Raw genomic sequence first — 142,588 nt, forward strand, 5'->3', positions numbered from 1 at the left:
TTTCAGAGTCAGTAGAAAGGTCTCTTTAGTGTCCTGAGTTTTCATAACTGTGACCTTAATTGCCTACCGTCTGTAAGCTGTCAGTGTCTTTACAACCCTTCCACAGGTGCATGTTCATTAATTGTTTATGGTTCATTGAACAAGCATAGGAAACAGTCCTCTTGTCAAGTCTTGTCAAGTCATTTCATACCGTAGAGATATTTATAACTTGCCAGAAATGTCCAGATCAACAAGCCCATGCCAGTTAATATTTTTAAAGCACATTTTTTTAGCCCTAGATTTTGTTGTAATGAATGAGTCACTCAGATATCATCGCATGATTACACATTAGACAAAATGTATAGACGTGGCGCTTGCAGGGGGGGAGGGGGGGGCACGGGATGTTCCTCAATGCTGCAAGAGGAGCCTGAGTGAAAAAGTTTACTCAATTATTTATTCTTTATGTACCTAGGCCTTTTCCCCAAACACGTTTTACTCTTCATTTCTCATGTTAATGTCTCCAGAAGAGTTCCATTTCATCATGCCTCTCCCCTTTCTCTCCCCAGGTGAAGAGTTACTGGCTCGGCCCTCACTACATCAAGGAGGGCCAGGAGGGCAACGACATCCGACGCACCAACGTCCCCGACATCCGTGTGGAGTACCGCTATGAGACCATGTGTGAAGAGCTTAACCTCATCACCCAGGCCATCCACACAGAGGAGCTGGCCATCCACACAGAGGAGCTGGCCATCCACACAGAGGAGCTGGAGGCCATCCACACAGAGGAGTTGCAGGCCATCCACACAGAGGAGGGAACGCTATGTAGGGGGCCTGTTTAAGGGGAGAGAGGAGGAGAGGAGGCTGTGTAAGGGGCCTGTTTAAGGGGAAAGAGTAGGAAGAAGGAGGAGTAATAGGAAGGAGGAGGAGTAACAGGGAAGAGGGCAACCTTCGTATGGGCCTGTGTAGGAAGAGGAGGTACGAGGAGGAGGGGGAGGAGAAGGTGGAGGAGGAGCAGGGAAGAGGAGGAGGGAGCAGGGAAGAGGAAGGGGAGGAGGAGCATGGAAGGGGAGGGAGGAGGAGCAGGGGAGAGGAGGAGGGAAGAGGAGGGAGGAGGAGAGAAGAGGAGGAGCATGGAAGAAGAGGGAGGAGGAGCAGGGAAGAGGAGGAGGGGGGAGTAAGAGCAGGGAAGAGGAGGAGCAGGGAAGAGGAGCAGGGAAGAGGAGCAGGGAAGAGAAGGGTGGAGGAGCAGGGAAGTGGATAAGGGAGGAGGAGCAAGGGGAGGGAGGAGGGAGGAGCAGGGAAGAGAAGCAGGGAGGAGGGAGGAGCAGGGGGAGGAGGAGCAGGGAAGTGGAGGGAGCAGGGAGGGGAGGGGAAGAGGAGCAGGGAGGTGGAGGGGGAGGAAGCGGAGGGAGGAGGAAAAGACTAGAGCTGTGCCGCACTAGAATAGCAGAATACATCCCCAAAACATTGTTGCATACTAAGTGGTATGTGATTGTGGATACAGGAAGAGACCCTATCATTCAGTTCATATCTCTTGTATATCTCTTCTCATCAAACCCATTGCCAGGACAGAGTAGGGAATACAATATATGTACTTTTTTAAAGGAAAATCTTTGCACAGACTTTACTGGCAGATATGGTTTGATAGAAATAACTGTGTGTGAGAGGCCTGGAAGAGAAGACAATGCAGTATGAGAGAATTAATCTATTCCTGTCTGTCAAAATAATTTGTACATTTTAACTGTGTAAATGTAACTGTTGTGTCATTTCTGAATGTATTTATTTGCAAGTGAATCGGCTAACATGAAAAAAACACTATATTCTCTCTCCTGGTTCTTGTGTTAACCAACCCATATCTCCTGGTCGTTGTGTTAACCAACCCATATCTCCTGGTTCTTGTGTTAACCGACCCGTATCTCCTGGTCGTTGTGTTATCCGACCCATATCTCCTGGTCGTTGTGTTATCCGACCCTTATCTCCTGGTCGTTGTGTTAACCGACCCATATCTCCTGGTTGTTGTGTTATCCGACCCTTATCTCCTGGTCGTTGTGTTAACCGACCCATATCTCCTGGTTGTTGTGTTATCCGACCCTTATCTCCTGGTCGTTGTGTTAACCGACCTTTATCTCCTGGTCGTTGTGTTAACCGACCCATATCTCCTGGTCCTTGTGTTATCCGACCCAAATCTCCTGGTCCTTGTGTTATCCGACCCATATCTCCTGGTCCTTGTGTTATCCGACCCAAATCTCCTGGTCCTTGTGTTATCCGACCCATATCTCCTGGTCCTTGTGTTAACCAACCCATATCTTCTGGTCGTTGTGTTATCCAACCCATATCTCCTGGTCCTTGTGGTATCCGACCCATATCTCCTGGTCCTGGTGTTATCTGACCCTTATCTCCTGGTCCTTATGTTATCCGACCCATATCTCCTGGTCCCTGTGTTATCCGACCCGTATCTCCTGGTCCCTGTGTTATCCGACCCGTATCTCCTGGTCGTTGTGTTATCCGACCCGTATCTCCTGGTCGTTGTGTTATCCGACCCATATCTCCTGGTCGCTGTGTTATCCGACCCGTATATCCTGGTCATTGTGTTATCCGACCCGTATCTCCTGGTTCTTGTGTTAACCGACCCGTATCTCCTGGTCGTTGTGTTATCCGACCCGTATCTCCTGGTCCTTGTGTTAACCGACCCGTGTATTTCTGGAAATATTTCTTAAACCTTTATGGTTTCATACTAACCTGGAGAATTCCAGCCTGTGCTAACATTCCACTCCTTACCACACCAAACAACATTTTTGGCAATCATAAGGAGTCCAAGGAGTGGAATGTTGGCACTAAACAGGTTCTTGATTTCAGGATAGTTTTATACCTGGGCGGCATTAACACACTTTGAGCTGTTGCTACGGTAACTCATCTTTTGGCTCAGATTCATCAGGACTCAACCTGACAATGGACTTTCATAATAGTGACTGTCATATCTTAAATCATATCGTTCATATTACACCACTCTGTGAACGTTACATCTGAACTGGGGTCAGTGTCCTGCAAACATAACAAATAAAGGTCCATGTTCTCATTGTCTACTTTAGATGGAGATACCGCATCACGTTCTGTCTTACAATCAATAATAACTGATAGATTTGTCCGTATTTCCATAAATCTCAAATGAAAGGTGAACGCACTCAACTTGTGCCAAAACGCTATATTAGCTTTGTGTTACCGGTAGTGACGTATCGTAAGCTTCATAAGGGTCTCTTTTCAGACTTGTGTATGCCTGTGGTAAACTAACTGTGTGACTGATGTGTTCATTTATTTTCCCAACCTTCTGATTTGGTTCACTGTGTCCTGTTGAAGAGAACGGTTTATTTATTTTTTGATTTGAACTAAATAATTTGAACTAAATCAGAGGACCGCCCCTGGGCCCAGCGTCCTGGGACAGCCCTCTTCGGACCTTCCGAATATAACCCCCACTGGGGTTTTCAATCAGCAGACCGAGCTTACCTCAATTACGAGATGGGTAAAGGTTGCAGACCATGTTTTTCTCCATTAGGACGACAAAGATTGTAGACCATTGCTGAATCTTTTAACCATACCACGTGGTTAAACTCTTAGACTATCGATACCGACAGAATAAGAACAAGTCTTTGATTTTGATTACTAGTCTGCAGCTAGGAATTCGGCATCATTGAATGCGAAGAACGACAACCGCCGAAACAACCATTCTATTACGAATGTCACTCTGAACAATCCCCTCTAACCACAACCAAGAGAGAGAGGGAGAGAGACGGACAATTCTACAAAAGAAATGAACTTTTCATCAGCGATCAAGACGACACACTGAGAGTAAATATATATATTGATTGCAATTGTTCCCGATTGAGTGAGCGTTCATGTGCAAAGGATTAACATTTCAATTGTTATAATTATCACTTTGTAGTGACTTCTTAGTCGACCCCCACTTCCCCTTAGGTCGAACAAGCCGCCATGCCGGTTTAGCCCACTAGGGCACTATCTCCTATCATTACATTTACCTTGTTTGTTTGTTTGTTTATGCATTTCTGTGAATTACTTAGTAATAAATAAATGATTTAAGACAATTGATGTATGGATGACTCATAGTGAAGACTGGATTCGTGCAGATAACCAACAATTTACGACGTTTGGAATGAGACTAACGTGAGGTAAAGTAAATAATTCATTAATTCGAAGACTAATTGATCAGATAAAATATCTGTTATTTTAGGAAATGATAACTTTGTAATCTGAATATTTTTCCTTGGTGCCCTGACTTCCTAGTTAATTAGTTACGTGATTAATCAGTTGATCGCGTAATAACTAATTACAGAGAATCTTTGATAAAAAACTATCAGTCTTCAGTTAATGATAGTAGAGACACGACACTGGTCTGTCATAATATAATTGAGACAGAAGATATACTTGGTTTGTCATGATATAAATGAGACAGTAGATCTAGCAGGTCTATCATAATATATTAGAGACTGTAGATGTAGCTGGTCTAATAGGCTAGGAAAAACTCCCTAGAAAGTCCAGAACCTAGGAAGAAACCTAGAGAGGAACCAGGCTATGTGGGGTGGCCAGTCCTCTTCTGGCTGTGCCAGGTGGAGATTATAACAGAACATTGCCAAGATGTTCAAATGTTCATAGATGACCAGCAGGGTCAAATAATAATAATCACAGTGGTTGTCGAGTGTGCAGGTCAGCACCTCAGGAGTAAATATCAGTTGGCTTTTCATAGCCGATCATTCAGAGTATTTCTACCGCACCTGCTATCTCTAGAGAGTTGAAAACAGCAGGTCTGGGACAAGATAGCACGTCCGGTGAACAGGTCAGGGATCCATAGCCGCAGGCACAACATTTGAAACTGGAGCAGCAGAAAGAGAGATCAGGGTCCAGAGTAACGCCGTTACTTAGATGGAAAAAAGCTGTCCTTGAAACAGTCTTGATATGTTCGTCAAAAGAGAGATCAGGGTCCAGAGTAACGCCGAGGTCATTCACAGTTTTATTTGAGACGACTGTACAACCATCATGATTAATTGTCAGATTTAACAGAAGATCTCTTTGTTTCTTGGGACCTTGAACTTGCATCTCTGTTTTGTCCGAGTTTGAAAGTAGACTTCCTTATATCTTAAACACAGGCTTCCAGCGAGGGGAATTTTGAGGCTTCACCATGTTTCATCGAAATGTACAGCTGTGTGTCGTCCGCAGAGCAGTGAAAGTTAACATTATGTTTCCCAATGACATCACCAAGAGGTAAAATATACAGTGAAAACAACAGTGGTCCTAAACTGATATCTTTCCGACAGGCCAGAACTTGTCCATGTAGACCAAGTTGGGTTTCCAATCTTTCCTAAAGAATGTGGTGATCGATGGTATGAAAAGTAGCACTAAGGAGTAGGAGCACGAGGACAGATGCAGAGCCTCGGTCTGATGCCATTAAAAGGTAATTTACCACCTTCACAAGTGCAGTCTCAGTGCTATGAAGGGGTCTAAAACCAGACTGAAGCGTTTCATATACATTGTTTGTCTTCAGGAAGGCAGTGAGTTGCTGCTCAACAACTTTTTCAAAAAATGTAGAGATTCGATATAGACCGATTGTTTTTTATATTTTCTGGGTCAAGGTTTGGCTTTTTCAAGAGAGGCTTTATTACTGCCACTTTTAGTGAGTTTGGTATACATCTGATGGATAGAGAGCCGTTTACTATGTTCAATATAGGAGGGCCAAGCACAGGATGCAGCTCTTTCAGTAGCTTAGTTGGAACAGGGTCCAGTATGCAGCTGGAAGGTTTAGAGGCCATGACTATTTTCATCAATGTGTCAATATAGTATTAAAAAACTTGAGTGTCTCCCTTGATTCTAGGTCCTGGCAGAGTTGTGCAGACTCAGGACTACTGAGCTTTGGAGGAATACACAAATTTAAAGAGGAGTCCGTAATTTGCTTTCTAATGATCATGATCTTTTCCCTCAAATAAGTTCATGAATTTATCACTGCTGAAGTGAAAGCCATCCTCTCTTGGGGAATGCTGCTTTTTAGTTAGCTTTGAGACAGTATCAAAAATACATTTGGGATTGTTCTTATATTACTCAATTAAGTTGGAAAAATAGGATGATCGAGCATCAGTGAGGGATCTTCGGTACTGCACGGTACTGTCTTTCCAAGCTAGTCGGAAGACTTCCAGTTTGGTGGAGCAGCAGTGAGGACTCTTCGATACTGCACGGTACTGTCTTTCCAAGCTAGTAGAAAGACTTCTAGTTTGGTGTGGCGTCATTTCCGTTAGTATATTTCTGGAAGCTTGCTTCAGGGTTCGGGCATTTTCTGTATACCAGGGAGCTAGTTTCTTATGACAAATGTTCTTTTGTTTTTAGGGATGCGACTGCATCTAGGGTATTACGAGTTCTTCAGTTAGGTGGTTAACTGATTTTTGTACTCTGACGTCCTTGGGTAGGTGGAGTGAGTCTGGAAGGGCATCTAGAAATCTTTGGGTTGTCCAAGAATTCATAGCTTGGCTTTTGATGATCCTTGGTTGGGGTCTGAGCAGATTATTTGTTGTGATTGCAAACGTAATAAAATGGTGGTCCGATAATCTAGGATTATGAGGAAAAACATTAAGATCCACATTTATTCCATGGGACAAAACTAGGTCCAGAGTATGACTGTGACAGTGAGTTGGTCCAGAGACATGTTGGACAAAACCCACTGAGTCGATGATGGCTCCGAAAGCCTTTTGAAGTGGGAATGTGAATATTAAAGTCACCAAAAATTAGAATATTATCTGCAACTCTACAAACAACTCTACAAAATACTGTACACTGTACGTTGAGGGGGCTTTGGATGACCTCTTTGTGGGAACAATCACACTTGCAGGACCAGACGAGGACTGGACTGCTACCTACCAGACTAATGGACCAGTCACACCTACAGGACCAGAGGAGGACTGGACTGCTACCTACCAGACTAATGGACCTGACATTGTGTTCAAACGTGACCCTGGATCACAGGTCAACATCGTTCCAGACACTGAATTGTTACGGTTTCAGGTAAAACCAGTGGTGAACACAAAACAAAGGAGAAGACTGGAAGATTACAGTGGTGAAGCAATTGCCGCTTCAGGGACATGAACATTGGTGCTGGAGGGAGATGATCTCACAAGGTTTCGTTTGTCATAGTAAAGAGAGAAATAAACAGCCATCTTTGGGTTAAAGTCATGTAACTTACTGGGTCTAGTAAAACAGGTCCATATGCTGAAATGACTAATGTTGGGATGCACATGCTGATGTTTTCCAGGGAAGAGGAAAACTCAAGGTGCAGAACAACATGGAGTTAGAGCATCCACATAGACCAGTGATCCATGTACCTAGAAAGGTCCCATTATCACTAAGAGAAAAGCTAACAGCAGAGCTACTGAGGCTAGATCAGGTATTGCCAAACTGGGGTATGCACAATGCCATCGGGGGTACGCCAAATAAAAATGTAATTCACGGAAAATAATCACCAACAACTCAAAAGTGAAACCAGGCTTCCTGAGTATGGTTCTCAATCAGGGACAACGATTGACAGCTGCCTCCAATTGAGAACCATACCAGTCCAAACACAGAAATCCCAAATTATAGAAAAAGGAACATAGACTGCCCACCCCAACTCACGCCCTGACCATACCAAAACGAAGGAACTAAGGTCAGAACATGACATATACATTTAGGTGAGTTTTTTTCTGCTTCCACAAGCACATCCAATGCTAGCATCAGTAAGGGAGAAACTCCCCAAATACAGGTGTGCCAAGCTTGTAGCGTCATACCCAAGAAGACTCTATGATGTAATCGCTGCCAAAGGTGCTTCAACAAAGTACTGAGTAAAGCGTCAGAATACTTATGTAAATGTGGTATTTCATTTTTTAATTTTATCTAAAAACCTGTTTTCACTATGTGATTATGGAGTATTGTGTGTAGATTGATGACCGGAAAGAAAATATTTAATCTCATTTTAGAATAAGTCTGTAATGTAACTAAATGTGTAAAAAGTCAAGGGGTCTGAATACTTTCCAAATGCACTGTATATGCAAATTAATTAGTCATATTACATTTTTGGAAAGCCTGAATTGTCATTAAAATATAGGGAACACCGGTGACATAAAGGAAACACAATAATTTATTTATTTGTTCAATGTAGTAAACATCTTACAATACATTAAGCTGTAATTTATGTTAATTTACATTGTTAAGGGATATTATTTAACTATGTTTTTATTTTTATTTTTTTATAATCTGCAAGCAAATTCATTTTAGATTTTTTTTTAAACTTTTACAGCATTGGACAATTTTGTCACCATTAATAATAGACTTTAGAAATGTAAATGCAGTGGGTAGTGCCGTGTCTCTGACTTATCATTAAATGTGAAGACTGTTCTTTTTATCAAATCAATTCTTTGTAATTATTATTACGTAATTAAATCAATCATGTAAATTGAATTAACTAGGAAGTCGGGGCACCACGGAAAATGTTGGTTTACAGAGTCAGAATTTGCTGAATATAACCCTTCAAATATTTTAATATCTGATCAATTAGTCTTCTATTAATGAGTTCTTATTATTACCTTCGTCAGTTTCATCTGAACGACGTAATATTCTTGGTTATCTGAACGAACCCAGCCTCTACTATGAATCATCCATACACCAATTGCCTCAATTGTTCATTTACTAACTAATTAATAAATTACAGAATATACAATACATAATAACATTATACAGTAAATACTGTCCCTAGTGGACTAAACAAAAGCAGCTTAGTTATAACACAATAGATTCAGAGAGAAGAGAAAGGGGTTTTGGAAGGAAGACTAAGGACCATGGGTCTCTATTGGACATGGGAAGCTATTCTCACATAAATACATATGCCACTAACGATCGCTCATTCAGAAAAGTAATGCATTGCATTTACGTGAAGCTGGCTTTGATAGTTGAGCTGGTGATGTGAGGCTCTGGAGCGCCCAGTCAATGTCGCCATTGTCCTTTGTAGATTCTTCTGGGTTGTCGTGTGAGAGGTTCACGTGGTCCAAAAGGTTAACCTCACTCTGGAGATTCGTCCGCGTCAGTTCTCGTACTAGATTTGCGCATATGTTCAGCTGCAGTCTGATATACGCTAGTTTAGTATGCACTTCTTCTTTAGGTGATCAATAGTTCAGAGTTCTTACCATTTCACGTGTGGAGCAAGCTCTCGTTTCCTGGCCTGTTTAGTTGAAATTAGCCCTTTTCGACTTGGAGAACAAATCCTCCCGTTATTTGGAACTGGGGTGAGTTTTCGTCACAGGGCTTTTATAGAAATGTAGAAAAGGGGTTGGTTCATCATTTCCAACCAATGTCTATTCACTTGGGCGTGGCCGCTGAGTGAGCACCAGTTTACTTATGAAAACAATTCTCTCATTTAGAAGACTAAATATCACATTACATCATTTCACAAATAGTTTCATTTTTACTCATTCATTTTATACAATAATTAGATGCAAGCCTCATAACTGAGGAACCTGTATAAACAGAGTTAGGGTAATGTGACTGTATTGTTTTTCATGAGGTCCCAAACATGAAACAAAATGGACCGGGTCGTAGCTGGCTTCTCCACTGACCATTTCCACATTCTCCAGAATAGTAATATTGTTCAATTCTCAAATTCTGGGATGTAGTAGAATTTGGCGGGAGAGTTCTTTTGTTCTACTGTGACCCTCTCTCTCCCATATTGCATGGTCAGGGAGACAAGCAATCTCTGCAAGGAATTTGCAATGTGGTTGTAAAGTCGTAAAATTGCCCCCCTCCCCTCCTAACAGGAGAGAGGGGGGGTTGGACACATCTGTACTAGCCAATTCACTGAAACGGCTAGCGTCATGACAGTAGGATGTCATTATCCTTCAGCACTCCAGTCGGTGAAGCTCCAGTATAAAAACTGACAAATCGGCACTTGTGTGACAAATGACATTTTAATTTGATTGGATTTGACAGCTCTAACACAGTTCCACCTCGCCAAAACAACCGCTCTGCGAGGATCTGAAAGAATCTATCCTTTAATTCAGGGGTGTCAAAGTCAAATGGACGGAGGGCCAAATAAAAAAATCAGCTACAAGACGAGGGCCGGACTGTTCGAATGTTCATTGAAAAATTTTTAAATGACGCATATAGTCTAGTGAACCTAATTGAACCTACTGAAAACCTAACAAATATATTACAATATGATCAGATAAATAAAGCAATATTTTCTTATGGCTCTGTCAGTAATCTTTAATTTTCAACAGACACAAAAGACAAATTTCCTTTATATAAATATCCCCATAACATGAACATTAAATGAAAGAAACCGGTATTCAAGGCACCATCAGTAGACTATATTTTCTATTTTAGCAAAAGTGGGCTAAATTTACTTCAAAGAAAAAACAATAATAGCAATTTTCTATCATCCACTCAACTGAAATATTTTTAAAATATAATTGGATTGAAATACAAAAAAATAAAGTGCAAAAATCTATTAATCAAAAACAACACTTTGTTTAAGGAGAAGTAACATGCAGTGAAAACAAATATTAAATTTTAACTTTTAAACTTGAACTGAGTAAAAACTCTAAATATGTGATTGCACAGTAATGTTCACTTGTTTGAGGTTGAGGGTGATACTTGGTGGTGTCCCATCTTTTCCACAAGTTCATCAATGTTCGGGGTAAGGCTCTGAGCTGAAGAAATCCTCAGAATTGAGTGGAGGTGTTCAGCAGTAAGTCGACTTCTGTGTGATGTTTTGTTCAGGTTCATCAAAGAAAACAGTTGTTCACACAGGTATGTGCTGCCAAACATAGACAACGTTTGAGCAGCCTGGATGCGCAGCTGGGGCATTGTGCCGGGGAGGAAACGGGCAAACTCCGCAGCACCCACTGCCGCATATTTTTCCCTCAGTGCATCATTGCATTGGAGGTCAATCAACTCCATTTGGAGGTTTGGTGGTGAGCTTTCCACGTCAACAGCAAATGGGTTACCGAGCAGTTCCAACCTGCTTTTTTGTGCTTCAAAGTCAGCAAATCGGCGTCGAAAGTCAGTGGTAAGCATACCTATTTTATCAGCCAACTGTGTGCTCGGGAACGCACTGGTAGAGAGCTTCTCTTTCATGGTCTGGCAGCTGGGAAAGTGGCTCAAATTTTCTTTCCGCATCTGCGTCTCCCACAGAGTCAGTTTGGTTTTAAATGCCTTCACTGTACTGTACATATCAGAGATGACACGATCCCGACCCTGCAGCTGCAAGTTTATTGCATTCAGATGACTCGTAATGTCACACAGAAAAGTCATTTCACACAGAAACATTTCGTCTCGGAGTTGTGTTGTGTCTTTCCCTTTGCTGTCCAAGAATAGACAAATCTCCTCACGAAGCTCGAAACATCTTTGAAGCACCTTTCCCTGGCTTAGCCATCGCACCTCTGTGTGATAAGGCAAATCACCATGCTCCGTTTCTAACTCCGTCAGAAATGCCTTGAACTGGCGGTGATTCAAACCTTTGGCTCTGATAAAGTTAACTGTGCGCGTGATGATGCTCATTACATGCTCCATTTTCAAGGCTTTACCGCACAACGCTTCCTGGTGTATGATACAATGATAAGCTGTCAGCTCACCTGTCGCGTTTTCCTCTTGCATCTTTTCCCGTATCTTCGCCACCAGTCCGCTCCTGTGTCCACACATCGCAGGTGCTCCGTCGGTTGTCAAACCCACGAGTTTTTCCCAAGGCAGCTCCATCTCATTTACACATCTTGACACCTCTTCATACAAATCATGCCCCGTAGTTGTGCCATGCATAGGACGTAAAGCCAAAAACTCCTCTGTCACGCTTAGGCTGGAGTCCACTCCGCGGATGAAAATTGACAACTGGGCAATGTCAGAAATGTCGGTGCTCTCATCCACAGCCAAGGAATATGCAATAAAATCTTTTCCCTTTTTCACAAGCTGCTCTTTTAGATTGATGGACAACTGGTCTACTCTCTCGGCAATGGTGTTTCTGCTCAGACTCACATTTAAAAAGAGTTGCCTTTTTTCTGGGCAAACTTCGTCACAAACTTTAATCATGCAGTTTTTGATGAAATCCCCCTCCGTAAATGGCCGGGCTGATTTAGCGATCTCTTCTGCCAAAATAAAACTGGCCTTGACAGCAGCCTGGCCTTGTGATTTGGCTTTTTTGAACAGAGCCTGTCGAGATTTGAGGCCTCGTTTTAATTCCTCTGCCTTTTGTATCCTTTGTTCCATGTCCATATTCTTGTTTTTGTCCGCGTGTTTCGTTTCATAATGTCGTCTCAGATTATACTCTTTCAGTACCGCCACACTTTCTCCACACAGAAGACACACAGGTTTTCCAGCTACCTTCGTGAACATATACTCCGACTCCCACCTTGTTTGAAACCCCCGGTTCTCAGTATCCACCTTCCGTTTTGCCATTTTTGATGGGTATCTGAAAGTTAATTTTACTGTGATGCTGACGACTGCTGTGCCAATAAATATTGAAATGAAGCAGCCTACTGCTCGGTGCGTCACCTTTGCATTGTGGGAAATGTAGTATTGGTGCGTGTAAAAGATCTGCGGGCTGCCGGCTTGCTGCGGGCCGGTTCTAATAATAAATCAAGATCATCCCAGGGGCCGTAAAAAACCTTCTTGCGGGCCGGATGTGGCCCGCGGGCCTTGACTCTGACATATGTGCTTTAATTGATGGGCGCCTTCCTCTCTCTACTCACCGGACATCTTTATTAGGATTGTGGTCAGGACGTTTGTCTTTGGATCAGGTGATCTGGGTTTGCAGCACGCTATAGGGGCCTTGTGCTACTCACCTGATTCATAACACTACTGTACCTTTCTATATTCTTGGGAGGGGGGGGGCATTCCAAAGACTCCTCTGATACTGAGTGACCCTAGATCGTACGGAGTATTACTCCACTCCTGTATTGTCCCTCGGGACAAGATGAAGCCAGGCTACACAGAGAGAATGCCCCGGGAACACTGAAGCAGTTCTCAGTGTTCCTAGGAACCTGGTGACAAGGTATGACACACTTCTATTGGATAATCACTGCGCTGTCAATGATGTCAATGAGACTCCACCACGCCAATGGTTCTGATTCGTCCAAAAGAGAATAAAGCAAGGGTACTGGTATTCAAATCCGAACCCGGAGGTCTGGAGTACTGCTGGTTTTCTGTTCTACCTGATAACTGCACCCACCTGGTGTCCCAGGTCTAAATCAGTCCCTGATTAGAGGGGAAGACTTAAAGCAGGAGTGGAACTGGCTTTGAGGTGACCTACACGGTGACTACCCGGTGACTCACCCGGTGACTACCCGGTGACTACCCGGTGACTCACACGGTGACTACCCGGTGACTACCCGGTGACTCACACGGTGACTACCCGGTGACTCACATGGTGACTACCCGGTGACTACCCGGTGACTCACATGGTGACTACCCGGTGACTCACACGGTGACTACCCGGTGACTCACACAGTGACTACCCGGTGACTCACACAGTGACTACCCGGTGACTCACACAGTGACTACCCGGTGACTCACACAGTGACTACCCGGTGACTCACACAGTGACTACCCGGTGACTGACACAGTGACTACCCAGTGACTACCCGGTGACTCACATGGTGACTACCCGGTGACTACCCGGTGACTACCCGGTGACTCACACGGTGACTCACACGGTGACTCACATGGTGACTACCCGGTGACTACCATGGTGACTACCCGGTGACTATCCCAGCAAAAGAAAGGGGAGCGCTCAGATGTCTGCAATGATCTTGGAAGTTCAAAGATAAACAAAAAAGTGCTGATTGTGCAAATTTATTTATGTTTAATCAATAAAACATTTAAAGAAATAATACAGTTTACATGTTGTCAACAGTCAAAACCAATCTGTGTTTTGACACATAGTTACTCACACATCGGCTTTGTTGCTAAACAACCAACCCGTCTATGAATTGACAAAAAAAATATATGATTAAATGAAAGGTTAAATAGTTGAGTTTATTCTTCTCCCTCAGTCGGCCCTTGGTTGTTACTTGTGACGAGTCAGCCTAACGACCGTTATAAGGGCCATATCCACTGGACTCACTGGCAAGCTGCAGGCAATGAGAGAGAGAGAAAAAAATCTGACTGGTTGTTTATCTCTGTCTCACAGACAATGCATTTCGTTCAGCTTGAATTCGTCAGTGATAGAAAAAAAAGGCAGAGAAGCACCCAAACTCTTAGTAGATCAGCTATAATTTTAGGTTGCGTGATCTGAGTTGTGTGTGCGTGTGTGTGCTACTGTCACTCACGGCTATGGAGGACTTGATGGCCTGCAGCTGGAAGAAGACTCTTCCTCCTTCCTCTGGACACACCGTCCTCATCTCATCTTTGGACATCCCCAGTAGCAGGGCTCCGTTCAGCACGCTCAGGCTACGAACCGTTCTAATGACAACATAAAAGCTCTCATAAGCATAGAAAACACCACAACACCATCACAACAAGGTTGCTTAGCACAATGTTTTCCCATCCTCCAGTCTGTGGACCCTGTGGACTCTGTGGACCAGTGACGGTCCATGGCATGTTGATGACCGGTCCCTGAGTCAGTTTTACAGTGCTAGTAAGCAGAGCCACCAAGGAGGAAAGATCAGAGTTTGTTGTCCATGTCATTTCTTACATTTTGGAGAAGGCTTTGTATTCCAGCCAGGCTTTCACCTCTGCAGGTCTGGACTGCATGTTGAGGGGTGGAGGGGAGCGCACCTCCTGGCCCTCATCCCAGGGTCTCCCTCCATCCAGAGGCTCTAGAACGTTCTTAGCAACGTGACCCTCCTCGCCACGTTCATTACGGATCCTCCACCACTGCCCCGACTTGTCTACGACCTAGAAACACACAATTTACAACTTTAAATCACTTCTGTAGATCAACGTATGTTTATTTTCACAGATATATTTTCCTAATGTTGCAAAAACCATTTACATCCATTTTGTTATTCTGATTCTGGTTTGGTTGACATTCAAAAACCATTTACATCCATTTTGTTATTCTGATTCTGGTTTGGTTGACATTCAAAAACCATTTACATCCATTTTGTTATTTTGATTCTGGTTTGGTTGACATTCAAAAACCATTTACATCCATTTTGTTATTCTGATTCTGGTTTGGTTGACATTCAAAAACCATTTACATCCATTTTGTTATTCTGATTCTGGTTTGGTTGACATTCACTGCTATTCTTTTTTAATCCATATTCAGTCAGTGAGATGGAGGACATTTGTCAATGGCCTGTGTTCCTTATAGGAGCCATGGGATTAATCCTAACAGTCAGACACTCACCTGACCTTCCGCTCCCTTCATAATGCTCAGCTTCTGGTGGTTCAACCCTAACCCACCTGGACAAGCTCTCCCTTCATAATGCTCAGCTTCTGGTGGTTCAACCCTAACCCCCCTCTCCCTTCATAATACTCAGCTCCTGGTGGTTCAACCCTAACCCACCTGGACAAGCTCTCCCTTCATAATGCTCAGCTCCTGGGGGTTCAACCCTAACCCACCTCTCCCTTCATAATGCTCAGCTCCTGGGGGTTCAACCCTAACCCCCCTCTCCCTTCATAATGCTCAGCTCCTGGTGGTTCAACCCTAACCCACCTGGACAAGCTCTCCCTTCATAATGCTCAGCTCCTGGGGGTTCAACCCTAACCCACCTGGACAAGCTCTCCCTTCATAATGCTCAGCTCCTGGGGGTTCAACCCTAACCCACCTCTCCCTTCATAATGCTCAGCTCCTGGGGGTTCAACCCTAACCCCCCTCTCCCTTCATAATGCTCAGCTCCTGGTGGTTCAACCCTAACCCACCTGGACAAGCTCTCCCTTCATAATGCTCAGCTCCTGGGGGTTCAACCCTAACCCCCCTCTCCCTTCATAATGCTCAGCTCCTGGGGGTTCAACCCTAACCCCCCTCTCCCTTCATAATACTCAGCTCCTGGGGGTTCAACCCTAACCCCCCTCTCCATTCATAATGCGCAGCTCCTGGGGGTTCAACCATAACCCACCTGGACAACCTCTCCCTTCATAATGCTCAGCTCCTGGGGGTTCCTGGCCATAAAGTCATAGATCACACGCATCCTCACTGGGGCCAGCTGTGACGGTCAATGACAATAAATCATGAGAAACATAACGTAATAAAGACACAGTTTGAATGAATGTTTTGATGGATTCTGACGCTTCTGTCCTCGTCAGTCTTACCTCCTCAGGCCGTTGCATGTATTGGCTGTTACTCCTGCTCAACTGCCTGCCCTGAGAGAACAGAGGGGTCACCATGAGATAATGATATTTAACACTGCTTCTTATGGCTGAATCCTAATTTTAGATAATAAGTGATACGTGTACATAACTTTGAATTTTGGAGATTGGTGCAAAGAAATGTGAGTTAAATGCAAATATTGAATCTCAAATGAGGATTGGGGACCTTCACTGCTTTAACAAATGATTGAAATCCATATGGCATTTTATTAGATGTTATTATTGTTACCTCATCAGGCATCTGTTGCATCATTTCCTTTCTCAGGGGGATGTGCTGGCTGTTGCTCCTGCTCAGGCCCTGATTGGCTGCCGGTGGGACAGGCTGTGGCGGCTGCCAACCATCATAGAACTCTGGGTTGTAGGGCGGGATCATGTGACCGTCTGGCCATTTGGACCTGGTACAACAAACACAGGAAACCAATGAACACCTCCTACTGAAAACAAATAATCTCGCTGGCTAGTTGCTGACTCCAGCAAACAAGGCAGGCTTAAATCAACCATTCATTGTGCGGCAGGGTAGCCTAGTGGTTAGAGCGTTGGACTAGTAACCGGAAGGTTGCGAGTTCAAACCCCCGAGCTGACAAGGTACAAATCTGTCGTTCTGCCCCTGAACAGGCAGTTAACCCACTGTTCCCAGGCCGTCATTGAAAATAAGAATTTGTTCTTAACTGACTTGCCTGGTTAAATAAAGGTAAAAAAAAAAAAAAAAAAAAAAAAAAAAAATTGTATTTGATAGAAAACAAATACTGTTTGAACCCAGGTCTGACAGAAAGCGGATACTAATTGCACCCAGGACTGGTTATATACAGTTCCTAACAGGTAAACCAACCCAATATACACTACATGACCAAAGGTATGTGGACACCTGCTCGTCAAACATCTCATTCAAAAATCATGGGCATTAATATGTAGTTGGTCCCCCCTCTGCTGCTATAACAGCCTCCAATCTTCCAGGAAGGCTTTCCACTAGATGTTGGGACATTGCTGCAGGGACTTGCTTCCATTCAGCCACTAGAGCATTAGTGAGGTCGGGCACTGATGTTGGGCAATTCGTCCTCAACCGAACTTACAGGTGGCACAATGCATTCGTGCAGGTAGCATTCTCCTGGCATCCACCAAACCCAGATTCGTCCGTCGGATTGACAGATGGTGAGGCGTGATTCATCACTCCAGGGAATGCATTTCCACCTCTCCATTGGCAGCAAGCTTTACACCACTCCAGTCAACGCTTGGCTTTGCACTTGGTGATCTTAGTCTTGTGTGCGGCTGCTCTACCATGGAAACCCATTTCATGAAGCTCCCAACAAACAGTTCTTGTGTTGAGGTTTCTTCCAGAGGCAGTTTGGAACTCGGTAGTGAGTGTTGCAACCGAGGACAGACTATAGCACTCGGTGGTCCCGTTCTGTAAGATTGTTTGGCCTACCACTTTGCGACTGAGCCGTTCTTGCTCATAGGCATTTCCACTTCACTATAACAGCACTTACAGTTGACCGAAATTTGATTTAACTGACTTGTTGGAAAGGTGGTATCCAATGACAGTGCAACATTCAAAGTCACTGAGCTCTTCAGGAAAGCGATTCTAATGCCAATGTTTGTCTATGGAGATTGCATGGCTGTGTGCTCGATTTTATACACCTGTCAGCAACAGGTGTGGCTGAAATAGCCAAATCCACTACATTTGGAGGGGTGTCTAAGGGCAGCCATACATGGGCATGCTACGGCTGTCACCCAGGAGCCTTCACAGCTGGTCCAGTTAGTTAGAGGTTAGGGGTACTAAGGAAAGAGATAGGGGTACCTAGTTAGTTAGTTAGGGGTACTACGGAAAGGGATAGATGATACTTAGGGTTGGAATAGAGCTACTTAGGAAAGCAGAGGGGTCTCCAGAGCTAGTTGAAGGGATACCTGGGTATGTTCCAGCTGTCTACCAGCTAGCAGGGTGCTCCAGAACAGGTTGTTTTAGTTAGTGGTTAGGAGTAGTCAGGTAGGGGGAATAGGGTCACTCATGAAGTGGTTATGGGGTACTAAGGGTTGTTTACCTGGGGATGTTCCAGGAGTCTCCCAGGGCCCTCCATTTTTGGTCCTCCTCTGGGGTGACCACCTGGCTAAGCAAGATGAGTGCTGGCTCTGTTAGCAGGGGGGTTAGGACAGAGGGGGGCAGGTCAGGGGGGTAGTGGCACATCAACTGGAATAGAGACAATGACAGGAGGGAGGAATGAGTCATACAAATATCTAAACACTGTGGGACAGGTTTACCGGACAGTATCCTACATCCATTTTTGGATCTTATAAATTAATGAGATTTTCCCATTCATTCTTGAAGAATATTATTTATAAATGCCTCATGAGCTTAGTTCAGCTGTTGTACCCCATCAGAACCCCAAATATAAGTTTGTTTTACTCCAATGTTTGTAAATAATGTACATGTAAAAAAAACTAAGTATAGCCTCATAACATGGTTAAAACTATAATGTTGATATCATGGATGGTCCTATATAGCCTCATAACATGGTTAAAACTATAATGTTGATATCATGGATGGTCAGTCTTGTATAGCCTCATAACATGGTTAAACCTATAATGTTGATATCATGGATGGTCCTATATAGCCTCATAACATGGTTATAACTATAATGTTGATATCATGGATGGTCCTATATAGCCTCATAACATGGTTAAAACTATAATGTTGATATCATGGATGGTCCTATATAGCCTCATAACATGGTTATAACTATAATGTTGATATCGTGGATGGTCAGTCCTGTATAGCCTCATAACATGGCTAAACCTATAATGTTGATATCGTGGATGGTCAGTCCTGTATAGCCTCATAACATGGTTATAACTATAATGTTGATATCATGGATGGTCCTATATAGCCTCATAACATGGTTATAACTATAATGTTGATATCATGGATGGTCCTATATAGCCTCATAACATGGTTATAACTATAATGTTGATATCATGGATGATCCTATATAGCCTCATAACATGGTTAAAACTATAATGTTGATATCATGGATGGTCCTATATAGCCTCATAACATGGTTAAAACTATAATGTTGATATCATGGATGGTCCTATATAGCCTCATAACATGGTTAAAACTATAATGTTGATATCATGGATGGTCCTATATAGCCTCATAACATGGTTATAACTATAATGTTGATATCGTGGATGGTCAGTCCTGTATAGCCTCATAACATGGCTAAACCTATAATGTTGATATCATGGATGGTCAGTCCTATATAGCCTCATAACATGGTTATAACTATAATGTTGATATCATGGATGGTCAGTCCTGTATAGCCTCATAACATGGTTATAACTATAATGTTGATATCATGGATGGTCAGTCCTTGCATCCATAGCTCTATCTATTAATCTGATAGTGGTTGTATTTCTCCAGGCCCCTCCCTCGGCTTTTAACCAAAAACAGAGGATGGGTATCAGCTTTGTTATTGTTTCAATTAAGGACTCTAGCTTCAAGCCTACTCTTGAATTAAAAGACAAATGAATCAGTCCAGGAGTAGCCTAGGCAACGGGTCCCATATCCTTCTTAGTCGTGGCTGCTTGGTGCTACAGACAGATGCTCACCATGCCCAGAGTGGAGAAGAGAATGTGGACAAAGTCAGCAGCGCTAGGGTTCTGGATCTCTCCATTCAGCTTTCCCTGTAACAGAAAAGGACCAATGGCGACGGTGCTTACTCAGCACAAGAACCAATGAGGCACACATTCCAATTTTTTTTAAAGTTCAGCAATAATGGGCTGTGTTGCAATCGGTACTGTAAAGCAGAGTTTCCCCAAACACACCCCAGGAAACTAAACCCCTGAGTTGTACAGAGTAATTCAACAGCATACTTTATTTTCAGGTAATATGATAATACCATTATGTCTGATTAATGATATGAAATTATAGAAAACCTGAGGTTAATTAAATCAACACTTAGTTCAAGTGAACGTCTGACATCGTATGATTTCTGATAGGAGGTAAACATACCAGCAGGTTGAATCCATACTTGATTTTCTGAAGACAGACAACAAACTCCTCCCAATGTGGCAAGTTGTCAGCTACAGAAATAGACAAATTATTATTTTCCAGTATAGAAACCCAAGCAAATCTGTTATAAATATTTCTGCAGAGCATCAGTCCTTTACCCTGGTATCAGTCCTTTACCCTGGTATCAGTCCTTTACCCTGGTATCAGTCCTTTAGTCTAGTATCAGTCCTTTAGTCTAGTATCAATCCTTTACCCTGGTATCAGTCCTTTACCCTGGTATCAGTCCTTTAGTCTAGTATCAGTCCTTTAGTCTAGTATCAATCCTTTAGTCTAGTATCAATCCTTTACCCTGGTATCAGTCCTTTACCCTGGTATCAGTCCTTTACCCTGGTATCAGTCCTTTACCCTGGTATCAGTCCTTTACCCTAGTATCAGTCCTTTAGTCCTTTACCCTAGTATCAGTCCTTTACCCTAGTACCAGTCCTTTACCCTGGTATCAGTCCTTTACCCTAGTATCAGTCCTTTAGTCTAGTATCAGTCCTTTAGTCTAGTATCAGTCCTTTAGTCTAGTATCAATCCTTTACCCTGGTATCAGTCCTTTACCCTGGTATCAGTCCTTTACCCTGGTATCAGTCCTTTACCCTAGTATCAGTCCTTTACCCTGGTATCAGTCCTTTACCCTAGTATCAGTCCTTTACCCTGGTATCAGTCCTTTACCCTAGTATCAGTCCTTTACCCTGGTATCAGTCCTTTAGTCTAGTATCAGTCCTTTAGTCTAGTATCAATCCTTTACCCTGGTATCAGTCCTTTACCCTGGTATCAGTCCTTTAGTCTAGTATCAGTCCTTTAGTCTAGTATCAATCCTTTAGTCTAGTATCAATCCTTTACCCTGGTATCAGTCCTTTACCCTGGTATCAGTCCTTTACCCTGGTATCAGTCCTTTACCCTGGTATCAGTCCTTTACCCTAGTATCAGTCCTTTAGTCCTTTACCCTAGTATCAGTCCTTTACCCTAGTACCAGTCCTTTACCCTGGTATCAGTCCTTTACCCTAGTATCAGTCCTTTAGTCTAGTATCAGTCCTTTAGTCTAGTATCAGTCCTTTAGTCTAGTATCAATCCTTTACCCTGGTATCAGTCCTTTACCCTGGTATCAGTCCTTTACCCTGGTATCAGTCCTTTACCCTAGTATCAGTCCTTTACCCTGGTATCAGTCCTTTACCCTAGTATCAGTCCTTTACCCTGGTATCAGTCCTTTACCCTAGTATCAGTCCTTTATCCTAGTATCAGTCCTTTAGTCTAGTATCAGTCCTTTAGTCTAGTATCAATCCTTTACCCTGGTATCAGTCCTTTACCCTAGTATCAGTCCTTTACCCTGGTATCAGTCCTTTACCCTAGTATCAGTCCTTTACCCTGGTATCAGTCCTTTACCCTAGTATCAGTCCTTTACCCTAGTATCAGTCCTTTACCCTAGTATCAGTCCTTTACCCTGGTATCAGTCCTTTACCCTAGTATCAGTCCTTTAGTCCTTTACCCTAGTATCAGTCCTTTACCCTAGTATCAGTCCTTTACCCTAGTATCAGTCCTTTACCCTAGTATCAGTCCTTTACCCTAGTCTCAGTCCTTTACCCTAGTATCAGTCCTTTACCCTGGTATCAGTCCTTTACCCTGGTATCAGTCCTTTACCCTGGTATCAGTCCTTTACCCTAGTATCAGTCCTTTACCCTAGTCTCAGTCCTTTACCCTAGTATCAGTCCTTTACCCTAGTATCAGTCCTTTACCCTAGTATCAGTCCTTTACCCTAGTATCAGTCCTTTACCCTAGTATCAGTCCTTTACCCTAGTATCAGTCCTTTACCCTAGTATCAGTCCTTTACCCTAGTATCAGTCCTTTAGTCCTTTACCCTAGTATCAGTCCTTTACACTAGTGTTTCCTGGCCTCATGCTAATTTCCCGTCACTCATTGTCATGTTTGGCTTGACATTAACTGTAATGGAGTTGGCAAGAGCACAAACAGATCTGGGACCAGGCTAACTGGCAAGAGAAAACAGATCTGGGACCAGGCTAACTGGCAAGAGAAAACAGATCTGGGACCAGGCTAACTGGCAAGAGAAAACAGATCTGGGACCAGGCTAACTGCCAACAAACAGGTCTGGGACCAGGCTAACTGTCAACAAACAGGTCTGGGACCAGGCTAACTGGCTACAAACAGGTCTGGGACCAGGCTAACTGGCAACAAACAGGTCTGGGACCAGGCTAACTGGCAACAAACAGGTCTGGGACCAGGCTAACTGTCAACAAACAGGTCTGGGACCAGGCTAACGGGCAACAAACAGGTCTGGGATCAGGCTAACTGGCAACAAACAGGGCTGGGACCAGGCTAACTGGCAACAAACAGGTCTGGGACCAGGCTAACTGGCAACAAACAGGTCTGAGACCAGGCTAACTGGCAACAAACAGGTCTGGGACCAGGCTAACGGGCAACAAACAGGTCTGGGACCAGACTAACTGCCAACAAACAGTTCTGGGACCAGGCTAACTGCCAACAAACAGTTCTGGGACTAGGCTAACTGGCAACAAACAGTTCTGGGACCAGGCTAACTGCCAACAAACAGTTCTGGGACCAGGTTAACTGGCTACAAACAGGTCTGGGACCAGGCTAACTGTCAACAAACAGGTCTGGGACCAGGCTAACTGGCTACAAACAGATCTGGGACCAGGCTAACTGGCTACAAACAGATCTGGGACCAGGCTAACTGGCTACAAACAGATCTGGGACCAGGCTAACTGGCTACAAACAGATCTGGGACCAGGCTAACTGGCTACAAACAGATCTGGGACCAGGCTAACTGGCTACAAACAGGTCTGGGACCAGGCTAACTGGCTACAAACAGATCTGGGACCAGGCTAACTGGCTACAAACAGATCTGGGACCAGTGTTTCCGAAGCTGATTGAAGATAAATTTGACTTAAATCACCGTTTGGCTTTGAGCTTTTCTTCTTCTTGTTCTTCTTGTTGTTCTTCTCTTCATGAGGAGCGGCTACTTTCCCCATGAAGAGCTCCACGTCGTTCAGCACATGGTTTAAAATTTCCTACACAGACAAATAATGTACGAACATCGAATGACTGAGAAACACTTGTAAATGTACTCTAAAATGTGTAGCCGGGAGTCCAAACAGAATAGCACTTAAAGTCTGGTATAACAGGTTAGGGAACAGATGGCCTGGTTTAACCAGACAAAACAATGCACTTAAAGTCTGGTATAACAGGTTAGGGAACAGATGGCCTGGTTTAACCAGACAGAACAATGCACTTAAAGTCTGGTATAACAGGTTAGGGAACAGATGGCCTGGTTTAACCAGACAAAACAATGCACTTAAAGTCTGGTATAACAGGTTAGGGAACAGATGGCCTGGTTTAACCAGACAGAACAATGCACTTAAAGTATGGTATAATAGGCTAGGGTCTGAGGGTGAGGCTGGGTCTAAGACTGGGTCTCAGGGTGAGGCTGGGTCTGAGGGTGAGGCGTTAGGGTGTTGGGTTGTGTAACAGACATGGTACTGACAACATTCCTATATGTGTGTCAGTGTATTTGGGGCTGAGGCTGGCGGTGAGGGGTTAGGGTGTTGGGTTGTGTAACAGACATGGTACTGACAACATTCCTCTATGTGTGTCAGTGTATTTGGGGCTGAGGCTGGCGGTGAGGGGTTAGGGTGTTGGGTTGTGTAACAAGACACGGTACTGACCACATTCCTCTCTGTGTGTCAGTGTATTTGGGGCTGAGGCTGGCGGTGAGGGGTTAGGGTGTTGGGTTGTGTAACAAGACACAGTACTGACCACATTCCTCTCTGTGTCAGTGTATTGAGGCTGGGGTTGGCGAGGCTCTTGGTCTCTAGCTCCGTACTGCAGTGACCCTCCGTATACCTCCGGACTGTGCAGGGGCTCCTGTAGTGGGCTGTAGACTGGAGGGGGAGGGAAGCTCTCTGGAAACACACACGGATAAAGACAGATCTCAACTTCTGGCATTAAACTCCATTGTTGTAGTGAAGCATAAAAGGAAAATCCTTGCCACCTTCTCCAAACTCATTGGAGGAGAAGGTCTGAAGGGAGAGACCTTGGCACCTCTCCTTTAATGCAAAGGAATGGAGGAATCAAGGACAGGATGAATCAAGGACAGGAGGAATCAAGGAAAGGAGGAATCAAGGAAAGGAGGAATCAAGGAAAGGAGGAATCAAGGACAGGAGGAATCAAGGAAAGGAGGAATCAAGGAAAGGAGGAATCAAGGAAAGGAGGGATCAAGGACAGGAGGAATCAAGGACAGGATGAATCAAGGACAGGATGAATCAAGGACAGGATGAATCAAGGACAGGAGGAATCAAAGATTTGACGCCTTGTAAACTTTTCAGACAAAGCTAAAGACTGACCATAGTCCCTGCCATTTCTGTTGTTGTACACCGGGGCGGTGCGGTCAGGGGGAGGAGGGGTCCTCTCCTGCAGCATCATGGGAGGAGCAGGACCAATGGGCCAGAAGCCATTCCCATTCGCCTGTTGACCGATGATGTTCTCCAGATTACTCCTGAGAAAGAGAGAGGTTTAGTGTGTGTGTGTGTGTGTGTGTGTGTGTGTGTGCGTGTGTTCTGATGTCGTACTTGTGTCTGCTTGGTTCTCTGCGAGGTTCAGGAGGAGGAGCATTGGCGTTGTGTTGGACAGCCTTGTCCAGGTCTTCTCTGATATGCTCTGCCTAAAGGAACAGACAGAACAATCTCCTATTTACACAGGTTAGTCTCATTAAGACACTGCTAGGTGACAACAGGTGGAGAATTAGTACTGTGTTGGACAGCCCTGTCCAGGTCTCTGATGGGTTCTGCCTAGAGGGACAGATAGCACCACTCGGTCTCAGGATAACTTATACACTACACCACTACATCCAGGGGATGGAATAGAGTTTGAGGAGGAACTCATGGAGCACAGGTCCCAATGTGAAATCATTTTGACATGACTAAATACATAAATGGTACTATGAGCTGAATTCTTGCTATTTTCACAGTGGTGAATTCTGAGTGATTTTTTAAATTTATTTTATTTATTTTTTACTAATTCCATCCCTGATTATCCAAGATCCAACCAAAAGGTTAAGAAATATTATATCCACTCGTTCACTGATGTTTCCCCAAAGTTAGATAGTGGGATGAAACACACTTCACATCTCTACCCAAACAAAAATAGGCATCTGTTGATTAACTTGTCGGTTTTAGCTGGTTATGGTGAAATCTGTCGGTTTTAGCTGGTTATGGTGAAATCTGTCGGTTTTAGCTGGTTATGGTGAAATCTGTCGGTTTTAGCTGGTTATGGTGAAATCTGTCGGTTTTAGCTGGTTATGGTGAAATCTGTCGGTTTTAGCTGAGATTATGGTGAAATCTGTATCTTGTCGGTTGTAGCTGAGATTATGGTGAAATCTGTATCTTGTCGGTTGTAGCTGAGGTTATGGTGAAATCTGTATCTTGTCGGTTGTAGCTGAGATTATGGTGAAATCTGTCGGTTTTAGCTGAGATTATGGTGAAATCTGTCGGTTTTAGCTGGTTATGGTGAAATCTGTCGGTTTTAGCTGGTTATGGTGAAATCTGTCGGTTTTAGCTGGTTATGGTGAAATCTGTATCTTGTCGGTTGTAGCTGAGATTATGGTGAAATCTGTCGGTTTTAGCTGAGATTATGGTGAAATCTGTCGGTTTTAGCTGGTTATGGTGAAATCTGTCGGTTTTAGCTGGTTATGGTGAAATCTGTCGGTTTTAGCTGGTTATGGTGAAATCTGTATCTTGTCGGTTTTAGCTGAGATTATGGTGAAATCTGTATCTTGTCGGTTGTAGCTGAGGTTATGGTGAAATCTGTGAGGCTGGGGGTGAGGCTGGGGTGAAATCTGTATCTTGTCGGTTGTAGCTGAGGTTATGGTGAAATCTGTAACTTGTAGGTTGTAGCTGAGGTTATGGTGAAATCTGTAACTTGTCCATGTGCAGTGACGTTAGGCTGGTGGAATCTGTCTCACTCACCCCGACCTCCTCACACTGGAACATAAAGACTTGAGGGATGCGCCTGTTGCGTTCCTGGACCATAACAGTGAGCAGGGAGTTGTAGGCACAAGTGTCCAACACAGCCTTGGTCTGAACTACACTTCCCAGAGGCACATACTCCAGCTCTGCCTGTAGAGAGAACAGAGGGGTAGGGAGAAGGTGAGTAGGGAGTTGTAGGCACAGGTGTCCAACACAGCCTTGGTCTGAAGTACACTTCCCAGAGGCACATACTCCAGCTCTGCCTGTAGAGAGAACAGAGGGGTAGGGAGAAGGTGAGTAGGGAGTTGTAGGCACAGGTGTCCAACACAGCCTTGGTCTGAACTACACTTCCCAGAGGCACATACTCCAGCTCTGCCTGTAGAGAGAACAGAGGGGTAGGGAGAAGGTGAGTAGGGAGTTGTAGGCACAGGTGTCCAACACAGCCTTGGTCTGAACTACACTTCCCAGAGGCACATACTCCAGCTCTGCCTGTAGAGAGAACAGAGGGGTAGGGAGAAGGTGAGTAGGTAGTTGTAGGCACAGGTGTCCAACACAGCCTTGGTCTGAACTACACTTCCCAGAGGCACTGACTCTGCCTCTAGAGAGAACTTATGCCGCATTTACGTGCTAGTCGGGAACTCTGAAACTTGCTAGCTGGTCGAAAGCAGCACGTGTAAAACTACCACCAGTCCGTTAGCAAGTCGGAAACGTCAGAGTTTCCTAGCGTGTGAACGTGGCAAAAGTCACACAGCGTGACTTCATGAGATTGCCTGGACACCGATGAGGTCAAGCTAATACAAGTTATGCAATACCCAATATCACTGTATTTCCAATGGACATCATTATGGTGTTCCAAACCCATCCCCCTCTATAGTACACATGAATAAAGGGAACTGAACTTTGACCTCCACAGGATGAGTGTTGTTTGTCACCAGCATTCGACACAGACAGGAACAATACAGACACAGGCGTACGATAGACTGACACGTCTGTTTCACTGACAGTGCATCTATTACAGAGACAGTACCTTGGTCTCCATATACAAACAACAATAGATACGTTGTACGTTGTCTAGAGACAGGTGACAGGTTGGCTACCTTGGTCTCAATGTCGTTGAGCTGAAGGTATCCTCCCTGGACCTCCAGGATCACCTCCTGCCCCCAGACACGGCCCTTAGCCTCCAGCCTCTGCAGCCTGGTCACACAGTCATCCAAGTTGCGCACCTCCTGGCCGTCCAACTCACACGTAAACAGGTGCTAGGATAGAATGTGAGACAGGTAGTGTTAAGAGGAGTTATAGGGAGACATGACTCTTATTCCACATGACAGATAATCATACAAGAGCCACCACAATACATTTCAATCTGAATGTTCAGAATTTAACCTTACCTCCACCCTGTACTGAAAGTTGTCAGGTTGGTTGTTCATCGTTTCAGAATACTCCTTCCTTTGCACTGAAAGATTGAATTTAACCATTAGGCCTAGCGTTTACTGAAAGATTGAATTAAACCAATTGACTTAGCGCTTACTGAAATATTGAATTGAACCAATAGGCTTAGTGGTAAACATGATTGGAGGTGTGAACTATGAACTCACTGTATATGGACTTGGCACTGGGTCTGGTCATACTGGACCTCTGAGAGGGGGGATCCACCTGAGGGAACCCTCTGCAACACACACCCATTACTAACTCCACTGTTGTACTCATAGGCCAATACAACATTACTTGTTTGCCATCTGACACTAGATCAACAAGCATCTGTAGAGTGCAGTACGTTAGCAATGTTTAGATCAACTAACACTAAAAGGAAGTGTTAGGATTGCCACTCAAATATAAATGTATCGTTTATATAGCAAAAGGGAGTGTGTAGTTTATATACAGTCCGTTTCCTGAGGACGCCCATGATATATAAGGAGGCTGATCGTATCACTACTGTCTTTCCTTGAACGGATCTAGCAACCCACTTAATAATCAAGACGGTGAGGATACAGGTGTGATACTGTACCTTGGTTGAGAGGGAAACGGCACGCTATTGTTCCTGAACATTTTTTATTTCTTTTTTTGAATCGTGACGTCACCAATCTGCAAAGGGCAAAGGTCATGGTAGTGTATCAGCAGGTGAAACAGGTGTGTGACCGTGGCCTGCTTTGATCACAGGTCAGGAAAGAGAGGAAAGAGATGTACAGGGAACCAGCCATAGAAAACAGAAGTACCACGAGTCACAGAACGATGATCATTCAGCTCTAGTTCTATAGAAGCTCACACACACACACACACACACACACACACACACACACACACACACACACCTTTATTTCTGACTGAGTGATCAGTCTTACAAGCCAACAGTTATTAGGAATCCAGAAATGTGCCAATTCTGCTGACTTAGTCAAAAAAGGAAACCAAGAAGTTACACATACACTTTGCATCAGTCAGACACTAGTTAATCACTACCAAGTATAAAGAATATAAAACCATGCTATCACCTCTGTTCACACACCAGTACATATCCCATACAACAGGTGAAGGGGTTTTTAAGGTGAAATAGCTCAGATAAACATGTTGACAAGAGAGCAAGTCATGAATGAAGTAATTCTTGAAATGTGAAGTGATTGTCATTGATAGTTGGCCTAGAAATCAAGGTAATATTTCAGGTCTAATCATTCCCGTCGCAGAACATTTGGACAGCAATACAAATAGACTGATAAAAGGCTTGTAAAAAAAAGGGCAAGACCTCAAAACACACCTCAATGTTCTATTCAGTCAGCAGCTGACACACCTCAATGTTCTATTCAGTCAGCAGCCGACATACCTCAATGTTCTATTCAGTCAGCAGCTGACACACCTCAATGTTCTATTCAGTCAGCAGCTGACACACCTCAATGTTCTATTCAGTCAGCAGTTCTATTCAGTCAGCAGCTGACACACCTCAATGTTCTATTCAGTCAGCAGTTCTATTCAGTCAGCAGCTGACACACCTCAATGTTCTATTCAGTCAGCAGCTGACACACCTCAATGTTCTATTCAGTCAGCAGCTGACACACCTCAATGTTCTATTCAGTCAGCAGCTGACATACCTCAATGTTCTATTCAGTCAGCATCTGACATACCTCGATGTTCTATTCAGTCAGCAGCTGACACACCTCAATGTTCTAGTCAGTCAGCAGCTGACACACCTCAATGTTCTAGTCGGTCAGAAGCTGACACACCTCAATGTTCTATTCGGTCAGCAGCTGACACACCTCAATGTTCTATTCAGTCAGCAGCTGACACACCTCAATGTTCTATTCAGTCAGCAGCTGACATCCCTCAATGTTCTATTCAGTCAGCAGTTCTATTCAGTCAGCAGCTGACACACCTCGATGTTCTATTCAGTCAGCAGCTGGCATACCTCAATGTTCTATTCAGTCAGCAGTTCTATTCAGTCAGCAGCTGACACGCCTCGATGTTCTATTCAGTCAGCAGCTGACACACCTCAATGTTCTATTCAGTCAGCATCTGACACACCTCAATGTTCTATTCAGTCAGCAGCTGACACACCTCAATGTTCTATTCAGTCAGCAGCTGACACACCTCCAATGTTCTATTCAGTCAGCATCTGACACACCTCAATGTTCTATTCAGTCAGCAGCTGACACACCTCAATGTTCTATTCAGTCAGCAGCTGACATCCCTCAATGTTCTATTCAGTCAGCAGTTCTATTCAGTCAGCAGCTGACACACCTCAATGTTCTATTCAGTCAGCAGCTGACATACCTCAATGTTCTATTCAGTCAGCAGCTGACACACCTCAATGTTCTATTCAGTCAGCAGCTGACACACCTCAATGTTCTATTCAGTCAGCAGTTCTATTCAGTCAGCAGCTGACACACCTCAATGTTCTATTCAGTCAGCAGTTCTATTCAGTCAGCAGCTGACACACCTCAATGTTCTATTCAGTCAGCAGCTGACACACCTCAATGTTCTATTCAGTCAGCAGCTGACATACCTCAATGTTCTATTCAGTCAGCAGCTGACATACCTCAATGTTCTATTCAGTCAGCATCTGACATACCTCGATGTTCTATTCAGTCAGCAGCTGACACACCTCAATGTTCTAGTCAGTCAGCAGCTGACACACCTCAATGTTCTAGTCGGTCAGAAGCTGACACACCTCAATGTTCTATTCGGTCAGCAGCTGACACACCTCAATGTTCTATTCAGTCAGCAGCTGACACACCTCAATGTTCTATTCAGTCAGCAGCTGACATCCCTCAATGTTCTATTCAGTCAGCAGTTTTATTCAGTCAGCAGCTGACACGCCTCGATGTTCTATTCAGTCAGCAGCTGACACACCTCAATGTTCTATTCAGTCAGCATCTGACACACCTCAATGTTCTGTTCAGTCAGCAGCTGACACACGTCAATGTTCTATTCAGTTAGCAGCTGACACACCTCAATGTTCTATTCAGTCAGCAGCTGACATACCTCAATGTTCTATTCAGTCAGCAGCTGACACACCTCGATGTTCTATTCAGTTAGCGGTTCTATTCAGTCAGCAGCTGACATACCTCAATGTTCTATTCAGTCAGCAGCCGACATACCTCAATGTTCTATTCAGTCAGCAGCTGACATACCTCAATGTTCTATTCAGTCAGCAGCTGACATACCTCAATGTTGTTTTCAGTCAGCAGCTGACATACCTCAATGTTCTATTCAGTCAGCAGTTCTATTCAGTCAGCAGCTGACACACCTCAATGTTCTATTCAGTCAGCAGCTGACATACCTCAATGTTCTATTCAGTCAGCAGCTGACACACCTCAATGTTCTATTCAGTCAGCAGCTGACATACCTCAATGTTCTATTCAGTCAGCAGCTGACACACCTCGATGTTCTATTCAGTCAGCATCTGACACACCTCAATGTTCTATTCAGTCAGCAGCTGACACACCTCAATGTTCTATTCAGTCAGCAGTTCTATTCAGTCAGCAGCTGACACACCTCAATGTTCTATTCAGTCAGCAGCTGACACACCTCAATGTTCTATTCAGTCAGCAGCTGACATACCTCAATGTTCTATTCAGTCAGCAGCTGACACACCTCAATGTTCTATTCAGTCAGCAGCTGACACACCTCGACGTTCTATTCAGTCAGCATCTGACATACCTCAATGTTCTATTCATTCAGCAGCTGACACACCTCAATGTTCTATTCAGTCAGCAGTTCTATTCAGTCAGCAGCTGACACATAATGTTCTATTCAGTCAGCAGCTGACACACCTCGATGTTGTATTCAGTCAGCAGACAGTCTTCCTCCTTTAAAAAGGGTTGTGTGTATGTGAAACTGACCTAAGGAAAAAGGTAGGCTTAGTCCCAGCTCACCTTGCCAGGTACCACCACAGTAGCTGACATCACAGTAATATATCAACCAGTTCATAACACATTTACTACCTTCCAGGTGATAATAAAAAAACATTTCCCTACTGGCAAAAAAAGATGTGGTCACAAAATCAATATTTACTAATACAGATATCAGTAATAAATATAAAAATGTTGATTCTGTAACAGAGCTAAACAAATTCAGACTGCAGTATACACCACAGTCAGAAAGTATTCAGACCCCTTAGACTTTTCCACATTTTGTTACGTTACAGACTCATTCTAAAATGTATTCAAATCAGTTTTTTTTCCCTTCCTTCATCAATTTTGGGGTGGCAGGTGGCCTAGTGGTTAGAGCGTTGGGCTAGTAACCGAAAGGTTGCTAGATCAAATCCCCGAGCTGACAAGGTAAAAATCTGTCGTTCTGCCCCTTGAACAAGGCAGTTTACCCACTGTTCCTAGGCCGTCATTGTAAATAAGAATTTGTTCTTAACCGACTTGCCTTTTTAAAAAGGATAAATAAATAAAAACCTATCTATCCCAAACACACAATACTGAATAATGACAGAGCAGTTTTAGAAACGTTAGCTAATTCATTACAAATAAACAGAAATGTTACATTTACATAAGTATTCAGATCAGAAACACATTTGGCAGCGATTACAGCCTCGAGTGTATGACGATACAAGCTTGGCACATCTGTATTTGTGGATTTGCTCCCATTCTTCTTCGCAGATCATCTTAAGCTTTGTCCGGTTGGTTGGGGAGAGTCGCTGCACAGCTATTTTCAGGTCTCTCCAGAGATGTTCGATCAAGTTCAAATCCGGGCTCTGGCTAGGACATTCAGAGACTTGTCCTGAAGCCACTCCTGCGTTGTCTTGGCTGTGTGCTTAGGGTTGATGTCCTGTTGGAAGGTGAACCTTCGCCCCAGTCTGAGGTCCTGAGCGCTCTGGAGCAGGTTTTCATCAAGGATCTCTCTGTACTTTGCTCCGTTCATCTTTCCCTTGATCCTGACTAGACTTTCAGTCCCTGCCGCTGAAAAACATCCCCACAGCATGATGCTGCCACCACCTTGCTTCACCGTAGGGATGGTGCCAGGTTTCCTTCAGACGTGACGCTTGGCATTCAGGCTAAAGAGTTCAATCTTGGTTTCATCAGACCAAATAATCTTGTTTCTCATGGTCTGAGAGTCTTTTAGGTGACATTTGTCCGGGTTAGAGGAGGGATGTCCTTGTCCCATCGGGCACTAGCGACTCCTGTGGCGGGCGCAGTGCACGCTGACACGGTTGCCAGGTGTACGGTGTTCCCTCTGATACATTGGTGGGGCTGGCTTCCGGGTTAAGTGGGCATTGTCAAGAAGCAGTGCAGCTTGGTTGGGTTGTGTTTCGGAGTACTCATGGCTCTCGACCTTCGCCTGTCCCGAGTCCGTATGGGAGTTGCAGTGATGAGACAAGACTAACTACCAATTGGAAACCACGAAATTGGGGAGAAAAGGGGGTAAAAAAAAAAAAATATGTAAATACATTTTTAAAAAGATGGGAGAACCTTCCAGAAGGACAACCATCTCCACAGAGGATCTCTAAAGCTGTCAGTGGTGATTGGGTTCTTGGTCACCACCGTGAACAAGGCCCTTCTCTCCCGATTGCTCAGTTTGGCCGGGCGGCCAAACTTCTTCCAGTTAGGAACGATGAAGGCCACTGTGTTCTTGGGGACCTGTTGACAATTTTTTAGTATCCTTCCCCAGATCTGTGCCTTGACACAATCCTGTCTCAGAGCTCTACGGACAATTCCTTCAACCTCATGGCTTGGTTTTCACTCCAACATGCACTGTCAACTGTGTGACCATATATAGACAGGTTTGTGCCTTTCCAAATCATGTCCAATCAATAGAATTTACCACAGGTGGACTCCAATCAAGTTGTAGAAAACATCTCAAGGTCGATCAATGGAAACAGGATGCACCTGAGCTCAATTTCAAATCTCATAGCAAATTGTCTGAATACTTATGTAAATAAGGTATTTCTGATTTTTATTTGTAATACATTTGCAAACATTTCTAAAAACCTGTTTTCCCCTTTGTCATTATGGGGTATTGTGATGTCATTATGGGGTATTGTGTGTAGATTGATGAGAATTTAAAAAAAATCTATTTTAGAATAAGGCTGTAATGTAACAAAATGTGGAAAAAGTAAAGGGGTCTGAATACTTTCCAAATGCACTGTACATTAATAACTTTATTCCAAAGCTTATTGTTCTGCCTTGGTCTCTCTCGCATTTCCACATTACTGTATCTTTATACCTCAGACATTTCCGTACATATATACAGAGTCTCTTAAGCATTTCTTTAGATGAAGTCCAATATTATTACCTGTGAATGTAGCCTGTGTCCTCTTGAGTTCACTGTTCCATGAGCAAGCCTCTTATAATCCAATAGTGGCATACATATTCCAAGACAAGCTTCCGACACAATCGTCAGGTACAAAAGAAAAGACAAATATTATCCTTGACTTCCTGCTTGGAAACGCCAAGGTCAAAGTCCACCTGCAAGGGTGTATTCAGTGAGGTGAACATTTCACGTTGATCAGAAACATAACCAGAGCTTGTGTCTGTCCTTCTATTACGTAGTCATATCTGTCCCAACACATTCCCATCGCTAACATTACACACTCCTGACCAGGTCCCAGCAGTGACGGAGAACGGCCAGCCCCACAGATAAAGTGCGTCCCAAACGGCATACTTTATAGTACACTACTTACGACCAGGGCCCATAGGGCGTCATAGGGGACCATAGGCCCTAGTTTTTATAAGGGTCATTAAAGGCTTGATGGAAAGCAAGTTTTGTACATTATGAGTCCAAAGGTTTGGGAATGCCTTGCCGTTCTGTTGATAAAGAGATTATAGGTGGTGAGATAAGCGTACAACAAGACACAGGTAAAACGTAAGACCTCTTATGCAATTTTTCCCAAACCGTTTTATATCACCTACAGTACAGCATAAGAATCTGTCCAAACTGTGTCTGGTGTAACAACTTGCTGCCATTTTGCTAAGAAACAAATCCCAGATTGTCGCCTTGAACCAACAAATATTATCAACAGCATTTTCAGCCGGGTTAATAACGACAAACTAGAAGGTTAGTGAATAAAATTAACCTTTTATTTTTATGATCAGTCGATGTGTATATACACTCATTACATGGAAAGAGACAGACCATATTGTTAAAGAGGAAATAGTTGATTTGTAATGAAAAGTGGCCATCAACGAGTTGGGGGTTGAGTGGCGACGGTCTAGAGACAGTACAGTGGTGAGTTATGCAGTGGTCTTGGCCTGCTGGACTTTAGCCAAAACCTTCAGGTCTGTGATGCACTTGGCAATACTGGCTTTCTCCTGAAACACGGAACGAACGAAACAGGGTTAGTCAGACAGAAAGGCATGAGCAAGGTCAAGGGTCAAATTAATCAAGAATAAAATAAAATAAGTCTAAATAAACCAAATTTCAGGGGGTTTCGCTGTAATTCTATTGCCCATCAATACAACAGACGCAGGTCGACATTTACCAAGTTCATATTGAGAAAAAGCCGTCTACCTACTAGAAACATGACAGGGCACAGTGACTACCACTAGTGGAGAGTTTATACACAGTATGTCTCAGAGGTTCTGGTTCTGTTCCACCTAGACACAACACGTACGTACGTGTGTCTAGGTGGAACAGAACCTCTGAGACATACTGTGTATAAAATCTCCACACACACACACACACACACGTCAAGTATGTAATGTCCCCATCCATCTCCCATCCTTAACCCACCTGCTGGGGGGTGATGCTGGTGACAACGTTCTTCTCCACCCAGTTCACCATGTGTTCCTGCTCCATGCGGCGGTGAAGAGTCTGCAGGGCGATCTGGTAGTCCAGCCTCTTCTTCACATCGTTGGTCACCATGTGGACCCTCTCCCTGCGGTTGGTCTCCAGTAGCATGGCCACGTTGTTCTGAGTTGGAAGACGGGAAAAGAGGACAGTGGAAGACAGGAGAAGAGGACAGTTGAAAACATTAGTACACCATCTCATGTCAAAATCATTCCCGGTTATTAGAGTCAGGTTTCTCAGACCCAGAGAAAGTCCTGGCCTAAAAAAACTATTTTAAAACAGATAATCTCCATTGAGAATGATTTTTAATCCAGGTCTACCCTCAATTAAACTTGTGTCCAGAAAACCAGTCCTAGGAGTGGTCACGCAGACCAAAGACCATATTCAATAGGTCTCTTATCAAAATGCTTTTTAATTGGCTTGATTTCACCTAATTTGGGTGTGTATGGTCGACCCATGTTCTAACCTGCGTCACACTCACCCTCTTAGCGTCGAAGAGCATCTGTCGACCCTCTGCCCTCCACTGCTCCTTCTTCTCATCCTGGATGGCCTGAGCCAAGCTGGTCATGGCCAGGTCCTTCACTTCCTGAGCCTTCTGAACTTTCTCCTGCAAAAAAAAAAACAACAACCCACACAGCCGACGTCAGGGTCACAGGTCAGTTATGAGACTAAGCGCCTCGGGAGGGACACAGCATGTGATGGACAGTTTGCAGTACGGATCCATTTCCTCAAACATATGAAAATGTCTCAGGACTGGCTGGCATTAAGGGGTAGGGGCAAAAAGCCTAAATTGTAAATTCAGTGGAAACGAGGCTGTGTGTTAACACAGTGCATCTTTTAAGCAGTCCAGAGCACAACATGTATGATAAGAACTTCTGCAAGTGATGATGAAATAAGCCAAACATACTCAGGAGAATAAATTCCCCACCTCGTTCAGTTTGTCAGCGAAAGCCGCAACGTCGGGGCCGAACTTCCTGACACCGTAGATGATGACCGTACCCATGCAGGCAGCAGCGAAGGTCTCATGGTTGATGATGTAGATCTCCTTGGAAAGGATGTATGTGAGCAGCCCAGCACCCAGCACGTAGGGCCCTGGAGACAACAGGACAGGAGTGAGGGAAGAGTAGATGGGAGGAAGAGGAGATGAGGGTAGGAGGAAAGGAGGAGATGAGGGTAGGAGGAAAAGAGGAGGAAAGGAGGAGAGAAGGAAAGAAGGAGATAAGAGAAGGAAAGGAGGAGATGAGGGGAGGAGAAGGAAAGGAGTAGAGAAGATGAGGAGGAAAGGAGGAGAGAAGAGGAGAAAGAGAGAAGAGGAAAGGAGGAGAGAAGAGGAGAAAGAGAGAAGAGGAAAGGAGGAGCGAAGAGGAAAGGAGGAGAGAAGAGGAAAGGAGGAGAGAAGAGGAAAGGAGGAGAGAAAAAGGAGGAGAGAAGAAGGAGAGAAGAAAGAGAGAAGAGGAGAAATAGAGAATAGGAGAAAGAGAGAAGAGGAGAAAGAGAGAAGAGGAGAAAGAGAGAAGAGGAGAAAGAGAGAAGAGGAGAAAGAGAGAAGAGGAGAAAGAAAGAAGAGGAGAAAGAAAGAAAGAGAAGAGAAAGAAAGAGAAGAGGAGGAGATGAGGGGAGGGGAGGAGAAGAGGAGATGAGGGGAGGAGAAGAGGAGGGAAAGAAGAGGACGATGAAAGGTGAGGGGAGTGAACGTTTATGGCCACATCCAGGCAAAAATTGTTGATCATGTCGACAGAAATGGAATGAATAAAACAGTTATTATTCTACATGAGGCAAGTTTGTTCTACATGTCATATTTCTATCTGAACATTGCTCCAGGTTTGGGGAAGTCCTGCTGACCTGTAACTCCAGTCTTGGGGTACAGGATCTGGAAGAGCTCCTCAGGGATGATGCCGTGGCGTGTTTTGCCTCCCTTCTCTGGCAGAGCGGGGACTGGGGCCTGGCTGTTGGGGGATGTGTGGAGGTGGGCCAGCTGGACCAGCCTGGGAAGACACAGACAGACAACTTATTATAGGACCTACAGAGAAGACGGGCATGTAGATCTTCAACGTAGAGTGACCATTATAATTTTGTCACCCTTATTTCCATTTATATTTATCAAATTCCAATGTTTGCCAAATCATAAAACTACTGGACCATAAAAATGACATCTAGTGTTGTGAAATGGCATTTATTGATTTCCTGCATGTAAAACAAGCAGATGTATCTAGTTTCAGTTAAAGGTTGGAAGTCATAATAAGAGGTGCATACCCAGCTCCGAGGGGACCACTGCTTTTTACAGCATTGGCTGGAAGAGGATAAAAGAACAGTCAATAGAATTGAAAAGACAAATGTACAAATGTTTTGAATGTCACGAAAGAGTCAATGAAAGTAAACATGTGGAGACTGTGGCTGCTTGAAAGAGTGCCCTGTTGCTAAATTTTTAACATAATGGTAGAGATTAATATTGACATTTACTTATGCAATCAAACAAAGAGAATGTGCGTGTGAACTGTACACACTGACAAGCTTTAGCTAGCCAACGTTAGTCGGCCGTCAAGAGCAATAGCCATGACATCCGCAAGCGTTACCATGCCAGCTTGTTTGCAAGCTTCCAGAATTCAATATTGTCTCTAGCTTGCTAGGTAGACAAGAAAAACTCGACGAGTTTTTTACGTAAAGTAAACTGACTTTTTCAAAAACGTACATTTGATATTTTTTGAAAATCCATGATATCTGATTAAAAATGTGTATAATTATTAAATAGACAAGCACAGATCCTAATCAGCAGCCAATTTGGAAGTGTCAGCCAATCAGCTCCTTTGTTGTTCATTCCATAATGGCTGCTGTGGCTACTGCTAGCTAGAATGAGGTCAAAAACTGCATTTTAATTAAACTACCAGTCGTTCAACCTTCTCAGTGTAACAGTTGGGATAATGGGGCAATTCAGAGTGCAACGCATTTCTCCTCCCTGGATTAAAGAAGTTTTCTGAGCCACATGTCGCTTCGGATCCAGTGTCTTAATAATCTAAAGAGAAATGTGGTCTGACCCTAGTGCAGTTGTAAACAAGCGGGTCGGATGTCCTGGCTAGCCAAGGGCAGAGATCAGAGGCTAGTCTGGTTTACGTCAGTTCGTTTGTGGCTAACTGTAGTTATTTAACTAATCGCAAAAACAATGACTTGCCTTGACATTTAGCTAACTAATTCGAACCCTGTGCAATAACTACCCAAATTGGACAAATTAATAACATTTTGCAAGTCACATTTACTAGCTGTCGTTAGGTTTGCATGTTGCTCATTCAATGTGACTGCGGCCTTCTTCCCCTGACTTTACCCTTCAGATTCACATTCAAGTCAGCCACACTTCGCGGCATTACTACTGCTATTTCAACTCAATCTTATGTAGAAAAGGCTGGCATTGCATACCTGAAACGAAAACGACCCTAGACAGCATGGTTGAACGAGAAAAGTGCCAAGTCCTTGGTTTACTGGGCACTGCTCCCTTCGTGCCCTTCTACTGCAAAGAGCCACAAGAATGGCCGACGAACGAGAAAGCCTCGTCAAACGTCGCGAGACTCTATGCCTTCGTAAACGGGATTTGTGCGTCCGGGTCAAATCAAATTTTCCAGTTGTTCAATGTCTTATTCACTAGGTGGCACACAACAAACATACTTTTGCTGCACGGGATATTAGTAAAGATCCTAAATATAATTGCAGTCAATAATGGGAAAGGTACCCAATTATCATACTTGAATAAAAGTAAAGATACCTTAATGGACAATGAGTCAAGTAAAAGTGAAAGTCACCCAGTGAAATACTACTTGAGTTAAAGTCTAAAAGTATTTGCTTTTAAATATACTTAAGTATCAAAAGTAAATGCAAATGCTAAAATGTACTTAAGAATAAAAAGTATACAATTTCTTATATTAAGCAAACCAGACTGAACCATTTTTTATTTTTTTAATTTTTTTTATTTTTACGTATAGATAGCCGGGGGGCACAGTCCAACACTCAGACATAATTTACAAAGGAAGCATGTGTGTTTAGTGAGTCCACCAGATCAGAGGCAGTAGGGATGACCAGTTATGTTCTCTGTTTAGTGAGTCCGCCAGATCAGAGGCAGTAGGGATGACCAGTTATGTTCTCTGTTTAGTGAGTCCACCAGATCAGAGGCAGTAGGGGGGACCAGGGATGTTCTCTGTTTAGTGAGTCCACCAGGTCAGAGGCAGTAGGGGGGACCAGGGATGTTCTCTGTTTAGTGAGTCCTCCAGATCAGAGGCAGTAGGGATGACCAGGGATGTTCTCTGTTTAGTGAGTCCACCAGGTCAGACGCAGTAGGGGGGACCAGGGATGTTCTCTGTTTAGTGAGTCCTCCAGATCAGAGGCAGTAGGGATGACCAGGGATGTTCTCTGTTTAGTGAGTCCACCAGGTCAGAGGCAGTAGGGGGGACCAGGGATGTTCTCTGTTTAGTGAGTCCACCAGGTCAGAGGCAGTAGGGATGACCAGGGATGTTCTCTTTTTAGTGAGTCCTCCAGATCAGAGGCAGTAGGGATGACCAGGGATGTTCTCTGTTTTGTGAGTCCTCCAGGTCAGAGGCAGTAGGGATGGCCAGGGATGTTCTCTGTTTAGTGAGTCCACCAGGTCAGAGGCAGTAGGGAGGACCAGGGATGTTCTCTGTTTAGTGAGTCCACCAGGTCAGAGGCAGTAGGGAGGACCAGGGATGTTCTCTGTTTAGTCAGTCCTCCAGATCAGAGGCAGTAGGGGGGACCAGGGATGTTCTCTGTTTAGTGAGTCCACCAGATCAGAGGCAGTAGGGAGGACCAGGGATGTTCTCTGTTTAGTCAGTCCTCCAGATCAGAGGCAGTAGGGGGGACCAGGGATGTTCTCTGTTTAGTGAGTCCACCAGATCAGAGGCAGTAGGGAGGACCAGGGATGTTCTCTGTTTAGTCAGTCCTCCAGATCAGAGGCAGTAGGGGGGACCAGGGATGTTCTCTGTTTAGTGAGTCCACCAGGTCAGAGGCAGTAGGGGGGACCAGGGATGTTCTCTGTTTAGTGAGTCCACCAGATCAGAGGCAGTAGGGATGACCAGGGATGTTCTCTGTTTAGTGAGTCCACCAGATCAGAGGCAGTAGGGGGGACCAGGGATGTTCTCTGTTTAGTGAGTCCTCCAGATCAGAAGCAGTAGGGATGACCAGGGATGTTCTCTGTTTAGTGAGTCCTCCAGATCAGAAGCAGTAGGGATGACCAGGGATGTTCTCTGTTTAGTGAATCCCCCAGATCAGAGGCAGTAGGGATGACCAGGGATGTTCTCTGTTTAGTGAGTCCTCCAGATCAGAGGCAGTAGGGGGTATCCCTCTGAAATCTTAAAATGTAACGTCTAACGGCTACAATGCAAAGGGTGAAAATATTCAGTTGAGAGTTCTCGGCCAGGGGCTGATCATAGTTGGGGGTCCTTGACATGAAAAAGTTTTGAAAACCCCTGATCTAGCGCACAGATTTAGAAGAATGATTGCCAGTCTTTTATTCATAGTCCGAGTATCATACGGTTTCTCTCTGGTCTATTGTTGGGCAGCACTTCGCCTTTGAGACAATCGTCAGTCAGAAGCATAACTTTCTGAATGTGTGATGGAGTCCATTGTGCCTGTGTGTGTTCAGTGGTGTAGTGGTGTGTGTGTGTGTGTGTGTGTGTGTGTGTGTGTGTGTGTGTGTGTGTGCGTGTGTGTGTGTGTGTGTGTGTGTGTGTGTGTGTGTGTGTGTGTGTGTGTGTGTGTGTGTGTGCGTAGTCAGTCAGAAGCAGAAGTTTCTGAATGTGTGATGGAGTCCATTGAGCCACTGTGTTCAGTGGTGTAGCCAACGTTTCCAGATAGAGCTCCATTCTGAATTTCCCACTGACACAGCACAACAGACCCCTGCCCTCTGTCCCCTGTCCCAAATTGCACCCTGTTCCCTATATAGTGCACTACTTTTGACCAGAGCCCTATGGGTAAAAGACAGTAGGGGGTAGTGGAATAGGGTGCCGTTTGGGACGCAGTTCTCACGTCTTTCACCCTCTACGTTACCTGTATGTTCCCAATACACCACGGCTCTTCACTCCACTAGGGCTGACCTACCTGAAAAACTGGCACAGACGGTAAGAGATATTCTGATTTCAAATGAGTAATGTTAATGATGTCTAATTTGATTATTACACAACATGAATTACATATTATAACAACGGAAATTTAAACTTTAAGCTACACAGCTGATCTAGTACAAACTTAATTATGGATGATTATCTATAACCCCAGACAATTACAGGCCCAAGAAAATGTTTTCATGTTGTCACAATTCAAACATAATTTTGAGCAGCTCTACTGTTTTTCCGTGTTTACAGAATTCCTATTCAAAACAGAATGAAGTGGCCAGTTCTTGTGACGTGTTCTGTGGGACTGTGGCACGTTGCAATGTCACTGAAAATCTGTGCCTTTAACGTTCAGAGCTTTGGGGAGGCGAAAGCTAACAACAAAAAGATTATGGGAATTCTGATCAAGGTAGGTGTAAGAGACAAGAACTGTGAAGATAGCTAAAACTAAACGCCTAAACTAGACAGCTACAACTAAACAGTTAAACTAGACCGCTACTACTAAACTAGACAGCTACAACTAAACAACTAAACTAAACAGCTACAACTAAACAATTTAACTAAACAGCTACTACTAAACAACTAAACTAGACAGCTTCAACTAAACAACTAAACTAGACAGTGTCACGTCCTGACTATAGAAAACCTGTATTTTCTATGGTAGAGTAGGTCAGGGCGTGACTAGGGGTTTTTGTTCTAGTTTATATTTTCTATGTGGGGTTCTAGGTTTGATTTTCTATGTTGGTGATTTGTATGATTCCCAATTAGAGGCAGCTGGTTATCGTTGTCTCTAATTGGGGATCATACTTAAGTAGCATTTTTCCCACCTGTGGATTATGGGATATTGATTATGACAGCATTTGTCGTCACGGTTCGTTTGGTATTTATTGTTTTGTATTTTGCTTAAGTTTCACTTTGTTCATTAAAATATGTGGAACTCTACGTACGCTGCTCCTTGGTCCGACCATCATTATTACGAACGACGTGACAGAATATCCCATCAACAAAGAACCAAGCAGGTTGCCCGGGAGATAATGGCATCATGGTCTTTGGAGGAGATTAGGGAGAGAACATCCTGGACTTGGGATGACATAATGGCAGGAGACAAGAGCCTGCCATGGAAGCAGGTGGAAGCAGCGAAGGAGGGACAGTGATGAAGTCGGGGAGGAAGGCCACAGAAATCCCAATGATTTTTTGGGGGGGGGCACAGGCAGCCACTGGCTCTTCTCCCAGAGCCAGTCTGGGAGAAGAGGGAGAATTTGGAGGAGAGAGAAATGGGAGAGTTGTTGAGTTGGTGGAGGATACATGGATTTTGCCCAGTTTGGTGCCACCTGAGTCAGCTCCCCGTACTCGTCCTGAAAAGTGTGTTAAAGTTCCTGAACAATTAATGCTGGCTATACGCACCAGGTCTCCAATGCGCCTTCACAGCCCAGTACGTCCTGTGCCATCTCCTCGTACTCACCGTGTGAAGAGTGTCATCGTTCCGGTACAATGTGTGTCGGTTCTACGCACCGTGTCTCCAGTGCTACTCCACAGCCCGGTACGTCCTGTGCCCGCTCCCCGCACTTGCTGTGCGAAGTGTGTTATCGAACCGGTACCGTTGATGCCGGCTATACGCACCAGATCTCCAGTACGTCTCCACAGCCCGGTACGTCCTGTGCCTGCTCATCGCACTCTCCCTCAAGTGAGCTTTCCCAGTCAGGTGCATCCTTTTCCTGATCCTCGCACTCTCCCTCAAGTGCATCTTCCCAGTCAGGCATGTCCTGTGCCTGCTCCTCAAACTTTCCCTGAAGTGATTGTCCCCAGTCCAGTAAGTCCTGTGCCTCCTCCTCGTACTCGCCCTGAAGTGCGTGTCACCAGCCCGGTACCACCAGTGCCGGCCCCACGCACCAGGCTTCCTGCGACGATCCCCAGTCCAGAGCTTCCGGCGACAGTTCCCAGTCCGGAACCTCTGGCGACGTTTCACAGTCCGGAACCTCTGGGACGTTTCACAGTCCGGAACCTCTGGGACGTTTCACAGTCCGGAACCTCTGGAACGTTTCACAGTCCGGAACCTCTGGCGACGTTTCACAGTCCGGAACCTCTGGCAATGTTTCACAGTCCGGAACCTCTGGCGACGTTTCACAGTCCGGAACCTCTGGCGACGTTTCACAGTCCGGAACCTCTGGCGACGTTTCACGGTCCGGAACCTCCGGCGGCGTTTCACGGTCCGGAACCTCTGGGGCGTTTCACAGTCCGGAACCTCTGGCGACGTTTCACGGTCCGGAACCTCCGGCGACGTTTCACGGTCCGGAACCTCCTGAGACGGTCCACGGTCCGGAACCTCCTGAGACGGTCCACGGTCCGGAACCTCCTGAGACGGTCCACGGTCCGGAACCTACTAAGACGGTCCACGGTTTGGAACCTCCTGAGACGGTCTACGGTCCGGAACCTCCTGAGACGGTCTACGGTCCGGAACCTCCTGAGACGGTCAACGGTCTGGAACCTCCTGAGACGGTCAACGGTCCGGAACTTCAAGGTCCATGGCTGGATCCGCAGGATGAGCGGGTACTTCGTCCCGCACCAGAGCCGCCCCCGATGCTCCCGGATGAGCGGGTACTTCGCCCCGCACCAAAGCCGCCTCCGATGCGGGCGGATGATGAACGGGTACTCTGCCCCGCACCAGAGCCTACACGGACACTAGACTAAGGTCGGAGTCTGCACCTTTGGGGGGGGGGGGGTTACTGTCACGTTCTGACTATAGAAAACCTGTATTTTCTATGGTAGAGTAGGTCAGGACGTGACTAGGGTTTTTTGTTCTAGTTTATATTTTCTATGTGGGGTTCTAGGTTTGATTTTCTATGTTGGTGATTTGTATGACTCCCAATTAGAGGCAGCTTGTTATCGTTGTCTCCAATTGGGGATCATACTTAAGTAGCATTTTTCCCACCTGTGGATTATGGGATATTGATTATGTTTAGTTGCCCGTTAGCACAGCATTTGTCGTCACGGTTCGTTTGTTCTTTATTATTTTGTATTTTTTTTAAATGTCACTTTATTCAATAAAATATGTGGAACTCTACGTATGCTGCGCCTTGGTCCGACCATCATTATTACGAACGACGTGACAGACAGCTACTACTAAACAACTAAACTAGTACTAAACAACCACACAGCTACTACTAAACAACTAAACTAGTACTAAACAACCACACAGCTACTACTAAACAACTAAACTAGTACTAAACAACCACACAGCTACTACTAAACAACTAAACTAGTACTAAACAACCACACAGCTACTACTAAACAACTAAACTAGTACTAAACAACCACACAGCTACTACTAAACAACTAGACAGATACTACTAAGCAGCTACTACTAAACAACTAGACAGCTACAACTAAACAGCTACTACTAAACAACTAGACAGCTACTACTAAACAACTAGACAGCTACTACTAAACAACTAGACTGCTACTACTAAACAACTAAACAGCTACAACTAAACAACTAGACTGCTACTACTAAACAACTAGACAGCCTCAACTAAACAACTAGACAGCTACTACTAAACAACTAAACAGCTACTACTAAACAACTAAACAGCTACTACTAAACAACTAAACAGCTACTACTAAACAACTAGACAGCTACTACTAAACAACTAGACAGCCTCAACTAAACAACTAAACAGCTACTACTAAACAACTAGACTGCTACTACTAAACAACTAGACAGCCTCAACTAAACAACTAAACAGCTAAACAACTAGACAGCTACTACTAAACAGCTACTACTAAACAACTAGACAGCTACTACTAAACAACTAGACAGCTACTACTAAACAACTAGACAGCTACTACTAAACAACTAGACAGCTACTACTAAACAACTAGACTGCTACTACTAAACAACTAAACTAGACAGCTACAACTAGACTGCTACTTCTAAACAACCATACAGCTACTGACTGAATAGAACTGCTGACTGAATAGAACATTGAGGGATGTCAGCTGCTGACTGAATAGAACATTGAGGTGTGTCAGCTGCTGACTGAATAGAACATTGAGGTGTGTCAGCTGCTGACTGAATAGAACATTGAGGTGTGTCAGCTGCTGACTGAATAGAACATTGAGGTGTGTCAGATGCTGACTGAATAGAACTTTGAGGTATGTCAGCTGCTGACTGAATAGAACATCGAGGCGTGTCAGCTGCTGACTGAATAGAACTGCTGACTGAATAGAACATTGAGGTATGCCAGCTGCTGACTGAATAGAACATTGAGGTGTGTCAGCTGCTGACTGAATAGAACTGCTGACTGAATAGAACATTGAGGGATGTCAGCTGCTGACTGAATAGAACATTGAGGTGTGTCAGCTGCTGACTGAATAGAACATTGAGGTGTGTCAGCTGCTGACTGAATAGAACATTGAGGTGTGTCAGCTGCTGACCGAATAGAACATTGAGGTGTGTCAGCTGCTGACCGACTAGAACATTGAGGTGTGTCAGCTGCTGACTGACTAGAACATTGAGGTGTGTCAGCTGCTGACTGAATAGAACATCGAGGTATGTCAGATGCTGACTGAATAGAACATTGAGGTATGTCAGATGATGACATGTTGCCTGTACTCCTCTTACCCCTGTCACACCTGGTTACGTCTGCTGTACTGAGTCCAGCCTCACTGTGAAGGGTAAAAGTGGGGACATCAGAGATGGTGTCTGAAAGATGCAGGTCGGCAACACTCTGCTTGGAGATGTTCTCCTCTCCACCCTCCCAGTCAGGTAGAGGTAAAACATCAGATCTGCAGTCTCTCTGAGGAAGACCCTGGTATCTTGGCAGGGCTCTGTGTTCTTCATTATCCTTCTCATCCTCACTGGAGCCATCACTGGAGCTATCAGTGGAGCTATCACTGGAACTATCACTGGAGTTATCAGCTTCAAAATTGTCTTCAATAATCTTGCTTATGCTAATGTCAATATTGATATTACACATTGCACAATCTGCTAAATCTTGTTTGCCTTCTACGCTCAGAGAGATAGCAGGTCTCACATCAACCTTTTCATCTTCCTCTCCCTGTACATGGCTATCCTTCTGCTCGGTTATCTCTCTCTCTGGGTCGACATTCTCGTCTATCTTTAAATGACCCTCAGAGGGACTAGACAGTGTGCTCCCATTTTTGTTTCGCTCTCTCCCTTTCCCTCCATCCTTGTCGTATTCACTTGGAAAGAAGTCAGAGGGGTAATCTGCAAAGCTTTCACCCGCCTCTTGGTGGTCATCCCCTAGGAAGTCCTTAATTTTTGCCTCAAGCGGGTGTTCCACAAAGGTATTGACCATAATAGATTGCAGATTCTGTGTTGCTGCGGGATCAGGACAACCAGAAACAATCTCTGGAGCTCCAGGTTCATCTTGCTCTTCTTCCTCTTCATTCTCCTGGGGAAAATGTGGGGAGAGTAAGTGCACTTCTTTCTTTCCCTCTTCTCTCTGGTTTTCAGTGATAGAGCTTGTCAGGACCTCCAGGTCTGAATCAGATGATTTCTTTTGGTTTTCTTCAGCTGCCGGTCTCTCCTCTTCTTCAATCCCTTCACTTCTATCTGCTGTGGTCTCCATGGTGACGTCTTCAGTAACACCCTCAAAACAACTCACATCACTGTTCTCGTAAGCACCTCGCTCTGTGTTTCTGATGTTAGGGTTTTCCCTATCCTCTTGGGCAAAAGGTTGTCCTGTAGTTACGATATTTTCTATATTCTCTTCGTCGTAGTGAACAACCACAGACCTACCCCCTGGGGAGCCAATGTTCTCTATTCCTGTGTCTTCTTCTTCTCCTGAGGTGATCTCCTCTTCATCTTCCTCCTCCTCTTCCTTGCCCTCCTCTTCCTCCTCCTTGCCCTCCTCCTCCTCTCCCTTTCCCTCTTCCTCCTCCTTGCCCTCCTCTTCCTCCTCCTTGCCCTCCTCCTCCTCTTCCTCCTCCTTGCCCTCCTCTTCCTCCTCCTCCCACTTCTCCTCATCATCAATATGTTGTGTATCCTCTTCAGTCAAACTCACATCATATGTCTTCACTGAGATAGGGTCAGGTACAGTTCCAGTTTCTCCACCAGGCTCTTCCTCTTCCTGTCCTTCATCCACATCTTCCTCTTCCTCTCTCAGCACTGGTAATCTTCCAGAGGACATTTCTGTCTTGGCTTCGTCAAAATCAAGAGGCTCAAAGTCGAACCCTCCTTCAGGGAAAGATGGGAGGGATGTGTCTGCAACAACAACATCAACATGGCAAATAATGACAGAAAACCCAAGCAATAATATATTTCTTGTAACTTTCAGGAAATGATTGTACTAAACGTCAGTGAAGTTGCAGTGCTCTAGCTTCAACCTGCATAATGCTTACCTGAAAATGCATCCGTTAACAAATCAGCAAAGTTCTGTTCCATCTTCCCTAGGTAATAGGTAAAGTCAAACTATATGTCATAAGATTTCTGTGCCTTTTAAGTTAGTCAATTTACCAAGAGACACGTTTCGGCAACATTTGAAAGCATATTTTACAACAAAATTCTTTTGATTTCTGACAGGAAGTGTGTTAGGTTTCTCGTCTGTTATTGCTTCAACTAGCTTCCTGTCAGAATAGGGGATGCAGAAATATATCAAAACACATCGACAAGTAGTGACAGTCAGGACAAAGAGAACAACAAAATAATTACAAAAATATGCAAATTGAAATGTCACAAAACCCAAGTCTGTTGAAGGCTTTGGTTGTTCATAAATAAAGTCACACATAGGAAGATGTTTATGTACTCACCGTAGATTTAGCACATAAGCCGTGCTGTGGTTTTACTTTCTGATGTCTAACACAAGACCCAGCCCTCCCTCCCTCAGAGATGTAGGCTACCACTTCCACCCTGCCTGTGTCTGGCTCTATCAAATTAAGCATTGTCTGTATAGGACAGGCCCTAATTTATACTGAACAAAAATATAAACGCAACATGTAATGTGTTGATCCGATGTTTCGTGAGCTTAAATAAAACATCCCAGAAATGTTCCATGCGCACAAAAAGCTTATTTCTCTCAAATTTTGTGCACAAATTTGTTTACATCACTGTTAGTGAGCATTTCTCCTTTACCAAGATAATCTATGCACCTGACAGCATGACCATTACACAGGTGCACCTTGTGTTGGGGACAATAAAAGGCCTAAACTAAACAGACTAAACAGCCTTTAGTTGAGCTCAAAAGCCTTTATCTTTCGTTGGCTTTTCTACAGAAATATTTGGTGTTCGACTAGGATGCCTTAAAGATCGACCAGTCGATTGGCGACCACTGTGCTTCGTTCATTTTTGTTCTATTATCTATACAATAGGCCATAATTGATTTAGGCCCAATGGGCCTGGCATATTCCCACGTTCAAGGAGCTTTCCGCTTTGATTGGGTTATTTTATCTAAAAACATTTAGACCTACCTATAAAGATTTGTAGAAACAACTCTGCATCTCTGCCTATCCTGGCAAGACTGGCCAAGCGGCTGTTTAGCATCCCCAGTGGCTCTGCAGGTGTGGAGAAAAAGTTATCCGCTGTTGGCTGGTGTCCCCCCTGGCAGAATCCCCCCTCACCTTAGCGTGATCGCACACGCACGCAATTCTTCATTGCTGCGACTTGTTTGCTAGTTGAGATTTCTGTTCACGTTAGGCTGCGTTTCATTTTATTTTTCCTCCCCCCTTCTAATTTCCTTAATTTTGTGACTAGAGTCAAGTTCTTTTTGTGGCACACATCAGAGTCAAATACTTTAAAATAGAACAAACTTCACGTTAGGCAACCGAAATGAATAATGAATGTATGTGTGTTATATTAAACATAGAGGATGGAGTAAAATGTAGGCAAGCAATAAACATTTCAGAACAATAAGACATGGGAGAGATGACGCATTTATATTTATAGACTAATACATTTGAAGCAAATAGACAAACCGAAAACTGCAGACATTACTAGTGCCTCCCCGCGATCACACCGAAAAAAATAAATAAAAATGAAACGCAGCCTAACGTGATCAGAAATCTCAATATGCAAGCAAGTCGAAGCAATGAAGAATTGAGTTCGTGCGCGTTCACGCGAAGGGGGGTGGACAGAATTCTGTCAGGGGGGAGATTTTCAGCACAACACCGGCTCTCCAAGGGCCATCGCATGAGTCTGAAGCCACAGACTGGTCAATCCGTGTTTCTAAATACGAATTCTAAAAACGAATTCAAAGGCACTAATAATTCTCATTTTTCGTTTAATATGTATTTAAGTAAGTCACAGCCTATATGCGCAATTTATAGACCGTAATGATTTAATACAACGAAATGTTGTTTAAATGCTGAGCGCTTTATGTCCCTACCAGCCTATTGTGTCGCAATCGCAAATCCTTCACAATGTATTTATTTGTAGGCTATAGCCTTAAAATAATATAGCCTAAATAATTAATTTGCGTTCCTTCTTAGGCTCCCTGTCTGGCTTCTGACATATATAGGGTGTTTATATGCTGTTTAATATGACATGTAACCTATTTGAAATTATGTTCGCTTCTTAAATTCACATTTTCATGTTTATTCAAATACTTTTCATTCAAATCCACATGGTTTGGTTTCAATACTTAAAAATACAAATTGGTAGGTCCAGTTAGTCACAAAAATAGATGGGTGACGGTTAAATTGTGATTTTAATGAATGGAGCGAATTAGCATTTTTTTACCCCCCTGTGCGCATGAAGCGTTTTTAGTGGAGGCTTGGAGCCGTAGGAAAATACATGAAGCACCATGAGCGATGAGCATGATTTCCAACTGCTCATCTCGGCTCACGAACTCTGGTCACAACTATTCTGTGTTCATTATTAAGGTATTTTTGATATTCAACAATATAACCAAAAGCTGTTTCCCTCCCCTTCCCAGATTCTTGCTCGCTGTGACCTGTGTTTGATCCAGGAGGTTCGAGATGCAAAAGGTGAAGCCATACCTACACTGGTGAAGGATCTTAACAGGTACATAACATGATCTTAACGGGTACATAACATGATCTTAACAGGTACATAACAGGATCTTAACAGGTACATAACAGGATCTTAACAGGTACATAACAGGTACACAACAGGTACATAACAGGATCTTAACAGGTACATAACATGATCTTAACAGGTACATAACATTATCTTAACAGGTACATAACATGATCTTAACAGGTACATAACAGGATCTTAACAGGTACATAACAGGATCTCAACAGGTACATAACAGGATCTTGAAATTGCTTTGTTGACCTTTTTTAAAAATGTGTGTTATGTTTTTAGATATGGATGAGGCAGAGAGAGTGAGTCAGGTTAACATGTTTACTGAAGTAATATGGCAACAATACAGGCTGTATACAGCGGGGTCTACCATTACAGAATAAATCCTTTATAAGATATGTACAGTATGTACAGATGAAGTCTTATCAGGGTTAGGGTTCTAATCGTCACCTGATGTCTGTTTGTCATTCCACCATCAGCTTTGACAAATCGCATGCATACTCCTACGTGGAGAGTAAGAGACTGGGGAAGAAAACCTACAAAGAGCAATATGTCTACATTTACAAGTAAGCCGTTACATTTTTACACAGGCTTTACATTAAACTTTACATTTTAGATAAGAATCTTTAAAACACTGCAGCACTCCTAATTTCTAGTATACTCTCTCTCGTTTGATTAGTTGGTTGGTTGATTGATTAATTGGCTTGAATCATCTCTAGGAAAGATGTGCTGCAGGTCCGAGAGCATTGCCAGTATCCTGATCTAGAGGGAGGAGAGGGGACGAATAACGACACTGAGGTTTTCTCCAGAGAGCCTTTCATTGTCCGGTTTCACTCACCCACTACCTGTGAGAACTTTCCATATATCAATCACTGTCTTAAGTTATAATGTCATATCATCTCATATCATGCAATTTGGAGATAGGAACATGCCATGTGTTAAAGGATTTTAGGATACCTTAGACAGATAGTCCTAGCCTGGTCTCACATCTGTTTGTGCTGTCTTGCCAGCCATGTGACCATATGGGGTTGTCAAGACAACAGTGTTGTTTTCGTGTCTACCTAAAGCGAGACCGATTCAAGACCTAAACCGGGGGGGGGGGGGGGGGGGGGTGAGACCGATTCAAGACCGGAGGGGGGTGAGACCGATTCAAGACCGGAGGGGGGCGAGACCGATTCAAGACCTAGACCGGAGGGGGGCGAGACCGATTCAAGACCTAGACCGGAGGGGGGTGAGACCGATTCAAGACCTAGACCGGAGGGGGGCGAGACCGATTCAAGACCTAGACCGGAGGGGGGTGAGACGATTCAAGACCTAGACTGGAGGGGGGCGAGACCGATTCAAGACCTAGACCGGAGGGGGGTGAGACCGATTCAAGACCTAGACCGGAGGGGGGCGAGACCGATTCAAGACCTAGACCGGAGGGGGGCGAGACCGATTCAAGACCTAGACCGGAGGGGGGCGAGACCGATTCAAGACCTAGACACCTTGAACGGAAAAATGTGAGTTCAACTCAAGATCATGAATGTAATTTTGTCAAATCGACCCAATAACAAGACTTCAACAAGTCCAGGATTTCCAAGTTCATATTTCAGAAGAACATATGGATTCTTCAGACATACAGAATGGTGAAAATAATTTAGTTCTGAACTGATTTCCCTAGTTAAATAAAAAAACAATTATATCGGTCTGATGTGTTTTACAAAAAGTGCACTCCTATATGGTGCACTAGTGCACTGGTATTATGGGCGCTGTCTTTACAGCATCACGAGCCCGTTACACACATCCTTGGATGTGTCACACTTGTCGCTTTTGGTGATAGTGTGATAGTGATGGTGTTAGGCTACCATAGGGTTGTGTGAACAGTGTGGTTGTGGTTGTTGCTTTGGGTATTTTATTAGGATCCCCCATTAGCTGCTGATAGTGTGATAGTGATGGTGTTAGGCTACCATAGGGTTGTGTGAACAGTGTGGTTGTGGTTGTTGCTTTGGGTATTTTATTAGGATCCCCATTAGCTGTTGCAACAAAAAAGCAGCAGCTTCCTGGGGTCCACACAGAACATGAAACATGACATAATACAGAACATTAATAGACAACAAAAGCTTAAGGACAGAACTACATCAGTTTAAAAAGACATACATATCAAAACATACATACATACTATCTAGGTCAAATAGGAGAGAGGCGTTGTGCCATGAGGTGTTGCTTTATCTGTTTTTTGAAACCAGGTTTGCTGTTCATTTGAGCCATATGAGATGGACGGGAGTTCCATGCAATAATGGCTCTATATAATACTGTATCATGACACAAGGTGAGACCCAGATGCAGACACAGGAGGCAGATGGTTGGAGTCTTACAATGTTTATTAATCCAAAAAGGGGTAGACAAGACAATGGTCATGGACAGGAAAATAGGTCAAAACCAGATCAGAGTCCAGGAGGTACAGAGTGGCAGACAGGCTCGTGGTCAAGGCAGACAGAATGGTCAGGCAGGCGGGTGCAGAGTCCAGAAACAGGCACGGGTCAAAACCGGGAGGGCTATAAAAAGGAGAATAGGAAAAACGCTGGTTGACTTGGAAAAACATACAAGATGAACTGGCACAGAGAGACAGGAAACACAGGGATAAATACACTGGGGAAAAATCAGCGACATCTGGAGGGGGTGGAGACAATCACAAGGACAGGTGAAAACAGATCAGGGCGTAACAATATTGTAGCTTTCTTTAATTTAATCTGGATTTATGGACTGTGTTGTTGGACTATGGGGACTGTGTTGTTGGACTATGGGGACTGTGTTGTTGGACTATGGGGACTGTGTTGTTGGACTATGGGAACTATGTTGTTGGACTATGGGGACTATGTTGTTGGACTATGGGGACTGTGTTGTTGGACTATGGGGACTGTGTTGTTGGACTATGGGGACTATGCTGTTGGACTATGGGGACTGTGTTGTTGGACTATGGGGACTGTGTTGTTGGACTTTGGGGACTGTGCTGTTGGACTATGGGGACTATGTTGTTGGTAGCATTATCCCTGTGTTTGAGTGGCAGCTCGAAGCTCGGCTCAGCCTCAGGCCGGTTTGACTCAGTTGGGTGCATTAAGTGATTATATGTTTCAGTTATTTTCATGATTTTTCAAAATTTGGTACAACGTGTTGGAAGGTCCAATAGCCACGGTTCGCCACTGCCCAAACATGTCTATTTATAAAGACTGTTACAATTCTCCCGGTGGGGGGGGGGGGGGGTGTATCTCCTTATTAATAGTGAGTGAGCAACTTTCAAACAATTCCCCCTCCACTCTTCCCTACCAGCCAGATGAGCTGAGTGGAGCGAGGAGCAGAGAGTGCCCAATTTGACTGGAGCCCACTCCAGTAGCGCTTACCTCAGGAGCTCAGGGCATGCCTGCACCAGCATGCAATTGTAGTCTAATTGTGAGCTGATGATAGCCCCTTGCTTTAGCTACTGTCATAGAGTTCGCTAAATATTTTCATGAAGAAACTGTTTTTTGTTTTTTAAACACAGGTGCTAAATCAAGGTGACTTAAAAAGATGAGGTCCAAGAGCAAGAGAAGGAGTGTGGTGATGTAGTGTCCACTGTTAATGTGTAAGGCTTGGATGCCACCTGCTGGTATGGTGCTAAACTGTTAGGTTACAGACCGGATGCCGTTGTTCTATCCGTGGGAAATGACAGTTGTTACATGCTGGCTACATGAAACATCCACAACTAAATCATTGTGGAATCTGAAAAGACGTCTCAAAAGTATGCTGGTGTACTTTACTACGTGCACATGCTGGAATAAAGGAATGAGGTGGGTAGATAACTACGTGTGTTATTGTAGAGAGGTGTTTATAAGCTAAAAATCTGATCTCTTAAACTTTTCGTTCATTTTCGTTATTATCTATACAATAGGCCATAATTGATTTTGAAACAATAGGCCTGGCATATTCCCACGTTCAAGGAGCTTTCCATTTGATCTGCCCAGCCTGGCAGGAGTGGCCAAGGGGGTGTTTCGCATCCCTAGTGTATCTGCAAGTGTGTAGAGGAAATTCTCCGCTGCTGGCCGGTGTTGTGCCGAAAATATCCCCCTGCTGGAATTCCCCCCTTCTATTTTGAGTCCAATACTTTCTGTGGCACAAAGTGTCAAATACTTTCCATAGAACAAACTTCGCGTCAGGATAGGCATCGGAAATGAATAATGAATGTATGGGTGTTATATTAAACAGTGGGAGTAAAATGTTGGCAGGCAAGGGCGCCATACAAGCTAGAACCGCCATATACACTTGAAACAAATATCCAAACCGAAAACTGCAGACACAAATGCTTTCCGCTACTAAGATCAGTGAAATGTAGGCTAAACTGACAACGGAGTGAATTGCAGAAATCTCAACTAGCAAGCAAGTCGCAGCAATGAAGAACGCAAAAGGGCACAACACCTGTTCTCCTTGCACCGTCGCATGAGCCCGAAGTCACAGACTGCCCAAACTCGTGTTTCTAAAAATGAATTCAAGATGAAGGATAAAAGAAACCGCACACTGTTCTTGATAGTATAACTGATATTTAATAAGCTTACGTATCGGCCTCAGTCAGAGCTTTTGTGAGTTTATTTTTAAATTAGCACCCTTAAAGTAGACCTAGCCCCACCCACATCCGTTCCACGCGTCGAATGGGGTTGCAGGCGAAGGAAAAACAAATAAGTGCTACCAAATATAACAATATGCATTTTATAAATATTCAAATAAAGTGTGTAAATACGATGTATTAAACACGTCTGTAAAACCACAATGAGGACATAGACCTACCGAGCAAGTTTTCATTAATCATTGGGTACGAAAAACATCAGGGTAATCTTAAATAGAGGCAACATTCATGTTCAAATTCACAACATAACATACATAGGCATTTCAGCATTAAGTCCTTTAGGAAATAATGTCTGGAGGGTGAAAATCCCAAAACATTCTCTTTTACTCAAGAGTGTTATTAATATCACCTCGCCTGTCTGATATCTTAACTTTCTCAATGCCACAAAATCTAAAGGTGGAAATGTCATGCTTCAGGTCATTAAAATGTACTGCGACTGGATAATCCCTGTCGTTTCTCCTGATTTAACTTTTATGTTCACTAATTCTCTGTTTGAGCGAACGAGAGGTTTTACCTACATAGCACAGCCCACATGGACAATTAATAATGTAAATAACATGGGTGGTGGAACACGTAATAACGTCATTTATTTGGAAGCGTTTTCCTGTATGTGGGTGGCAGACATATTCACACTTCATCATATTGTTGCACTGTGCGCATCCTCTGCGTTTAAAGCTACCATTTGGAAGAGGGCGTAAAAGAGCCTGATACTATCAAGAGCAGTGTGCGGTTTCTTTTTTCCTTCATCTTATTCTACTGTTACCATGCACCTGCAAAAAAAGATTGCTCAGATGTGCGAGTGCCTTTCAAAAGGCACTAATAAGTCATTTTTGGTTTAATTTGTAGGCTATTTAATTCTAAGTAAGTTACAGCCTATACGCGCAATGTATAGACTATAATTATTTAATACAACGAAATGTTGTTTAAATGCTGCGCGCTTTATGTCTCCACCAGCCAATTATGTCGAGCTCGCAAATACTTCACAATGTATTCATTTGTAGGCTATAGCCTTGAACTAATTGAAATAATATAGCCTAAATAATTCATTTCCGTTCCTTCTTAGGCTCCCTGTCTGGCTCCTGACCTATCTAGAGTGTTTATTTAATGTATCCTTTATTTAACTAGGCAAGCCAGTTAAGAACACATTCGTATTTACAATGACGGCCTACCAGAAGGTAATTGGCATCCTGCGGGGACGGGGGTTGGGATTAAAAATGAAAAATCAAATAAAAATATAGGACAAAACACACATCATGATAAGAGAGACACCACAACACTACATCAAGAGAGACTTGCATGGCAGCAACATATGACAACACAGCATGTTAGCAACACAACATGACAACAACACGGTAGCAGCACAACATGGTAGCAGCACAAAACATGGCACAGACAACAGCACAAAGAGTAAGAAGGTAGAGACAACAATACATCACGCGAAGCAACCACAACTGTCAGTAAGAGTATCCATGAGTGAGTCACAGAATGAAGAGATTGAGATAAAACTGTACAGTTTGAGTGTTTGTTGCAGTTTATCCCCACCGCTAGCTGCAGCGAACTGAAAAGAGGAGCGACCCAGAGATTTGTGTGCTTTGGGGACCTTTAACCGAATGTGACTGGTAGAACGGCTGTTTACAATGACATGTAGCCTATTTGAAATGGTGTACGCTTCATACATTCACCTTTTCATGTCTATTCAAATCATTTTAATTCAAATCCATATGGTTTAGTTTCAATACTTAAATACCAAATGGTAGATCCAGGTAGTCACAAAAAATAGATGGGTTTTGGTTAAATTTAAATTGCGATTTTAAATGAATGGAGCGAAATTGTAACGGGATTTTTTTTTTAGTATGGAGCCGTTTTTAACAGAGCCGTAGTAAAGGACATGGAGCGGTGCGCGTGAGTGATGAGCTGTATTTCCAACCACTCAACTCCGCTGAGCTGCCAGCGAGAGAGACAAAGTTTTGAAGTAAAGAACAGTAATGTTATGAGTAAAGTAGGAGGCCCAGGTTTCAATAGGCGTTAAGATATTGTTTCATGAATGTGTCTATATTGGGCTCCCGAATGGCGCAGCGGTCTAAGGCACTACATCTCAGTGCTAGAGGCATCACTACAGACCTTGGTTTGATCCCGGGCTGTATTACAACCGGCTGTGATCGATCGGGAGTCCCATAGAGCAGCGCACAATTGGCCCAGCATCGTCAGGGGAGGGTTTAGCTGGGGTAGGCCTTCATTGTAAATAAGAATTTGTTCTTAACTGACTTGCCTAGTTAAATAAAAAACATATATTTGGCCTGGTGAAGCAGTTTTATGCGCTGACTGAATGAAAGCTGATAATTACTGTATGAGGTTTTTACTCCTTCTACTTCACCAGCTGTCACCTGCAGCTCTATGGTGAGAAACATCTCAGTTCCAGGGGGGGGGGGGGGACCCTATACTATCCTGGAGCTTGAGTACAGGTCATTACAAGGCTGCTTCCTACCATTCTACGACAGCTGCTGGGGGCTGACACAGGCTGTCGTAGTCCGTGTTGGGGTCAAACGACATTAGGAGGGCTAGCTCGGAACTGCTGAAAATTGATTTTAAAAGAACAGATTCTAGGTCTGAAAGATATATTTTTTAAAGCGGCCAATTATTGCAGGCCCGATAACATCGCTGTGCCGCTGCTGTGAAATACTCATCAAGCTACTGGCATTACACGCCTAAGTCTACTGTAGCGTTGTTGACATAACCTCTATAAATAACACCTTCTGGAAACAGAACGTGGTCTACAGAAATGATGGAGTCCATCCAAATCATCTTGGCTCCTGGACCCTGTCCGCGCATTTCAAGGCTGCGTTGAGACAATGACTTACCAGTGAACCAAAACCCTGCTGAGATGATCCCTACCATTGTGTCGCTGAGTTGTCATAGTGCTGCTATGGGTCGTTGGCAATAATGTAAGCAACCTAATTTATGTCCCCTCTTAACTCCCCGGAATACCTCTGTTAATCCTACAGATATTGTATGCAGTAATCTTGCGCCTATGAACCTGAGTTATACTGTTAGCACTGAGGCGGTGGGCCCTATTAGGAGGTCCACTGTGTGCAGCTCACCCTGCACTATCAGCTCAAACAAAAATAACACTGTCATATCTACCTCTGATAAGTCTCCCTGTAAAGCGATTAAAAACAATCAAGAATCCCAGAAAAGTGCTAAAAAATAGCACGCTTATTTAACTAGGCAAGTCAGTTAAAGAACAAATTCTTATTTACAATGACGGTCTACCGGGGAACAGCCTTGTTCAGGGGCAACACGACAGGTTACCGGGGGGCTAGAGAGACCGGGCAGGCACCGTGTTATGCTGTGGAGCGCACGGTGTCCCCAGTGCGGGTGCACAGCCCGGTGCGGTACATTCCAGCTCCGCGTATCGGCCGGGCTAGAGTGGGCATCGAGCCAAGTGCCATGAAGCCGGCTCTACGCATCTGGTCTCCAGTGCGTCTCCTTGGGCCGGCTTACATGGCACCAGCCTTGCGCACGGTGTCCCCGGTTCGCCTGCATAGCCCAGTGCGGGCTATTCCACCTCGCCGCACTGGCAGGGCGACCGGGACCATTCAACCGGGTAAGGTTGGGCAGGCTCGGTGCTCAAGAGCTCCAGTGCGCCTGCACGGCCCGGTCTATCCGTCACCACCTCCACACCCCAGCCCCCCGGTGGCAGCTCCCCGTACCAGGCTGTCTCTCCGGCCCATCCGTCCAGAGCCTTCCTCTCCAGCGCTGCCGGAGTCTCCCGCCTGTCCGGCGCTACCAGAGCCTTCCTCCTCTCCAGCGCTGCCGGAGTCTCCCGTCTGTCCGGCGCCTCTGCCGGAGCCTCCCGCCTGTCCGGCGCCGCTGCCGGAGCCTCCCGCCTGTCCGGCGCCTCTGCCGGAGCCTCCCGCCTGTCCGGCGCCTCTGCCGGAGCCTCCCGCCTGTCCGGCGCCGCTGCCGGAGCCTCCCGCCTGTCCGGCGCCGCTGCCGGAGCCTCCCGCCTGTCCGGCGCCTCTGCCGGAGCCTCCCGCCTGTCCGGCGCCTCTGCCGGAGCCTCCCGCCTGTCCGGCGCCGCTGCCGGAGCCTCCCGCCTGTCCGGCGCCGCTGCCGGAGCCTCCCGCCTGTCCGGCGCCTCTGCCGGAGCCTCCCGCCTGTCCGGCGCCTCTGCCGGAGCCGCCCGTCTGCCCAGCGCCGCCAGTGCCGCCCGTCTGCCCAGCGCCGCCAGTGCCGCCCGTCTGCCCAGCGCCGCCAGTGCCGCCCGTCTGCCCAGCGCCGCCAATGCCGCCCGTCTGCCAGGAGCCGCCAATGCCGCCCGTCTGCCAGGAGCCGCCAGTGCCGCCCGTCAGCCAGGGGCCGCCAGTGCCGCCCGTCAGCCAGGGGCCGCCAGTGCCGCCCGTCAGTCAGGGGCCGCCAGTGCCGCCCGTCAACCAGGGGCCGCCAGTGCCGCCCGTCAGCCAGGGGCCGCCAGTGCCGCCAGTCAGCCAGGGGCCGCCAGTGCCGCCAGTCAACCAGGGGCCGCCAGTGCCGCCTGTCAGCCAGGTGCCGCCAGTCAGCCAGGGGCCGCTAGAGCCCCTCCGCCCGGAGCAGCTGCCCCTCCGTCCCGAGCAGCTGCCCCTCTGTCCCGAACTGCTGCCGCCCCTCTGTCCCAAGCTGCTGCCGCCCCTCTGTCCCGAGCTGCTGCCGCCCCTCGGTCCCGAGCAGCTGCCGCCCCTCTGTCCCGAGCTGCTGCCGCCCCTCTGTCCCGAGCAGCTGCCGCCCCTCTGTCCCGAGCAGCTGCTTCACCTCTGTCCCGAGCTGCCCCTCTGTCCCAAGCAGCCCCTCTGTCCAGTGGGGTCATTGAGAGGGGTGGGCATGGGGAGTAAGCCACGGAGGCGGACAATACGGCGGACTAAGACAATGGCGAAGTGGGGTCCGCGTCCCGCGCCAGAGCCGCCACCGCGGACAGACGCCCACCCAGACCCTCCCCTATAGGTCAAGGTTTTGCGGCCGGAGTCCGCACCTTTGGGGGGGGGTACTGTCACGTTCTGACCTCTATTTCCTTTGTTTTGCATTTATTTAGTATGGTCAGGGCGTGAGTTGGGTGGGTAGTCTATGTTTGTTTTTCTATGTTTTGGGTCAGTTCTATGTTTTCGGCCTAGTATGGTTCTCAATCAGAGGCAGGTGTCATTAGTTGTCTCTGATTGAGAATCATACTTAGGTAGCCTGGGTTTCACTGTTTGTTTGTGGGTGATTGTTCCTGTTTTTGTGTTTTGCACCAGACAGGGCTGTTTTGAGTTCTCACGTTTCTTGTTTTGTTTTCGTTAGTTTGTTCATGTATAGTTTCGTCAATAAATACAATGAACAACCACCACGCTGCGCTTTGGTCCGCCTTTACTTCACAAGAGGAGAACCGTTACAATAACATTCATATACGGACTATCTCTTAAACTCACTTAGATAATACAGTACATTTGATGATACAGTGGTAGCAAAACATGATTTCAACATCTTCAGGTGAGACAGGAATGCCAATGGTGGAGGTGTTGCCATTTATGTTCAGAGTCATATTCCTGTCAAGCTTAGAGAGGATCTCATGTCAAATGCTGTTGAAGTAATATGGTAACAGGTTCACCTGCCTCACCTAAAGCCCATTTTTGTAGGAGGCTGCTATAGACCAAGTGCTAACAGTCAGTATCTGGATAATAAACTCAGCAAAAAAATAAACGTCCTCTCACTGTCAACTGCGTTTATTTCGGCAAACTTAACATGTGTAAATATTTGTATGAACATAACAAGATTCAACAACTGAGACATAAACTGAACAAGTTCCACAGACATGTGATTAACAGAAATGGAATAATGTGTCCCTGAACAAAAGGGGGGTCAAAATCCAAAGTAACAGTCAGTATCTGGTGTGGCCACCAGCTGCATTAAGTACTGCAGTGCATCTCCTCCTCATGGACTGCAACAGATTTGCCAGTTCTTACTGTGAGATGTTACCCCACTCTTCCACCAAGGCACCTGCAAGTTCTCAGACATTTCTGTGGGGAATGGCCATAGCCCTCACCCTCCGATCCAACAGGTCCCAGACGTGCTCAATGGGATTGAGATCGGGCTCTTCGCTGGCCATGGCATAACAGACATTCCTTTCTTGCAGGAAATCGCGCACAGAAAGAGCAGTATGGCTGGTGGCATTGTCATGCTGGAGGGTCATGTCAGGATGAGCCTGCAGGAAGGATACCACATGACGGAGGAGGATGTCTTCCCTGTAACGCACAGCATTGAGATTGCCTGCAATGACAACAAGCTCAGTCCGATGATGCTGTGACACACCGCCCCAGACCATGACGGACCTTCCACCTCCAAATCGATCCCGCTCCAGACTACAGGCCTTGGTGTAAAGCTCATTCCTTCGACGATAAACGCGAATCCGACCATCATCCCTGGTGAGACAAATCCGCGACTCGTCAGTGAAGAGCACTTTTTGTGAGCCCTGTCTGGTCCAGCGACGGTGGGTTTGTGCCCATAGGCGACATTGTTGGTGAGGACCTGCCTACAAGCCCTCATTCCAGCCTCTCTCAGCCTATTGCGGACAGTCTGAGCACTGCATGTTCATTAATTGTTTATGGTCCATTGAACAAGCATGGGAAACAGTGTTTAAACCCTTTACAATGAAGATCTGTGAAGTTATTTTGATTTTTACGAATTATCTTTGAAAGACAGGATCCTGAAAAAGGGAAGTTTCTTTTTTTTCTGAGTTTGTGTGAAATGCTTGATAATTTATGTGACATCAACAGAGAGGTATATTTTATGAGTGACCTGAATATTGACTGGCTTTCATCAAGCTGCCCACTCAGGAAAAAGTTTCAAACTGTAACCAGTAACCTGTAACCTAGTTCAGGTTATCAGTCAACCTACCAGGATATTTACAAACAGCACAGGAATGAAATCATCAACATGTATTGATCTCTTCTTTACTAACGCTGCAGAAAGGTGCTATAAAGCCGAATCCAGATCCATAGGATGTAGTGATCGCAATACAGTAGCCACATCTAGGAAAACCAAAGTTCCAAAGGCTGGGCCTAATATAGTGTATAAGAGGTCAGGCTGGGCCTAATATAGTGTATAAGAGGTCATACAATATGTTTTGTAGTGATTCCTATTTTGAAGATCTGTGGTGTATAATGAGGAGCAACCAGACGCTGAACTAACGCTAAACATTCACCCATTAAGAAAATGACTGTAAAAACGGTTAAATCGCTGAGGATGAATGAGGAATTGAAAAATTGTATGGTTGAGAGGGATGGGGCAAAAGGAATGGCAAATAAGTCTGGCTGCACAGCCGTTTGGCAAACGTACTGTAAATTGAGAAAATAATGTGACTAAACCCAACAACAACAAGAATAAAACTGTACTATAAAACAAGATACATGATATAAAGAATGATGGTAAAAAGCTTTGGAGCACCTTAAATGAAACTTTGGGCAAAAAGGCAAACTCGGCTCCATCATTCATTGAATCAGATGGCTCATTTGTCACAAAACCCACTGATATTGCCAACTACTTTAATTATTTTTTTAATTGGCAAGATTAGCAAATTTAGACATGGCATCACAGCACATAACATGACAGCCACAAATTCTGAACCTTCATATCTAAGCATTACTCACCAAATTATGGGGAAAAAAACGTAATTTTGCAATTCGTGAAGTGAGTGTGTAAGATGTGAAAGAATTGTTGTCTATCAACAATGACAAGCCACCTGGGTCTGACAACTTGGATGAAAAATTACTGAGGATGATAGTGGATGATATTGAGGATGATAGTGGATGATATTGAGGATGATAGTGGACGATATTGAGGATGATAGTGGATGATATTGAGGATGATAGTGGATGATATTGAGGATGATAGTGGACGATAGTGAATGATATTGAGGATGATAGTGGATGATATTGAGGATGATAGTGGATGATAGTGGATGACAGTGGACGATATTGAGGATGATAGTGGATGATATTGAGGATGATAGCAGATAATATTGCCACTCCTATTAGCCATCTCTTCAATCTAAGCCTACTAGAAAGTGTGTACCCTCAGGCCTGGAGGGAAGTAAAAGTCATTCCACTACCCAAGAATAGAAAAGCACACTTTACTGGCTCAAACAGCCGATCAATCTAACACGACTCAGGATAAGACCCAGATGCAGACACAGGAAGCAGACAGTTTGAATCTCAGATGTTTATTACAAAACAGGGGACAGGCAAACAGCAGGTCAAGGGTCAGTAATCCAAGGCAGAGTCAATATGGGACAGAACGGCCTGCAGGCTCAAGGCAGAACTGGGACGACTAGAAAACAGAAACTAGAGATACTGGAAAACGGGAAAACACGCTGGTAAGATTTGACAAGATGAACTGGCAACAAACCAACAGAAAAGGCAGGTATAAGTACACAGGGGATAATGGAGGAAGGTGGGAGAAACCTGGTGGTGGGTGGAGACAAGCACAAGACAGGTGAAACAGATCAGGGTGTGACACAATCAGCCTGTTACCAACCCTTAGTAAACTTTTGGGGAAAATGGTGTTTGACCAGATATTTCACAGTAAACAAATTAACAACAGGTTTTCAGCATGCTAATAGGGAAGGAGAGACATTTGAGAGAAATTGATAATAAAAATATTGTGGGAGCTGTTTTGTTAGACTTCAGTGCAGCTTTTGACATTATCGATTATAATCTGCTGCTGGAAAAACTGATGTGTTATGGCTTTACATCCCCTGCTATATTGTGGATTGAGAGTTACCTGTCTAACAGAACACAGAGGGTGTTCTTTAATGGAAGCCTCGCCAACATAATCCAAGTAGAGTCAGGCATACCCCAGGGCAGCTGTTTAGGCCCCTTTTACTTTTTTTCAGTCTTTACTAATGACATGCCACTGGCTCTGAGTTAAGTGTCTATGTATGTTTTTTAGCCTTTATGCATGTTTTTTTAAGCATTTTCTTAATGCTGATGACTCAACACTAAACACGTCAGCTACCACAGCAAGTGAAATCACTGCAACACTTAACAAAGAGCTGCAGTCAGATTCAGAATGGGTGGCAAGAAATAAGTCAGTACTCAATATTTCAAAAACTTAAAGCATTGTATTTGGGACAAATGATTCACTAAATCTTGTAATGAATCATGTGGAAATTGAGGTAGTTGAGGTCAACTGTCATGGTCAAAACCTATTGATGCAACAGTAGCTAAGCTGGGGTCTTTCCATAATAAAGCGCTGTTTTGTCACACCTGGACTACTGTTCAGTCGTGGGGTCAGGTGCCACAAAGAGGGACTTAGGAAAATTACAATTGGCCCTGAACATGGCAGCACAGCGGGCCCTTAAAATATACAGAGAGAGCTAACATTAATAACATGCATGTCAATCTCTTCTGGCTCAAAGTAGAGGAGGGATTGACTTCATCACTACTTGTATTTGTTAGAGGTATTGACATGTTGAATGCACCGAGCTGTCTGTTTAGACTATTAGCACAAAGCTCAGACACCCATGCATACCCCACAAGACATGCCACCAAAGGTCTCTTCCAAGTCCAGAACAGACTATGGGAGGCACACAGTACTACATAGAGACATGACTACATGTAACTCTATTCCACATCAAATAACTTGTGCAAGCAGTAAAATTAGATTTTTTTTTAAAAACTGATAAAAAATCTTCAGACTGTGAAGAGACACACACACACACACACACATGATAACATACACACTATACAACATGTACACATGCATTTTGTGTTGTAGATATGTAGTAGTAGAGTAGTGGCCTGAGGGAACACACTTAATGTGTTGCGAAATCGGTTGTGAAATGTAATGTAATGGGGATCCATAATAAATACAAATATTCCGCTGGTCTTGGGAGGAAATGATAAGTCCTCACTGTCCGAGACCGAGTCAAGACTGAGTAAAAATATATCCGACACCGAGACAAGATCATGACACTCAACATGTGGTCTCGAGACCAGACTCGACAACACTGTCAGAAATAGATCTGGGACAAGATACTCCTATCAAACTCCCAAAATGATAAATGATATAAGAGGAATTTCTTTTAAATCTGTCCTTCTGCAGTGGTGAAGGATTTTGTCTTGGTGGGCCAACACACCTGTCCCAAAACGGCAATGAAAGAGATCGATGAACTCTACACTGTTTTCAATGGGATCTGCAAGAAGTGGAAGACTGAGGTTAGTTGGTTTAAATCATTGATATCAAATAATATTTACTAGAAGCTCCCCATATTTCTAGCATCTTATTCCTTCCTCTTTCTCTTGATAATAACTAACTATTTTGTGTTTATTTGTTTGATACTGGTCATCTGTCTTCCTCTAGAATGTGGTGATCTTAGGGGACCTGAACGCAGCCTGCAGCTACATCACCATCAAGGGTTTTAGAGCTGTGCGTTTGAGAAGCGACCCCAAGTTCCGCTGGCTGATTGGAGATGAACAGGACACAACCGTTCGGCAGAAGACACACTGCGCTTACGACAGGTCAGCGACTCATACCACAGAATCATTGTAGAAGACTTGGATGTGTGCTGGTACATGTGTTCTGTATGTTTATCTGTGCGTGAAGCTTCTTCTTGCTGTAATCATGATATGTCTCCTCTCTCTCTATACGTCATACTCCAGGATAGTTATTCATGGCAGAGAGATGATCTCTGGGATAGTTCCAGATTCAGCTAAACCCTTCAACTTTAAAGAGGAGTTCCACCTTACTGAAGAAGAGGTAACTTAACTTCTCAGACATTTTAAATCAGTTGATATGTATAATATGAGTTTAAATTAACCTGTATTCTTTTTTGATTGACCGATTTTGATTATGTGTTTGTTTACATTTAGGCCTTGGAAGTCAGCGACCACTTCCCAGTAGAAGTTGACCTGAAGCCCATACATCGTTATCTCCTGCGCCATGAACTTTAGACCCCACAGCACCATCAACATTACCAACAACCAATGCAATCATGTTTTTACTCCCAATTATTTCAGTTGTATTTATTTATTTCAATTTATTTTACGTACTTAAATTAAATTATTTTTAGAGTTTAGAAGAAAAATTTGAGTGATTTTTGTTGGAATTTATACTGTACCAAACTGTATATACTATTAAGGAAAATAAACAAACTGTGTCTTTGTCTGCACAGAGACTAATAAACTTAATATATTGGATATCTAAATATTGTGATGTAGAATTAATTCTACTTTGGATTAATCCCTAACTCAGACTAACATAAGGAAATCAGTCAATTTAAATAAATGTATTAGGCCCGTATCTATGGATTTCACATGACTGCAGGGGCGCAGCCGTGGGTGGGCCTGGGAGGGCATAGGCCCACCCACTGGGGAGCCTGGCCCAGCCAATCAGAATGAGTTTTTCTCCACAAAAGGGCTTTATTACAGACAGAAATACTCCTCGGTGGCTGGTCTCAGAAGATCCCGCATGTAAAGAAGCCGGATGTGGAGGTCCTGGGCTGGTTTATGGTAGAGAAATGAACATTCAATTCTCAGTTAACAGTTCTGGTGGACATTCCTACAGTCAGCATGGCAATTGCACACTTCCTCAAAACTTGAGACATCTTTGACATTGTGTTGTGTGACAAAACTGCACATTTTTAGAGTGGCCTTTTATTGTCCCCAACACAAGGTGCACCTGTGTAATGGTCATGCTGTCAGGTGCATAGATTATCTTGGTAAAGGAGAAATGCTCACTAACAGTGATGTAAACAAATTTGTGCACAAAATTTGAGAGAAATAAGCTTTTTGTGCGCATGGAACATTTCTGGGATGTTTTATTTAAGCTCACGAAACATCGGATCAACACATTACATGTTGCGTTTATATTTTTGTTCAGTATAAATTAGGGCCTGCCCTATACAGACGATGCTTAATTTGATAGAGCCAGACACAGGCAGGGTGGAAGTGGTAGCCTACATCTCTGAGGGAGGGAGGGCTGGGTCTTGTGTTAGACATCAGAAAGTAAAACCACAGCACGGCTTATGTGCTAAATCTACGGTGAGTACATCAACATCTTCCTATGTGTGACTTTATTTATGAACAAACAAAGCCTTTAACAGACTTGGGTTTTGTGACATTTCAATTTGCATATTTTTGTAATTATTTTGTTGTTCTCTTTGTCCTGACTGTCACTACTTGTCGATGTGTTTTGATATATTTCTGCATCCCCTATTCTGACAGGAAGCTAGTTGAAGCAATAACAGACGAGAAACCTAACACACTTCCTGTCAGAAATCAGAAGAATTTTGTTGTAAAAGATGCTTTCAAATGTTGCCGAAACGTGTATCTTGGTAAATTGACTAACTTAAAAGGCACAGAAATCTTATGACATATAGTTTGACTTTACCTATTACCTAGGGAAGATGGAACAGAACTTTGCTGATTTGTTAACGGATGCATTTTCAGGTAAGCATTATGCAGGTTGAAGCTAGAGCACTGCAACTTCACTGTTTAGTACAATCATTTCCTGAAAGTTACAAGAAATATATTATTGCTTGGGTTTTCTGTCATTATTTGCCATGTTGATGTTGTTGTTGCAGACACATCCCTCCCATCTTTCCCTGAAGGAGGGTTCGACTTTGAGCCTCTTGATTTTGACGAAGCCAAGACAGAAATGTCCTCTGGAAGATTACCAGTGCTGAGAGAGGAAGAGGAAGATGTGGATGAAGGACAGGAAGAGGAAGAGCCTGGTGGAGAAACTGGAACTGTACCTGACCCTATCTCAGTGAAGACATATGATGTGAGTTTGACTGAAGAGGATACACAACATATTGATGATGAGGAGAAGTGGGAGGAGGAGGAAGAGGAGGGCAAGGAGGAGGAAGAGGAGGAGGAGGGCAAGGAGGAGGAAGAGGAGGGCAAGGAGGAGGAAGAGGGAAAGGAAGAGGAGGAGGAGGAGGAGGGCAAGGAGGAGGAAGAGGAGGGCAAGGAAGAGGAGGAGGAAGATGAAGAGGAGATCACCTCAGGAGAAGAAGAAGACACAGGAATAGAGAACATTGGCTCCCCAGGGGGTAGGTCTGTGGTTGTTCACTACGACGAAGAGAATATAGAAAATATCGTAACTACAGGACAACCTTTTGCCCAAGAGGATAGGGAAAACCCTAACATCAGAAACACAGAGCGAGGTGCTTACGAGAACAGTGATGTGAGTTGTTTTGAGGGTGTTACTGAAGACGTCACCATGGAGACCACAGCAGATAGAAGTGAAGGGATTGAAGAAGAGGAGAGACCGGCAGCTGAAGAAAACCAAAAGAAATCATCTGATTCAGACCTGGAGGTCCCGACAAGCTCTATCACTGAAAACCAGAGAGAAGAGGGAAAGAAAGAAGTGCACTTACTCTCCCCACATTTTCCCCAGGAGAATGAAGAGGAAGAAGAGCAAGATGAACCTGGAGCTCCAGAGATTGTTTCTGGTTGTCCTGATCCCGCAGCAACACAGAATCTGCAATCTATTATGGTCAATACCTTTGTGGAACACCCGCTTGAGGCGAAAATTAAGGACTTCCTAGGGGATGACCACCAAGAGGCGGGTGAAAGCTTTGCAGATTACCCCTCTGACTTCTTTCCAAGTGAATACGACAAGGATGGAGGGAAAGGGAGAGAGCGAAACAAAAATGGGAGCACACTGTCTAGTCCCTCTGAGGGTCATTTAAAGATAGACGAGAATGTCGACCCAGAGAGAGAGATAACCGAGCAGAAGGATAGCCATGTACAGGGAGAGGAAGATGAAAAGGTTGATGTGAGACCTGCTATCTCTCTGAGCGTAGAAGGCAAACAAGATTTAGCAGATTGTGCGATGTGTAATATCAATATTGACATTAGCATAAGCAAGATTATTGAAGACAATTTTGAAGCTGATAGCTCCAGTGATAGTTCCAGTGATAGCTCCACTGATAGCTCCAGTGATGGCTCCAGTGAGGATGAGAAGGATAATGAAGAACACAGAGCCCTGCCAAGATACCAGGGTCTTCCTCAGAGAGACTGCAGATCTGATGTTTTACCTCTACCTGACTGGGAGGGTGGAGAGGAGAACATCTCCAAGCAGAGTGTTGCCGACCTGCATCTTTCAGACACCATCTCTGATGTCCCCACTTTTACCCTTCACAGTGAGGCTGGACGTAGTACAGCAGACGTAACCAGGTGTGACAGGGGTAAGAGGAGTACAGGCAACATGTCATCATCTGACTCTGAGGATAATTTTCCGGGAGAATTTTGTACGTTGGAGACTGAACTAAGAAAGGACAAAGGGGAGACTTGGATTTGGGGTAAAGAGGAGTATCTTCGAGAAATCCCGCCGGAGCTAGAAGGAAAGTTGGAGAACCACCTTCACACCAATATAAACTGGGACACAGGGGAAAATAACGTGGACAGGAGTGGTTTCATTCTAGATTACCAGTACGAGGGGAGCGGAATCACAGTCGGAGAGGAACAATTTGCAGATGATGAAGAAGAGGAGGAGAGGAGTTGGAAACAAGAGAAAGTGAGAATCGAGGCATTCTACAAGTTTTATAATGACGAAGAGGAGAAGGAGGCCATGGAAACAGAAGGTGCTTTTTCAAGGAGGAAGCCTAGAGTTCAGTTCTGCATGGATCCCCTGCATCAAGTCATTGAATATACAGACAGGTAAGAGAAATTGCCTACATAAAATTACTCAAGACACCCGCCAACCAGGAAATGCTTATTTCTACTTGCACAAGACATGTAATTTGTACTGTCACTGTGGTAGATAGATAAGTGAAATAATTTCCTATATTACTGTCTGTCTACTGCGTTCTTAGCAGCAGTGACACGGATTTGGTCGACGGCGCATCTGACAGAGATGAGGACCTGGATTCTACAGCAAGGCTTGAAGTGAGAGCTCTCTCTCTCTCTCTCTCTCTCTCTCTCTCTCTCTCTCTCGCTTAGCCACCAGCAGCACATGACAATGCAGTGTGTCTATTTCAGGAGCAGCGTGAGCCTGAGACTCAGGAGAGTCAGAAGCCACAAGGAGAACTACAAGATCTCAGCAAAATACCTCGGACACACAGCAAGAGAGATTGGGTAAGTCTTTACCCCACAACTTTCTGTAAAAAAAAGGGCTTCATGAAATTGATGGGATTCCTCTGACACACTGTGTTTGTGTAGTGTCTGAGGGTGCTGAAGTTCCTGCTGAAGATGGCCCTTTTGACATTGATTGGACTTTTGACATTCTGGTGGACAACAGACCTAAAGGACTTGGACTGGTGATCTGGACCAAATACAGTGATTGCAAACGACTGTACTGTATTGTCAATATGCCTATGCCTGAAAATAATTTGATAATAAAGTAGCAGCAGCTAAGTAGAAAATGCTTACTTGTAAGGAAAATACTCTCTCCTTATACTGTAGTTGCTGTCACTTTTATTTTCATAATGTCTTCATCTGTAACATGTCTTCATCTGTTTTGATGGATAATAAAAAGGGGTCTATTTATATTCCCATTTAACTTTAAGGTTCAGCATTTTATATATTGTTTTACATCACAGATACCAGAAAGCTTGTCTTTTCCACACAAATATAAGCCTTATTGTTTAAATTCTCTGGTACTATGTGACTCTTGCCAGAGCGTAAGATATACCTAAGAAGCTGCTGTCACGGGTGAATGATTTTTTAAAGAGGAACCTGAAACAACGTTGTAACAATCATATAAATAGAATGAATCAAACGGACATCCGCCATTCAAGTCAATGACGGTATAATGATCGGGCTGGTGGTCATTGGGAGTGTACCCACCCATAGGAGCAAAGCAGGAAGTAAAAGCAGGAAGTGCACCCATCAATATAAATCAAATTAATTTTATTTGTCACATGCTTTGTAAACAACAGGTGTAGACTAACAGTGAAATGCTTACTTATGCTGTGGATTTGTTGATCCAACTCAATTGACATTACAACAAGTACATTCTATTGCACGAGCCACATCAGGTAATATAATGTAAATGAACAACTCTACATTATCATGGAAATTATCGCATCACAATAACAGGCAGCCATTGCGAGTGTACCAGTCAAACTGCCAGGGTAGTACCAAAGACAGTACAGTATGAAGAGGGGCCAAAACTGCTTATCCAAATAGATTTTTTTCTATTTCTTAAAAAAAAAATCCAAATACAGATCAACAATTTACATTCTTATTTTATCCAAATATAAATCCCCGATGACACTTGTAGCCGAGGTTAGCTAGCTAATCTCATGCGTTAGAAACACGTCGTCGGGTCTAACGGTCGTCTCGCGCCGAACTGCGCATGTGCCAAACGTCAATTCAAACGCACTCCTTCGATTAAAATCTCGTTTGACGAAAATGAAAAACTGTTTGTTTCCATTTTCATAAGCGTTCCCCGGAAGTCTCGCGATGTTACCCCTCTGGGTTTTTAGAAACTTTGTGGTTAGAGGGTCCAAGTCCGTTCTATTCATAATATTTCTATGGTAGCAATGTGTGGAAGTGGGTGGTGCCAGAACATTGTTGATTTTTGCAAATTAAACTGTAGTTAATGTAGCCAGTCAACACGAGTAATTTTCCGTTGCAATCAAAGAGCAAAATATATAGGCGACAGTATGGCCACACTGAGAAGTAAGTCTGACCAAGAAATCAGGGAACTGTTGGACGAGTATGGAATTAAGCACGGGCCTATCGTTGGTAAGTCATGCTTTCATTTTTTAACGTTAACGATAAGCTTACCCAGCCCATAGCTGAATAATGTTTTAGCTAGCTACTATAGCTAATAATTCCAAGCCTACTGAGTAGGCCTGCCTAATAGACTAACGTTATGTTTATGACCAGACAGTCTCAAATGTATTGATGATATTATAATAGTCATGTAGCAATGGTTTTATTGCATTACTGAGCCACGTCTAACATTTCTGCATTTTTGAAGACACTACAAGACCCCTGTATGAGAAGAAGCTAAAAGAGGCCATGGCCAAAGACAAGAAAGTCACAAAACCATCCTCAGACAAAACCTTCTACAGAGAAGAGCGTAAGTTAAACATGCATGATAACACAATGCTACATTATGCATACATATACTATCTTTAGACTGAAATAAGTGGAAATCAGGAATTATATTTTTTGTCGTTTAGCAGAGGCTTTTATCCAGTGACTTACAGGAGCAATGAGGGTTAAGTGCCTTGCTCAAGGGCACAGAGACAGTTGTTCTTATTCTTTCTTAATTTCAGAGGAAGAAGTCACTTACGTTACCTATCGGACACCAGTAAGTATCCAACCTTGGGTTGATTCATTAGTTCACAGTTGCTTCTACATTGTAAATATTAATTTGTTCTTAATTAACTGACTTGCCTAGTTAAATGAAAAATAAACACATTTTATAGCTGGAAAATCAAACAGTCTTACCATCAATATTATTCTGTTTCTCATATTTGCAGGTTATAAGCGAAGGACCTTCAGGAGATGGAAAACCCTACATGAGGTCAAGACCAGAGTACAGTGAGATGGACTTTGTGGATGAGTACGTTTGTTTACAGATTTTTTTGTTATCCAGTGTTTTTTTTTATTTATGGTTAGTTGATTTTAAAGTGGACCAATAAAAACGAATCCCCTTGTTTCTCTCTCCTTTGTAGAAAACTCTATTCGAGATCAAGACCAGAGTACAGCAGCGGAAGACAATACGTTGATGAGTGAGTCTCTTGTTTTGAAAGAGTTCAAATTGTTTATGTATAATAATGTTTTCATAGCTTGGTCCCAGATCTGTTTTTTTTTTTAATGCTGTCTTGCCAAGTCCTATGGTCGTTGTCATGCCGACAAGAACCATATGAGTTGGCAATACTTGACAAACAGATACTGAAACTATGCTAATGTTCAGGGATGTGATTCCTACTTTTCTGACATTTATCACCCATTCATATTCCGTGCCTTCAGAAGGTATTCATACCCCTCGACTTATTCCACATTGTTGAATTCAGCCGGAATTCAAAATGGATTAAATATTCGTTTTTTTTCCCCTCACCCATCTACACACAATACCCCATAATGACAAAGTGTAAACACGTTTTGAGCCATTTTTGCAAATGTATTAAATTAAAATACAGAAATCTAATTTACATAAGTATTTCACACCCCTGAGTCAATACATGTTAGAATCACCTCTGGCAGAGATTACAGCTGTGAGTCTTCCTGGGTGAGTCTTAAGCTCTTTGCACACCTTGATTGTACAATGTTTTCCCATTATTCTTTTCAAAATTCTTTAAGCTCAAATTAGTTGTTGATCATTGCTAGGCAACCATTTAAATCTTGCCATAGATTTTAAGAAGATTTAAGTCAAAACTGTAACTTGGCCACTCAGGAATATTCACTTTCTTCTTGGTAAACAACTCCAGTGTAGATTTAGCCTTGTTTCAGGTTGTCTTGCTAAAAGGTGAATTAGTCTCCCAGTGGATAGCAAACTGAAACTGAAACCAGGTTTTCCTCTAGTTTTGCCTGTACTTAGCTCCATTCAGTAAACATTTTTATAAAAATGTTTTAAACTCCCCCGTCCTTAACGATTACAACCATACCTATAATATGATGCAGCCACCACTATGCTTGAAAATATGGAGAGTGGTACTCAATGTGTTATGGAAAGTTTTCTATTTTGTACAGGCTTTCTTCTTTTCACAGTGAATTAGGTTAGTATTGTTGCTCTATCCTCAGTTTTCTCCTATCACAGCCATTAAACTCTGTTTTAAAGTCACCATTGGTCTAATGGTTAAATCCCTTTGTGGTTTCCTTCCTTTCCGGCAACTGAGTTAGGAAGGACGCCTGTATCTTTGTAGTGACTGGGTGTATTGATACAACATCCAAAGTGTAATAAATAACTTTACCATGCTCAAAGGGGATATTCAATGTCTGCTTTAAAAAAAAAATGTGTACCCATCTAACAATAGGTATCCTTCTCTGTGAGGCATTGGAAAACCTCCCTGGTCTTTGTGGTTGAATCTGTGTTTTGAAATTCACTTCTCGACTGAGGGACCTTACAATTATCTGTATGTGTGGGGTACAGAGATGAGGTAGTCATTCAAAAATCATGTTTCAGCACTTACTGCACATAGTAAGTCCTTGCAGCTTATGTGACTTGTTAAGCACATTTTTACTCCTGAACTGATTTAGGCTTGAATACTTATTGACTGAAGATATTTCAGCTTTTCCTTTATTATTTGTAAAAAAATATATATAAAAAAACATTCCACCCTCACATGTGGTATTGTGTGTAGGCCAGTGACACATCTCAATGGAATCCATTTTAAATCCAGGCTGTAACACAACAAAATGTGGGGAAAGTCAAAGGGTGTGAATACTTTCTAGAAGGCACTGTATATACACTGAGCAAAACATTAAGAACACTCTTTCCATGACAGCATTCACCTAGTCAGTCTATCATCCTTTATTGATGTCCCCTGTTAAATCCACTTCAATCAGTGTAGATGAAGGGGAGGAGACGGGTTAAAGAAGGATTTTTAAGCTTTTGAGATTAAATGAGACATGGATTGTGTATCATTCAGAGGGTGAATGGTCAAGACAAAAGATTAAAGTGCCCTTGAACGGGTTTTGGTAGTAGGTGCCAAATGCACCGGTTTATCAGGACTGCAACGCTGTGGTTGTTTTTCCACACTCAACAGTTTCCTGTGTGTATCAAGAATGGTCCACCACCCAAAGGACATCCAGCCAACTTGACACAACTGTGGGGATGCATTGCAGTCAACCACAGGAGGTTGTTGGCACCTTAATCGGGGAGGACGGGCTCGCGGTAATGGCTGGAGCAGAATAAGTGGAATGATATCAAATACATGGTTTCCATGCGTTTGATGCCATTTGCGCCGTTCCAGCCATTATTATGAGCCGTCCTCCTCTCAGCAGCCTCCACTGCAGTCAACATGGACCAGCATCCTGGTGGAAAGCTTTTGACACCTTGTGTAGTCCATGTCCCTGACGAATTGAGGCTGTTCTGAAGGGAGGGGTACAACCTAATATTAGGAAGTTGTTCATAATGTTTGGTATACTCCGTGTATATGGAAACTGACCTATCCCCTAGCTAAGAGCCTGCTTTTCTATGTTCTGATCACATCACATACCTGAATATAGTCATGTGAGACTAACCCCCCCCCCCCCCCCCTGTTTTCAGGCCCCATGTCTACAACACACCATCATACTCATCCTACTCCAAACCGACGCCTGTGGTGAAGTCTGGAGGTGTCGTGGTAAAGGAGGAAAAAACAGAGAGTTCTGGGAGACTGGTCCCTCTCTGGATCCAGTTTCTGGTCTTCCTGATCGTAGCCGGGTTCCTCTACTTCATATTTATCAACATGGAGTCCGTAGAGAGTAGCCCCTTTAACAGAATCCAATGATCACATTTTTACAAAATATGGGATAAGTTCATTAGGCAGAACATTTTAAAAGAAAACAGTCCAAAATGGAAGTAAAACATTTTTTTTTAACTCGTCCAATAATAAAATCACAAATTTTCTGTTGGACATTTTTAAAACGTTTTGCTACGGTGTGAATGAATACATCCCAGTGTTCATATTTTAACAGATGAATTATGGAAATCCCATGCCTGTCATTCTTTGTGCTTGAGGTTTATATAAAAAGGTGACTGACATTGGATTCTGCCAAAGGAAAGCCAGAACATTTCCTCTCGTCCAGACTTGTATTTAAGTTACTAGATGATGTATAGTATTCTGTTATCATACAACTATGTTACCAAAATAGGGTGCTTCTACTATGGGTAATAGTACTGTGAGAAAGTGTCATCACTATCTTCATCATCTCCCAAAAAATGTAGTGTCCACAGCTCATAGTAAATACATCTACCACATATATATATATATAGATATATATATATATATAGATCTATCTATGTATGTATATGTTAGTATCAAATCGGAAATACACTATATACACAAAAGTATGTGGTCATCCCTTCAAATTGTTGGATTAGGCTATTTGTTGCTGACGGGTATAAAATGGAGCACACCGCCATGCAATCTCCATAGACAAACAGTAGAATGGCCACTTTCAACATCAGTTCTTCAAATTTTTGCCCTGCTAGTGCTGCCCCAGTTAACTATAAGTGCTGTTATTATGAAGTGGAAACGTCTAGGAGCAACAACGGCTTAGCCACAAAGTGTTAGGCTACACAAGCTCACAGAACGGGACCTGAGTGCTGAAGCGCCTAGAGTGTAAAAATCGTCTGTCCTCGGTTGCAACACTCACTATCAAGTTCCAAACTGCCTCTGGAAGCAACATCAGTACAAGAACTGTTCGTCAGGAGCTTCATGAAATTGGTTTCCATGGCCGAGCAGTCACACAAGTATAATGCTCACGGCCATTGGACTGAAGCAGTGGAAATCAGTTCTCTTGAAGTTATGAATCACACTTCACCATCTGGGTTTGGCGGATGCCAGATCGCTACCTGCCCCAATGCATAGTGCCAACTGTAAAGTTTGGTGGAGGAGGAATAATTGTCAGGGGCTGTTTTTCATGGTTCTAGTCCCCTTAATTACGGTGAAGGGAAATCTTAACGCTACAGCATACAATGATATTCTAGACCATTCTGTGTTTCCAACTTTGTGGCAACAGTTTGGGGAAGGCCCTTACCTGTTTCAACATGACAATGCCCCTGTGCACCAAGCGAGGTCCATACAGAAATGGTTTGTTGACATCGGTGTGGAAGAACTTGACTGGCCTACACAGAGCCCTGACCTCAACCTCATCGAACACCTTTGGGATGATGCCGACTGCGAGCAAGGCCTAATCGCCCAACCTCACTAATCCTTGTGGCTGAATGGAAGCAAGTCCCTGCAGCAATGTTCCAACATCTAGTGGAAAGCCTTCCCAGAAGAGTGGAGGCTGTTATAGCAGCAAAGGGAGAACCAACTCCATATTAATATCCATGATATTGGAAAGAGATGTTCGACAAACAGGTGTCCACATACTTTTGGTCATGTAGTGTATTATGATTTGGTAATGGCTATTTGTGTAAATGTCCTGACACAATGTGCTATCTAGTTGTATAGTCTGGTTTAGTCAGCCATACGCAGTATCCTCGTATTCTCTCTGCATCCTGGGGGGGTATACTACACATCAGCAACAATGACTCTTGCTTAACTATTGTGAAAAACTGTATTTATTTGGAAGATAAGCTTGAAATGGGCATGGTCTAATTGAATCAAAAACACAAGTTAAGCTTTCTTCTTGAACATGAAAATCAATTGTTATTTTTGGTTGTTTTAAATGACATTAAAGTTCTAAATGGCATTAAAGTTCTAAATTCCAATGTTCTAAATGGCATTAAAGTTCTAAATTCCAAGGTTCTAAATGGCATTAAAGTTGAAAATGAAGTGCCTTAGCATTTTGACCTGTTAATGGTTCCATTCGCACTATACAAATGCAATTGCTGTGACAGGTGTATTGTCATTCAAATGTTCAGTGTGGGAGGTGGTTCTGTTAATTGTCTTATGGTGACCGTCACGAGTACATGTTTCTACACCTGCAGTATCATTTGTAAATACTCACTTTGACGTTACCATACACTTGTCTGTTTTTTTATCAGAGATCACTTTGGTCACACAAGAATGTTTATTGAGCACAGGCCGCATCCCATATGGCACCCTATTCCCTATATAGTGCACTACTTTTGTAGTGGGAATAAATAGGATGCAGTCTACAAAATAAATACTTTTCAGCGAGACAGTAACTGTTCACATATTTTGTATCCAGCCATTTTGAGTCATTCCTATGAATCTCCCAACTTTAAAATAAATGTTTCTGTATCAAACAGAATTTCTGTCATTTCTTTCTTTAAAATGATTGAATAGAGGTTAGTAGAGAATAAAATGTGATCACAGATAATAAATATTTTTTATTTATTACCAGCAACATACGGTGAACAGAACTTGAGTAACTGAGTGAAATCTAAAACCCTGACACCCATAGAGTCTAGACACTAAAGGGCAAACTTTATCTACTAGAGATGGACATCGGCTAGTCAGTCTGCTAGAGATGGACATCGGCTAGTCCGTCTACTAGAGATGGACATCGGCTAGTCCGTCTACTAGAGATGGACATCGGCTAGTCGGTCTACTAGAGATGGACATCGGCTAGTCGGTCTACTAGAGATGGACATCGGCTAGTCGGTCTACTAGAGATGGACATCGGCTAGTCGGTCTACTAGAGATGGACATCGGCTAGTCGGTCTACTAGAGATGGACATCGGCTAGTCGGTCTACTAGAGATGGACATCGGCTAGTCGGTCTACTAGAGATGGACATCGGCTAGTCGGTCTACTAGAGATGGACATCAGCTAGTCAGTCTCTAGTGGAGATGGACATCAGCTAGTCAGTCTCTAGTGGAGATGGACATCAACTAGTCAGTTTCTAGTGGAGATGGACATCAGCTAGTCAGTCTCTACGGGAGATGGACATCAGCTAGTCAGTCTCGTGGAAATCAACTAGTCAGTCTCTAGTGGAGATGGACATCAGCTAGTCAGTCTCTAGTGGAGATGGACATCAGCTAGTCAGTCTCTAGTGGAGATGGACATCAGCTAGTCAGTCTCTACGGGAGATGGACATCAGCTAGTCAGTCTCTACGGGAGATGGACATCGGCTAGTCAGTCTACTAGAGATGGACATCGGCTAGTCAGTCTACTAGAGATGGACATCGGCTAGTCAGTCTACTAGAGATGGACATCGGCTAGTCAGTCTACTAGAGATGGACATCGGCTAGTCGGTCTACTAGAGATGGACATCGGCTAGTCGGTCTACTAGAGATGGACATCGGCTAGTCGGTCTACTAGAGATGGACATCGGCTAGTCGGTCTACTAGAGATGGACATCGGCTAGTCAGTCTCTAGTGGAGATGGACATCAGCTAGTCAGTCTCTAGTGGAGATGGACATCAGCTAGTCAGTCTCTAGTGGAGATGGACATCAACTAGTCAGTTTCTAGTGGAGATGGACATCAGCTAGTCAGTCTCTACGGGAGATGGACATCAGCTAGTCAGTCTCTACGGGAGATGGACATCGGCTAGTCAGTCTCGTGGAAATCAACTAGTCAGTCTCTAGTGGAGATGGACATCAGCTAGTCAGTCTCTAGTGGAGATGGACATCAGCTAGTTAGTCTCTAGTGGAGATGGACATCAGCTAGTCAGTCTCTACGGGAGATGGACATCAGCTAGTCAGTCTCTACGGGAGATGGACATCAGCTAGTCAGTCTCTACGGGAGATGGACATCAGCTAGTCAGTCTCTACGGGAGATGGACATAAATTAGTCAGTCTCTAGTGGAGATGGACATCAGCTAGTCAGTCTCTACGGGAGATGGACATAAATTAGTCTTGCAAATTCTAACTTCCAGATCGATCCGATCCTGGGCTTCCGAGGCTACATCATAACTACCAGCAAGATGGTCCCAGCTCTGTTTGTGCTACCCCTCCTAACTATGGTCGCTCGGGTCACCTCTACTGAAACATAACTACACATTTATCTCACTAATCATGGACTGTTATCTGTGAAAACAACAATTCATGATCCTTGATGTAGCCTCGTGTTAATTTACAATCTTGTAAAATAAAAAAAATGGATTCAACTAATAAATAGTGTAAATACACAACATATTAAGAAGAGACCTGAAGAAAACAAATTGATTTCACAGTCAAAGCTTTGCCTGAATACCAGTATCATCAAAAACGGCTAGCCTGGTCCCAGATCTGTTTATGCCATGTTGCCCACTCCTGTGGTCATTGTCTTACCAACAGTGGCAAAAGAGGACAAACTGATCGGGGACCAGGCTATCAAACTACTCCACCAATCAGGAGTGGTTGCTGCCAAGACTGAAAGCATCCATCCACATGCTTACAAACCGAAACAGTTCGGAATGTTGTGTTTATATTATGACAATTGTGACGTTTTTGAATGTTGTTCGGTGATCGTCGGTGATTGATCAATAGCAGAGATTATTCAGTAAAGTCTGTTGTCATTCAACGAGACACGACGTTTGCGGTTCCAATTCATAAAAGAGACCCTCGCTTTATGCCCTTGGGGGAATCCCCGTCACCATCTTGGTGGGCGGTTCAAGTGTTTGTAATCTATGTATGCTTGTGTTCCCTCATGTGCTTTATGTATTGATTTGTTGTTAATAAAAAATCTAATTTAAATTTACAATTTAAAAAAAAAAGCTTGTGTACAATTATGTTCACTTCGGGGCCTGAAACTCCCCATAATTCAATTCGCGGCGATTGTACATCCACTAAGAAAAGTATGCCAAAAATTAAAACAACATATGGAGTCAACATACACGTGTAAGTAAAAACGAATGTTAAATAAGTCAGAAATTGTGCTACTAATGCACATGAAGGCATAAACATGTCTCATAAAAGTAATGTTTTTGTTTGGTTAGCTTTTGGAAAATGTATAAATAAAACATTTTCCTTCTTCGGAAGTTCCAACTAGGCAGGCTAATATTATTTAGCGAATACATTTTCTAGCTATCATATAGTAGGCGTATATTAATACTTATATATGTAATGTAAGTAGACATGCAATCATAATTGGCTGAAAACATAATCATAACGGGATGAACGAGGGACTGACCCTCAGAGCCTACCTTCTATTGACCCTGTTGACTCATCAGTAGGAAAGATTTGTTTATCTTTTGGTCCATTCAACAACAGAGCGATACGATCCTTGTTTCAGCAGGATGTTGTACCTTATGTCATGCCTTATTGGAATGGATTTATTGATAATATCTGTTGGAAAAAAGTTTGGATGTTGCCACACACATACCTACTTGTTAACAAAATTAAGGAAGTTTCCTTTAAAATTATTCATAAATATTATCCTGCCAACCACTATATGAAGAAGTTTAAGGAAAACATCAACTCAAATTGCTCCTTGTGTAATGACCACCCAGAAACAGTTGTGCATCTTTTTTGGCATTGTATGCATGTAAGAAAACTGTGGCAAGACATCAGTAGGTTTATAATTGAACACATTTATGAAGATTTGACACTATTGTGGAGAGATGTACTGTTTGGATTCTTGACCTATGATAGAAATAAGCATAATCATTTTTATGTAATTAATTTCATTATTCTTTTGGCCAAATTTCATATACACAAATGTAAATTTACAAACAGAAAACCACATTTTCGTACCCTACAAAAAATAATTTAACTGTATTTTAAGACAGTTAAATGCTCTACTAACAAAAAAGCTGTTAGAATTGTAAGTATATGCATGTCCCTTAAGGTCCTTGTGTAATTGTAATGTGATATTGTACCCCCCAGCTCGATTGTCTATTGTTTGTAATCTATGTATGCTTGTGTTCCCTCATGTGCTTTATGTATTGTTTTGAAATTAATAAAAATTAAAAGAAACTCGTAAAATTATTTTTTTTTTTTTAAAGGGATGAACGAGGGACGAATTTATGGGCAAGGGCGGTCTATTTAAAAATCATTCCTTCCTCCCTCGCCCTCCAAGTTTTTTTTTAATTTTTTTTAATTTTTATTAAGTTATCCAAGTGGATACTCGTCTTTTGTAATGACACGTCATCCACTTTTCGGTCTTCAAACCGACATGTTGTCATGCACATTATTTTCATTGCGAAATACTGCACCAAACATCTTAGTTAGATGTTAAAAAAAATACGCGACTAAAGTCTCTTGAGAAAAAACGTCAAAAATGCAGATTTCTTTAGTTACTGTATCTTAGATTAATTCAGACTATTGTGAGGAAATGTATACTGGCTACGGCGCCTCAAACTGGACAAACAGTACTACTGCCTCTTGTTTTTCAAGCGAATGTATTTTAAGGGAGTACGCGACCACACTCGTTCGGTTGCCTAGCCGAACTGAAGTATGCTGACGCCTTAAAGTGAATCAATCTTCAATCCAACAAGTGTCCGCTGTTCTCTTGTTGACGTCAATAGTGAAAAAGTTTAACTGACCGTCAGTCTTATTCAACCACCATTTAACAATTACAATTATTGCCATTGGAACTTAGTGCTCAGTCGAATTCATGTCTAGTCTCGTCATTTGTACCTGATTTTTTGTCATGAGACCAGGCCTAGAAAAGCCAAAGTGTCCCATAGGGTCATTGTAGTCATTGTCCTTTTATAGTTAGTTGATTGTAGTGTTCATTACAGTGGGCCTGGTATATGTATGATGGCTTAACATATCTACCTACAAGTGTTGTTGTCATGTTCTAATGCAGGATTCTACCAGGTTCTAGTAGATGTCGTGTGTATGGCTCCTACGTAGTGCTTTGGTACTTGTCTTGTGTCACTATCTCTGTCTGTGACCCATCCCTGAGGAAGGTTGTCAAGCTCAGGAATGTCTGCATTGTGGGTTCCATCTTGATGGTTCTCTCACAAACACATGGTCCTTCTCTTTATCCAATAGATCTGCCCAGCTCATCATCCAAGGCAACGTATGTGTTGTCCACACCTGTTGGTCAAATCAGACATGTAAATAGATGCGTCAGTCTGTTAGTGGTTATACAGGATGATTCTTCTAAATTAACTTGACCGTGGTAAGCAAAGATAGCCAAGAATCCAAACTGATAAGCCCAGTTTCACCAGTGTTTCTATCCGTTAGTTTAAGTCAAATTATTTTCAAAGAGGAAAATATGGAATTGGGTTTACTTTCTGATTTGACTGGAATTGAAATGGAACTGACCCCAACCTGGATTCCAGGATAAAAGCTAGGAGTGAGACGATACAAGGACTCACAGGTTCTGGTCTCTAGCTCTAGCGCCAAGGGGTTCTCCCGTTGCTTGCAGAGCTTGACTCTGGCAACGATGATGATGATGATGACGACGACGACGACGACGAGAGCCACGAGGAAGGCCAGAGCAGAAGCTAGCCAGCTGATCACCATAGGGCTCAACACTGGTTCTGGGTCTGATGAGGGTGGATGCAACACAGATGGACAGACAATATGAGAAGTGAGAAATGGTTTATATTACGGTCAATAAATTCCAGGTCTTAGGGTGGGTGGACACAAACAAACACGAATATACACTACGTGACCAAAAGTATGTGGACACCTGCACGTCGAACATCTTTAAAAAAAAATTATGGGCATTAATGTGTACTTGGTACCCTTCCCCAGATCCGTGTCTAGACACAATCCTGTCTCGGAGCTCTACAGACAATTCTTTCGACCTCATGGCTTGTTTTTTTTACTCTGACATGCACCGTCAACTGTGGGAGCTTAAAAAGACAGGTGTGTGCCTTTCCAAATCATGTCCAATCAATTGAATTTACAACAGGTGGAAGCATCTCAAGGATGATCAATGGAAACAAACAACTGCTGATGTACAACAACATTTTGAAATTGCATATTTTCTATTCTACTATTCTATTTCTATTCTACTATTTTGGGGGAAGTTGATCCGAGGGCTTCATCCCTGCCGTAGATGCTGACTGACCTGCCCTCACCTCTGATGGAGACAGGAAGCGGTTGGCTCTCCCGGGACACGAAGATTCTCCCGCCCAGCTGGACCATATAGAGGCAGTAATAGTAGCCCTCGTTGGAGAGCTGTGCGTTTGAGAAGCTGAAGGTGACAGCGGGAGTGAGGGCGGGCAGCGACTGACGTACCGTGTCGTTGGAGCGGATCAGACGCAGCTGGAAGGAACCTCAATAAGGAAATAAAACAATTGTGTTATCCTGGATAGTTTTTGTAAATGTAGCTATGTACTGCTTGTTCTTGCCTATATGGGACGGTTTTCCTGAGACAACTTAGCACTAGACTAAAAGGCTTTCTTATTGGAGAATCTCCATTGAAATGGCTATTTAGTCCAAGCCTAGGCTTAATGTCAAAATAAACCAGACCAATTAGTATTATTATTTTTAAAAAATATGGTAAAATAAATCAAATCAATTAATGTATCAATCAATTAAGCTACCTCCAGGATACTGCTTCTCAGTGAAGCAGGTGATGTTGAAGCTGTGGCCTTTGATGACAGAGCCTGTGGGAGCCTCGGTGGACGTGTTGTACCAGTGCAGAGGGGTGAGCAGCTCCACTGACGAGATGGGAGGGAGACAGGGGGTTGTGGATCAATTTGACCCGTCATTGAGTTTCAGGACAGATCAAAATGACAAAAAACAAAGTCAGTCTTTTTCTTCTTTGTTAGTGGAAAAGATGTCAGGATCTCATGACAAAACCAAAATTATAAAAGATAAGTTCAGTAGGGAGAACAGAGTGAAACGAGGCTGTACTACCTGTCCTGAACTCGTCCAATATTATTTTAATTTTTTTTAAAGTTGTCCCTTTTTATGTGTCAAAAACATTTCTCTACATTGTGCCCTAATGAACTTTAAAGCATACTATAGTAAATCCCTTTTTCCTCTTCCATTGGAGCAAATGAACAGGCCCTAGATGACTCACCCACAGTGATGTTGATAGAGTTGCTGGGTGGAGAGCTGAGCATGGAGGAGGAGGGAGGGATACCCTTGATCCTGTACAGACAGCTATAGCTGCCCTGTTGAGTCTTCTGGTTTGACAGAGTAAACTCCACCCTGGACTGGGCAAAGGTCACCCGCTGAGTCATCAACGGGTTGGCTATGCCCCTCTTATACAGGTCGAAGTAATTCAGGTGGTGGCCCGGTAGCACAGTACAGCTGAAGCGAACCGCCTCCCCGGGAGAGAAGACGGTGTGAGGGGAGAGCAGGGACAGGGTGGGCATCAACAGTGTACCTGTCAGGGAGACAGAAAAAGTATTCAGAAAGTATTCATAACCCTTGACTTAATCCACATTTTGTTATGTTACAGCCTGAATTCAAAATTGATTAAATGTATCATTTTTTCTCACCAATCTACACACAATACCCCATAATTAAAAATGTTTTTAGAAAATGTTGCCTATTTATTGACAATGAAATACTGAAATCTCATTTACATGAGATTTTCACACCCCTGAGTCAATACATGTTAGAATCACCTTTGGCAGAGATTACAGCTGTGAAGTCTTTCTGGGTAACTCGAAGAACATTCTACAACTGGATTGTGCAACATTCGCCCATTATTCGTTTGAAAAGTATTCAATCTCTGTCAAATTGGTTGTTGATCATTGCTAGACAACCATTTTCACGTCTTGCCATAGATTCAAAAACTCTACAGGAGTGGTGGGTCCCCCACTGGACGGTTGAGCTAATATAGGCTAATGTAATTAGCATGAGGTTGTAAGTAATAAGAACATTTCCCAGGACATAGACATATCTGATATTGGCAGAAAGCTTAAATTGTTGTTAATCCAACTGCACTGTCCAATTTACAGTAGCTATTACAGTGAAATAATACCATGCTATTGTTTGAGGAGAGTGCACAATTATGAACTTGAAAAGTTATTACTAAACCAATTAGGTACATTTGGGCAGACTTGATACAACATTTTGAACAGAAATGTAATGGTTAATTGGATCAGTCTAAAACGGTGCGCATACACTGCTGCCATCTAGTGGCCAAACTCTAAATTGCACCTGGGCTGGAATAATACATTATGGCCTTTCAAAGATGGTACAAAAAAAATACAAAACATGGTTGTTTTTTTCTTTGTATCATCTTTTACCAGATCTAATGTGTTATATTCTCCTACATTAATTTCACATTTCCACAAACTTTAAAGTGGTATCAGTAATATGCGTATCCTTGCTTCAGGTCCTAAGCTACAGGCAGTTAGATTTGCGTGCCATTTTAGGTGAATTTTTTTTTTAAAAAGGGTGGATGGATCCTTAAGAGGTAGATTTAAGTCAAAACTGTAACTCGGCCACTCAGGAGTGTTCACTGTCTTCTTGGTGAGCAACCGCAGTGTAGATTTGGCCTTATGTTTTAGGTTATTGTCCTGATGAAAGGTGAATTAATTTCCCGGTGTCTGGTGGAAAGCAGACTGAACCAGGTTTTCCTCTAGGATTCTGCTTGTGCTTAGCTCCATTCCGTTTCTTAAAAAAAAAAAAATGTATCTTGAAACTCCCCAGTACTTAACAAATACAAGCATACCCATAACATGGTGCAGCTACCACTATGCTTAAAAATATGGAGAGTGGTACTCAGTAATGTGTTGTGTTGGATTTGCCTCAAATGTAACATTTTGTATTCAGGACAAAAAATGTATTGCTTTGCCACATTTTTTGCAGTATTACTTCAGTCCCTTGTTGCAAACGGGATGCATTTAAAAAAATGTTTTTTTATTCTATACACAGGATTCCTTTTTAATTCTGTCAATTAGGTAATATTGTGGAGTAACTACAATGTTGTTGATTCAAAGCCATTAAACTCTGTAACTATTTTAAAATTCACCACTGGCCTCATGGTGAAATCCTTGTGCGGTTTCCTTCCTCTCAGGCATCTGAGTTACGCCTGTATCTTTGTAGTGACTGGGTATGTTAATACACCATCCAAAGTGTAATTAAATAACTTCAACATGCTCTAAGGGATATTTGTTTTACCCATCTACCAAATAGGTGATCTTCTTTGCGAGGTTTTGGAAACCTCCCCCCTCCTGGTCTTTGTGGTTGAATCTGTGTTTCACTGAATGAATGACGTCAATTGATGAATGGGTGAAAACCAGATAGAAACTGAAAATTGTGCACATGACTTCACAAATATATTTGAACGAACTGAATGATGATGATTGAGTTTAGAACAACAGTGTAGGAATTGCTCTTCCTCTGTCCCATGTGCACAAAGGCTCACACCTGGACAAATACACTTTTTTTTTTTGCTACTTTGTCAGAAGAAGCTGTAACTGGACTGTAGAATATGACTAACTATAACTGTTGTTACACTATAATGTTTTTAAAATATAAAATTAATGTAACATTTTAGTTTTCATTAAATTCTTACTGTAAAATGTGTGTGTTGACTGAATATACGCGATTGGTGTCTGCTAAATGAATGAGTCGATGACGCAGCCATATATCCTCGGTTACTAAGCACAGATAAATACAACTCAAAACATGCTATTCTGTTCTTTTGAAATACATCGTCTTAGTATCATGTTTTTTTTATGACCTTCCTAAATGAAAGCCTCATATGGAGGCAGACAATGTGGTCTTGAATAGAGTGAGTGGTGCAGTGAAATACATATAGAGTCGTCTGGTCTCTTTGAAGCGAGAGGAATTCAAAAAGAGCCCCAAGTATTCTTTCACAATAGCTGGCCTTATGTTATCTGCAGTTTTGCGCTCGGAACTGTCCCACTCCATGATAGACGAGCAACCACTCTTTGTTTATGTAAATGGCCTGTATCCTTTTTTTGAAAATCGTCAGTCCACGTGAAGTGTAATTGCGCCATTACTCAAGATCTCTCAACTACCCGCCAGCTGATTATTTTTGTCCCGATGCAGGACTATAGCGCGAGAGGAGAGAGACTCTCAGACAGAAACATTCACAGTTCCATTAATTTACAAAGGGATAGGTGTGAAAATCCCCCAATTTGTGCCAGGAATGGGTTTATCCTGCTGATGAATGAATTAATTATTATGTTATGTTACCGAACAGATGACAACAACAGAAAGAAGCATCTTGTAGCATCTTGATTTGCAGCATTTCCCTCACTCTGAGAACAACATTTTTTGCAAAAGTAGCCCAATTAGCTGGAGGGATGGGGCATCTTCTTGTTGCGTGGTGCTGAAGTTTCTAACTTCTGCCTGTCAAACCCATACAGCGCTGTGAAACCACTAAAATAATCCTAAATAAAATATCAACAAGAGAATGTAGAATGGAACAAGTCACATTTGAATTAAAATAACCAGATGTAATTGAAACGACCAAATGTCGGCCTTTAACCATCCAAATATTTCATACGATATTCTGCCCATGTTGGGATTTGGCTTGCTTGATCTTCTCCCCTTTCGCTTCCCATTGACCAAAAATGAAATATATAATTCAATTTTAATCATGAAGTGTACTCACAATTAGAAGTCGACCGATTATGATTTTAACGCGATACCGATTATTGGAAGACTAAAAAAAAGACGATACCGATTAATCGGCCGATTTTTATTTATTTATTTAATTTGCAATAATGACAATTACAACAATACTGAATGAACACTTATTTTAACTTAATATAATACATCAATAATCAATTTAGCCTCAAATAAATAATGACACATGTTCAATTTGGTTTAAATAATGCAAAAACAAAGTGTTGGAGAAGAAAGTAAAAGTGCAATATGTGCCATGTAAAAAAGCTAACATTTAAGTTCCTTGCTCAGAACATGAAAGCTGGTGGTTCCTTTTAACACGAGTCTTCAATATTCCCAGGTAAGAAGTTTTAGGTTGTAGTTATTATAGGAATTATAGGACTATATCTCTCCATACCATTTGTATTTCATATACCTTGGACTATTGGATGTCCTTATAGGCACTTTAGTATTGCCAGTGTAACAGTATAGCTTCCGTCCCGCTCCTCGCCCCCACCTGGGCTCGAACCAGGAACACATCGACAACAGCCACCCTCGAAGCAGCGTTACCCATCGCTCCACAAAAGCCGCGGCCCTTGCAGAGCAAGGGGAACAACTACTTCAAGGTCTCAGAGCGAGTGACGTCACCGATTGAAATGCTTTTAGCCCGCACCCCGCTACCTAGCTAGCCATTTCACATGAAAGTGCTGTTTGAATGAATGCTTACGAGCCTGCTGCTGCCTACCACCGCTCAGTCAGACTGCTCTATCAAATATCAAATCATAGACTTAATTATAACATAATAACACACAGAAATACGAGCCTTAGGTCATTAATATGGTCGAATCCGGAAACTATCATTTCTAAAACAAAACGTTTATTCTTTCAGTGAAATACGGAACCGTTCCGTATGTTATCTAACGGGTGGCATCCATCAGTCTAAATATTCCTGTTACATTGCACAACCTTCAATGTTATGTCATAATTACGTAAAATTCTGGCAAATTAGTTTGCAACGAGCCAGGCGGCCCAAACTGTTGCATATACCCTGACTCTGCGTGCAATGAACGCAATAGAAGTGACACAATTCCCCTAGTTTAATATTGCCTGCTAACCTGGATTTCTTTTAACTAAATATGCAGGTTTAAAAATATATACTTCTGTGTATTAATTTTAAGAAAGCATTGATGTTTATGGTTAGGTACACAGTGGTGCAACGACAGTGCTTTTTTCGGGAATGCGCTTGTTAAATCACCTGTTTGGCGAAGTAGGCTGTTATTCAATGATAAATTAACAGGCACCGCATCGATTATATGCGACGCAGGACAAGCTAGTTAAACTAGTAATATCATCAACCATGTGTAGTTAACTAGTGATTATGTTAAGATTGATAGTTTTTTATAAGATAAGTTTAATGCTAGCTAGCACCTTACCTTGGCTCCTTGCTGCACTCACATAACAGGTAGTCAGCCTGCCACGCAGTCTCCTCGTGGAGTACAATGTAATCGGCCATGATCGGTGTCCAAAAATGACGATTACCGACTGTTACGAAAATTCGAAATCGGCCCTAATTAATCGGCCATTCCGATTAATCGGTCGACCTCTCCTCACAATTGCATGGCATGGTGGTGATCTCTGCTCAGCTTCAAAAGCCCTTACTAATAAATGGAGTAGAAGTGCTCAAAGATGCCCTCTGGTGGTTGGAACAAGCATTAACGGCCAGCACTCTAACGCATACCGCACACTACACCATACCGCACACTACACCATACCGCACACTACACCATACCGCACACTACACCATACCGCACACTACACCATGGTATGATGCAACATTTAATTGAGGAAGCACTGTACAAACACATCACACGCATATTATCAATTCTTAAAACATTACTATTGTTAATATGTATTACTTAATTACATTCCAACGTGGAAATGTTTTCTGTCCCATAACAACAACAAAAAACTATTTTAGGTGTCTTTACCTCCTGAAGCATGGCTTCCCCAGATCTGTTGAAACAATTTCAACTGATCTGGTACCAGGCTATACTCCTGGGACTCAGTCTCACCTGAACATTTCACCCCAGCGTCATTATCATGGGTGCAGGTGGGGTTCCCGTTGACGACCCTGGGACATTGCGTCAGGCTCGTCTCTTGGCCCGAACAGTTGACGTGCCTCAGCCAGATCTCTCCGGTGCCCCTTCCAAACGCAGCTCCACGGACGGCTTTATCAGCCAGCCCACAGTCCAGCTCCTTGCACAACACGTCAGCATCTGTCAGGTCCCAGCCTTTGTCACACACTGTCCCCCACTGATTCCCCTGGAGCAGCTCCACGCGCCCCGCACAGTCACTGTCCCCACGGACTAGACGGATTAACGAAAAGCCATCTGCAGCTGGAATTATTCTGAGTGACACACCGTCTGCACCTACCCCATCCCAAGTAACAAGAGCACAGCCTGTATAACAAGAGCACAGCCTGTACAACAAGAGCACAGCCTGTACAACAATAGCACAGCCTGTACAACAAGAGCACAGCCTGTACAACAAGAGCACAGCCTGTACAACAAGAGCCCAGCCTGTACAACAAGAGCACAGCCTTGTTGTACACAGAGTGAGGAAAACTGTAAATTTGATCTACAATCTTGACAATACTTCAGCAAAAGTAGTCATATCGATGTTAGCTGCTACAGTATCAGTACTCAAGGTTGTCTCTGATACTTAACACATCACACAAGCATATTGAAATACTTAAACTAGCTCATTCTAAAATTAACAAATTATACCACACAGAACCTTTTTTTAAATATCGAATGATCACTGACCTACTAGTGTTGCAAGGACAAGTAGAATATTCAGCATCTTTGTCATCATTTAATTTGACCGCAAATCGAGAGATGATTCTGCTGAAGTTGAGCTTGATGCGGTTTTCGGGGGGGGAACGTTCTACTCAAACTGCACCCAAAAGTGGAGTGGAGACCTTCAACTTGAGACCACTATAGTTGACTAACTAGTCAAATTACCGTAATACTATCTGAAGGATTTCGGTGTGTTAGCCTGTAGTACAGCTGGCTACAACATACCTACCTACTCGCTGTCAGGCATCTAGCTAAATTTCTTCAGTCACCGACACTGTTTGATCATGCCTGGTTAGTTTAGCTGGCTAACTTCAGGTCCGTCCCGGTCCTTCCTTTCACATTTCATAACGTATATCAAACATATACAAAATATCAAACCGAGAAAACTACTCCCATGTCGTAACTATTAATATTATTTAACTACAAAACCTTGTTTTAAAGAACGCGAAAGTTCTATAGTTAAAAACATAAATTATTCAATATGTAGATGCAGTATTATTGGTCATCGATATATAATCACGCCAAGCTATCAGGGACTCCTTTCGAAAGATTTGTTTGAATTAAAAAAAATAATCATTTAAAAAAAAGATTTATTTTCGGAAAAAACTAGCAAGACACATATCCGCCTGGCGTTGCATTTACGTAATTACGTACGGAATTCTACCAGTGTTTTGGGAACTACATTACCGTGAGCAACTATAGTGGAATCGGAGGTTCGCCTTCAAAATAAATGGCCGCCAATGAAATAATAGTGGAATCATGCCACAATTAGAGTAAATAATGGTGAACGAGTTTGGAATGTTGTTACATATATTCAACAAAACAAAATAATAAGTTAATTTTTTACAAGAAAAATCTGTGCAAATCGCACTGTGGATGTATTTGGATTCAGAATTGCGTTGGGGACTTATATGCCTAGCCCTTGATCATCAAATCAAATCGTTTTGATCACTTACACATATTTAGTAGATGGGTGTAGCGAAATGCTTGTGTTCCTAGGTCCAACGGTGCAGTAGTATCTAACAATTCAAAACAATACATACATCTAAAAATAAAATAATGGAATTCAGAAATATATAAATATCAGATTGAGCAATGTAGGAGTGGCATTGACTAAAAAACTAGAATAGAATACAGTATATACATATGAGATGAGTAAAGTAGTATGTAAACACTATTAAAGTGACCTGTGTTCCATTATTAAAGAGGCCAGTGATTCCATGTCTATGTATATAGGTCAGTAGCCTCTAAGGTGGAGGGTTGTAACCGGGTGGAGGCCTGCTAGTGATGGCTATTTAACAGTCTGATGGCCTTGAGATAGAAGCTGTTTTCAGTCTCTCTGTGTCAGTTTTGATGCACCTGTTCTGACCTCGCCTTCTGGATGGTAGCGTGGTGAACAGGCAGTGGCTGATGTCCTTGATGATCTTTTTGGCCTTCCTGTGACATCAGGTGCTGTAGGTGTCCTGGAGGGCAGGTAGTTTGACCCCGGTGATGCGTTGGGCAGACCGCACCACCTTCTGGAGAGCCCTGCAGTTGCTGACTGTGCAGTTGCCGTTCCAGGCAGTGATACAGCCCGACAGTATGGTCTTAATTGTGCATCTGAAAAAGTTTGTCAGGGTCTTACGAGCCAAGCCAAATTTCTTCAGCCTCCTGAGGTTGAAGAGGCTCTGTTGTGCCTTCTTCACCACACTGTCTGTGTGGGTGGCCCATTTCAGTTCCATTCCACATAAGAGGGAAACTATACAGTTGGAAGTTGTACAACTGAATGCATCTCCCATATTTAACCCAACCCCTCTGAATCAGAGAGGTACAGGGGGCTGCCATAATCAACATCCACAGTGAACAGATGTTCACCTTGTCAGCTCAAGGATTTGATCCAGCATCCTTTCAGTTACTGGCCCAACACCAGTCATTGGACGAAGGTCTCTTGTGTTTTGTTAAGATCTCCGACGGTATTGGAAGCCCAAGGACCTCTTTCATATCAGCGACCCATCATTTGGGGAAAAACAAAAAGGTTAAATTGATACACACGTTTATAGGGTGAAAACACGGAGACCGCCGCTACTAATTAGCTACTTGGCATGCTCCGAACAACTGCGCGTAAACGTAACTCGGGAAGTGTAGCAGAAATGTAGTTTCGTCTGGAGGCATCCGTAGCTGTATAGAGCCCCACAGTGGAGGTGTCACAATACCCATAAAATCTAGCGGTCAAACAGGGAAATTAGCATTTTTGAAATCTGAGAGTAAATTGTAAATTGGTTATCAAAACATCACGCAAAACGTCACATAAGCCTACACGAAACATAGCCCTTATTTCAAGTGTTTCTAAAACTCTCTAATGGCAGAAATGAATTGTGGAAAATTAGATTGGAACTATTTCCTTATTTGACTGCTAGGTTTTTTGGGTATTAAGACTCATACTCTGGTACTCTGTTGATCTGTGCAAAACTGCTACAATAAATGTATACGTTTTGAAAGCCGTTATCACAAGCGACGATTATTGACGTTCCCAAACGCTAAAACACAGCGTCGGTAATATAGTTATCATATGAGGCAGTCGTGTGCAAAGCTAATGGCTGAGAACTGTAGGGAGAGGAGGCAGAATGCCACCTAGAGTTTTTCGAGACCTATGTACAGCCTAACCTATGGACTGTGCACCCATGAAATGGGTTATCAGCCTACCCAGTGACATCAACAGAACACAACTATGTAGAGTTTACACCTATATTAGCTTCGCAGCTCTTATTGCAGAGCTTTGACATAGGGCACTATACAGTTGGAAGTCGGAAGTTTACATACACTTAGGTTGGAGTCATTAAAACTCTTTTTTCTCAACCACTCCACAAATTTCTTGTGAACAAACTATAGTTTTGGCCAGTCGGTTAGGACATCTACTTGGTGCATGACACAAGTAATTTTTCCAACAATTGTTTACAGACAGACTATTTCACTTATAATTTACTGTATCACAATTCCAGTGGGTCAGAAGATTACATACACTAAGTTGACTGTGCCTTTAAACAGCTTGAAAAATTCTAGAAAATGATGTCATGGCTTTAGAAGCTTCTGATAGGCGAATTGACATAATTTGAGTCAATTGGAGGTGTGGATGTATTTCAAGGCCTACCTTCAAACTCAGTGCCTCTTTGCTTGACATCATGGGAAAATCAAAAGAAATCAGCCAAGACCTCAGAAAAACAATTGATGACCTCCACAAGTCTGGTTCATCCTTGGGAGCAATTTCCAAACGCCTGAAGGTACCACGTTCATCTGTACAAACAATAGTATGCAAGTATAAAGACCATGAGACCACACAGCTGTCATACCGCTCAGGCAGGAGACACATTCTGTCTCCCAGAGATGAATGTACCTTGGTGTGAAAAGTGCAAAGCAATCCCAGAACAACAGTAAAGGACCTTGTGAAGATGCTGGAGGAAACAGGTGTAAAACTATCTATATCCACAGTAAAACGAGTCCTATATAGACAAAACCTGAAAGGCCGCTCAGCAAGGAAGAAGCCACTGCTCCAAAACCACCATAAAAAAGCCAGACTACGGTTTGCCACTGCACATGGGGACAATGATCGTACTTTTAGGAGAAATGTCCTCTGGTCTGATGAAACAAAAATGGAACTGTTTGGCCATAATGACCATCATTATGTTTGGAGGAAAAAGTGGGAGGCTTGCAAGCTGAAGAACACCATCCCAACGTGAAGCACGGGGGTGGTGCTTTGCTGCAGGAAGGACTGGTGCACTTCACAAAATAGATGGCATCATGAGGGAGGAAAATTATGTGGATATATTGAAGCAACATCTCAAGACATCAGTCAGGAAGTTAAAGCTTGGTCGCAAATGGGTCTTCCAAATGGACAATGACCCCAAGCATTCTTCTAAAGTTGTGGCAAAATGGCTTAAGGACAACAAAGTCAAGGTATTGGAGTGGCCATCACAAAGCCCTGACCTCAATCCTATAGAAAATTTGTGGGCTGAACTTGAACAGTGAGTGCAAGCAAGGAGGCCTACAAACCTGACTCAGTTACACCAGCTCTGTCAGGAGGAATGGGCCAAAATTCACCCAACTTATTGTGGGAAGCTTGTGGAAGGGTACCCGAAACGTTTGACCCAAGTTAAACAATTTAAAGGCGATGCTACCAAATGCTAATTGAGTGTATGTTAACTTCTGACCCACTGTGAATGTGATGAAAGACATAAAAGCTGAAATGAATCATTCTCTCTACTAATTATTCTGACATTTCACATTCTTAAAATAAAGTGGTGATCCTAACTGATCTAAGAGAGGGAATTTTTACTTGGATTAAATGTCAGGAATTGTGAAATACTGAGTTTAAATGCATTTGGCTAAGGTGTATGTAAACTACCGACTTCAACTGTATATTAGCATTGTGACTCTTACTGCGGGGACTCTGAAACTGTTGCAATGAACACCAGTAAAACATTGTGTATTGCAATGTCCAGCCTACTTCCGTGACAGCCACAGAACACAACTATGTTGACCGGTGTAGACCGGCCTCTGCGTTGTGTTTTGATCGGCTTACAAGAACAGGTTGGTGTTGATCTTTTATTCTCTGATAAAGAAACAAACAACATCCGTAAATGAAGCGTTGTGCTGCCCCTTATGCATCAAACTCCTCCATTCCACATACGTAGATACAGTAGAAAAGGGCAAGAATAACAATAATCTAATTGGACAATGTCCTGGAAGATGTCCTTGAACATCAGACCAACAGGCAGCCTGGGTACTCTACCAAACATCAAGTAGAAGGGTGCAAAGCCAGTGGTCTCATGAGCAGTACAGTTGTACACCAAAGTCAAGTTCTGGGTTATCTGTGGTCACTTCTGCTTTGACTTTGTGGTGGCAAGGATCTCAGTGTGTTGCCTAGTGTCCTGTTGAACCTCTTGATGCCCTCCAATGGGGCTCTTGCTGCGGGCACACCTTTGACAGGTCTTGACATAGTTGCGTACGTCTTTCTTCATTTCGTGCCAGAAGAACCTCTGACGGGCGAAGGAGAGGGTGTGTGGCTTACCCTGGTGGCCAGCCATGTTGTGAACACTGGACAAGGCCTTCTTCCTTAGAGTCTCAGGCAGGACGCGCTGGAATCTCTTACTCAAATCAAATCAAATCAAATTTTATTTGTCACATACACATGGTTAGCAGATGTTAATGCGAGTGTAGCGAAATGCTTGTGCTTCTAGTTCCGACAATGCAGTAATAACAAGTAATCTAACTAACAATTCCAAAACTACTGTCTTGTACACAGTGTAAGGGGATAAAGAATATGTACAAAAGGATATATGAATGAGTGATGGTACAGAGCAGCATAGGCAAGATACAGTAGATGGTATCGAGTACAGTATGTACAAATGAGATGAGTATGTAAACAAAGTGGCATAGTTTAAAGTGGCTAGTGATACATGTATTACATAAGGATACCGTCGATGATATAGAGTACAGTATATACGTATGCATATGAGATGAATAATGTAGGGTAAGTAACATTATATAAGGTAGCATTGTTTAAAGTGGCTAGTGATATATTTACATCATTTCCCATCAATTCCCATTATTAAAGTGGCTGGAGTTGAGTCAGTGTCAGTGTGTTGGCAGCAGCCACTCAGTGTTAGTGGTGGCTGTTTAACAGTCTGATGGCCTTGAGATAGAAGCTGTTTTTCAGTCTCTCGGTCCCAGCTTTGATGCACCTGTACTGACCTCGCCTTCTGGATGATAGCGGGGTGAACAGGCAGTGGCTCGGGTGGTTGATGTCCTTGATGATCTTTATGGCCTTCCTGTGACATCGGGTGGTGTAGGTGTCCTGGAGGGCAGGTAGTTTGCCCCCGGTGATGCGTTGTGCAGACCTCACTACCCTCTGGAGAGCCTTACGGTTGAGGGCGGAGCAGTTGCCGTACCAGGCTGTGATACAGCCCGCCAGGATGCTCTCGATTGTGCATCTGTAGAAGTTTGTGAGTGCTTTTGGTGACAAGCCGAATTTCTTCAGCCTCCTGAGGTTGAAGAGGCGCTGCTGCGCCTTCTTCACGATGCTGTCTGTGTGAGTGGACCAATTCAGTTTGTCTGTGATGTGTATGCCGAGGAACTTAAAACTTGCTACCCTCTCCACTACTGTTCCATCGATGTGGATAGGGGGGTGTTCCCTCTGCTGTTTCCTGAAGTCCACAATCATCTCCTTAGTTTTGTTGACGTTGAGTGTGAGGTTATTTTCCTGACACCACACTCCGAGGGCCCTCACCTCCTCCCTGTAGGCCGTCTCGTCGTTGTTGGTAATCAAGCCTACCACTGTTGTGTCGTCCGCAAACTTGATGATTGAGTTGGAGGCGTGCGTGGCCACGCAGTCGTGGGTGAACAGGGAGTACAGGAGAGGGCTCAGAACGCACCCTTGTGGGGCCCCAGTGTTGAGGATCAGCGGGGAGGAGATGTTGTTGCCTACCCTCACCACCTGGGGGCGGCCCGTCAGGAAGTCCAGTACCCAGTTGCACAGGGCGGGGTCGAGACCCAGGGTCTCGAGCTTGATGACGAGCTTGGAGGGTACTATGGTGTTGAATGCCGAGCTGTAGTCGATGAACAGCATTCTCACATAGGTATTCCTCTTGTCCAGATGGGTTAGGGCAGTGTGCAGTGTGGTTGAGATTGCATCGTCTGTGGACCTATTTGGGCGGTAAGCAAATTGGAGTGGGTCTAGGGTGTCAGGTAGGGTGGAGGTGATATGGTCCTTGACTAGTCTCTCAAAGCACTTCATGATGACGGATGTGAGTGCTACGGGGCGGTAGTCGTTTAGCTCAGTTACCTTAGCTTTCTTGGGAACAGGAACAATGGTGGCCCTCTTGAAGCATGTGGGAACAGCAGACTGGTATAGGGATTGATTGAATATGTCCGTAAACACACCAGCCAGCTGGTCTGCGCATGCTCTGAGGGCGCGGCTGGGGATGCCGTCTGGGCCTGCAGCCTTGCGAGGGTTAACACGTTTAAATGTCTTACTCACCTCGGCTGCAGTGAAGGAGAGACCGCATGTTTTCGTTGCAGGCCGTGTCAGTGGCACTGTATTGTCCTCAAAGCGGGCAAAAAAGTTATTTAGTCTGCCTGGGAGCAATACATCCTGGTCCGTGACTGGGCTGGATTTCTTCCTGTAGTCCGTGATTGACTGTAGACCCTGCCACATGCCTCTTGTGTCTGAGCCGTTGAATTGAGATTCTACTTTGTCTCTGTACTGGCGCTTAGCTTGTTTGATAGCTTTGCGGAGGGAATAGCTGCACTGTTTGTATTCGGTCATGTTACCAGACACCTTGCCCTGATTAAAAGCAGTGGTTCGCGCTTTCAGTTTCACACGAATGCTGCCATCAATCCACGGTTTCTGGTTAGGGAATGTTTTAATCGTTGCTATGGGAACGACATCTTCAACGCACGTTCTAATGAACTCGCACACCGAATCAGCGTATTCGTCAATGTTGTTATCTGACGCAATACGAAACATCTCCCAGTCCACGTGATGGAAGCAGTCTTGGAGTGTGGAGTCAGCTTGGTCGGACCAGCGTTGGACAGACCTCAGCGTGGGAGCCTCTTGTTTTACTCTTGGTCAGTGGCTCTTTGGAAACTGTATACGATATTGTTCAGCAGTCTGAGCTTTACCCATTGCCTCAGAGTCTTCAGAGCAATAAGGTTAATCATTGTGATGCTCATGCTTGGATGGTCTGCGCTTTCTTTACAACAATAGTGGATCACTCTGGAGATGGCAGCATTTTGTTGTGGTTGGGACTTAAGCTTTTCCATGGACAAGGAGCGAAGTGTGTCTTTTTTTTGCCATCTGGGGGCTAACGTGCTCATGTGGTCCACTAACACAGCATCTCTCTGCCGAGACGCAGACCCCCAGTGAGAGGAGAGTAAAGCTGACACGTCATTCTCAGACAAGGACACACACACAGGGAGGAGTTGTCCAGGACTTGTGGCTGACACACACAAACACACACAAATAGGTGTAAACTCTACATATTTGTGTTCTGTTGGTGTCATTGAGTAGGCTGATAACCCATTTAATGGGTGCTCAATCCATAGGTTAGGCTGTACAGTGCAGTATGAATGTCCAATACACACAATAGGCTGACTGGAAAGGTCAGTCTTTCTTTATGCCCCCAATGCAATTCTGAATTCAAATACATCCACAGTGCGATTTCAACTGATTTACATTTTTGATATTGTTGTCTTTTGTTTAATTTATATAACAACATTCCAACCTTGTTTTTGCATTATCTAGTCCAGTGATTCCACAATTTGTATCCGTTTGCATCAGTTTCAATGGGGGACTTTTATTTTGAAGGTGAACCACAGATTCTACTATTGCTGCTCAAGCTAATGTCGTTCACAACACACTGGTAGGAATTATCATGGTCCACACAGACCAACACAGTCATCAAGAAGGCGAGACAAGGCCTCTTCCCCCTCAGGAGGCTGCAAAGATACACCATGGGTCCTCAGATCCTCAAAAAGTTCTACAGCTGCACCATCGAGAGCATCTTGACTGGCTGCATCACCATTTGGTTTAGCAACTGCTTCCGTAAAGTGCTACAGAGGGTAGTGCGTAGGGGCCAGTACATCATTGGGGCCGAGTTCTCTGCAATCCAGGACCTCTATACCAGGCGGTGTCAGAGGAAGGCCTTTAACATTGTCGAAGACGCCAGCCACCCAAGTCATAGACTGTTCTCCCTGCTACAGCAGTGGTAACGATGCTGCAAGTCTGGAACCAGCAGGACTCTGAACAGCTTCTACCCACAAGCCATAATATTGCAAAATAGTTAGTTAAATAGTTAACCAATAGAGATACCTGGAATATTTGCATTCACCTATTTGCAACTTTTTTGACTCATCACATATGCTGCTGCTACTGTTTATTATCTATCCTGTTGATTGGTCACTTTATCCCTACTTACATCCGCAGCCGATGTGAGCAAGACCTTTAAACAGGTCAACATTCACAAGGCCGCAGGACCATATGGATTACCAGGACGTGTATTCCGAGCATGCGCTGACCAACTGGCAAGTGTCTTCAGTGACATTTTCAACCTCTCCCTGTCTGTCTGTAATACCAACATGTTTCAAGCAGACCACTATAGTGCCTGTGCCCAAGAACACTAAGGTAACCTGCCTAAATGACTTCCGACCCGTAGAACTCACCTCTGTAGCCATGAAATGCTTTGAAAGGCTGGTCATGGCTCACATCAACACCCTCATCCCAGAAACCCTAGGCCCACTCCAATTTGCATACCGCCCCAACAGATCCACAGATGATGCAATCTCTATTGCACTCCACACTGCCCTTTCCCATCTGGTCAAAAGGAACATCTATGTGAGAATGCTATTCATTGACTACAGCTCAGCGTTCAACACCATAGTGCACTCAAAGCTCATCACTAAGCTAAGGACCCTGGGACTGAACACCTCCCTCTGCAAACTGGATCCTGGACTTCCTGACGGGCGGCCCCCAGGTGGTAAGGGTAGGTAACAACACATCCGCCACGCTGATCCTCAACATGGCGGCCCCTCGGGGGTGCTTGCTCAGTCCCCTAATGTACTCCCTGTTCACTCATGACTGCACGGACAGGCATGACTCCAAAACCATCATTAAGTTTGCTGATGACACAACAGTGGTAGGCCTGATCACCGACAACGGTGAGACAGCCTATAGGGAGGAGGTCAGAGACCTGACCGTGTGGTGCAAGGACAACAACCTCTCCCTCAACATGATTAAGACAAATGAGATGATTGGGGACTACAGGAAAAGGAGGACCTAGCACGCCCCCATTCTCATCGACGGGGCTGTAGTGGAGCAGGTTGAGAGCTTCAAGTTCCTTGGTGTCCACATCACCAACAACACTAACATGGTCCAAGCACACCAAGGCCGTTGGGAAGAGGGCACGACAAAATCTATTCCCCCTCAGGAGACTGAAAAGATTTTGAGGGTCCTCAGATCCTCAAAAGGTTTTACAGCTGCACCATCAAGAGCATCGTGACGGGTTGCTTCACTTCACTGCCTGGTATGGCAACTGCTAGGCCTCTGACCGCAAGGCACTACAGAGGGTAGTGCATACGGCCCAGTACATCACCGGGACCAAGCTTCCTGCAATCCAGGACCTCTATACCAGGCAGTGTCAGAGAAAGGCCCTAAAAATTGTCAAAGACTCCAGCCACCTTAGTTATAGACTGTTCCCCCTGCTACTGCACGGAAAGTGGTACCGGAGCACCAAGTCTAGGTCCAAGAGGCTTCTAAAACAGCTTCTTACCCTCCAAGCCATGAGACTTGGCTACCTAGACTATTTGCAATGCCCCCCCCCCCCCCTCCTTCTACACAGCTGCTACTTTCTGTTATATGCATCGTCACTTTAATAACTACCAACATGTACATATTACCTCAGTTACCTCGACACCGGTACCCTGCTATTGTTTTTTTTACTGCTGCTCTTTAATTATTTGTTATTCTTATCTCTTACATTTTTTTTTCTTCTTAAAACTGCATTGTTGGTTAAGGGTTTGTAAGTAAGCATTTCACTGTAAGGTGAATGTGCATGTGACAAATACAATTTTATTAGATTTTTATGTACATATCTACCTCAATTACCTCGTACCACTGCACATCGACTCGGTACTGGTACCCAGTGTGTATAGCCAAGTTATCATTTACTGATTGTATATTTATTCCTCGTGTTATTCTTTTTCTATTTTTGTCTGTATTTTTTCTCTCTCCTCATGGTTGGGCCTGTAAATAAAAGGGTATTTTATTGTTTTCTCTGACGTCAATGACACGTGACTACAGAATTAGGAATTAGGATTCTCTATGCGTGACCATCATCCTACAGACAGAGGTCACTCTTTCACCACTCTGCTACACTCTGCTACAATGTATCCATATCATACTGTATGTCAGTAGATGAGGATCTCATCTCGGTACCTAATGGCAGTCAGGCTACCTCTGGCGAGCACATGGAGGGCTGTGCGGCCCCCCAAAGAAATGCCACCCCACACCATGACTGACCCACCGCCAAACCGGTCATGCTGGAGGATGTTGCAGGCAGCAGAACGTTCTCCACGGCGTCTCCAGACTCTGTCACGTCTGTCACATGTGCTCAGTGTGAACCTGCTTTCATATGTGAAGAGCACAGGGCGCCAGTGGCGAATTTGCCAATCTTGGTGTTCTCTGGCAAATGCCAAACCCCCACCTGTGGATGTCGGGCCCTCATACCACCCTCATGGAGTCTGTTTCTGACCTTTTGAGCAGACACATGCACATTTGTGGCCTGCTGGAGGTCATTTTGTAGGGCTCTGGCAGTGCTCCTCCTGCTCCTCCTTGCACAAAGGCAGAGGTAGCGGTCCTGCTGCTGGGTTGTTGCCCTCCTACGGCCTCCTCCACGTCTCCTGATGTACTGGACTGTCTCCTGGTAGCGCCTCCATGCTCTGGACACTATGCTGACAGACACAGCAAACCTTCTTGCCACAGCTCGCATTGATGTGCCATCCTGGATGAGCTGCACTACCTGAGCCACTTGTGTGGGTTGTAGACTCCGTCTCATGCTACCACTAGAGTGAAAGCACCGCCAGCATTTAAAAGTGACCAAAACATCAGCCAGGAAGCATAGGAACTGAGATGTGGTCTGTGGTCACCACCTGCAGAACCACTCCTTTATTGGGGGTGTCTTGCTAATTGCCTATAATTTCCACCTGTTGTCTATTCCATTTGCACAACAGCATGTGAAATGTATTGTCAATCAGTGTTGCTTCCTAAGTGGACAGTTTGATTTCACAGAAGTGTGATTGACTTGGAGTTACATTGTGTTGTTTAAGTGTTCCCTTTATTCTTTTGAGCAGTGTATGTACCTCAGTGGGACTAACCAAGCACAAATTGTAGAGGAAAATAGTCTATCTTCTGTGCCAAAAAGAGAAGCTATCTGTGTGCAAGCGGGTGTACATGTAGCCATATACAGTACCAGTCAAAAGTTTGGACACACCTACTCATTCAAGGGTTTTTCTTTATTTTTTTGGTTGAGAGAATTCCAAGAGTGTGCAAAGCTGTCACCAAGGCAAAAGGTGGTTACTTTGAAGAATCTAAAATGAAAAATATATTTGGATTTGTTTGACACTTTTTTGGTTACTACATGATTCCATGTGTTATTTCATAGTTTTGATGTCTTCACTATTATTCTACAAAGTAGAAAATAGTACAAATAAAGATAAATCCTTGAATGACAAGCTTTTAACCAGAGGTGTAAATAGGCTCGTCTCTCATTTTAATCTTTTTTTTGTGCCAGACTGGTTTCAAATGCCTTGTTTAATTTTTCTGTATTTGTACGGATGTAAACTCAGCAAAAAAAGAAACATCCCTTTTTCAGGACCCTGTCTTTCAAAGATAATTTGTAAAAATCAAAAACAATTTCAGAGCTTCATTGTAAAGGGTTTAAATACGGTTTCTCATGCCTGTTCAATGAACCATAAACAATTAATGAACATGCACCTGTGGAACGGTCGTTAAGACACTAACAGCTTACATACGGTAAGCAATTAAGGTCACAGTTATGAAAACTTAAAGGACACCAAAGAGGCCTTTCTACTGACTCTGAAAAACGCCTGTTGTAAGGCAGGTCCTCACCAGACATTACCAGCGTCTATGGGCACAAACCCACCGTCGCTGGACCAGACAGGATTGTCAAAAAGTGCTCTTCACTGACGAGTCAGTTTTGTCTCACCAGGGGTGATGGTTGGATTCACATTTATTGTCGAAGGAATGAGCGTTACACCGAGGCCTGTACTCTGGAGCGGGATCGATTTGGAGGTGGAGGGTCCATCATGGTCTGGGGCGGTGTGTCACAGCATCATCGGACTGAGCGTGTTGTCATTGCAGGCAATCTCAACGCTGTGCGTTATAGGGAAGACATCCTCCACCCTCATGTGGTACCCTTCCTGCAGGCTCATCCTGACATGACCCTCCAGCATGACAATGCCACCAGCCATACTGCTCATTCTGTGAGTGATTTCCTGCAGGACAGGAATGTCAGTGTTCTGCCATGGCCAGCAAAGAGCCCGGATCTCAATCCCATTGAGCACATCTGGGACCTGTTGGATCGGAGGGTGAGGGCTAGGGCCATTCCCCCCAGAAATGTCTGGGAACTTGCAGATACCTTGGTAGAAGAGTGGGGTAACATCTCACAGCAATAACTGCCAAATCTGGTGCAGTCCATGAGGAAATGCACTGCAACACTTAACGCAGCTGGTGGCCACACCAGATACTGACTGTTACTTTTGATCTTGACCCCCCCCCTTCGTTCAGGGACACATTATTCAATTTCTGTTGGTCACATGTCTGTGGAACTGGTTCAGTTTATGTCTGTTGTTCATACAAATATTAACACATGTTAAGTTTCCTAAAAGGACATTTCCATTTTTACCGAGGTTATAATATTTTACTGCTCTAGGTGATATAATTAGTTTTGATAACCTTATTTACTATTATGTATTGAATTTATTCACGCTTTATAAAATGCACCCTGCAGAAAACACCCGGAAGAAGAATTATCAACCAAATTACCTCAGTGAATTGTAAAGTTTGCTTGTGTCAATTCATCCCATAAATGATGGGTTGCCAATTGGCAAGTTGACATGAAAACATTTTTTTGTGATAAGTACTGATACAGTATATTATAAATCACAATTAAAATGTTAAGACTGGGATACAAACCCATGGGATTGCATTCCAAATCCACTAAAGGTACTACTGTACAGTATTTTACTAGATAAAGATGAATAGACAACCGCTATTATGTACCCTTCAAAGTACAGTACTGTAGTAATCTCAATCAGACATAGTGGTTCAATCAAGTGAAAATCATTTATGTAAGTGTGGTTTGATTTGTGAAGCTGTGAGGAAACCCAGTTAACATAGTCAGCACCTTTACAGTAAACCATCAAGTGAAATCATCTTAACACCACTAGGAGTTCAGTCCATCTTTCTCAACCAGATTACTGTAGTTTTACACCATTCAAAAACAATGAGCCGAACACTTAAGCCGAATTTTATTGAGCCACTGGTCAAATAAGCTTTCACGGTCATATTGTAAAAAAAAAAAAAAAAAGACGATTATGTTCTCTAACACAATATATAAATTAACCTGTATTTGTCATGGAAAATAATTAAAAATCACACTTCAAAAATCACTATGGTAGTCAATGAATAAGCAGGAACTATCATGATGGATGGTGTGTGGTGGCTCGCAAGGAACAATTCTAGCTATGCCTTGATCTTCCCTAATTAGCATAAAATTATATAACCTGTAGCCCAAGACCTTGACTGATCTTTTGGACATTCAACATTTATAAGCATCAGAGAAAGTCAGACAACACAATAACAAAAAATACAAAATAATTTAGTTCCAATTTAAAACAATACTTTTCTATTCAGATGACCCCTTTATCTTGTATGAAAACAACTACAGTTATTCTCATATGGTCCTAGCCTGAATCCCAGATACGTTTGTGCCGTCTTGCCAACTCAACTCATGACAGCAATGGCGATACAACACAAACAGATCTGGGACTCAGGCTAGAGTTGTCCTGTCAGTAGTACCACAATTCTTGAGAGTTTAAATTCTTCTGAACAACTTCTAAATAACATGCTTCAATGAAAAAAAAAAAAAACTTTTTTTTTTAAAGAGTCCAAAATGGCCCCTTTATAAAGTGCACTACGTTTGACCAGAGCCCTTATGGACCCTGGTCAAAAGTAGTGCACTAAATAGGGGATAGTTTGCTATTTAGGATGTATCCTAAAAAACAGTTACAGTTCATTGGATAACAGTAAAACCTGCCTTTAAATTCCCTCAAGAGAAACCAACAGTCTCTAAACCAGTCTTTCCAACAAAACAGAAATTCTGCAATTTCACAATTGTCTCTTTCTTGCCCAACGTGCCTTGGGATATAACTACATTGTGTTGCCCTTCCATCTAGGACGGGCCGACCAAAACTGGTCTTTTCCTTAGCTACCATGTCGTTGTCGTCGTCGTCGTCGTCGTCATTGTTGTTGTCGATTACTGCGAGGAGTCTCCCATCAGGTGGACAATGAGTTCGTAGGTGGAGAGGACGATGGCTGTGTTGGGGATCTGTCTGATAAGCTGAGGAATGAGTCCTCTGTAAAACGCAGCGTAGCCCTCCTCCACTGCCACCAACCGTGCTGTCTGGAAGAAGTACTGATATTTGCTGCCCTCTTCTCGCAGCCTTGTCCGAATCACCTCTGACGAATGGAAGAGACGCAGAGAGAGAGAGAGAAGGAGAGAAATTAAGATGAATTAAAATTAAAAAGGTGATTTTGAATGCGGTCTACAGAGTATTTTGACTAAAGATGGAAGGACGTGTGTTGAGTTTCTACTAAAGGCTTCTCACTCAAGTTAACATTGAGTCATGGGTGTATGCTGTGCTACTGTACAGTAGACAGTTGTAGATCGGGCCGTCGTCAATTAAAAGCTGTTTTGCCTCTTACGTCAATGTGTGGTTGTTGTAGTTTGAGGTGTGGTATGACAAGTTAACACTGTAGCATTTACTTAATCCATACCCATTAATCCCCATGCTTACCGTGCGGGTAGGCTATGCAAGAAGCACAACCCTTAGCGAAGGCAGCCGCCATCATCAGGCCTAGGAAATCCGACGCCCCTTTTTCCGTCTCGCTGTTCGGCGACGTGAAGCGCGCTTCGTTCAGGCGTTTCTTCAGCGTCTCGTAGATGAGGAAACAGATCATGGTCTCGGAGATGCCAGCGTAGGACGCCGTCAGACCCCGGTAGAAACCTCTCATGCCCTCGGTCTTGTAAACGTTACGGGCACACTGCAGCGCGTTCGTCTTCTTCTCCCCTCGTACCCTGGAGGAAAAGACGGTCAGTATTGATCTAAAAAAATAAAAAAATACATCAGCAGGTGTCAAAAAAAGTCTGTTTTTGGCAGAAGATTTAGAGAAGAGGTTAAATTGGATCAGAAAAAACATTTTCCTGCAGGAACGTCATTTTGTGGGTGGTAACCTACTATTTGAACTTGTTCTATAAGAATGGTTTTGCTATATTTTTTTGTGAAGGTGTGCCCTAACGCAGATGACCAAGAACAGAGGTGTCAGGGGCACCATAGCCAGTAAACAACACAACCTCAGGCAGATCAAGTGTCATACCTCACACTCCAGTCTTGTGACAAAAAAATCAAGAGACATCCTCTATTGTAATGTCCTCTGTTACTTTAAAACGATAAACTTAAAACTTTATGAAATGTGCATTTAGCATGGTACAATTTAAATATATATATATATATTCCTATTTTTCCATCTACCAAATAACAACCCCCCCCCCAATAGTTAACTATAGTTTGAGTGACTACCTATATGAACAGGTCTGCAGGGTAAATAGGACACTAGGTCACCAGACATGCGTGTCCCCGTAACGGTGACCTCACATAGTTCTATTGCTCCATGCGTTCCAAACGCCACCTCATTTCCTACATAGGGTCACTACTTTGGAACACGTTTCTGGTCAAAAGTAGTGCCCCTATACAGGGCGTCATTTGGGATACAGATTCTGTGTAAATATAGCCTCTCCCTCCAACGCAGCCTAATGCGTCAGCAGCCAGTGTATTTATGGATCTGCCCGGTCACATTACACCACGCAAACTGCGTAACCCAAGGACAGGACAGCAGCCAAGATGGGGGGCCCGTCAAAGATCACATTCAAATGGTGGTGGTGACAGAACTGTAATTACACACTACTACCTACCGTAACCCTTTAATGAATGTTCTGACTCCATTAGTACAAAACTAGTATCTAAAACATGTCTGCATTTAAATCCTGTAAAAAGCTTTTAAAAAAAGAGACTTAATAAAAGTAAATTAAACAAGGAAGTAAGAACTGTGGAACAATATAAATGTACATACTTCCTCTCCAGCTGCATCCTGGTCTTAACCATCCAGACGGGGTTCATGAGGGAGTTTGTAACAAAGGCTGAAACAGGAAGTAGAAACAGAGAGTTGTCGTATCACTGGATGGAGCAAGAGAAAGGGACAGAGTTCACTTTATATCTCTGGATGGGAGTTCAGGGAAAGAACAGAAGGTCAGGAAGGACAAATCCTCCAGGATTCCTGACAGAGCAGAAATTCAATCATTATACAACACATAGTTATAGAGTTATATAATAAATATGTGTATTATATATATATATATACACACATTTTAGTGGACAAAATGGCCCAAAAAAAATCACCACAAAAACTCGTTTACCCAGCAGGCATTAGAACCTACATGGTTTACCCAGCAGGCATTAGAACCTACATGGTTTACCCAGCAGGCATTGAACCTACATGGTTTACCCAGCAGGCATTAGAACCTACATGGTTTACCCAGCAGGCATTAGAACCTACATGGTTTACCCAGCAGGCATTAGAACCTACATGGTTTACCCAGCAGGCATTAGAACCTACATGGTTTACCCAGCAGGCATTAGAACCTACATGGTTTACCCAGCAGGCATAGAACCTACATGGTTTACCCAGCAGGCATAGAACCTACATGGTTTACCCAGCAGGCATAGAACCTACATGGTTTACCCAGCAGGCATAGAACCTACATGGTTTACCCAGCAGGCATTAGAACCTACATGGTTTACCCAGCAGGCATTAGAACCTACATGGTTTACCCAGCAGGCATTAGAACCTACATGGTTTACCCAGCAGGCATAGAACCTACATGGTTTAGACGTAGCATACAGACAGAGCAACATAGAACAAGCAAGACGTAGCATACAGACAGAGCAACATAGAACAAGCAAGACGTAGCATACAGACAGAGCAACATAGAACAAAAAGCAGCAAGACAAAATTCATAAAAGCAACAAAGTGTTTCCACACCTCACAAGTTAGACAACAGACAATATGGAAAGCGGCAACACACAGCTAGGGACCATGTTCACAAATCCGATTGACATTTAGCCAGGTCTTCATGCATTTTGTGAAAGTGTGATAGGTGGTGCAGTTATATGTGTCTGAAGGCAGTGTATTCCAGACATGGGAAGCTCTCACAGAGAAAGCGGATTTACTAAAGGTGCTTTTCCTTAAGGGAACTATACAGTCACCTCTCATGGCAGACCTAGTGGATCTGCTGCCATAGGTTTGTGTTTTTTTTGTTTAACAAAAATACTGAGTGGAGGGGGAGCCAGGCCATTTAGGATCTTGAATACAAGACAAGCGTCTGTGTATTGCACAAGATTTTCCCAACTCAGGAGCTCATTGCTTTGGCTCTATTGCTTTGTGTTTCATATAGAATGAGGGTAGAGTGCTTCCCACAGGCGCTGGGGTCGCCGTCCCCCTTACGCTGGGGTCGCCGTGGTTTGCTTCAGACGGTCTCACCTGCACAACCAGCTGAGGACATGTGCACCACTCCACTGTTGGGGACGAAGAAGTCATTGAACGTCTCCTTAGACTTCTTGTAGGCAGCAAAATAAATAGCTCTACAAGAAAAAGACAAGAAGACAAAACAAAAGATACGGGTGAGAAATCAGATTCCCTCTTTAAAAAGTTTAAACAAATGCATATTTCTCAGTAAGTGGGTGTCCATCTTTCACTGTGTTTTATAAAACGTCAGCGTGGCTTTATGTAACATCACATGGCCAGGTGCTGCCCCGAAACCTGTGAAGCAGCAGTAGCAGCAGCCTTTGACAGAGCCAGCAAAGCGTGCCACGTGTGTCCTGTCCAGAGCAGTCTGCTATGCTTCTGGAACAGTCCATCCCATACAGTGTGTGTCACAGGCAGCAGCAGAATGGGTTGAATAAGCACCGAGGCAGGCCAGGGGGTGGTCGAGAGAGAGAGAGATGGGTCTGGACTAGTGCTATTCTCATTCTGAATGCCAGGCAGGATTTGGAAGCTGGCGGCTGATAGCGCGGGTCAGCTGGCGGCTGATAGCGCGGGTCAGCTGGCGGCTGATAGCGCGGGTCAGCTGGCGGCTGATAGCGCGGGTCAGCTGGCGGCTGATAGCGCGGGTCAGCTGGCGGCTGATAGCGCGGGTCAGCTGGCGGCTGATAGCGCGGGTCAGCTGGCTGACAGCGTGGGGGCGGGTCAGCTGGCTGACAGCGTGGGGGCGGGTCAGCTGGCTGACAGCGTGGGGGCGGGTCAGCTGGCTGACAGCGTGGGGGCGGGTCAGCTGGCTGACAGCGTGGGGGCGGGTCAGCTGGCTGACAGCGTGGGGCCAGCGTGGGTCAGCTGGCTGACAGCATGGGTCAGCTGGTTGATAGCATGGGTCAGCTGGCTGATAGCATGGGGACGGGTCAGCTGGCTGATAGCATGGGGGCGGGTCAGCTGGCTGATAGCATGGGGGCGGGTCAGCTGGCCCCACACTAACTATTTCTGGGAGTGAAATCATTTTGGTGGGAACGTTGGTGAGTTTCCAGTGACCCCCTCCCCACCCCCGCTTACTGAGGATGGATACTACGTTACTGTACAAACCCAAGGAGTGTAAAAATGTCTTATTTATCTGAATGGCAGCGCTTGTAAGTTGGGCGATGGTATAATGTAGAGAGAGAGAGGGACAGACAAACCCCTTAGTGAGGACTGTATACGGTGCATTCGGCAAGTATTCAGACCCCTTCACCATCACCACATTCTGTAGACTAGCGGCTGTAATCGCTGCCAAAGGAGCTTCAGCAAAGTACCGAGCAAAAGGTCTGAATACTTTTGTAAATGTCATTTTTCAGTTGTTTACTTTAAATACATTTGCAAACATTTCTAAAAACCTGTTTTTGCTTTGTCATTATGGGGAAAAAACAGATTGATGGGGAAAAACAATTTAATACACTTTAGAATAAGGCCGTCCTCCCTCACCCCGCCGGTCCGTCCTCCCTCCCTCTCCCCGTCCTCCCTCCCTCGCCCCGCCGGTCCGTCCTCCCTCGCCCCGCCGGCCCGTCCTCCCTCCCGGTCCGTCCTCTCGCCCCGCCGGTCCGTCCTCTCGCCCCGCCGGTCCATCAGTCCTCCCTCCCTCGCCCCGCCGGTCCGTCCGTCCTCCCTCCCTCGCCGGTCCTCCCTCCCTCCCTCCCTCGCCCCGCCGGTCCGTCCTCCCTCCCTCCCTCGCCCCGCCGGTCCGTCCTCCCTCCCTCCCTCCCTCGCCGGTCCGTCCTCCCTCCCTCCCTCCCTCGCCCCGCCGGTCCGTCCTCCCTCCCTCCCTCCCTCGCCCCGCCGGTCCGTCCTCCCTCCCTCCCTCCCTCGCCCCGCCGGTCCGTCCTCCCTCCCTCCCTCCCTCGCCCCGCCGGTCCGTCCTCCCTCCCTCCCTCGCCCCGCCGGTCCGTCCTCCCTCCCTCCCTCGCCCCGCCGGTCCGTCCTCCCTCCCTCCCTCGCCCCGCCGGTCCGTCCTCCCTCCCTCCCTCGCCCCGCCGGTCCGTCCTCCCTCCCTCCCTCCCTCGCCCCGCCGGTCCGTCCTCCCTCCCTCGCCCCGCCGGTCCGTCCTCCCTCCCTCGCCCCGCCGGTCCGTCCTCCCTCCCACCCCCGCCCCGCCGGTCCGTCCGTCCTCCCTCGCCCCGCCGGTCCGTCCGTCCTCCCTCGCCCCGCCGGTCCGTCCGTCCTCCCTCCCTCCCTCGCCCCGCCGGTCCGTCCGTCCTCCCTCGCCCCGCCGGTCCGTCCGTCCTCCCTCGCCCCGCCGGTCCGTCCGTCCTCCCTCGCCGGTCCGTCCGTCCTCCCTCGCCGGTCCGTCCGTCCTCCCTCGCCCCGCCCTCCCTCGCCGGTCCGTCCTGTCCTCGTATGTCTTAATTCAACAACACAGCAGTAATAACATGTTGCAGTCTAAAAGCCGGTCCTTGGTAATGACATGATAAAAGGGTGAGTGTGTAGGTTGTTAAGGGTGTGGACATACAAAAACACATCCACACCCAAACATTACTTACACCAAAACGAAGCCACCCTTTCAAATGCAGTCCGTGTCTCATTTAGCAGGCTTACCTTGAAGGGGCCACCCCAACAAGATTGGGACCCAGTCCCCGGAAAAGCGACAGTGGTCCCTCTTTTTCTAGAATTGACCTAGAAATGGGAAGAAAAACAAACCAGTTAATTGAATATACACTTTTCTTAAAAAAAATGTTTGAATGACACGAACATCTATTTAGGACGTGGATTCAGTAGTAGGGTTCAGGATGCTGTATGGTCACTCCGCAAGTCAATCCGACGTCTGCATTGGCAAAACAGCATGTACTGCCATGGGTATATTGTTAAATTGAATCGTTAGTGATAATTCACTTAATTAATCGTGATATGACATCTCCCCCCCCCCCCCCCTCCCTCCATATCACAGGACTATGGTTTTGGCCAAGACCCTACTCTCAACCCCAGTATACCCTTTGAAACTGGAGATGCACTGTGAACTCTGTCGCCTCAGTGGGATTGACTTTACACACACACACACACACACACACACACACACACACACACACACACACACACACACACACACACTTAGTCCCGTAGCAGACAAATAGGCCAGTTGCGTAGACACACAGGGACAGAACAGGACTGATGCATTCGTCCTGCACTCTGCAGATTTGTATTTATTATTAATTTATTTAAAAAGGACACGATTAATCCCACCGCTAGTTTTCCCACACTGTAACGACGTCATTTTGTTCAAATAGATAAAAAATACCCTTCAGGCCAAGTAAATAAAGGATTTTAAAAGTTATCCTGTTTAGTCATAACATGTTATGGATTTACAGAGTTTAAAGAGTTTTAACATTTTACCTTTAAAACTGACCAACAACGGCGTTTGGAAGTGAGCCAGTGAGCCACAACCTTCAAGCAACCTTCTACTGTCACAACAGACAACACTGGATAAACAAGGATTTTGGGGGAGAACAGGTTCATTCACAACAATTATTGGTGAAATGAATTCAAATGGATGCTTGAAGGTTGTAGAGTCACTTAGAATTACAATGGCTCACCTCCAAAATGCCATTGTTGGTCAGTTTCAAAGGTATTTTTTTTTTTTTTTTAAACTGCACTGAGTGAACAGGTTGAAGATACTATTTGAGCCATTCCCCTCTGAACCATTCAGCTGAGTCCAGTCCAGACTGGTTCAGTCACATTCAGCAAAAGGCCTCCGGCACTAACCCCTTGAGGCGAGAAACATGAGAAACCACAGACCACATTTCGGGATGTCAGTCGGCACGGCTTCCTCCTCGTGTTCAATTTGGCAGAGGCACAGTCACGCCATCACTCTCACCCAGTCTGTGGTCGGAGGCAACCCTCCCTGGGCCTCGGGGGTGAGGGACATTTCCACAGGTGGCATCAGCACTTACATAAGTGTCCTCGCTGCACTGTGCGTCAGTGCGTGTGCGTGCGTTCCCCACAGCTGGCAAACAGCTCTTAGATTAGAACAAGATAGCTCTATCTTTAGTCTCTAGTTTTTGTGTATAAAACAGGATAACAGTAATGGCCCTCGTCAGACAGGGTGGAGGCGGGCCCTCGTCAGACAGGGTGGAGGCGGGCCCTCGTCAGACAGGGTGGAGGCGGGCTCGTTTCCTCCTCTTTAGACGGAGTGGTAGAGTAAAGACACAGGCCTAATTTCACACAACTAGAGCAGCATCCCAAATTGCACCCTATGCCCTACAGTACACTACTTCTGACCAGGGACCATAGGACAAAACATTCTTAGCCTAGTAATTCCTTGTGGCCTGGCAGCCACCGTGGGTGGCCTGGCAGCCCCGTGGGTGGCCTGGCAGCCCCGTGGGTGGCCTGGCACAACCACAGATCCCGAAGGCTACATTCTGCAGCAAGACAACGATCCAAAACACACAATCAAGTCTACATGGAAATGGTTAAAAAGCAACACATTTTGCCATTTTGGAATGGCCCAGTCAAAGTCCAGACCTAATTCCAATTGAGATGTTGTGGCAGGACTTGAAAGGAGCAGCTCATGATTGAAAACGCACAAATGTTGCGAGTTAAATCGGTTGTGTATGGAAGAGTGGGCCAAAAACTTCCTCCACAGTGATGTGAGAGACTGATCAACAACTACAGGAAGCGTTTAGTTGGAGTCTTTGCAGCTAAAGATGTCACAACAAGTTGCTGTTTATACTCAGATCCACATTCCTGTAAAGATTAGAGAGGATCTCATGTTAAATACTGTTGAAGTAATATGGCTACAGGTTCATCTGCCTCACCTAAAGCCCATTCTGGTGGGAAGCTGCTATAGACAGTCAGTATCTGGATAATGTTAAATACTGTTGAAGTCATATGGCTACAGGTTCGTCTGCCTCACCTAAAGCCCATTCAGGTGTGAAGCTGCTATAGACTACCAAGAGTTAACAGTCAGTATCTGGATAATGTTAAATACTGTTGAAGTCATATGCCTACAGGTTCGTCTGCCTCACCTAAAGCCCATTCAGGTGTGAAGCTGCTATAGACTACCAAGAGTTAACAGTCAGTATCTGGAGAATGTTAAATACTGTTGAAGTAATATGGCTACAGGTTACTCTGCCTCACCTAAAGCCCATTCTGGTGGGAATCTGCTATAGACCACCAAGTGTTAACAGTCAGTATCTGGATAATATGTATGAAATGCTTGAGAATGTATGTGATACCAATAGAGGAGGTATATTATCTAGGGGATTTAAATATTAACTAGCTTTCATCAGGCTGCCCACTCAAATCAAAGCTTCAAACTGTAACCAGTGCCTGCAACCTGGATCAGGTTATCAGTCAACCTACCAGGGTAGTTACAAACAGCACAGGAATGAAATCATCAACATGTATTGATCACATCTTTACTAATGCTAATTTACTAATTGCTTTTCTGATTTTCGTGACCAAGCTACTTGATGCTAGGTGTACATAATGTTTTGTCGAGCGATCGATAAACTTACACCAACGCTTGGATTGCTTTCGCTGTAAAGCATATTTTAAAAATCTGACACGACAGGTGGATTAACAAAAGGCTAAGCTGTGGTTTTGCTATATTGCACTTGTGATTTCATGAATTTAAATATTTTTTGTAATATTATTTGAATGTGGCGCTATGCAATTCAGCGGTTGTTGATGAAAATTATCCCGTTAACGGGATTGCAGCCATAAGAAGTTAACACATTGATCTTAACACATTATGAAATTGCTTATTCCAGTTACTAATAAGCATGCACCCATTAAGAAAATTACTGAAAACTTAAATCCGAGTGGATTGATGAGGAAAAAGGATTGGCAGATATTTAAATATTCCTTAAAGTAGTTGGCAAGATTAGCAAACTTAGGCATGACATGCAAGCAACAAATGCTGCCACTACACATCCAAGTATATCTCACTAAATTATTAAAAACAAGAATTGTAATTTCAAATTCCGTAAAGTGAGTGTGGAAGAGGTGACATTTTTTTTTTGTCTATCAACAATGACAAGCCACCGGGGTCTGACAACTTGGATGGAAAATGACTGAGGATGATATTGGGGATGATATTGCCACTCCCGTTAGCCTGCTTTTCAATCCTAGCCTACTAGAAAGTTCCCCCCAGTCATGGGGGGAAGCAAAAGTCACTACCTAAGAATAGTAAAGCCCCTTTACTGGCTCAAACAGCCAACAGAAAAAAAATGTGTTTGACCAGATACAACATTATTTTACAGTAAACAAATTGACAAACTTTCAGCATGCTTATAAGGGAAGGACATTCAACAAACACAGCACAAATAACTGATGATTGGCTGAATGAAGTTGCTGATAAAAAGATTGTGGGAGGCTGTATTGTTAGACTTTTTTTTGACATTATCGATCAGCCTGCTGCTGGTAAAACTGATGTGTCATGGCTTTACATCCCCTGCTATATTATGGATAAAGAGTTGCCTGTCTAACAGAACACAGAGGGTGTTCTTTAATAAAAGCCTCAAACATAATCCAGGTAGAATCAGGAATTCCCCAGGGCAGCTGTCTAGGCCCCTTCCTTTTTTCAATCTTTAACGACATGCCACTGGCATGACTCATTATACACGTCAGCCACTACAGCAACTGAAATGACTGCAATACTTAGAGATGCAGATAGTTTCAGAACGGGTGGCAAGGAATAAGTTAATCCTAAATATAAAAAAAACTAAAAGCATAGTATTTGGGACAAATCATTTACTAAACCTCAACCTAAGGCAGGTCCTACAGGCCCTAGTTAGCACACCTGGGTTACTGTTCAGTCGTGTGGTCAGGTGCCACAAGGAGGGACTTAGGAAAATTGCAATTGGCTCAGAACAGGGCAGCACGTCTGGGCCTTGGATGTACACAGAGAGCCAGACTATGGGAGGCGCACAGAAACTACATAAAGACACGACTACATGGAACTCTATTCCACATCAGGTAACTGATAAACAGTAGAATCAGATTTAAAAAACACACCTTATTATACAGTGGGGAGTGTGAAGCAACACAAACATAGGAACAAACACACACACACACACACACACGGATTTTGTGTTGTAGGTAGTAGAGCAGGGGTCCAAGGGGACACAGTGTGTTGTGAATTCTGTAATGCTTGTATTGTAATGTTTGTTTTTTTAAATTGTATATATGCTTTAATTCTGCCGGACCCCAGGAAGAGTAGCTGCTGCCTTGGCAGGAACTAATGGGGATCCATAATAAACCCCAGGAAGAGTAGCTGCTGCCTTGGCAGGAACTAACAGGGATCCATAATAAACTCCAGGAAGAGTAGCTGCTGCCTTGGCAGGAACTAACGGGGATCCATAATAAACTCCAGGAAGAGTAGCTGCTGCCTTGGCAGGAACTAATGGGGATCCATAATAAACCCCAGGAAGAGTAGCTGCTGCCTTGGCAGGAACTAATGGGGATCCATAATAAACCCCAGGAAGAGTAGCTGCTGCCTTGGCAGGAACTAATGGGGATCCATAATAAACCCCAGGAAGAGTAGCTGCTGCCTTGGCAGGAACTAATGGGGATCCATAATAAACTCCAGGAAGAGTAGCTGCTGCCTTGGCAGGAACTAATGGGGATCCATAATAAACCCCAGGAAGAGTAGCTGCTGCCTTGGCAGGAACTAATGGGGATCCATAATAAACCCCAGGAAGAGTAGCTGCTGCCTTGGCAGGAACTAATGGGGATCCATAATAAACTCCAGGAAGAGTAGCTGCTGCCTTGGCAGGAACTAACGGGGATCCATAATAAACTCCAGGAAGAGTAGCTGCTGCCTTGGCAGGAACTAATGGGGATCCATAATAAACCCCAGGAAGAGTAGCTGCTGCCTTGGCAGGAACTAATGGGGATCCATAATAAACTCCAGGAATAGTAGCTGCTGCCTTGGCAGGAACTAACGGGGATCCATAATAAACCTCAGGAAGAGTAGCTGCTGCCTTGACAGGAACTAATGGGGATCTATAATAAACTCCAGGAAGAGTAGCTGCCGCCTTGGCAGGAACTAATGGGGATCCATAATAAACCTCAGGAAGAGTAGCTGCTGCCTTGGCAGGAACTAATGGGGATCTATAATAAACCCCAGGAAGAGTAGCTGCTGCCTTGGCAGGAACTAATGGGGATCCATAATAAACTCCAGGAAGAGTAGCTGCTGCCTTGACAGGAACTAATGGGGATCTATAATAAACTCCAGGACGAGTAGCTGCTGCCTTGGCAGGAACTAATGGGGATCCATAATAAACTCCAGGAAGAGTAGCTGCTGCCTTGACAGGAACTAATGGGGATCTATAATAAACTCCAGGAAGAGTAGCTGGCGCCTTGGCAGGAACTAATGGGGATCCATAATAAACCTCAGGAAGAGTAGCTGCTGCCTTGGCAGGAACTAATGGGGATCTATAATAAACCCCAGGAAGAGTAGCTGCTGCCTTGGCAGGAACTAATGGGGATCCATAAAAAAAATACAAACTGAGTGGAGTTGGGTGTTGAATAACTTTATTTTATTTAATTAAGTATATTTGTTTTTGTTATTTGAAAAACTCAGGTTCCCTTTATCTTATATTAGCGGTTGGCTGAAGATCTGATAACATTCCGTATCAAAATTATAGAAAATCAGAAAGGGGACAAATACTTTTTCACAGCACTGTACACAACATGGTGAAACCATTACGAGACCTGTAGCAGCCCAAACTTATAAGAGCCCCTTACCGTAAGACCCGTAGTAGACTAGCCCCAAGCTAATAAGGAGGGACAACCCCCCTTACCGTAAGATACATAGTAGACTAGCCCCAAGCTAATAAGGAGGGACAACCCCTTACCATAAGACCCATAGTAGACTAGCCCCACACATATGAGCCCCTTACCGTAAGACCCATAGTAGACTAGCCCCAAGCTAATAAAAAGGGACAACCCCTTACCGTAAGACCCATAGTAGACTAGCCCCAAGCTAATAAGGAGGGACAACCCCTTACCGTAAGACCCATAGTACACTAGCCCCAAGCTAATAAGGAGGGACAACCCCTTACCGTAAGACCCATAGTAGACTAGCCCCAAGCTAATAATAAGAAGAGGGACAAACCCTTACCGTAAGACCTGCAGCAGGCCAGGTGGCGTAACGGTGCCCGAGCCTGGTCTGATGACCCCAGTACCATTGAGCGTGCCCAGTTGGACCTGGAACACGGGCCGGAGCGCGAGGCCCGACGACTGCAGCCTGGTCTTCAGCACCTCCAGAGGACAAGTCACGATGGCTCCCACCGTACCACTACATCTGCAGACAGAAAGATGGGAAAATACAGTAACATATATAATACAGTAATAATATATACACTAATCTCAGGTCATTTAAAAAGTCAGGTTTACAACATCTACACGGAGAATAGCAAAACATTAATATGGCATTAATGAATTAACAAGGCGAATGACAATGGAGATTGAACTCCGATGACGGTGGAAAGGATTACCAAAGAGGTTTCAGGAAGTGGAGAGCCTTAGTTGTTGCCCTTACGTACCTGAACCAGCCTTTTGTCAGGGCATGGTAGACTATTAAAAATACAAAAACACGTATTTACATTTGTCCAATTTGTAGTGTGCTATGATTATACCGGGTGAAGTAGTCCTGCTGTCTGTTGCAGTGTTATCAGTGAGATTCAGTTGGGTCATAAGTCCACCCCTGGATTTCCATTTCTCCCTCTCTCAGGGAATGTAATTTACCATCAATATACATAACAGTAGCAGCCACGCAGTACTTTTAATGGCCTCACTAAAAGAGACAGTGTCGTGAACAGGCTCTCACATTGACTCTATACACATCTGGCACAAAAGGTCATTGAACCAAGAAGCTCTAATTTGACTAAAAGCTAGAGAGAGAAGAGGTCTTACAGCCTAAGCCTACATAGCCGTTTAAAAATGTCCAAATCACGCACTTCATTTGATTTATGACCTACATTTTTTTTTTTTTTTTTAAAGTGAGGAATAGTCTTGCGTCACAGAAGATATTAACCTCTCTACAACCCCTGTCCATCCAAGACAAGGCGTGACAGAAGGAATTAGATTTGTTTTGCCCCGAGGGGGCCCGCATTCCGTCTTCAACGAGGTCCAGAGGTTATTTTCTTGCTGTTTTGGTGATTATTAGCGAGCTAGACACAGTTCAGATTTGGTTTTAGTGATTTAAATAATAATAATAATAATTAAAACATACAGTGCCTTCAGAAAGTATTCATATCCCTTGACTTTTCCCACATTTTGTTGTGTTAAAGTGATAAATTGAATATCTAAAAAAAAATTAACCAAAAAATCCCTTGGCCATCTACACACAATACCCCATAATGACAAAGTGAAAACATATTTATGGAAATTTCTTCAAATGTATTGAAAATCTAATTTACATAAGTATTGACACCCGAGTAAAACACATGCTAGAATCGTCTTTGGCAACAATTACAGCTTGCGAGTCTTTTTGGGTAAGTCCAAGAGCTTTGCACACCTGGATTTTTAAAAAGTCTTCAAGCTCTGCCAAGTTGGCTGTTGATCATTGCAAGATAGCCATTTTCAAGTCTTACCATAGATTTTCAAGAGGATCCATCTTCAGTTCTACCATCACAGCCATTAAACTATGTAACTGTTTTAAAGTCACCATTGGTCCTCTGGTGAAATCCCTGAGCGGTTTCCTTCCTCTCCGGCAACTGAGTTAGGAAGGACGCCTGTATCTTTGTAGTGACTGGGTGTATTGATACACCATCCAAAGTGTAATTAATGACTTCACCATGTTCAAAGGGATATTCAATGTATTTTTTACATTTTTACCCATCTACCAATCGGTGTCCTTCTTTGCAAGGCTTTGGAAAACCTCCCTGATCTTTTTGGTTGAATCCGAAATTCACTGCTAGACTAAGGGACCGTAGATATGATTTTATGTGTGGGGTACAGAGATGAGGAAGTCATTCAAAAATCATGTTAAGTAGCACACAGAGTGAGTGTACGTCATTTTGTGTGGTTCTTGAGCACATTTTTACCACCTTACTTTTAATGTTTAATTGATTTGTAAACATAATTACACTGACATGAGGTATTGTGTGGATACATTATAGACTGATTCTAAAAAAAAAAAAAATTATTTATTTTTTAAATTCTCCATCAATCTACACACAACACCCCATAATGACAAAGCGAAAACTGGTTTAGACATTTTTTACCAATGTATTAACAATAAAACCTTAATTACATAAGTATTCAGACCCTTTGCTATGAGACTCAAAATTGAGCTCAGGTGCATTGTGTTTCCATTGATCATCCTTGAGATGTTTCTACAACTTGATTGAAGTCCACCTGTGTTAAATTCAATTTATTGGACATGATTTGGAAAGGCACACGTCTATATATGGTCTCACAGTTGACAGTGCATGTCAGAGCAAAAGCCAAGCCATGAGGTTGAAGGAATTGTCCGTACAGCTCTGAGAAAAGATTGTTGAGGCACAGATCTGGGGAAGGGTATCAAAAAATGTCTGCGGCAATGAAGGTCCCCAAGAAACACAGTGGCCTTCATCATTCTTAAATGGAAGAATTTTGGAACCACCAAGACTCTTCCTAGAGCTGGCCGCCCAGCCAAACTGAGCAATCGGCGGAGAAGGGCCTGCTCTTGGACGTGACCAAGAACCCGATGGTCACTGACAGAACTCCTCTGTGGAGATGGGAGAACCTTTCAGTAGGACAACCTTCTCTGCAGCACTCCACCAATCAGGCCTTTATGGTAGAGTGGCCAGACGAAAGCCACTCCTCAGTAAAAAGACACATGCCAGCGTGCTTGGAGTTTGCCAAAAAGACTGACAATGAGAAATAAGATTCTCTGGTCTGATGAAACCAAGATTGAACTCTTTGGCCTGAATGCCAAGCGTCACGTCTGGAGGAAACCTGGCACCATCCCTACGGTGAAGCATGGTGGTGGCAGCAGCATCATGCTGTGGGGATGTTTTTCAGCAGCAGGGACTGGGAGACTAGTCAGGATAAGGGGAAAGATCAATGGAGCAAAGCATAGAGAGATCCTTGATGAAAACCTGCTTCAGAGCACTCAGGACCTCAGACTGGGACGAAGGTTCACCTTCCAACAGGACAACGACCCAAAGCACACAGCCAAGACAACACAGGTGTGGTTTCGGGACAAGTTTCTGAACGTCCCAGAGCCAGGGCTTGAACCCGATCAAAACATCTCTGGAAAGACTTAAAAACAGCTGTGTAACGACGCTCCCGATCCAACCTGACAGAGCTTGAGAGGATCTGCAGAGAAGAATGAGAGGATCTCCCCCAAATACAGGTGCGCCAAGCTTGTAGCGTCATACCCAAGAAGACTCGAGGCTGTAGTCGCTGCCGAAGGTACTTCAATGTACTGAGTAAAAGGGTCTGAATACTTACATAAATGTGATATTTCCGTTGGAAAATTTTCAAAAAAAAAAAAGTTTTTGCTTTGTCATTATAGGGTATTGTGTGTAGATGAGTAAAAAAAAATATTATGAGCCTGTAACGTTACAAAATGTGGAAACTGTGAAGGGGTCTGAATACTTTCTGAATACACTGTATCTACACGCACGCATTTTCGTACACTGAACAAAAAATATAAAACGCAACATGTAAATTGTTGGTCCCATGTTTCATGAGATGAAATAAATAAAAACCTAGAAATGTTCCATACGCACAAGAACCTCAAATTGTGTACAAATTTGTTTACATCCTTGTTAGTGAGCATTTCTCCTTTCCCAAGATAATCCATCCACCTGACAGGTGTGGCATATCAAGAAGATGATTAAACAGCATGATCATTACACAGGTGCACCTTATGCTGGGGACAATAAAGGGTTACTCTAAATATGCCGTTTTGTCACACAACAATGCCACGTCTCAAGATGAGGGAGCGGACAATTGGCATGCTGACTGCAGGAATGTCCACCAGAGTTGTTGCCAGAGAATTTAATGTTAATTTCTCTACCATAAGCTGCCTCCTACGTCGTTTTAGAGAACTTGGCAGTACGTCCAACAAGCCTTACAACCGCAGACCACGTGTAACAACGCCACACAGCCAAGACTACGGGAGGCGCAAGACATGCTGAGGAGTGTTTCTGTCTGTAATACAGCCCTTTTGTGGGGGAAAACAAATTCTGATTGGCTGGGCCTGGCTGCCAAGTGGGTGGGCCAATGCCCTCCCAAGACCACTCATGGCTGCACCCCTGCCCAGTCGTGTTGAAATCCATAGATTAGGGCCTAAATCATTTTTCCAATTGACTGATTTCCTTATATGAACTGTAACTCTAAAATATTTTTTAATTTGTGCATGTTGCATTCATATTTTTGTTCAGTATAATATTATATATTTTTTTACTCAAACCACCCGCAAGCCGGATATGTTTGACACAAATTTAGGTCGGCCGTTTTGGTCAGGGAGCTCGTCAACCATGGTTTGCCAGCGCTGTGATAAAAGAGTGTAAAATAATTAATTTGAGGAATTAATCTGCACTGTATATATGTGTTACCAAAGCTAGCCTGCCAGTTTTAAGAACGATACCGTTAATGATTCAAATTTTTCAAATGAACCGCCAATATGCCAACATTCCATTCAAACAATTCCGTTAAATCCTCACCCATAAACTAACATCGGCTGAAGACACCTTACACAGTGCCTTATCTTAAAACCGACGTAAGGTCAAAAAAATCTAAGTAAACATACCCCGAATAAAAACACCTGGTTTTCTGAGCAATCTTTCAAATGATTAGGACATGCAAAACGCATTTTTTTTTTTTTTTTTAAATCGGCGTTTAATTTGTACTGCGCACGTGTTAGCACCAGCCTCCTTCTTTAGCGTGACTGAAGTGAGTTCGGAACAACTAAACTAGAAGTCGTTCACAAACTGTATATGTCCAAACTCAAAATAATAAAAAAAACGCTTCCCAAAAATAACATGCAAGGCTGTGGAAGAACATTTATTTAGATGGGCGATTTTCTTCATCTATCAAAGTGACATAAGGTAGCCTGATTTCAGATATGTCCATGTAAAAACAGGAGTATTTAGGGGGAATCGTTCTTCTTACAAAGCATGTAAAAGTTTAAATCAAACTTACATTAATCTGACTATCCAAAATACATCGCATTACTGTGTGCATGTAACTGTACTCAGAGACATTTATAGTATGTTACATATTTCTTAAGAGGCTATTTAGAAGGAACATTTGGATCAAACCGGTATCAATTATTTTAGAATTATATGATCGTATTTTAGATTGACAATTATATTAGACAATTTCTGATATATCACATCTGATTGGTGGAGTGCTACAGAGATGGTTGTCCTTCTGGAAGGTTCTCTCGTATCTCCACAGAGGAACTCTGGAGCTCAAGTCAGAGTTACTAGATGTCTAAAGGGCACATTGTGCCAAATGCAACTGCTTCCAATAACAAACAAATAGCTATCCATTCACTCGGCTTATCATAAGCATCTCCTAGCCGTCTGGGACGCAATGAGAAAAACATACTGTGGACGAGACGGAGTTGCATAACCCTACGTGTGACAGTGATATGCATACTAAACACGGTATGGCAAAAGGCCATATCATGGTGTCCTCCAGACAACCAAAGTTAACTTTTTGAATCAGTTAAAATGTGAAACCATTAAACATTTACTAGCTCAGAAGAGACCATGGCATGTAACAGCCTCTGTAAATACAGTTCTTGATGTTATGTCTGCAGTCAGTGTGCAGCTTGGAAAGGCAGGCTAGACTCTTGGATCTCAATCCCAAAATAAATGTAGTATTGCCTTGACAATGATATTCAGTGTGAGCTTGTCACTTATGATATTTGCTCTATTCTACTATAGCGACTAATGTTATTTTTTTCAACTGTCATTTTTTTTAAATTATTTTATTTCACCTTTATTTAACCAGGTAGGCTAGTTGAGAACAAGTTCTCATTTGCAACTGCAACCTGGCCAAGATAAAGCATAGCAGTTTGACACATACAACAGAGTCACACATGGAATGAACAAAACATACAGTCAATAATTCAATAGAAATAGAAAACAAAGGCTATATACACAGTGTGTGCAAATGAGGTAAGATAAGGGAGTTAAGGCAATACATAGGCCATGGTGGCGAAGTAATTACAATATGGCAATTAAACACTGGAATGGTAGATCTGCAAAAAGATGGATGTGCAAATAGAGATACTGTGGTGCAAAAATAACTAAATAAATAAATACAGTATGGGGATGAGGTAGATAGATGGGCTGTATACAGATGGGCTATTATTATTATTATTATTATGTTCTGATTTTATAAATAAAGTAAGCGTTATTACCATTATCCTCACCACTATGGCACTTCTTAACATTGGCTGTTCTATGAAATATAGGGCCTATATAGACATAACTATATGACTTGCATTTCTATTCCTCTATGGGTCCAATACAGGATCATATATCCCCAACTAAATGGATTATCAGTCCTAGGTTTTGAATAGTGGTTTCCCAAATGTCAAGAGCTGTCAATGGGTGACCTTGAGTGTCAAATAGTCCTGCTAGCTTCCAAAATAAAAAATCTTTATAAACTTCCAAGTTTAAGTCGGATAATATTTTTCTCATGAATAGCTAGCTACATATTAGCTCAAATACATTTTAGGTTACGTTTGATCTTTTTTTTTTTTTTTTATATACATCTTAGAATATAATAAATATATCGCTAGCTATAAATATAGTAGATTCCTCTATGCTAAGCTGCAGTGACTAAAACGAGATAGCTTGCTAGCTGCAGCACTTCACATCGTCACATGGATGACTGAATGACTGGGGAACGATTATGTAACTCGAGGACATATTCTAAGGTCAGAATAGACTGCGACACTTGCCAGTTAACTAAATGCCACATCAAATATAAAACATTAATACTCTTGAATGTTGTATTCGAGTTCATAGCTCAAGTGATACGGACCTTCGTAGAAATAGAGGTCATTGCAAATGGCCAGGATTTTCACTATAATTTTTATTTTATTTTTTTAAGTTAGCTAACTGTTTATTAACGCCAGTCGGGATAGACGATTCATAAAAATCAATATCCGGTTTGATTAGCCTAGCTAGCATGCTAGCAGTGAGAAGGACAATAGTTGGGCCACCTGACATTGAATAACTAGACGAATGATACAATAAACACTTGTTAGCCAGTTAAAAATACTGTTATGAAATCTTTGGCAAAATTGTTAGAATCACACTGTTCACCATTAGAGTTACGTCGCAACCTCATGCTGTAGCGAGGCCTTCTCACTCATTGAGTGGAGGGGGAGAGTAACGTTAGCTTGTTAAACACATTTCGGTTTAGTGAGAATATGACTCGTTTGGTCAAGATGTGGCACAAATATCTTAAAACGACAACGCAAGCTGCCGAGTAACCCATCAATCTAACACAATAGCTAACATAAATTTACCGGGACAAAAGCAGAAGCCGCTAGACTATTAAATATATATATATATATATATATATATATTCAGCTATGCTAATGCTAGCTAGATAAAAATGAAACAATTAAATGTCGTAAAAGGAACACTTACCCGCCTGCGAAGAGATGTAATAGCGTATTATTATTATGTGCCATGTTTAAAAAATCTAACCATAATCTTCTTTGTCTTCTCGTAAATGTAATCTCTACAAGTCAGAGGCGAAAATGTGGTTTATCTTGCTTGTCAGCTGCTGTCACTAGCCAGTCGTCCAGCCGGCGGTCTCTGAAGCGTTTCCAAACTCTGACTACTAATTCTGCCAGCAGCACAAACGATCATGTCCGTTTTTTCGTATGGTAACGAAGAAACCTTCAAAATAATAGCCTGCATTTGAAAACATTGCAATCTGGATACCTCATAAAAAAATAATCAAAGGCCACTTTTATTGTGCCAATATAAAACATTTAATACGTCATTTCTGAAAACAAATATAAAATATGTTTTTGAAAACATTTTTTTAAAGACAAATAATGAAAAAAATGTTGACATTGGTATGTTGAGAATATTGGGCTGTAGAGGGAAAACTTTTCTACCTATCTGAGTTAAAGTGGGTTGGAAAAACCCAGTAGAGTCGCTACTAACCGAATGTTGTTAGTTTGGGAGGGGGACTGGAGTCAATAAGTATACCATATACCGTGTATATGCAATTACATTGCAATGAATAGAGTGGGTGGAGTTAAAGCCAATTTATGCTTGATCTGAAAAGGTGGTTGGAGGCTTCGTATGGAAGGTGTGACATGATTGTGGAGCCTCCAGAGGCATGCAACGGCCAAATCAAGCTTCGTACTGCATCGCCATGTGCCTCTCAAATGTTTTAACAATGCGGAGGGCTCGGACAGCTTGGAGGGCTCTGTATAGCTCTGCATTGACATGATTGGTTGACGGTAGGTGGTGGCAGTACATCCTGTATAAACACAAACTTACTTCCATGACAACTTTCTTCACAATTGCTCTGCTCCGCTAAGCACAAGACCATGCAGAGCCTTTAAGGACTCAGCAGCACTCTGTATTAAACTCTTTGCTCAGCACAAGAGACCCATTTAAGTTTTGCAGACTCTATTGAGTATGTCCAATGACACATTTGTATTTCATTAAAAGTGTATTTCTTTAAACATAGCCTACACAAATGCTTTCAACATAACAGTATTTGCGTAAACTTTCAAAAGAAATGCTGACATAAATACACTATTAAAATTAAGATATGTCAAATTATCTATTTATTTTTTCAAAGGTGGTTTCAGTGCTGTGAAAAACAGTTGTATTGCACTGTAGTGCAATGCAAAAAAAAAAATGATATTCCCAGTTTAGTGTTTTTTTGCAAGGGGACTCTTATGTTGAAAAAAAATCCGCGATCATGCCGGCAAGATAATATCCTGCTGCTAGGACAACAGTAATCAAATTCTGAAGAATCGACGTCATAGGGGCTGGTCGGGGGAGTTGACGGTGACGTGGAGAGGTCTGGCAACGATACAAGTGGGGGCCTCTATTTATTTATGGCAAGAAGATTGACAGAACAGTTGACCACGGAGAGAGATAAATAATTTATCCAATTAAACAATATACCCAAAGGAGTGCATCTCTGGCCTTTTATTAGTCCAGGTTACTGATAAGAAAGAACTGGGTAGGTGGAAATAAGGGTGATAAAACCTTAACATGCTACTTTCACTTAGCCAGTGTACTAAGTGAGTACATAAAGATTTTATGCGTTTTTAAATAATTGATGTTAAAGGTAAAAAATCAATTTTTATTAAAAATTATAATAACCAAGAAATTATCAAATAGTTTGACAACCCTGTTTGTATGAAAACGTTTAAATTAAATCAAACTCAACCGTTAGCTCTTCCAGTGATGAAGAAATGGTCAACTGAGTGAGCACCTCTCCGAATAATTTTGCAATTCAGGTCCAAACAGTTATTTTCTAACTTACTTCTACCAAGGGGAAATATGTATAGATAGTTTCATTCAAATGAAAAGGGGGGTGAGGTCAAAAAGGGATTGAAATCAAATGGAACGACCCAGAGGGGTTAGCAAAAGGACAGTGATTCAACTAGTGGACAGACCACACAAGGCTAACTTTAAATCCATAGAGCTGTATGTCTACACCTGGTCACTAAACCTGGTGACCACACTTCAGAGAAATCATATGGCAAGTGCCCAATTCAAAATTCCAATCCAAGTCCCTTACCCCCTACCCTTCAGGCACTCTAAGAATTGAAAGGACATTTAGCCTGGTAGAACATCAGAATCCCCCTGGTAGAACATCAGAATCCCCCTGGTAGAACATCAGAATCCCCCTGGTAGAACATCAGAATTTAAAAACCAGTCAAACAACCCCTAGCATGCTGTCCTGTGTGGCGCAGTTGGTAGACCATTGCACTTGCAACTCCAGGAGCGTATGTTCAGTTCCTGCTGGGGCCACCCATTAGAGAATGTGTGCATGCATTACTGTAGGTCACCTTGAAAAACAGATGCTAAATGGCCTAGAATTATTATAACTAACCCACAGCAGAGGCCATGAGGGTACACACGGGTGACAGCTATCCGCTTTGTCCTTTGTAAAACGGCTAGATTCAGAATGGCAAACAAACAAAACTGCAATGGAGGGTAATTTAAATACAATAGTTGCAACAAATAAACATTGCATAGTTTAATTTTTCTTACTATAAAGTGCTAATTTTGTAAACCACACATCCATGTATCCTCTCCTTGTCTTGGTGTGACTGGGAGCGTCTAGGCAGATGTATCGCCTGTGTTCCGTTTGTTGTCGTGAGAGGTCCGTGTGACGTGACCCGGAAGAACTCTGGTCCGTTTCCCTGACGGGAACCCAAGCACTATTGGAGATCATTTTGAAATACTTTAGTTCTGCTTGATTGAGCTTGTCTGTTGAACTGAAACCAACAGGAAAAAGACATCAGACACTCCAGGCAGGCACTCCAGGCAGGCTAAAGCAAATGTTTGACATATTTGAACTGCGTTTGTACCCAGTTCTGGAGGTGTAAAGAGAAAATGGAATATGTCACTGGATAACTCACATTCTTACTAAGGGGAAATAACCCTTTCCTGTTAACACATGACCCCACACACACACACACACACACACACAGAACTTCTCTGATGACTCTGCTATAGTAATCCGTGTCAGAGGAGACGAAGCTCATCGCAGGGATACAACGGAGGAGTCCTTTGTGAAATGATGCGAGGTCAACTACCTGCGACAGCCTCAACCCGTTCTCTCCATTTTGAAATAGTACATTTCCTGATTGGCCGATTCCTCATGATGACCCCGGTTGGACATGACTCCAACAAGGTCACCAGGACGAATCAGCCAATGAAGTTAAGTCCCACTCACTCAGTTGACTACATAAAAAAAAAAATGGTGGAAGCCCTAAAAATGGTGCTGCCCATGTGAACAGTCTTTTGGCTATTGGAGGCCTCGATCATTGAGTGAGATCGCCAACAGCATTTAACGCCTTTAAAAAAATATATATTATAACATTTTTAAAAAATAAAATAAAAGATAAATAAATCGGGACTCTTCTTACATGGCTACAAAAGGTGCAGGTGCTTCATGTGGGTGTGTTTTCTTGTCATGGTTACATGTTTTGTCCATAGTGATTTAATTGATGATACGGATTGATTAAACTATTTCCTAAAGTACTACTTTACAAGGTATCAAGGTTCATATCCTATGGAGTACAGACAGAAGTCATTCATTCAACCACGTGGTAAATTGGGATGTTTGGCAGTGGAAATCTGCTGATTGATCGGTTTAAAAAAATAAAAAAAAATCTAATCAAATAAAAGTTTACTCTGGGCACAAATACAACTTGTTTGTTGACTTTTCCATAGACGTAGTAGACGTTTTTGTTTGCAATAAGCAACACAGCAAAAGTTATTTGAGTGGATCTGTATCGATACAAAGGTCTTCATTATGATGACAAACACACACACTAAGCCTTTCACTTTGGGGTTTAATGTTTAATGACAAGAGGTTCTTTGACTTTTGCAATTGAACTAAAAACGGTCATAAGGTAGTTGGTGCAGTAAGGCCAGTATCTGTTCTTTGGCGCCCCCTGCAGGCTAGATAAGGAACATTCCGGTGGCGCTCCCATTTCCTATCTAAAAGCTTCTGATTTTAGTAAAGTGGATATTTTTCATTTGGGTGGCCACAGCACAGTTGACATATCGTCACACAATTCAGTTCCATTTCCACTTGCTTCTGCTACCTTGATACTTTTGAGCACCAATTAAATCATACAGATAAAAAAAATAAAGTCACTTAACAGCACAAAATATATACATTTGAAATATCCTTTTATTATATATAGTTACAAATCATTTCATCAAGGAACACAAAACAGAACGAGCGGTTGCAAGTGAGATGGAAATAAAAACCAATCGGCGCCGCATGGTCAAAAGACTGGACACAATGCCGAACTCAGACCACATCTGGACATCTGAAAATGACTCAAAATGAAGAAAAAAAATATCATAATTTGACAATATGCTGTCAATTTGTACCCTCTTGGCATCACGTTGCAGCAGCACGTGTGGATTGGCTTGTCTCCATTATTACATCCCAAATCACACCCGATTCAGTGCACTACTGACCAGAGCCCTATGGACCCTTGTCAAAAGTAGTTCACTATGTAGGGAATAGGGTGCCATTTGAACCTATGATTTTCCAAATGAAACAATACGTATGGATCCCAAAGCAGGAAGAAAAATTCATGAACATGGACAGTGATTGGCTTGGTGGGCAATGAGAAAACATCAGTTGCATGCTACAAACGATCACAGCGATGTCATCCTTCAGTTTATATACAAAGCTCTCCAATAAAATAAAAATAAAGTCTTAAATCTGTCATCCCCCCCCAACATAAAACAGCTAGGCACTTCAAATACTACAGAAAGAAAAATCTGCTGCTCTCAGGTTGAGTTAAAGGGACTGTTCATAGAAAACACTTCACATCTTGGTTTCCTTACCCTGTACGTATTCTATGGACAAGGGGAGGCTAGGTAAACTAACCCAAAGCGTGGATTGCACTAGAATGATTGTGAACTAAATACGTAATTTGGTTGAACTATCCCTTTTAAAAGATCGGGGTAGGGGGCGGGGTAAGGGTACGGGGGGAGGGGTAAGGGTAAATGGTCACCTTGAGATATAAAACAGTGGTAGTAATGGTGGTGCTTCCAGGAGAAATTGCATCCTATCACCTCAACATTAGAGGTCAGTCCTGGTCTGTCCAGCCCACCGGGCCTAGCAGATAGCACTGCAGTATAAAACACACTGGGCCAAATCCCCCCCTCCACCCACTGTAGAGGTCACACACACACTGGGCTAAATCCCCCCCCCCACTGTAGAGGTCACACACACACTGGGCTAAATCCCCCCTCCACCCACTGTAGAGGTCACACACACACTGGGCTAAATCCCCCCCCCCCCACTGTAGAGGTCACACACACACACACACACGGCTAAATCCCCCCCGGAGAGTACACACACACACACTGGGCTAAATCCCCCCCCCCCCCACTGTAGAGGTCACACACACACTGGGCTAAATCCCCCCCCTCCACCCACTGTAGAGGTCACACACACACTGGGCTAAATCCTCCCCCCCCCCACTGTAGAGGTCACACACACACACACACACACACACAGGGCTAAATCCCCCCCGGAGAGTACACACACACACACACAGGGCTAAATCCCCCTCCCCCCACTGTAGAGGTCACACACACAGGGCTAAATCCCCCCCAAGAGAGTACATACACAGGGCTGAACCCCCCCCCCCCCCCCCAGAGAGTACATACACAGGGCTAAATAACCCCCCCCCCCCCCCGGAGAGTACACACACACACAGGGCTAAATCCCCTAAGTCTCAACAAGTATATAAAGGAGCACCATCTCACGGTGGTCCTCTGGAGCACCGTTGGTATAGCATGGTGCTTGTAAAGACAGGGTAATGGGTTCAATTCCCGGGTACACCCATACGTAAAATGTATTCACGCATGACTAAGCCCCTTTGGATAAAAGAGTGCTAAAAAAAAGCATATTATTATGGGCCGTCGACAAGGGGAATTGTAAAGACGTGAGAAATGGCGACACCTTGTGGTCAGAAAGTGTTAGGAAAATAATTATTTAAGAATCTCAGCACTTCAAAATGGGGATCATAAAAAATAACAAACAAATCTATTCTACAACACAACCCTCCCCGCCAACGAACTTAAGTTTGATTCCAACACAATATTCCAACTTTTTCCCCCAACAGGACATGTCATACAACCATCAAGTGATTGATAAAAAAAAAAAAATCAAAAGCCAAACTGCAAACAAAAAGGAGAGAAAAGTAAAATCACAAGGTGTTGCAGTCTGACGTCAAACTCATTGCACTTCAACACGGACAGACAGGACTTATGTTTTTACATGGTAGTCCTCAGGAACAGCAGAGATCTGGATAAAAGTCCTGTCTGCATGTCATATCCGTCACAGCCGTGGATGTCCCAGTATATGATTAAAGTAAGCCATAAAAACTGGATTATAAAACAGGGCCTAAAATGTTGTTTTTGGTCCAGCAGTCATTGTTGAAGGTAGAAACAAAAAAAACAAATCAACCAGCCACTCAAATTCTTTAACCAGCTGAAATATTTTGGCCATAATTACAACAAAAACTGACAATCATGCTTTGTAATATTTCTAAAACAAGAAATGTGTTAGTAAGAAGTACAATTTAATACATTTAAAATTGTGACCTCAGTCTTTTAAAATCAAAATATCTGAGACAAAATGCCCAGTTGCCCCTTTAAGGGAGGGAAGTTACCGTGGTAACGGGGCCACTCGCATTCTGTCGTGTGTGTGTGTGTGTGTGTGTGTGTGTGTGTGTGTGTGTGTGTGTGTGTGTGAGAGAGAGACAGATATTTGGGGTCTGACTAGGGAGATTTTGCTATCCATTGAAGCAGCGGACTCAAAACGAACGTTGAAAAACAACCAAGCTTGTGAACAAAACAATTGAAATAGCCAGGAAACACGGGGACAAAGTCTTTGTAGACTTGAGTAAATTAGACCAACGTTCATGAGCATGAATCTATCAGCACTTCGCTCAGCTCCCCTGCCAGGCGGTGTTGCTGCTCCAGGTGGGATATAGAATGTGAGCTCAGCTCCCCTGCCAGGCGGTGTTGCTGCTCCAGGTGGGATATAGAATGTGAGCTCAGCTCCCCTGCTCAGCTCCCCTGTCAGGCGGTGTTGCTACACCAGGTGGGATATAGAATGTGAGCTCAGCTCCCATGTCAGGCGGTGTTGCTGCACCAGGTGGGATATAGAATGTGAGCTCAGCTCCCCTGCCAGACTGTGTTGCTGCTCCAGGTGGGATATAGAATGTGAGCTCAGCTCCCCTGTCAGGCGGTGTTGCTACACCAGGTGGGATATAGAATGTGAGCTCAGCTCCCCTGTCAGGCGGTGTTGCTACACCAGGTGGGATATAGAATGTGAGCTCAGCTCCCCTGCCAGACTGTGTTGCTGCTCCAGGTGGGATATAGAATGTGAGCTCAGCTCCCCTGCTCAGCTCCCCTGCTCAGCTCCCCTGCCAGGCGGTGTTGCTACACCAGGTGGGATATAGAATGTGAGCTCAGCTCCCCTGCCAGGCGGTGTTGCTACACCAGGTGGGATATAGAATGTGAGCTCAGCTCCCCTGCCAGGCGGTGTTGCTACACCAGGTGGGATATAGAATGTGAGCTCAGCTCCCCTGCCAGGCGGTGTTGCTACACCAGGTGGGATATAGAATGTGAGCTCAGCTCCCCTGCCAGGCGGTGTTGCTACACCAGGTGGGATATAGAATGTGAGCTCAGCTCCCCTGCCAGGCGGTGTTGCTGCACCAGGTGGGATATAGAATGTGAGCTCAGCTCCCCTGCCAGGCGGTGTTGCTACACCAGGTGGGATATAGAATGTGAGCTCAGCTCCCCTGCCAGGCGGTGTTGCTACACCAGGTGGGATATAGGATTAGTATAATTAGCAGCTACGAAACAAAACAGAAATACTTTGAAAACAGCTATTGCAGAATTCTTCAGACTATTTATTTTATTGGTGAATGTAACGCTGGCACTGTGGAGCGCTGCAAATTGACCACCCGCCAACACCTAAATCTTCCCGCATTTGGCGGGTGTTCATTGTATGCGCCGATTATTTAAAAAATATATTACAAAAAAAACTGCCCCAACACCAACCACTGTCTCTATAGCTTCTTAAACACGCCAAGCATCACACAACAGTGTTCTTCTCACTCTGTGGTGTAATGTGATTAATAGAAATGAGCCCTGAGGGCTGGGTTGGGAGGATTATTCATGGCGATGAAACACAGAAGCTGGAGTTATGTTGGGTTGTTGAACTGGTTAGTTTACCCTCAGTGGGGACAATCCCAAAGACGGTGAGCGAGGGTGAGGCGTGCTCTGTGTATCTATTGGTGGGCACAGACGGGGCAGTCGGGGGAGAGAGATGTTGTGAGTGAGTCCCAGACCCTCCCTTGGTCATTGGTAGTTCTTGATCGAGGCCAGTAGAGGTGGGCTGTGGTTCTGAGCCTGTGCTCAGTGTACAAGATGAGGGTTGTGAAGGGACAAGGCAGTCCCTAGTGAGGGGACAGGACCGTCCCTTGAGTTGTAATTGGTAGTAGTTGATTAGGGACAGCCCTATGGACAGAGGCTGACAGTGACACTCAGTGTATATTATGAGGGCACAGGGCAGCCCCTTGGTAGTTCTTTATGGAGGCCGGCAGGGACAGCCGACGGATCGGAGCCATGTTCTGTTGTGCCGAGGGTCCCGAGGTCATTGGTAGAGAAGGTAATTCTTGAGAGAGGCCGGTAGAGGCAGACCATGGATCTCACTCAGTCGTTCTCTGCCTAAAGCTACCCTCACAGAGCGCCGACACAGCTCCAGCAGAGGGAGAGGCTCAGCTGGGGAGAGAGAGAGAGAGAGATTTAGAGTACAGCAATACTTTCACATTTAGTTTACCTTAAATATCAGAGACAGACAGAGAGAGAGAGCACATCAACACCCCCCGTCCCCCACACATGTCCAATCAGAACTGTCTTGCTGTACAACAAGTTGATGAACATTTACTAGTGTACACAGGGTGAATCGTTCCAGTACAACAACATGTTTTGATAAACATTCTCATTAGAAACCACATTACCCCGAGAGGAGCAGTCATGAGGACCAGTCAGTCCAGTCCAGCGGCAGTCATTTCAACACTTAACAAAACACGATGCTTGACATCTAAACTAGAGAGAATCTAGGAGCCAGAGACGCGTTGACATCTAAACTAGAGAGAATCTAGGAGCCAGAGACACGTTGACATCTAATCTAGGAGCCAGAGACGTGTTGACATCTAAACTAGAGAATCTAGGAGCCAGAGACGCGTTGACATCTAAACTAGAGAATCTAGGAGCCAGAGACGCGTTGACATCTAAACTAGAGAGAATCTAGGAGCCAGAGACGCGTTGACATCTAAACTAGAGAATCTAGGAGCCAGAGACGCATTGACATCTAAACTAGAGAGAATCTAGGAGCCAGAGACGCGTTGACATCTAAACTAGGAGCCAGAGACGCGTTGACATCTAAACTAGGAGCCAGAGACGCGTTGACATCTAAACTAGGAGCCAGAGACGCGTTGACATCTAAACTAGGAGCCAGAGACGCGTTGACATCTAAACTAGGAGCCAGAGACGCGTTGACATCTAAACTAGGAGCCAGAGACGCGTTGACATCTAAACTAGGAGCCAGAGACGCGTTGACATCTAAACTAGGAGCCAGAGACGCGTTGACATCTAAACTAGAGAGACTCTAGGAGCCAGAGACGCGTTGACATCTAAACTAGAGAGAATCTAGGAGCCAGAGACGCGTTGACATCTAAACTAGGAGCCAGAGACGCGTTGACATCTAAACTAGGAGCCAGAGACGTGTTGACATCTAAACTAGAGAGAATCTAGGAGCCAGAGACGCGTTGACATCTAAACTAGAGAGAATCTAGGAGCCAGAGACACGTTGACATCTAAACTAGGAGCCAGAGACATGTTGACATCTAAACTAGAGAGAATCTAGGAGCCAGAGACACGTTGACATCTAAACTAGAGACTCTAGGAGCCAGAGACACGTTGACATCTAAACTAGAGAGAATCTAGGAGCCAAAGACATGTTGACATCTAAACTAGAGAATCTAGGAGCCAGAGACGCGTTGACATCTAAACTAGAGAGAATCTAGGAGCCAGAGACGCGTTGACATCTAAACTAGGAGCCAGAGACGCGTTGACATCTAATCTAGGAGCCAGAGACATGTTGACATCTAAACTAGAGAGACTCTAGGAGCCAGAGACGCGTTGACATCTAAACTAGGAGCCAGAGACGCGTTGACATCTAAACTAGAGAGAATCTAGGAGCCAGAGACGCGTTGACATCTAAACTAGAGAATCTAGGAGCCAGAGACATGTTGACATCTAAACTAGAGAATCTAGGAGCCAGAGACATGTTGACATCTAAACTAGAGAGACTCTAGGAGCCAGAGACATGTTGACATCTAAACTAGAGAGAATCTAGGAACCAGAGACGCGTTGACATCTAAACTAGGAGCCAGAGACGCGTTGACATCTAAACTAGAAGCCAGAGATTTGCATGGTGAAAACTGTTTGAATACTCTTGAAATGCTTCCTTCCACACTTCTGACATGACATAATTGTGAAAGCAATGCAATGAAAAGCTTCCAGTAGTACACCCTTCTACTCATGTCAGATCAGTGATTATTTTAAAGGGTTAATTCTCGTGACACCTTACTGCAGACAATGCTACCCAAAGCCCGAGACAGACGAGGCAGCACAGTCAAGCCCGAGACAGACGAGGCAGCACAGTCAAGCCCGAGACAGACGAGGCAGCACAGTCAAGCCCGAGACAGACGAGGCAGCACAGTCAAGCCCGAGACAGACGAGGCAGCACAGTCAAGCCCGAGACAGACGAGGCAGCACAGTCAAGCCCGAGACAGACGAGGCAGCACAGTCAAGCCCGAGACAGACGAGGCAGCACAGTCAAGATGGTAGAAGAGAAGAAAAAGAAGAAAAAACGTGATCAACAGGCTTGTTCAGTTATTCATCTACTGTTGTTCTCTGGGACATAGGTCAGAGAGATCAAGTGATGTCATCACGATGCCAGTGGCACCTTATCACGTAGTGCCCAACTGTCTGGGATAATAGTTAGGATCAATGGCTCTGTTAGCCTAAACAGATTTGGGACCAGGCTGTCTTGCTGAATTGGCAAGCTCCAGTTTGAGAGAACAGCACAAACAGATCTGGGACCATGCTAGCCTAACTGTAGTCTGTAAGCCTCTAACCTGATCCCAGATCTGTTTGTGCCGGGTTTGTTTGTTAACTCCTCTGTAAATAGTCACGGCCAGCAAGACAAAATGTGCGAAAATGATCAAATATAAATAAGCGAGAGAGCACAAACTGATCTGGGACCAGGCAAGCCTAAATGTAGTCTGTTCTAGGCTGGTCCCAGATCAGTGTTGGCAAGGCAACACAAACCAACATATACACATTAAAAACAGTAACCATGGGAAATGGCAAGAGAGCACAAACTGATCTGGGAACAGGCATGAAAGCCTCAGTGCTCTGCTGTAACCTTGGTGTGCAGTAATAATGGCCCAACCTTTGAATGTACTGTTACGCTCAAGTTCATTACATCAATAAAACGCGTGTGTACGGCCCAAACAAATGACACCCTATATAGTGCACTACTTTTGACCAGAGCCCTATCAAAAGTAGTGCACTACATAAGGGAGTCATTAGGGACGCAGGACAAACATTTTTTTGTGTCTATTATGAAGTTATGAATCACGTCATGTCTGTACAATGAAAGACCAGACCGAGCTGCTAAAGTTCCCTAGGTGAGGCCTCCCGGGTGGTGCAGAGATCTAAGGCACTGCATCGCAGCGCTAGCTATGCCACCAGAGACTCTGGGTTCAAGCCCAGGCTCTGTCGCAGCCGGCCGCAACCGGGGGGACCATGGGTCGACGCACAATTGACCCAGCGTCATCCTGGTTAGGGAGGGTTTTGCCGGTAGGGACATCCTTGTCTCATCGCACAGGACCAGGTCACCGGTGTTTCCTCCGACACATTGGTGCGGCTGGCTTCCGGGTTGGAAGCGCGCTGTGTTAAGAAGCAGTGCGGCTTGGTTGGGCTGTGTTTCGGAGGACGCATGGCTCTCGACCGTCGCCTCTCCTGAGTCAGTATGGGAGTTGTAGCGACGAGACAAGAGAGGAACTACTAACAATTGGATACCACGAAATTGGGGAGAAAAAGGATTTACATTTATTTATTTTTTAATCCCTAGAAGGAAGTGTTCATGGGATAGCTAGGAACACGAGCAGTATAGCCCTAACGTTACAGATCAAATTAATTGAGCCAACATTATTCCTTATCCTACTGCATGTCAGAGAGGCATGTTTGATCTACATAGCAGGTTTCTATCTGAAGGTTCCAAAAATGTTGTGTTGTGCTGAAAGCGCCCTACAGGCCCGTGAGACATGACGTCTATGGCGTTTAGGAAGTCTAAACCAATGTCTCTGGTAGGGCTGCACGAATAATCCAATTAAGATCCAAGTTGTGATAATGACACGTGTAATACCCATATAGCAAGAGGCTGCCATTTCCTCCTTCCTGAGACACAACAACAAACTAGACTACGGTACCTCCTCCAATGAGATGCGCTAGACTCATTCACTTTCTAAATGCACAAGAAGATGTTGAGCCAATCACAAGCGGGCTCTCTAACTCTGCATGGCATGTCGGCCAATCGCGCTTCAGCCACCGATGTTAAAAAGGCATTGATTTCCGATGCGTTTTAAGTGGAACACCCCTTTGATTAAACATCCCGTAGACACTGGCAGTGATTTCTATCACATAGCCAAAGACATTATTTCGCCTCTGTGGCCTATTTATTGCCTTTACCTCCCTAATCTTCTACATTTGCACACATATACATATACTTTTCTATTGTGTTATTGACTGTACATTTGTGTACTCCATGTGTAACTCTGTGTTGTTGTTTTTGTTGCACTGCTTTGTTTTATCTTGGCCAGGTCAGAGTTGTAAATGAGAACTTGTTCTCAACTGGTCTACTGGGTTAAATAAAAGGTGGGGAAATTATCATTTTAAAATGGTACCTATCTATTTTTAAGTAAGCATTTCACAGGTCAGGTTGTATTCAGCACGTGACAGTCAGTTTCTAGAAGATCATAAACAAGCTGGAAAGGAAATACAAGATTACATATCGCACAGATTTCTAAAATTAGGTCCTTAATTCATAAATCGCAATATCTGGCCAAAGAATTTTGTAATTAGATACTTTGTCCAAAAAAGGTGCAGCCCTAGTCTCAGAGAAAAAGACAAAAGCCAACCCTGAACCCCTTAAAATATACTTACGATCCAATCCATTGATGTAGCGGATTCGTATTTCACAGTGCCCCCACACAGCACTGACGACAGGGTACAGCTTCCTCCCCTTGAGTCCTCTGAAAGCCACCCCAAGGTATTGTCCGTCCACTATATAGCTCAGAGTCCCCTCGTCCATGTCCAACACTACCAGGAACGAGTCGGGGACTAGAAACGTGTCATCCGGCTCCAGGAACGCTGGGTATGTCTTACTGGGCTGGTTCTTCCCATCGTGGTGCAGTTTATTTCGTCCCAGGTCCCAGCCCCAGGACTCGTGGTTATTACCGACCAGGGTCGTGTAGCCTACAGAATGTAACGGCGCGTCTCCTGTCGCCACGCCGACGATGGCGTGCGTTCCCCGCTGTCTCATGGCCCAGCTGATCTCCCAGACGTGGAGCCCCCGGGTGTAGCCGATACAGGCCCGGATGGCGTCCGTGCTCTGAGCCACGGGGTGCCGATGGAAGACCAGTTTGTTGTCGTCCTTGACGAAGATGTTGAGCGATCGGTCGTTGTTGTTCCACGAGTGCTGCATCTGGACCTCCTGTCCAGCAGGGGGCATGTCCAGCAGCAGATCCAGCCTGGAGGGCTTGGCGTGGTCCAGGGCTGCCAACTCCAGCTTCAGAGGCCTGAACGCCGGGTCTCTCATGTCAATAGTCTTTATGCCTCCAGGGATGCTCTGCCCCATGCTCGTCTGGGAAGTTAGAACACAGAGCCCAAGTCCTCCTGCTGAGTCCTCCTGCTGAGGCCTCCTGCTGAGGCCTCAAAAAATAAATAAAAAGGGGAGAACAAATCAAAATCAGTTGATTGTTAGTTTCCCCCTCCTCTCCACAGCCTGTTTGTCACAGCCAATCAGGAGGCTGGATTGGTGTCCCTGCTACTGGTTGCCAGTTAACAGGTGCAGGCCAGCTGCTGGTTCAATCCCACCTGCGAAGAGATGGGAAAGGAGAAGAGAGGTAGAACATTAATCATTACACCACAGTACCCTGCTTCCTAATCACTATAATATGGTCCTGTGTGACTCGGTTGGTAAGAGCCCGGACATTCCTTTAGTCAGCATGCTCCCTGAAAACTTGAGACATTCGAGGCGTTGTGTGAAAAAAAACTGCACATTTTAGTGGTCTTTTATTACCCCCAGCACAAGGTGCACCTGCGTAATGCTCATGCTGCTTAAATCAGAGCAAGCCTTGAAACGACTTCAGGGACATAATTACAAAGCAAGATTACTGATCCAGGATCAGGTCTCCCCCCTCATCCATATAATTATAATCATTAAAACAAAAAGGCTAAAATGGATCCTAAATCAGGACCCGTATCCATAAAAGCTTCTCGGAGGAGTACTGTTCTAGGATCCCGTTTTGACTTTTTAGTTCATAATGAGTAAGATTGTGTGGTCAGATCCTAGATCTGCACTCCTACTCTGAGAAGCTTTAGTGGATACGGGACCAGGTGTCATCAACTCATGGGGATACTGGTGTCCACGGAACACATTAAGGCTTTATGAAATCAGGTCTTCAGAATCTTTTTTTGGGAGAGAAAAAAAATTCCATGACAATTATTCCAAGAAATGCTTGAAGAAAGGTTGAGGGCAACGTCATAGCTCATTGCCGAAAGAAATTCCCCTCCTGGAAAGACATAGTAGGCCTAACTAACTCAATAATGGTGCATAAAAGTACAACTGAGCTCAACGGTCAGCAATTTGAGATGCAAAGAGAATTGATTAGCTGAACCGGATTTAAATGTTGTTTTTGCCCCAGCTAAATTGAGGTCCTTAAATGATCAGAAAATGACAAAACAACTGACACAGCCTTCAAGACTTGGGAAGACTGGGTGTGTAAACCAACTAATATTTGTGGTTTCATATACAGCAAGTGGGAAATACACAACCTTAATATTTGCAACTGAGGCCCTGCTAGTGTAAACAGACAGAGGGCAAGACAGCTGCTAAGGCCTAGATTGCCATCTCTGCAGTAAACTTAAATATATTCAGACAAACTAAAAAACTGTGCCCACAAATGGGGAATAGAGGGCAGAAAGCTCGAGTCGTTTCCTATTATACAGTCGTCTGGTCGGGGCCGGCCGTTTACAGTCGTCTGGTCGGGGCCGGCCGTTTACAGTCGTCTGGTCGGGGCCGGCCGTTTACAGTCGTCTGGTCGGGGCCGGCCGTTTACAGTCGTCTGGTCGGGGCTAGCTGTTCACTATTATACAGGAAAAGCAATCATAACTTTGGGCTTAAAAATATTGTTGTTTTCAAGGGCAGGATAACACAAGGCTACTGGTCTGGCTACACTGACCGGCTACTGCTGGACAGCGCTACAACCTTACAGACTTTTCCCCAAGTTTTAAGTGAAAGCTTGACGCACTGCACTTTGAGAAATGCAGTGTGTAGTACTAGATGGACACCATGTTCAGATACAGGTAACTCACATAAGCCCTTACTTTAAAAAATAAAAAAAAACAATGAATAGGAGAATTTCTTGACTAACTCAAATTCTGTAATTATATGCAATAACAGTTGGCATAGCTTGGATCACAAACGCATCCATAACTGCCAACTCAAATCCATTTCTTTTCAACCAAACATTTGTTTTGTTTGTTTGCCTGTGAGTTCAGAGTATCTCACAGGAAGTCCTGATGATTCACTTTACTGGAACACCTCAGATGTCATTTCCCCCTCGGCAGGTTTGATTGATTCTATTTCTGTCCATGTTGCTAGGAGGTCATGAAGACACACAGGAAACTAATTACACACAGAGAACTGTGCTGCCATCACCACACAGCCAGAGAACTGTGCTGCCATCACCACACAGCCAGGGAACTGTGCTGCCATCACCACACAGCCAGGGGACTGTGCTGCCATCACCACACAGCCAGGGAACTGTGCTGCCATCAATACACAGCCAGGGAGCCGGCCAGGGAGCATCAGAAACTGCACTGTGCAAGCTGCTGCTGAAAAGGGAAAGGCCAGACTAATTTAATTGTAGACAAGAGTTCATTGAGAAGTGTTTTGGCTCTTTTTCTAATGCAAGTAA

The 142,588-nt window shown here is 43.8% G+C and overlaps 9 protein-coding genes and 1 long non-coding RNA gene across 15 annotated transcripts in view; 4 read left to right on the forward strand and 6 right to left on the reverse strand.

Annotated features, from left to right (window-relative positions):
• LOC139417410 (AMP deaminase 2-like) overlaps nucleotides 1-896 on the forward strand; it is a 65,989-nt gene extending 65,093 nt beyond the window's left edge. For 2 of the 3 annotated variants that reach the window (XM_071166685.1, XM_071166684.1), the window contains one exon: nucleotides 546-896. In XM_071166685.1, the coding sequence (XP_071022786.1) occupies nucleotides 546-818 (273 nt within the window). In that variant the 3' untranslated portion in view covers nucleotides 819-896. The remainder of the gene's footprint in view (nucleotides 1-545) is intronic. The other variant, XR_011635181.1, reaches the window with a different exon arrangement.
• Nucleotides 897-13,938: 13,042 nt separating this feature from the next.
• Nucleotides 13,939-34,152, reverse strand: LOC139417412 (EPS8 signaling adaptor L3b). Its single transcript, XM_071166686.1, has 19 exons — nucleotides 34,072-34,152; nucleotides 28,352-28,428; nucleotides 27,942-28,012; nucleotides 27,735-27,799; nucleotides 27,444-27,602; nucleotides 26,347-26,496; nucleotides 24,952-25,043; nucleotides 24,727-24,878; nucleotides 24,140-24,285; nucleotides 23,280-23,394; nucleotides 20,306-20,376; nucleotides 19,903-19,977; nucleotides 18,336-18,481; nucleotides 16,529-16,694; nucleotides 16,243-16,293; nucleotides 16,050-16,136; nucleotides 14,681-14,883; nucleotides 14,316-14,448; nucleotides 13,939-14,117 (listed from the first exon to the last, which is right to left on the reverse strand). Exons 2-19 carry the CDS (start codon nucleotides 28,390-28,392, stop codon nucleotides 14,073-14,075), a joined length of 1,968 nt encoding a protein of 655 aa, XP_071022787.1. The 5' UTR covers nucleotides 28,393-28,428; nucleotides 34,072-34,152; the 3' UTR covers nucleotides 13,939-14,072.
• A 682-nt stretch (nucleotides 34,153-34,834) lies between these two features.
• On the reverse strand, nucleotides 34,835-39,150 carry LOC139416942 (ATP synthase F(0) complex subunit B1, mitochondrial-like). The gene is made up of 7 exons (XM_071166130.1): nucleotides 38,974-39,150; nucleotides 37,819-37,855; nucleotides 37,408-37,550; nucleotides 36,494-36,657; nucleotides 36,047-36,172; nucleotides 35,509-35,688; nucleotides 34,835-35,087 (listed from the first exon to the last, which is right to left on the reverse strand). Exons 1-7 carry the CDS (start codon nucleotides 38,999-39,001, stop codon nucleotides 35,010-35,012), a joined length of 756 nt encoding a protein of 251 aa, XP_071022231.1. The 5' UTR covers nucleotides 39,002-39,150; the 3' UTR covers nucleotides 34,835-35,009.
• A 2,477-nt stretch (nucleotides 39,151-41,627) lies between these two features.
• On the forward strand, nucleotides 41,628-66,387 carry LOC139417413 (deoxyribonuclease I-like 1-like). Of its 2 annotated transcripts, none has more exons than XM_071166688.1 (9): nucleotides 41,628-41,678; nucleotides 41,897-42,078; nucleotides 50,561-50,649; nucleotides 51,153-51,239; nucleotides 51,393-51,520; nucleotides 65,420-65,532; nucleotides 65,678-65,835; nucleotides 65,977-66,073; nucleotides 66,187-66,387. In XM_071166688.1, the coding sequence occupies exons 2-9, from the start codon at nucleotides 41,941-41,943 to the stop codon at nucleotides 66,265-66,267; spliced, it is 891 nt and encodes a 296-aa protein (XP_071022789.1). In that variant the 5' UTR covers nucleotides 41,628-41,678; nucleotides 41,897-41,940; the 3' UTR covers nucleotides 66,268-66,387. The 2 variants fall into 2 exon arrangements, with proteins under 2 accessions (XP_071022789.1, XP_071022788.1); XM_071166687.1 differs by having other exon boundaries at nucleotides 41,634-41,678; nucleotides 41,922-42,078.
• Nucleotides 47,657-48,464, reverse strand: LOC139417414 (uncharacterized). Its single transcript, XR_011635182.1, has 3 exons — nucleotides 48,441-48,464; nucleotides 48,033-48,080; nucleotides 47,657-47,895 (listed from the first exon to the last, which is right to left on the reverse strand). It is a non-coding gene; the product is annotated as an uncharacterized lncRNA (long non-coding RNA).
• Nucleotides 66,388-67,285: 898 nt separating the features above from the next.
• LOC139417415 (FK506-binding protein 5-like) lies at nucleotides 67,286-70,828 on the forward strand. 3 transcript variants are annotated; one of them, XM_071166690.1, is made up of 6 exons: nucleotides 67,286-67,356; nucleotides 67,717-67,764; nucleotides 67,899-69,981; nucleotides 70,137-70,209; nucleotides 70,303-70,398; nucleotides 70,483-70,828. In XM_071166690.1, the coding sequence occupies exons 2-6, from the start codon at nucleotides 67,722-67,724 to the stop codon at nucleotides 70,582-70,584; spliced, it is 2,397 nt and encodes a 798-aa protein (XP_071022791.1). In that variant the 5' UTR covers nucleotides 67,286-67,356; nucleotides 67,717-67,721; the 3' UTR covers nucleotides 70,585-70,828. The 3 variants fall into 3 exon arrangements, with proteins under 3 accessions (XP_071022791.1, XP_071022792.1, XP_071022793.1); XM_071166691.1 differs by having other exon boundaries at nucleotides 67,309-67,356; nucleotides 70,140-70,209; XM_071166692.1 differs by lacking the exon at nucleotides 67,717-67,764 and having other exon boundaries at nucleotides 67,316-67,356.
• A 325-nt stretch (nucleotides 70,829-71,153) lies between these two features.
• On the forward strand, nucleotides 71,154-78,145 carry LOC139416943 (emerin-like). Its single transcript, XM_071166131.1, has 6 exons — nucleotides 71,154-72,012; nucleotides 72,251-72,352; nucleotides 72,552-72,586; nucleotides 72,759-72,841; nucleotides 72,954-73,010; nucleotides 75,491-78,145. Exons 1-6 carry the CDS (start codon nucleotides 71,931-71,933, stop codon nucleotides 75,711-75,713), a joined length of 582 nt encoding a protein of 193 aa, XP_071022232.1. The 5' UTR covers nucleotides 71,154-71,930; the 3' UTR covers nucleotides 75,714-78,145.
• A 3,967-nt stretch (nucleotides 78,146-82,112) lies between these two features.
• On the reverse strand, nucleotides 82,113-91,137 carry LOC139417622 (uncharacterized). Its single transcript, XM_071166830.1, has 7 exons — nucleotides 91,092-91,137; nucleotides 90,339-90,695; nucleotides 84,752-85,060; nucleotides 84,270-84,386; nucleotides 83,802-83,999; nucleotides 83,091-83,261; nucleotides 82,113-82,806 (listed from the first exon to the last, which is right to left on the reverse strand). Exons 1-7 carry the CDS (start codon nucleotides 91,135-91,137, stop codon nucleotides 82,751-82,753), a joined length of 1,254 nt encoding a protein of 417 aa, XP_071022931.1. The 3' UTR covers nucleotides 82,113-82,750.
• A 13,502-nt stretch (nucleotides 91,138-104,639) lies between these two features.
• On the reverse strand, nucleotides 104,640-126,350 carry LOC139416945 (solute carrier family 25 member 33-like). The gene is made up of 7 exons (XM_071166132.1): nucleotides 126,144-126,350; nucleotides 118,652-118,834; nucleotides 112,126-112,203; nucleotides 109,552-109,652; nucleotides 108,085-108,151; nucleotides 106,752-107,032; nucleotides 104,640-106,413 (listed from the first exon to the last, which is right to left on the reverse strand). The coding sequence occupies exons 1-7, from the start codon at nucleotides 126,185-126,187 to the stop codon at nucleotides 106,211-106,213; spliced, it is 957 nt and encodes a 318-aa protein (XP_071022233.1). The 5' UTR covers nucleotides 126,188-126,350; the 3' UTR covers nucleotides 104,640-106,210.
• Nucleotides 126,351-133,686: 7,336 nt separating this feature from the next.
• LOC139417416 (splA/ryanodine receptor domain and SOCS box containing 1) overlaps nucleotides 133,687-142,588 on the reverse strand; it is a 12,095-nt gene continuing 3,193 nt past the window's right edge. Inside the window, exons 2-3 of the mRNA XM_071166693.1 lie at nucleotides 139,551-140,483; nucleotides 133,687-135,035 (exon numbers count right to left, since the gene is read on the reverse strand). Of these exons, the coding sequence (XP_071022794.1) occupies nucleotides 134,908-135,035; nucleotides 139,551-140,244 (822 nt within the window). The 5' untranslated portion in view covers nucleotides 140,245-140,483 and the 3' untranslated portion in view covers nucleotides 133,687-134,907. The remainder of the gene's footprint in view (nucleotides 135,036-139,550; nucleotides 140,484-142,588) is intronic.

The sequence above is a fragment of the Oncorhynchus clarkii genome, chromosome 9 (genome assembly GCF_045791955.1).
Source record: "Oncorhynchus clarkii lewisi isolate Uvic-CL-2024 chromosome 9, UVic_Ocla_1.0, whole genome shotgun sequence".
Taxonomy (NCBI): Eukaryota; Metazoa; Chordata; class Actinopteri; order Salmoniformes; family Salmonidae; genus Oncorhynchus; species Oncorhynchus clarkii.

Bases quoted from the DNA above. Each gene is read 5' to 3' on its own strand.
- LOC139416945 (XM_071166132.1), bottom strand. From the start codon at position 126,187: ATGGCACATAATAATAATACGCTATTACATCTCTTCGCAGGCGG. The intron at 107,033-108,084 runs GTATGTACATTT...CTTTTCCTCCAG, and splicing joins AGGATGCAGCTGGAGAGGAA to GGTACGAGGGGAGAAGAAGA. The intron at 106,414-106,751 runs GTAAGCATGGGG...TCCATTCGTCAG, and splicing joins TTGCATAGCCTACCCGCACG to AGGTGATTCGGACAAGGCTG.
- LOC139417413 (XM_071166688.1), top strand. From the start codon at position 41,941: ATGAAGTGGCCAGTTCTTGTGACGTGTTCTGTGGGACTGTGGCACGTT. The intron at 50,650-51,152 runs GTACATAACATG...TTCCACCATCAG, and splicing joins CTGGTGAAGGATCTTAACAG to CTTTGACAAATCGCATGCAT. The intron at 51,240-51,392 runs GTAAGCCGTTAC...AATCATCTCTAG, and splicing joins CAATATGTCTACATTTACAA to GAAAGATGTGCTGCAGGTCC.
- LOC139417415 (XM_071166690.1), top strand. From the start codon at position 67,722: ATGGAACAGAACTTTGCTGATTTGTTAACGGATGCATTTTCAG. The intron at 67,765-67,898 runs GTAAGCATTATG...TTGTTGTTGCAG, and splicing joins GTTAACGGATGCATTTTCAG to ACACATCCCTCCCATCTTTC. The intron at 69,982-70,136 runs GTAAGAGAAATT...CTGCGTTCTTAG, and splicing joins GTCATTGAATATACAGACAG to CAGCAGTGACACGGATTTGG.
- LOC139416943 (XM_071166131.1), top strand. From the start codon at position 71,931: ATGGCCACACTGAGAAGTAAGTCTGACCAAGAAATCAGGGAACTGTTG. The intron at 72,353-72,551 runs GTAAGTTAAACA...TCTTAATTTCAG, and splicing joins AACCTTCTACAGAGAAGAGC to AGGAAGAAGTCACTTACGTT. The intron at 73,011-75,490 runs GTGAGTCTCTTG...CCCTGTTTTCAG, and splicing joins GGAAGACAATACGTTGATGA to GCCCCATGTCTACAACACAC.
- LOC139416942 (XM_071166130.1), bottom strand. From the start codon at position 39,001: ATGCTGTCTAGGGTCGTTTTCGTTTCAG. The intron at 36,173-36,493 runs GTGGGGAATTTA...TTTTTTTTGCAG, and splicing joins TCGCTGACAAACTGAACGAG to GAGAAAGTTCAGAAGGCTCA. The intron at 35,088-35,508 runs GTGGGTTAAGGA...TCCGTGTTTCAG, and splicing joins CCAGCATCACCCCCCAGCAG to GAGAAAGCCAGTATTGCCAA.
- LOC139417622 (XM_071166830.1), bottom strand. From the start codon at position 91,137: ATGACAAAGATGCTGAATATTCTACTTGTCCTTGCAACACTAGTAG. The intron at 84,000-84,269 runs GTAGCTTAATTG...TTCCTTATTGAG, and splicing joins TGAGAAGCAGTATCCTGGAG to GTTCCTTCCAGCTGCGTCTG. The intron at 83,262-83,801 runs GTGAGGGCAGGT...CACCCTCATCAG, and splicing joins GCTTCCTGTCTCCATCAGAG to ACCCAGAACCAGTGTTGAGC.
- LOC139417412 (XM_071166686.1), bottom strand. From the start codon at position 28,392: ATGTTCAGGAACAATAGCGTGCCGTTTCCCTCTCAACCAAG. The intron at 16,294-16,528 runs GTAACAATAATA...CTGTTCTCTCAG, and splicing joins TGCAACAGATGCCTGATGAG to GGCAGGCAGTTGAGCAGGAG. The intron at 14,884-16,049 runs GTGGGTTATGGT...GTGTGTTTCTAG, and splicing joins TGAAGGGAGAGGTTGTCCAG to GTCGTAGACAAGTCGGGGCA.